Raw genomic sequence first — 121,947 nt, 5'->3', positions numbered from 1 at the left:
AGCAGCTACAGTGTTCACCAGGGCCAAGGATGGTGGGGGATCCTTTACTCAAAGGTAGATGCTCTGCCCCCAAATGGGAAGAGTGCCTTGCTTCCACCTCATTCCCTGCTCTAAATACTTTTATGGATCTTGAACAAACAGGAAAACAAAGCCTTCTGCTGTGGCTGCCCAACCAAACTGGCCCTCTACCCCCAACACACTGCCTGTCACAGGACCCTCTCCTACTAAGTTTTGCTCTGTGGGGTAGGGGAAATGCTGCCTGCTTTCCTCTGGCTTACTGAAGCCCCAACTCTCTATTCGTGTATCCTCCTTTTTCTCCACCTCTGTCCAGTCTTCTCTGAGCATCCTGCTCTGAATTTCTCAAAGCAATTTTGTGATGTCTTCCTGATGTAGTCAGACATTCCCACCTTAAGTGCAGGACTTGGTCACACAGTTCTGAGATAAATTTACCTTCCCTGCCACGGTATATTCCAAAGCAACTATGAGTGCAGAGCCTGAACTTTGAGTCTGAACTGTCCAGTCATTCAGGAGGTAATGGTGACCTGGCATAGGAGGTGTACAAGCAGGGCTGCCTTTTAGGATGGTAGGCTGGGCCTCCTCTGGTAGGCCAGAAGAAAGAAGGGCAGAGTGGAGGGCTTTCCAGCTTCTAAAGCAGTGAAAGCACGGATACTGGGCACCAGGAAGGGAGCCAGGCAGCTAGCCAAAGACAGACCTGATTTGGTAAGCTATGACACGTCAAGCATTTAGAGCTGTGCCCGATACATAATGAGTGTTAGCTATTACTGTTATGACTGTGAATGATCCACAGACTGTGAGTAATGAAGGAGCTCAGAGGTAAGTCAGTCCCTCACTTCCATACCTGGTCATGAAACAGACTGGGAATGGACCCCAGGACTCTACTTCCCAGAAGAGCCACTGCACAAAGCCAGCCTATCTCCCTTGTAGGGAGAGGAAAGAGCTCTAGGTGGCCCGTTGCTGACTCTTGTCCAGGCAGCTGGTGGGTGAGGGACAGTGGAATCACACCAAGACCTATGCTAAGGGGCTCAGATGTCTCCTGAGGAATAAGCTCAGAAGTCAGCCCATGTCTTGCCACCCTCACTTTGAGCTCTAGTCAGTACCCAACAAACAGCCTCTTCTTGAGAAAGGCTTCCCTTGCTGTGATTAGGGTTAGGACTATACTTCTCCTCTGTCCCTTGACCCATTTGCTCCAATAAACCACACAGACTAAGGACTCGGGGTGAGAACAGCCATGCTAGGGAACCTGAGCTGAAACAAGGAAAGACTCCCAAGAGACTGAATTCCACGAAGCAAGGGCCAGCCCTCCCTACTCCTAAATGAGGCCAGAAATTCTGGGTCCAGAATTCCCAGAGTCCTGGGAAAACCTTGGTATCTCCACCCTGGAGAGCTAGGCCAGACATGACCACACCAGCCAGCCGTCCCCATGGCCTGGGATCTCAGGACAAAAAACCCTACCTCCCTTCTCCATTCTGGCCCAGTTCCCTTCTCAGCCTGCCCAGGAGCCATGTGGCATCCAGACCACAGCTTCCCACCAGGGCCGCTTTAGTTTGCCTCCTTTATTTTACCAAAAATAACAATAATAAACTCTTCCTTTTGTTTCACAAAAATAGATTTCCCGTCGTCTCCCCACCCCCTCCGTAGTCAGCACTGGCCACAGCCTGGAACCCATCTTCCAATCCACAGTCCTCCCCAAGGGAATCTCTGATCCCTGGACCCCACCCTACCCCAGAGCCTCTGGTGAAGTTGCTGGGTCAGTGTTTGCCTCTGGAACTTCTCCAGAGGCAGCGGTGTGGGGCCCGCTGGCCGGCCCAGGAGCCCCATCTGCTTCCTCAGAGATCAGGCAGCTGCTGGGCCACGGAGAGGGGGATAATTTTGGAGGCTTGGCTCAGTATACAGCCCCAGCAAACCCGAGGGGCAGTGGGGCACTCTGACATCACTAGAAATCCTTGCTCAAAGCAGGAACAGTTGTGCTCTAGAGAGGGGCTGTCAAACCCTCTTTCCACATGCAGCTCATTTCCCTATGTAGCAATCTGCAAGCCCTGGGGTGGGAGTCAGGACCCGGGGTTTCTACTCCAGCTCCACAAAAGCATCTCGGGGAGGTCTTGGATAGTTTCTCTCTCCCTTCCTCCTGGTTTTAGCTTCTTCCTATGTAAAGAGATGATTCTGTGAGATTGGATGATTCCCAGGCCCTTTCTGGCTCTCCATGCTGGCCTCCCAGTGTAGAGTCTGGTGGGTCTGGGCACAGGGCTGGGCACGGCGGTATGGAGTAATGGAGTGTCAAATGAACATCCCATGTTCTCTGTGGAAAGCTGTCCAACCAGCTGGAATGTCTCAGGGATGGCTTGGGCAGGAGGCAGGTCCTTGCAGGATAGGGGGCTTTCTAAGCCTGGAAGAGTCCATTCGCTAGTGATACATCTTCCCTGTCCGAAGATGGGAGACAAGTCTCCAGGGTTTCCGAATTCAAGTTCCTCTAGCTCCTTGGGCTAGGGTATTATCTTGCACTGGGCTTCAGATCCCAAGAGCCAAGTCTACAGATTCTGGGAGCTAGACTGGAGTGTATGATTCCCAATTTAAGGACCAGAGGACCTATGTGGGCATGAGGGATCATCCTCAGCCCTCTGGAAGCTGTCTATAATCAGGCTTTCCTGGAGGCAAAGGGATGAGTAAAATGACAGTTCCTGGGCATCTCTGGCTAAGCAGATCAGAACCTGTGTCTGTGGTGGGCCAAGGGTTTAGGGACTCAGGGCAGGACTCCTTTCTTATATCCCTACAGCTCCCCAGAACTCATGCTTATGGAAGCTGGTAGCCTGAAGGTTCAAATAAAGAACTACATCTACCATCATATTTTGTGCACTCACACACATGGTCAGACCACTGACCTGCCATCACTTGCACAGTGGTCACAGTCTGGTGGTCCTAACCCCTCCTTCCCTCCGTTCATCTATTTACCTCACATTTATGGAAGGTCTAGTATGTGCCAGGGAGGGTCTAAGGCAGCTGGCTCTTACAGACATATCCCACAGTGAAAATCACATGCTCTCACACACTCACACAGAGTCATCTGCGCTTACTCACACACAGTGTGCCTACGTTCTTGTACCTTTCTCACTATCGCTCAGCCACACCCACATGCCCCACACTGGCACGGGAACCGTCAAGGAAGGGTCAAGTACTGGGGCAGAAACCCAGCCCATCCCACCCTTAGACTTCATCTGGAGGTGCAGCTCCTTCTGTCTTTTTCCTTCTGCCCCTCATTCTCCATTCATAAGCAGTCAGGGAGCATACGGGCAGACTCCTGAGAACCACAAGTCCAGCGGCTTGGTATGTGCAGAGGGGTCCCAGGGACTTCAGGTTCCTCTGCCACCAGATTCCTGAGGGTCTTCTCCCCAGCTACTCTGTGTTCTGATGATGCACAGGACAGGCAACAATTCCAGGCTTGGGCTCAGTGACAGATCCGCTCTGTCATCTCCCTCTGCAGAGACAGAAGGTAGGTAGGGCTCAGTCAGAGTTCCGTCTACCAGGCAGCCCCTTCCCAAACCATGAGGCCTCGCTGTTCTGCCTGAATCTAGCCCCTTCCTGCCCTCCCCCACCCCAACCCCAGGATGCAGATCTGAGTCTATAAACGGAGACCAGAATGAATTCTCTATTAAAGCACAGAATCGGGGCGCTTGGGTGGCTAAGTGGGTTAAAGCCTCTGCCTTCGGCTCAGGTCATGATCCCAGGGTCCTGGGATCAAGCCCCACATTGGGTTCTCTGCTCAGTGGGGAGCCTACTTCCTCCTCTCTCTCTGCCTGCCTCTCTGCCTACTTGTGATCTCTCTCTCTGTCAAATAAATAAATAAAATCTTAAAAAAAAAAAAAAAGTACAGAATCCATGGTTCCATGAGTTGCCTTCCCCTAATTTATCCACGTGGGTATTGGGTTTTCTGAAAGTAGGTAGCCTTTGGATCTGAAAACTTGGCGGCTAGCCTTGGGAAGGAGGGGAGGGCATCAGGGGCCTGGCCTCACCAGCGGCTCCAGCTCCCGCTGGTCCACCAGGCTGAACTCGCGGATGAAGTAGTAGAAGTGCTTATAGCAGGTGTTGACATGTGCTTCAGCCCCCATGCTGAGGATGCTGTCGAAGTGGTGGATGTAGACATGGACAAAGACCCGGAAGAGGCGAGTCAGGATCTTGGTGCAGACCTGCTGGAAGTTCTTGGGGAAGGGAACTCCTAGGAGGTGGGAACAGGCAGAAGTGGGGGGATCAGCAGCCTAGGGATGAACCGCTGCCCAACCCTGCCCTTCCCACCACAGGCACCCTTTACCCAGGATGGCCAGTTCCCTATAGGGGATGGAGAGATTAGGGTCCCCTTTCTCCCTGCTTCCCCTCTAAAAGCATAGACCCCACTGTGCTTTTCCCCTTTGAACTATGAATCATCTCCCAATTTTCCCATCACCCGGGGCCAGACCCTGCAATCATATGGGGGTCACTGACCAACCTTTCTTTGACTACAATGGAAGTTATGCCCAGATTCCCCACAGAAATATGTATGCCCATAGGTGCTGCCCAGTGATATCCTGGATATAATTCCAAGGGGAGTTTATCAACATCTCTGGTCCATTTTTAAAAACACAGGTCTTTGGGATTAAGTTCTAACTTCACAGCATGGTGCTTGCTCAAAGCCTTTCATGATCTGACTCCAACATCCTTCGCCAGCCCCACCCCAACTCCTTCCTCTTCATACCATTCATGCAGCAGTCCCCAAATTCCCCATCTTGAGAATTACAAAATCCTCAAGAATTAGTTCAGATACCTCTCATCACTTTAACTATTCAATTACACAAAGAACTTCCATCTTTGATCTGGGCCCTGTGCTGGGTCCTCTGCATCTTTTGCCTCCTATGATGTGGGTACGGAAGCCCTTCTAGACATGATGGTGATCTAGGCATGATGGCGACCCCACTTGCCCAAGGCCATACTAGGAATTAGTACAGACTGGAGGCAGGATTACTTGCAGAGATAAACACCACAGCCCCTGCCTGGGAGAAGCTCCAGCATCTGTGAAAAAGGCACCATTTCTGCACAGTCCCCTGCACTCAGGGTAGAGATCTTGGTGACTATGCCTTTTTCTCTGCTATGGCAGAGCCATCCGCAGGGTTAAGGCACAGACACCTGGGGTGTCCTAGGCCAGGGGGTTAAGGCTAGAAGGGAATAAGAGCCCAGACACAGGCCCACACTGCTTCACACAGGGCCTCACGGCTCTCAGGGTGGGTGGAGCCCTGCTTCCTTATGAGCCCTTGCAGGCCCAGTCCAGGATCCTCAGACTTGTCTTGACCACCTAGACTTGGGGGCCCAGACTCCAAGAGATCTGAGGTGCAGTTCTGAATCACCAATTCAGTGCACTGTCCCTCTGTTGGCCTCGGATCCTCCTGTGTGAAAGGCAGATGCCCACTGTTGGGCCTGATAGTGCAGGAAATGGCAGGCCCCAGATGGGGAGGGGCTGTGAGCACTGAACTGTGACTCAGTGCCCAGCCTCCCTCAGTATTCAGACTTTTCCCCTCTGGGCTTGCCCACCCTGCCCCAACCATCTCTGAGTCCTGTAACCTTAACACGGAGGAACAGGGGGCCAGGTGGGGGTGACGATGCTGTGATGGATACGGCGTCATGCCTGCTCAGCTCCTGGGCCAACATCTGCTCTTGCTGCCCTGGGATGGGGAAGCCAGGCTGGTGTGACATCACTCATCCCCTCTCACCACCCTCACCAGGCTGCCCAGCTGAGATAAGAAAAGGCCCCATGGCTTGGGCCTGACAAGGGAAAATTCTGCCCTCAGACCCCTCTGAGATAGAGATCTAATCAGGCCCTCCCAATCCCCACCCCTTCTCTTTCATGGAGGGAAGAGTCAGAACTAACAGGAGGTTGCAAGTCAGTCAGCCCAGGCAGGGTGACGGGCTAGGAGCACCTAGATGCATCTCTTCAAGAAGGTTCCAAGAATCACAGTGGTCTTGGCCAGGGTGGCTCCTGGAGGGACATTTAAGCTTCACAACGCAGAGTACTAACCACTATACGATCACGGGCACATTTAAGCTTCAGATAAGAAGAGTCCCAAGCTTCGAGTCGGGCAGTCCCAGCTCAAGATGCCCGATCTTGAGCAGACACTGAACCTCCCTGAGGATCAGCTGCCTCTTCTACAAAATGGGGATGAAAATCATAACTGCCCCCCAACCCCAACCCCTTACAGAACTGCTATGGCAAACTAAACGCCTCATCTGTAGAATGGGCTCTGGGGGCTCCCTCCCTCCCCGGCCGGGCCTGACTCGCCTGCCGGTGGGTACTCACCGACACGAGTGGGGAAGACGTCCTCGTCATTGATGAGGCCCTCAATCCAGTCCATGAGCAAGGCCATGTAGCGTGGCGCCGAGAGCTTGGCGGGCCGCCGGTACTGGCGCTCGTCCTGCCAGCGGTACTCATAGCGGGGCCCGCCGGCCATGACCGGGCAGCTGCTTTCGCTGCAGCGCTCGGCCATGGTGCCGTAGATGAGGTTGATGCGGTTGAAGAAGTCCACCACGTGCACGGCGATCCAGTCGTCGATGTTCTCCCCTGGTGGCAGCCTCACCACACTGCGCAGGTCCAGCCCCGACTTGAGTGATGCCTGCGCCTTCTTATATAGCTCGAAGCGCTGTGTGCCGGGCTCGAAGCGCTTCCGAGGCCGGAATGTCTTGTCCTTGGCGAACACCTGCTTCAGGCACAGTGCCATGGCTGGGCTGGGCGGCTGGCCAGGTGTCCAGGGGTGGGACCTGTGAATGGCCTGCCAGGGCCAAGGGCACAGAGGGAGCGTGGTGGTCAGGTCCTCACGGAAAAGCTTTGACTCCCCGACACATCATTTCCCTCATGCCCTCAGTTTTGGGCCTGTCTCTGCAGCCTTTGCCTGGCGTCTAAACCCTCTGCATCCCCAGGGCCAGGACTCCTGCCCTGTCTCCAGGCTACCCTTGCTTCCCCTGCCAAGTGGCCTCAGCTCTCCTGGCTCATGTTGTTTTCTCTGCCCTCTCACTGCATCTCACAGAGGTCTGGGCCTGAGATCCAAACAGGTGCTCATTCGACTTCTTGTTGCCCACTGGAGAGGTGGGGGGAGGCTTCCTGCAGGCCACCAGGAGGCGGGAGCCTGGATGAAACGACCCCGGGGCTGCCCCATGGCAGCGTGGGAGAGCCTGGCTGCATTGTGCTGGGGGTCGGGGTAGGGGCAAGGCCCCGCCTTCAGCTTCCTCTGGGATATCCCGTAGTCCATCCGGCCACCGGGGATTCCCAGGGAGCAGGAGGGACTTTTCTACCAAAAATGTACTTTCCTTTTATTACCCTGAAAGAGGAAAGGGCCCTCATAGGGCCAGCTGGGTGACCTTTGAGTGTGGCTACAGGCCCTGGAAGAGAGGGGGAGGTGGCAGGTCCAGATGTGGGCCACTTCCTCTGACAGTGGCTAGAGATCCTTCCCCACGAACCAGCCTCCTCCAGCCCCAAAGCAGAATAAGCCAGTGGCCTCTCCCCCTGCTCTGGACAGTGTATGCTCTATGAGTACTGACGACACACTTGATACGGGGAGGTAGGAGAATGCAGTCAGATCTATCCAGCTGGGCCTTTCTAGAATTCAGACAAATCTGTTTTGCCTCTCAGATGGAGGGATCCCAGGCTCAGAACAGACTTTGGAACAGTAGTCAGAGCCTGCTTGGAGGCAGGAGTCCTGGATTCTAGCCTCAGCTCTGCCATGGCCGGACGACCACCAGAGCAAGCACAAGTCTGACCCATACAATGTCCTGGGTCAGGCAGGTAGAGGCCAGTTTTCTGGGACTCATGTGGTAGTCATCTCACCTCCCCTGTGGGTGTGTGAGCCCTTGGGAAAGGTGGACCCAGGTACCCGCTGAGGCCAGAATTTAGCCACAGACAGAGGGCTAAGGCTGAGTTGTAGGCTAAGTACTGAGCTGTGACTCCTGGCTGACCTCTGACCTGGCCCTGACCCTGGCCAATCTGAGTCCTGACTCTAGCCCTAAACTGAGGCTGATACAGCCACAAACAAAGCCTTGCCTTAACCTCAGAGCTGACATAGGAGCACTTTACCTTCTCACATCTCTTATAATGCTGGGGGAGGATGGAGGGGAAGGAACGAGGCGACAGTTGGAAGGAGATGTCATGTCAGACAACAAGTCAGGCTAGTGGAGAAGTCTGGAACAAGGAATCTTCCTTGTACCCACAACAGGCAGGCCAGGATGGGGATGGTCAAGTAAATGACAGGTGTTTGGAGAGCAGGGGCAGGTCTCCTGGCAGGATCTTGTCCTCTTGAAAAGATCCCTCAAATATGTGGAAAGTTATCTCATTCATTCCTTGATCCTTGACTTCTACCCAGAGAAGTCCCCAGTGTGGATGCGGAGTTTCCTGACCCCAGAGGAGATTTCCACACTTCATATACCATCCGTATTCCAAACTCTGCTTGGGGTGGGTGCTTCCAAAACCACTCCTACTGTGGTTCGGTGGGGTTCCTGGTTCTCCTCCTTTGCACAGCCCCCTTTAGGGACAGTTACCAACAATCATCACCTCACCCTATCTTTCCTGCCCACGTCCCTCCTCCAACAGCCCCTTCCCCACCAACTCAGCGCTGTTGCTTGTTGTGTGATCCCTGAACCTATCCCCACCCTCCTGCCACTGTGTGTTTTGTCACGCTGGTCTCTTTGTCTGACTATACATGGTCAGGTTGAATGCTATCTCCTCCCACAGCCCCCTCTACCAAACCTAGATATCCTTCTCCTGGGGGGCGGGGGAGGCTGCTCTTTGGCCACTGTTGTCCCTCCCCTCCACCCAGCCTCCAGCCTAGGTCAGGGCCTGGCATATAGTTGATGCTCAGGGTTTAAGAAAAGCTTAGAATCCAGAACTGCAGAGTTGCAAGAGCCCTGAGAAATCAACTAACTAACCCACTTCTTGCAGAGATGGGGAAACAGGCCCTCTTTCTGAGGAGCCACCATTCACAAAGCAAGTTACTGGCAGGGGATCTCCAATGGCACAACTAGGAACTGGGATAAGGTGGGGCTCAGCCCATCACAATGAGTAAAGGACCATTTTCTTGTGCTGGCTGGTCACTAGTCTGCTGGAGGTAAGTGGAAAAGAGGGAAGTGACCAGAAAGGGGAAGCATGTTCCCACCAATGAGACCAACCTAATTCCTGTTCCCTCAACATGCTGAACCTCCCCCAACCCCCCACAGCACCCTGAGTGTCCTGACCAGTGAGCTAGACTCCCACCATCTGGCTACAAAATTTCAAGACCTGGGTCTTTTCCCTGGGTCTTTCCCCAAGCTTCAGGAAGGGGAGGGGGTAATCTCTACAGGTAACTTGCCACTTGTCTCTTCGCTTTCCACTCCCATGCCCTTATTTGGGTTTCCTTCCCTCAAAAAACCTCTGTTCCCTCCCTAAACTAGGGCCATTTTTGCCTCTTAGCCCCGCCCCTTTCCTAATTCTGGGTGTCCTTTTACTCCTAAAGTGCCCAGTGATGGCTCACTCCCTGGGTGGGCATCTGGGTTTCCCAAATGAAGACCAGAGTAGCCCTGCCTGTTTCTGACATTTAGCCCCCCAACCCCCCGCGAGGGCCACACTTGCCGCTCCCCAGGCCTGGCCCAGGATCTTGGCAGAGGGCTGGCCCCAGTTTGAACCAAGAATGCAGCCTCTGCCTATGCGACGTGAATGTGCGCGTGCGCCCTGAGGGCAGAGATCCAAGAGAAAAGTAGAGACGGGACTCTGTCCAGCGGCGCTCGGTCCCCCGCGTCCACCCCTAGGCCGCCCCGGACCCCCTGAGACCCCACTCGCCCAGAGGCCGGGACAGACCGGTCGTAGGACCCAGAGGCGCAGACCTGACGTTTCCGCTCCCGAAGACACGCCCCCCTCCAACTCCGCCACCCCCAACCGGGACTTTAGGAGCTCGGAGCCTCGGACCCCGGATCAAGCGCCGCGGCCAGCCTGCCTTGGGGCGGAGGTCGCCTCCGGAAGGGGCCACGCTGGGACAGCCGCAGAAATGAAAGTGACAGCGAAGCTGGGCCGTGCGCCGGCGGGGGCGCGGGCGCTCACTCACGGGGACCGCCTCGGTCCTCCTCTGGCCGCAGGGTCACATCCCCGGCGCGCCGGGTCGCCTTCTCCTCCCGTCCTCCGGCTGGGCCGGTTCTCTCTCTTGTCCTCCCGCCCTCCTGCCCGCCCGGCCGGGCCGCAGTCGCCCTCCGCCCCCGCGGCGTCGCCGGCTCCGCCCCCGCCCTCCCGGGCCCGGCCGCGCCTCGGCCTCCTGGCGGGGAAGGGGCGGGGAAAGAGGACCCCCTCCCAGTGCACAGACGCACTCCCGCCTTTCCGGAAAGTCCGAAGCGTGCTCCCAGCTTCCCTCTGGGCAAAGGACTGACTGAGCAGGCGGCCCTGGCAGCATTTCCTCGGACTTTGCCACAGAGGCAGCCTCAGCTTCCTCGACTGTAAAATGGGAACAGATCCAGCCCCTGTGTGGAGCAGAAGCAAAGGGGCTGCTAAGTAATGGTGGTTTCCTTGTCCTGCTAGAATAATCTGTGGCCCATTTGTCCCTGAGCTCAATCAGGTATCGGGGCTGCCCTCTCCACTCCCATACCCTCAGTTCCTGGCCTAGTGCCTGGCACATAGCAGTCCCTTAATGCCCATTTGCTGGGTACATGAAGGCTTTGGGAAACACAAGCTGATCCCTTCACCCAGCAATGAAAGGACTGGCCCTGAAGAGTGCTCAGGTGACAGACTTTCACCTGACCAAGGCTGGGGTCTTTGCTCAGGCTGGGCAGATTCTCCTCACCAAAGTCACCCCATTTCCCCTGACGAGACCTTTGTTCTAGGTCCGCCCAGTTTGGAATATCTTACTCACCGCCTTCCCAAATCCAAACCTTTAAGACCTGATCTGCTCTCTTTTCAGTTTAGGTTCCTCCCCTGGGGGCAGACAGACATCCCAAACCAGTACTCAAGTCAGGGTAGCCCCCAGGCCCAGAGATCAGTTGGCTGATTCTGCCCTGGAATGGGAGGGAGGGTTAGAGGCCTTCTGGGGTGGGAGGACCAAGGTAGAGAGACAGGCTACAGAAGTCACTCTGGAGGGGTGCAGAAGGTGAGCAGGTGCGCGGGGCGGGGGGGAGGGTAGGCATTTACTATTGCACTGATGTCCCCACTGGGCTCTCCTTGTGTCTGGATCTTCTGTTTGCTTGATGGCATGAGAACAGATTGAATCCCTAGGAATCTCAGCTCATAGAACTGAAGATTCATTATTTTGTTAAGCACCTAGTTTTGCCCCAGTCTAAAGTCCAGTTATCTCTCTCTCTTTTTTTCCTGATGTCTGTGTCTTTACTCTGCCCCAAATCCCCTGTAAGTGAATAATTACATGCTCTCGTGTACGCAGAAGGAATTCTAATTTAGTCCTTCATTTGTTTGCTATCCTAATCAATACCCTTTCTGTGCCCTGAAAGAGGAGCAGGTGATGAAGCTGACCCTGTTGCTGACCTCAGGTGCCGACAAGTCAGCGGTAGGGACAATGCACAGAGAGAGATAACACAAGGTCAGAGCTCAGTCATCACAAAACCGTCACAGAACCGTGTTCTCATCTCAGTGAGAAGACGGTTAGGGACTGCTGGCGAGCATTTTGTGTGTGGGGGGTTAGCCACAGGAAGCACATGGAACACTCAAATTGGGCCCTTTGGGGAGAGTTTAAAGAAAGCACTATTTAGAGGTAGAGTCAGGGTGCAGGGAAACCACAGGGTTGGCATATCACGGAAGGGCTAGCAAGAGCAGTCCTTTGCTATCTACCCCAGGCCGAAGCTGTCATCCCTAGTGAAGGGGTGCTGGGAGGGAGTGAAGGTGGGAGGTACGAGCAGGGGCTACTGACTGGAGCTGCGGCCTGTTTGACTGGCATACCCAGCTCAGAGCAATCCTGGTGCAAAAGACGGGTGGTAAATCCTGTGGAAGCCCTGGACAAGGGAATGTCTATGCAGCCCATAGAGGTGGGCATGCCAGGGCCTAGAGCTGGAGGGAGCTGGAGGGAGGAGGGTGCAGAGTGCACAGAGTGTAGCTGGAGAGGCAACGGAAGATAAATGCTTGGCACATGGGTCCAGAGACAGTGACTTCACAAAGGAAACAGAAACTGCTTATGCTTTCCTTATCATTCAGTTCTAAATATTTTGAAATTTCATTGTCATTTCCTCTTAAACTCATGGATGATTTGGAAGTATGGTTTTAGTTTCTCAGTCTATGGGAGGTTTATATTTTTCTTGTTGACTTCTAATTATATTGCATTGTGGTTGGAGATCACGGTCTGTAAGATTCTTTGGAATGTGATGTGACTCCCTCTGTGGCTTTGTACATGGTTATTTGCTGTGCCTCCGAGCCGGGTTTTATAGGATGGGCAGGAGTTTGCCTGGTGAAGAGTGAAAAGCACAGACTCCTAGGTTGTGGGAAATAGAAGTGATCCATTCTGAAGGCACTTCAGAAGTTCCCAGCTCATCTGCAGAGCTCCCTGGTGTCTGCCTTAATACAAGCTGACAGGCTGGCAGGTGGGATGGGAGGCAGATGGAAGAGTTGGGAAAAGCCAGAGATGACCCCAGATCCCTTAAACATCTGTACCCTCTTCCTCTGGCTCTCAGTCTGGGCTAGAGAGACTGTGTTCTTCCAGGAGGCTCTGCAGGCACTAAGACCCAGACCCTGGAGGACAAGGTCCTGGCTATACCACATATTAGCTGTGTGACCTTAGGTTACTCCTACCCTCTCTGATGGCATGCTGGAACCCTACAGGACAGGCACTGGTCCCTGTCACTGTGTCCTGAGTGTAAGTGGCTCAAATAAGGCCCTGTCTCTGAAGCATGGCGGGAGCCATCCAGGACCAAGGTGAGGACATTCTCTCTTCTACTGCACAGCCTGAGCCTGCGGCTCGTCTAACTCCGGGTGGCAGCTGGGTTGTGGTTAGACCTAGGCACCTGCCCTGCTGTGTGTCTGGGAAAGTCTCTGCCCCTCTCTGTGTCTGGGAAAACCTACTTCCCCATTTGTACCACAAAGTATCTTCCAGCCACACCATTCCAAATGCCTTTTCAGGACCAACTTTCTGCTCTTGCTCCCATAGGCCTGTACCCAGTAAGTCTGCCGATATGGACTGACCTCTCCCTGGGGACTCCCCCACCCTCCTGTGCCAGGAAAGGCCCCCTCATTTGCACACTCCTCCCAGAATGAACTACCCTCCCTCACCCCACCAGGCATCTGGCAGCGTCTGTAGCCTGATGGCGCCCATGTTGCCTCACTCTCCCAAGAACAAGCTTCTATTTTGGCTTCTGCCCCTCCCTGCCCAGAAGGCAGGATCTCTCATCCTGAGTCTTTCATCCTGGCACAGTGAGGAAAAAGTGAGGGATATGTCAAGGCAGTAAGAGGAATTGAGCTGACTTCCTTTAGCTTGAGGAAGACAAGGTTCAAGGGAATGTGACAGGGGAAGACAAGGTTGAAAAGGATTTAGGTTAAAATTCTGTGTGACTCTGGACAATATATTTCTTCTCTCCAAGTCTATTTCTCCTTCTGTAAAATAGAAACAGCAATAATGCGCGCTCCACAGAAGAGCTGTGAGGGTCACAGGTGATAGGCCTGGTAAACTGCAGAAAACTATCGCCAGTCTTTTGCGGGGGAGGTGCTGCCTTCAAGCATCCAGCAGGCTCATATATAGAAGAGGGATTGCACTGGTCTCTGTAGTCCTGGGAGGCAGGGGGCAGAGATCCAGGCAACGGGAGAACAACTGAGCTGTCCAACCACACAGCCTGCTTGTGCTCCAGTGTGCTCCTCCCTCCAGGCTCCCCACCCACCCTTGGAGTGGGAGTCAAAGTGTGTGCATAAAGGCCTTAGGTTAATGTCACCACTTTCTGCCCTGACCCCCAACATGGCTCTGGTAGACACCGCCCCCTCCCCTAAGTGCACACCCTCCAACCACTGGGGTTAGTTCCCAGTTAGTTAGGGGAGGTGAAAGTAAAGGGGGGGGTGGTTGTTCACCAGTGTCCCAGGCTCAGCCTTCCCTAGAGCCCACCCCACAGCCTGTGCAGGAAGTTCTTTCCATCCCTAGTTGTGGAGAGCAGATCAGTGGTTGCTAGAGTTAGGGCTGGGGAGGAGAGTGTTTCTATAAAGACAGAGCAAGGCACTTTGTCTGGGTCACAGGTCTGTGTCCTGATTATGGGTCCATAAACCTATACATGTTGTAAAATTTCATAGAAATATATACAAAAAAAAAAAGGAGGGGATATGAAAACTGGTGAAATCCACATAAAGTCTGTAGTTTTTTGTTTTTTTTTAAGATTTTATTTATTTTGAGAGGGGAATGGGAGGTGCAGAGGGAGAGAATATCAAGCAGACTGCATGGTAAGCATGGAGCCAGACACAGGGCTGGAGCTCAGGATCCTGAGATCAAGACCTGAGGCAAAACCAAGAGTTGGCTGCTCAACTGACTACCCACCCAGGCACCCCTAAGTTTAATAACATTATACTAATGTCGGTTTCCGGGTTGTGACCCTTAGTGCGATTATGTAAGATGTTGTCACTGGGGGAACTGAGGGATGGGTACATGAGAACACTATCATTTTTGCAACTCCTATGTGATCCAAAATTGTTAAAAAATAATTTTTTTTTTAAAAAGTGACCAAAATTCTTATCAGTTGCAAGGTATGGATCTTCTCTGGATCCTGATATGAACAAATATATAAAACTATAAAACTATAAAAAAATTTTATGAAACAGTTGAGGAAATTTGGATGACTGTACTTTTGATAATATTAAGGAATTATTGTTACTTACTTTAGGATTTTTTTTAAGTAGTTGTCTTTTAGAAATATAAAAAGAAGTATGTATGGATGAAACAATACAATGTCCAGGATTTGGAGGGAAAGTGGGTGAGGGTATATATGAAACCAGATTGTTATGTGTTGAAAAATTTTTATGCTGAGTCACAGGGACTTGGGATTTATCACACTGTTGGCTCTACTTCTGTATACATTTTAATACTTCAATAATAAGTTGAAACTTATTAACAATAAGTAAGCTTAATAATATGTATTACTTAAATAATAAATATCTTAAATAATAAGTATTTACTTATTAACAATAATAAGAAAGTTGTTAACAGTAAGTTTAAAAAAGGAACCACACAAGGACAGGTTTCTAGGCATCTCTCACAGCGATTTTGTTTCAGGATCTCGGGGATGGGTCCCAGAATCCGCTACTTAGCAAGCTCCCCAGTGATATTCATTCAGAAGACTGAGGTTTGAGAACATCTGCTAGAGACTGAATGCTTATATCCCTCCCCTGCCAATTCATATGTTGAAACCTAATCCCCAGTATGATGGTATTTGGAGGTGGGGCCTTTGGGAGGCCATGAGGCCATGAGGATGGAGCCTTCAGGAATGAGATTAGTCACCTTACAAAAGAGACCCTACAGAATACCCTTGCCTCTTCTACCATGTGCGGATATAGCAAAAAAATGGCCATTTGTGAGCTAGGAAGCAGGTCCTCACCAGACACTGAAACCATGGACGTCTCGACTTTGACTACCCAGCCTCCAGAACTGTGAAAAATACATGTCTGTCGCCTTGCAGTCTATGGCATTCTGTTACAGCAGCCCAAACAGAGTAAGACCACCTCTTCCTGTTCCCTGTATCACGTCTGGCGGGGGTGGGGGAGTAAAGCTGGAGGGCCTCTCAGAGGGTAGGGTGATGTCTTCTAGTAATAATGGTAATAAATAAGTATAGCTTCAACATCTTGTGGAGACAGAGTGTGGAGTGAAAACAGCATGCCTATCTGGTTCATTTATTCATTTACTCCTTCATCCTGTAGGTATTTACTGAAGGGTCACTAGATGGCAGGCACTGTATGTGGCCCTCACGCAGACCTTGTCCTTGCTTTGTGGGTGATGATAAAAGCCTCAGTCTTCTAAGGATTTTCCACTAGGCCCAGGTATCCCACTTCACAGCTCATAAAACTGAGGCTGCCCTGGGGCACCTGGCTTGCTCAGTAGAGCATGTGACTCTTGATCTCAGGGTGGTAAGTTCAAGCCCTACTCTAGGTATAGAGCTTACTTTGAAACAAAACAAAGAACCTGAGGCTACAGAAGATCATTACATGCAATAGGTCATAAAAGGGTTGGCTCCTAAAGGGGAAGGGTCCAGTGACTATCATCACTTCGTTTAACTTCCTCAGAATAAATGGGGAAAATGAGGCACAGGGAGTGAAAGGGATGGGCCCAAAGATAAATAAGGACAATAAAAGCCTTTTATATACCTGTGCTTGAGATGCATTTTCTTATTCCTTCTTCTCATTGACCCTGGGAGGGAGGGAGGTTTGTCTCTCTAGAGCTGTTAAATTGTCCTTCCCTCTACAGGGAGGGACGGAGGCATGGACTAGAGAAAAAGAAGTTAAACAAAGGAGGAAAGAAGGCACTGGACATGTTAGGATGACACCCCACACTCTTGCCTTATAGTTCTCTCTGGGAGAACCCCGAGGTCCCATCTTGGCTTCATTTCCCGGGAGGAGGGAACACTGAAGCCCCTCCCAGCCAGAAAGCCAAGTGGTCAGGCAGTGGGTGGGGGCCGCCTGTGTGCAGCCTGAGTTCCGCTGCCAGCAGGGCTTGTGACTTCCCGCAGTTGTCCTCCAGCTCAGCGGGGCGGGGTGTGAGTTGGGGCTGTGTTGTGTTTAGGGCTTTTCAAGAAGCAACTGGAGGAGTGTAGCTTTGCCCAAGGCAAAGGGAAATCAGGGTGTGCTCTTCTCTTCCAGGGGAGTCTCCTTCCATGACACCAGCTGCCTGGAACCAATTCTCCTCATGGGGGAGCCCTTGGCACAGAAAGTTCTTAGTGCTCTGCAGATCTGCTCCCTGGTGAGGCCCATGAGACCGTCTTCCCCTTTGGACAGGAAACCCTGAAAAGTGGGCTGTTACTTATTTTACCTCCTCCCCTGGGTCCCTGTAGCAACAACTGGCAGTTGTAAGGTATGTTTTGGTTTACAAAGTGCTCTCACCACTCTGGTCAGTTTTGAGTCCTGTAACAACCCCGGGAGGCTATGACTGGCTCCAAAAGGTGAACTCAAATCGAGGCCTCTGAACTCCAGTCACGGGTCCACCCCCATCTCCCCCTCCCTCCCCCCAACCCCCACCCCACACTGAGCACTTAGCAGATGCACAGTTTAACAGCTATCTCAAATGACCCACCTGCTAAGTCAGGGAAAGGAGAACCAATCAGCTTGAAAGGGGGCTAGACACTTTTCTAAAAATGGTCTCCTGGGAAAGTAGATGATAACACAGACACCTGTACCTGGATCCATGTCAAAGCAGTTAACAGCATTAAATTCACCCACCATCCTCAGTAACCTTGACACCACCTTAGAGTTCTCGCTCATTCTTTTGATACCCTTGCAAAATCTGCTAGTACAGGTCATATTCCATACATTTTACAGATGGCATCCAAGAAAGAAAGTTGTCAGGGTGAGCTGCAGGTAGAAAAGGAGAAAGACACAAGAAGGAAACCAAACAGAGAGAGAAGGGGTTCAGGAACAGAAAGCTATCTGAGGGTCACTTGGTTTCTAGAGTGGAGGGTCTCTGCCTCTGGGAAGAAGGTACATGGTAGTCCGCCACTGAGATACCCAGCTTCCCTGACCTTGACAGCAATTCCCTCTCCACAGGGGCGACCAGAGGACCCAGAGCAGGCTGCTGGTCTGAGATAAACTGAGAAGGGCGAGAAAGTTCCAGTCAATCAATCCCAGCTCCAATGGGGTGTGAGTCTCTCAGCCAAGCTCCATAGCTGAGTTACCATTCATCCCCCATGCTTGCCCAGCTTCCATACATCATCCGCCTCTGCTCCCTCACCACAGGCAAGAGCAAATGTGCACAGGATGGATGGAGAGCTTTGACCTGCCCAGGCAACATACAATTCTCTGCGCAGCTACAGGGGCTGGGCACAGATAATCCAGCATTTGGCTCCAGGGATCATAAACTGGGGAATTCTTAGCTCTTCAAATCAGACAGGGAAGCCGTGTGGACTGCGAGAGTTTGGGAAGGCCTCTACTTTTCTCTGTTATCCTTCAAAGTCCTTGCCTGGGACATGCTAGGAAGAGCTAGTCTCATCCCAGAAATACTGCCTAAAGGCAGACAATAAACAAACCCTTGTTTCTCAGATATTTTACAGGTGGGCTGCCTAGAACCAAAGTGGAGAGAAAATTTGCAACAAGGAGAGAGAAGGAATGTTGCTACCAACACACTGTGTGTGACATTGGGAAAATCATTTCGCCTGGTCTGGGGACTTCTTCAGGGAAAAAATTACTAACTTATTGTGGGAGTTCTCAAACCAGACCAAGCCTCAGAATTACCTGGAGATTTTTTTTTTTTTTTTTTTAATGAATCTTTTCCCAGGTCTCACCCCCGACCAGAAGAATCCATATTTTCATGGTGGGGCCTAAGAATCAACATCTTTGACAAGTTCTTCAGGTGTTTTTGATGCTCAACCAGGTGGGAAAATTACAGGCTTTGGTCTCCTTAAGCTTTAAACTGTTACATCTACTGCTAAGAAAACAAAGGTCTGTAATCTGGAGGAACCTGGTCTCAGGTAAGCCATCCACCATTGGGACACCTGGGTGGCTCAGTCAGTTAAGCGTCTGCCTTCAGCTCAGGTCATGATCCCAGAGTCCTGGGATGGGGTATACCTTGGCCCAAAACTCCAAGAGTCACCTGGTTCCTGACCCTGTTCTAGATATGGGCACTGGGTCCACCCAGCTGGTGATCAGAAGAAATAAATAGTGCTCATTCTAACCTGTGTGCTCTGGACTGGGCTTAACTCAGCCTTCCCCTCCTTGCTCCCACCTGCCAGTTTGTGAATCCAGTCTTGAGATCCCCAAATTTCTCCTGCCATGCTCTCTGGCATGATAACTGTTGCTCAAGCCTCTTTATATCTGTGGAAGAGAATCTCTAGAAATGACAACATAGTGCAGGAAGAATAGTACAATAGAAATGTGTTTGGAAGTAGGTACATGTTCTAGAAGTAAATTTATGTTCTAAAAGCAGATCCTACCTCTTCGCTATAGGAGATGTGTGCTTTGAAAATATGAAGTACTTAATCTAGCAGCTACTATGTTGCACTTTTATAATGTGTGAAGTATAGTGCTAAACGCTGTATATATGCCATATCATTTAATCCTTTCTTTTGAGATAGGACTTTTTTTTTTTTTTTTTTAATTTACAGATGAGAGCACAAAGGCTCAGAGAGACTGGGTAACTTATCCAAAGGCAGACCTGGGATTCTAATTTACACCCTACTCTTTAGGTCTCTGATGCTGTCTTCTCAATGTCCTCATTTGTAAAATGGGAGTAATATTACCCTGATAGTATTGTTGAAAAAGATCAAATGGAAGAAACTTAAGTAGTGGAAGCAAACATCTCAAGAGTCTCCTGGGAGTTGTGTACCAAGCGAGGCTCAGCGAAACCCCTCTCTGTTCCCTCTCTTTCCCTGCAAATATAAGATCTGTCAGCTACTTCCCACCATGCCAGAGGGAGGTCAACATGGAGAATAAATGTGGGTTGAAGAAATATGAATGCACGATAGGAATTCATGCCACACAGTACATGTAGGAATAATAACAACAAGAGCAAAAGTGATGTGGGGATCACAGTGGACCAAAAGCGAAAAATGACCCAGTGGTGATATTGCAAACCAAAGCAAGGATTTTATTGGCGGGGGGGAGGTTAAGTCAAACACTTGAGGGTACACCTGATCACTGCCATGGCAGAGGTAGAAGACCAAGCAAAAGTGAGTACTGCACATTAAGAGGGACACAGGTGCTGGGCAAGAGAGTCAAGATTCAAGTCAAGATGTTTTGGGAACACTGGCCTGCAACCAGCCAGATGAGAAATAGGGATCTGTATAGAAGCCTTGAAGTCAAGAGTTCCAGATGGGAAAAGCCATGTTTGACAGCAGATTGTGGGGAGACAGTGGAGGGTGGGAGTGGGGACAAAAGTGAGAAAAGGACAAGGTGGAGGGGTCAGAAAGGTGACCTTGGTGAGTGGCAGCAGTGTGGGGAGATGACTGCCAGGTGGGCCGTGGCAACTCCCAAAGGACTGCCACCCTAAATCCACTCTGTTACCTTATAAGGTCATCTTAGGCTCAGCTCCAGGCCCCAGTGTGAGGCAGACACTGGTGGGTTCGACTTTGCATAAGCAGGGGCTGGGGTTTTGAGTCATATAAGGAAAGACAGAAGGTCTTTCTGCTGCAAAGACTTCAAGGCAACTTGAGAGCTGTTGCTATACGCCAGCAGGACAGGCTGTGAGGTAGAAAAGTGAACAGACTTTTCTGGGGGCCTCCAGCTATGGGAGGCAGAATGAAGCCAGTGAGATAAGGAGTGAGGGGTGGCTAGGTCTTAGTGCAGGGTGGGGAAGAACTTGTCATCACTCAGAGCTGTCTCAGCAGGGCTCAGACCAGCTAGCAGGTGGACAGCTCCTAGGCCCTGGAAGTTTCCAAATAGTTGCCTGGTGGCTAGGGGATATTGTAGAGAGGGCTGCTGTCATGGTGGGAGGTTTAACTAGACCACGGTTTTTCAGTCTTTCTTGGAGAAATTGTTTCTTCAAATGACAGCTTAGGGGAAGCCCAGCAAATAAAACACTGCTTCTCTGGTTGAGTTAGGGGTAATAAGGACCAGGCTTCCGGAAGCCCCATCTCTAAGGAACTGTTGGCATTCCCTGAAGCAGTGTTGCAAACCAGCAACTGGACAGTCTCTAAGTCTTTTGTACCATTAACATTTAGTAAGCCAAGATAGGAGCTAGAACATGCTTTAAAATAATTATCTTGCTCCAAAAGTTTGGACATTATCTCTCAGTTTCTCCTGCTTATATACCCTGAACCTGGTTGCCTTCTCTGATGGCCCCATGGTTTTGTTTTCTATGTGCAGCCTCCGTAATAAAAGCAAGCAAAATGCCCACTACTTGGGCTGGGACATAATCACAGTATGTTTTGCTAAGGCTGGATCTCATGGTATGGGGGATGTTTATGGATGCAGATGGTCTGAGTTGAGTAGTCATCTAAGACAAACTTAATCCACATTCACTGGGTATCTTATCTCTCTGTGTAAGCTTCACGCTGGACCCCGGGAAGATAATGTCCAGTAAGATATGATCCCTGTCTCCAAAAAGTGTCCAATCTATGGGAGCAACAGCCTTGTAAACACCAAGCATGAAATGCTGGGGAAGCACAAGGACCATGTGATGTGCTGGGAAGCACGGAGGAAGCACAGAGGGCAGCAGGGAGGCTGGCAGGTGTCAGGCTGGCTCTGGATGCTTCCAGAGAGCTTTGAAAGGCATGTAAGAATTAACCTGATGAAGAAGGAATGGCATTTGAGGCAGGCAGACACATCCTAAAAGACCAGCACAAAGGTGAGAAGAGCACGGGGTATTTTGGGAACTGCCGCCCATCCAGAATGACTGGAGCTAAGGGGCTATGTGGGGGCCCAGTCTGAAAGGGGCCTGGAGAAGCTGACCAGATCTTGAAGTTCCTGTGTCCTGGGAGCTGATGGAAAGGGACTTGGTTCTGAGAGCTCGGGGGAGCCTGGGAGGATTCATAATGGTTTGAACCAATTTTTCTCGCAGCTTCCAGCTCCTGAGGTCCACTGAGCTCGGAGATGGTCCTACGCACGTGAGAGATGAGTTGGCTCACTGGATGTTACAAATGACACCATTAAGCCTGGAGCATGGACAGTCGCCTTCTATTCCTGGCTTGGCTCCTGATGCAGGCAGTGACCTTTCAGTCATCTCTTCCCTTTTTGTGTACCAAGTCTCTCCTTCAGCAGAACAGGGATAAAAATGCTGCCACCAACCTGCCACATTAGGAGAACTGCCAAGACCAAAGTGCTATGGGCAGCACAAAACAACCCAAAACAAGTTCTCCTTGGTTAGGACACGATGCCTTTGGAAATAAGGTTTGGAGAAATCAGGAATGTCTAACATATGCATTTTGTTCTTTAGTTGACAGCAGGAAAAACTGGCAAATCTGTGTCTCAGAGCAAGGGCTGACTCAAGAACCCCCATGACTTCTCAGGGCCTGAGCTGGCTGCTGGGGCTAGGCTTAGGGCTAACTAACTACCATCTTCTCTGAGCTGGAAGTAGAGGAGGACAGGGCTGGTGCAGAGAGAGCAGCCATGCATCTCACCAACCAGCAGGTTCTACTGATCTCACAGGCTTGTGAGAAGGGCAGATTTAACTCATGCAAAGGGCTTACACAGTGCCTGGCACTTGGTGAGTTTCCAATAATCAGTGCTAGTGGTTACTGTTAATGGGTATAGACTACAAGGCCAGCTCTGAACTCACTGGACCTCTTTGCACGGAGCACATAGTCTTTGAAACTTTGATATCATCTACCTGTTACTCTCTTTTAGAACCATAAGCACATCATGGTGGGTGCCATGGTCTGGGAAGACGTGCATCTCCCCACAGTACCCAGTAGCGTTCTTGAGCCCTCTTTGCCCCTCTTCTGAGATGGCACTGGTCCACTGCCTTATACTGTAATTATTCATGTCAGTGTCTTGCCCGCTGAACTGTGAGCTCCTCCAGGGAAAGGAAGGAACCTTGAAATCTGAGCCCAGAAACACTCATGCTTAGCCAGGCCCTGCTGCAAAGGCCTCAGCACTTGCCGTTCTTTCTACCAGGTACTTTTCCTCAACTCACGTAGCAGCTCTCACCTCTGCAGACACGACTCTCCTGACCACGAAGTTATTGCTTCCACTCTACATTCTAGCACACTATTTTTTTTATTTTCATAGCACTGCCAGTATTTGAAATAATCTTATTGGTTTATTCATTTGTCTTCTCCACAAGGGATACAAGTTCCGTGAAAACAGGGGCCTTATTTGTCCTATTTGTTGCTGCAGACACCGGTTTCCTATAACTATGCTTGGCATAGAATAGGTGCTTAATAAATATTAATAACTGCTGAATCAATGCTAAATCAAATGGCTGGGGGTGGGCATTTATACGTCTTCTCCAAGACCAAATAAGAGATCAGCATTGTGGAGACTGCAAAAAAACCCAGAACACGTAGTTCCTGCTTCCAAACTGTTTGAGGAAAGAAGCAGCAGCATAAACATCCTGAGAACGGGACAAGGCAAACTATGGCCAAGTGCCAGACCTGAGGACCGAGGGAAGAGAGACACAGGCAGTGGCCGGAACAGACCTGGAGAGCAGGGACCGTCTTCTCCATCTCCCCGTGTCAGCACCTAACACGGCAGCTGGAGCAAGTGCTCTGTGAGGGGCTGCTGAACTGTCCTGAGCCCACAGCCCACCAAGGTCATGCCAGGGAATTGGTGAGATACACAGACTGTGTATAAGCTGGCATCTTGGCTTGCAAACATTACTACTTAGTAAGTTCCAATCTACGCGTATTGAGAGATTCTCTTAAATTCAGAGTATTTAAATATAGGTACATATACATAAACATAACAAGATAATGTTTTGGCTAAAATCCATGTCATTTATTTAGTCAACAAACAACTGAGTATCTTCTATGTTCCAGGCCATGTCCTTGGCACTGGGAACGGAGATAAACCCTGGCCCTCAAGGAGCTCACAGTCTAGTGGGGAAAAAGATACATACATCCATACTTATACTGGAAAGTATGCGAAGGGAGAACACTATGGGGGGCAAGAGCAAAGGAACCAATCGTAAGTCTAATGTCCATAGGAAAGAAAGATCTGGCTAATGGGAGATTTTTTGTGATGAACAGACAAGGCAATGGTTCTCAACGTGTGACTGGTGAATGACCTACACTCGAATCATCTGGAGCACATATTAAATGCAGATTCCCAGCACCTCCGGCAAAGATTATGATCCAGCAGGTTGAGGGACAGGAGAATATGCATTTTAAAGTGCTCTAGGTAATTCTACTGCAATTTAAAGTTTGAGAACTTGTGAGATAAGGTTTGCTCTTGACACGGCAATGACACGGCAATCTGCATGTCTGAAATGCTAATTTGTGTTGGTCTTCAAAGAGAGGAGGGGGATTAGAAAAGAGGAAGGGTGTTTACATTTATTAAGCTCTACCATAGTGTATGTATAAGCCTATTTAATTCTCATAATAATCCTACGAGGTAGATATTATCCACATTTTATAGACAGAGAAACAGAATCAGAGGGTTTAAGTAATTTGTTCAATAGCATACAGCCAATGAAACCCAACACTGACATCTGAACCCAGATTCATTTAACTCAAGCTTGTCCACTTTCTATATCATGTTGCCCCTGGGTACAAATTTACTGACTGTTAACAATTTTCTTTTGTTCTTTGCCAGATTGTACCAGGTAAATATAAAGAATAGCCAGATGGCATTTTGATCATGTCCAATGTAACTGTCCATGTATATATCCCTTTCTGGCAAGTGGGGATCTAGGGCAAAGCTGGGAGGAATGAGCAGCCAATTCTTATCTCTTCTCCACCTCTGGTGGAGATATTATAAAATGTACTATGGCCAAGAACTGGGTCTATCTAAAGGGAAAGGCAAACATAACCGGATACCCACAGAGGCAACTCCACCCAATGTCAAAGATCAAAACATCCAGACTCAAGTTTCTCAACAAAGGAACTGTTAGAACTAGAGGCAGGTCCAGAATTTGCATTAGGAACAGTTCAGTCTTTAGAGAAACTGTGAAAGGGTAGCAGCAATTCCAGGTTAAACAAACAATATCTCTTTCTATGCAGACTCAGAAGTATGACAAAATAAACACAGCTCAGAAAATAATGCAAAGTCCAAGCCCATCTAAAGAGCTTGGGGACAGGTCCAACCTATAAGCAAACTTCTGTAATAAAGAAAATACACAAAACACAGGCTGCAAGTACTGGTTACCTTCCCACTTAACAATTTGGGGTCACACAAGCAGACCTCAGGCAGGAGCAGCAAAGTGGGGCACGCCAGGTCAAGAAAAGGAAACACATAGTAAAGGGGGTTGACAAAAATACTGGGGAGCCCCGGGACCTCAGATTCAGAAGGCTGGTGTGTAACCACTGCTCTCTTCTAGTGCTGAGCCTGGAGCCACAGCAGTGACACTACAAACCAAATGTGAGTTTCCAGTGCTAGAGAATACCTTTCTTATTTTTCGTGTTTCAAGCAACTGCTGAGTCCAAAGATGAGATTTACACTGACACCAAGGATAGCACATAGGTTAGATTTCACTGTTTGGTGTAAAAAGACTGTAAGCCAGACTTTATTTTATTGCTACATTTTCCCCATACCCAATATGGGAACATTTGCTTCCACCTACTTTTTCATATAGTACTGGCATGGCTTAGAGTTGTTTAAAACAAACAAAATAAAACAAAACATGCAAATCAGGATGGTTCCTCTCCTTTCAAAAGTGTTGATTTATTTACACTGCGCTGATTCACCCTCTCCAGATACACAGCTTCTAATAGGCAAAGTTAGAGGAGCAGGTGTAACAAACTATGGTTTAGAAGTGCGCAGGCACTGTACTTGTGTGTTTCACTATACCTGAAATCTACTGACCCTCCAAACCAGCTCCATGAAAGGCAACTCTGGAGACATCTAGATGAAGTCTGAATCCTGATGGCAATATCTGGTCATTCTAGAGTCTAAACAGGATATTTGGGCTATACCTTTGGCCAGCCAAGGGGCACACAGAAGAGTATGCAAAGCCCACATCAAATTATAGCAGGTCTTCAAGCTTACTATCCTGTCACAAATTTATAAATATGAAGAACTAGTCATTTGGGAGCTATGCGGTCAAAGGGATACACAGCACTATTATACTGTGTAAAGTCAACATCCTGTGGATCCTTAGCTCTCTCTGGTTATGACCTCAAACACTTAGAAAGGAAGGCTTAAGTATGCTGGGAGATAATTATCAGAATGTTTGGGTACATTCATTCATGAATATCAAGTAATAGGGCTCACCTCCACGATACTTCTTGCGATAAGCATACAAGGCAACCCATCAGAGACTGCTCCTTATAGCTGCTAAGCTCCCAAAAGTTCAAGAGGCCAGGTGGGCTGCAGAAAACTATCAGGGCTAAGCAGACTCTGTAAGCCAGCCCTCATAGTTCTAAGTCTTATCCTGGTTCTGGGCACATTTCAGTTCTGCTCCAAGTCCACTCTGCTCCAATTCAGCAATGACAGACATGTACTTGAACTCATTTGGTCTGAAGTTAAAGGTCTCCACTAACCCGTAGGTCTCCTTCCGGTCGGTGGCATAGAAGAGCTGAACTTGGTTGGCAATGCACTGTGCCTCAGCAACATTCTGTAAGGTAAAGAGAACAGTGAGGTCGTTCCCTACACAGGGCCATAAACCTCTGTGTCTGAGTCCTGTGGCAAGTAGAGAGCCTTACCTAAGAGTCACTGTTTCCAGAAAGCTTCTCTGACTCCCTGACATCCAAGTCTTGGTATGCACCCTGACATCCAAGTCTTGTCTATGCACCCAATTACCCCACGTTAACCTCAACCATATGTATCATACGATATTGTATCTGTCCTTTTCTCTTTCGCTTTTTTGTCCATCTTTCCTAGTATGAATCCCTCAAAGTATATGCTTGCTTTCCATCCCTGCACATGGTCATATCTAGTCAATGTTTGCTGAATACATTAGTTCACATGTCTGAAATTTCCCTCTGCATTCAGTTCCTTAAAAACTGTTAAGTGTATTTTCGGGGGGGGGAGGACGGGGAAGAGCAATAGTTACTTAGCTTCTAGAACCAGTTTATGAGTCAGTACTAAGTTGTTAACTAACCAGGCATACTCTTGAGTAAAGCCTGTTCCTGATACCACCTCAGTTGGAAAACTAGTGCCAAATCCAGCTGTGCACTTCTACAATTTGTCCACAAATTCTGACACTTCTCTTTGAGGGAGCCTAGTTTCCCTTTCCTTGAGTGTAGGCTGTACTTACTGTCTTCCTTCTTCCAAATGGTGGGAGAATGACTTCTGCTACTAAGTCACAGAAGACACTGTAGCTTGTGTTTTGCCACCTCTCTTGAATTACTTGCTCTGGGGAAAGTCAGCTACCAAAGTCATGAGGATATTCAAGCAGCCCTGCGAAGAAGCCGATGTGACAAGGAAATGAGACTTCTTGCCAACAGCCTCTCGAGTGGCTTGGAAGTGGACCCTTGAGCCCAGTCAACCTTCTTCAGAGGACTACGGCCTGAGCCAACACCTTGGCAGCAACTTCATGAGAGACTCCACACCAGAGCCACCCTGATCTGCTGCTCCTGAATTCCTGACCCACAGAAACTGGGAGGTAATAAATGTTTGTTTTGTTTTGTTTTTTTTAAGCCACTAAGTTGAGCAGTAATCTGTTCTGCAGCTACTTCTTACTACTGTATCAGCAAAGCTCCAGGGAAGAGAAGGGTCTGCCTTCTCTAAAGCTCGGTGGCAGAGAAATGGTGCACTCTGTGTAACAGAGGTGGGGTCTACTCTCAACACCTTACAAAATAATGTCGTCAAACTACTATTACTCTTGCTTCCCATACATTTCCCTAGTCCCAGCTGGTCAGAGGCACTTACTCATTATCACTGTGTTTGTATGGCTAAAGCTCAACCCCCCCAAATACTGGAAAATTCCCACTAAAACTAACTATCAAAAGTGTGCTATGTCTAGCTACAGAATGATGAAAATGGATTTATAAATACCAAACGCTCCTTTACCTCCACTCCCTCCCACAGGGCTTTCAGGTCATTTCTTACTGGCAGGGACTAATCTCTGAGACTGGATTTTTAATCAAAAGCTTTTTTCCAAAACGCTGGCTATTTCAAATTAATAGAATTTTAGAACTAGAAGGGGCCTCAGAGATCACCCAGTCTTCATTTAATAGGCCAGGAAAGCAAAGGAGAGGTGGTTCGGGGAGGGGTCCAAGGTCATACGGCTAGTGAGTGGCAAACGGCATATGGCTAGCAAGTGGCAAACCGCGGGACTACTAGACTGGTACTCCCTCTCCTTCATCCTGATCCTGTTCATGGTGTGGCAAGATAATTAAGACTGATCAAGGTTGGTAACTACACTTCATCAATTTTACCTTTCCTATATTCAAACATGCCTCAAGAGGAAACCATTTTTTTTTAAAGATTTTATTTATTTATTTGACAGACAGAGATCACAAGTAGGCAGAGAGGCAGGCAGAGAGAGAGGAAGGGAAGCAGGCTCCCCGCCGAGCAGAGAGCCCGACGCGGGGCTTGATCCCAGGACCCCAAGTCCATGACCTGAGCCGAAGGCAGAGGCTTTAACCCACTGAGCCACCCAGGCGCCCCAAGAGGAAACCATTTCGAAAGCAAGTGCATTGCCATAGTTGGAGGCAGATACCACTACTTTCTTGGCCCATGAACTGTAGGGGTCCCTGATAACTGATTTAATTTGAGGCTCAGGCCAGTGGAGGTAGGGGTAGTTTCAGCTGTATTCATTCTAGAACAGTGCTGTTCAAACTGCAGAGTTGTAGGGGCTCTGTGGAGGTGTCTCAGGTCCTTTCACCTCTGTTATAGCTGTTTTTTTTTAAATGTTATTTATTTATTTATCTGAGATAGAGTGAGAACAATTGAGAAAGAGAAAGAGAGAGAGAGAGAGAGAGAGAGACAGCACGAGCAGGGGAGGGGCAGACGGAGAGGTAGAAGTAGCCTCTTCCACTGAGCAGAGAGCCTGACACGGGGCTTGATCCCAGGACTCTGGGATCATGACCTGAACCAAAGGCAGACACTTAACCTATTGAGCCACCCAGGCGCCCCTGTTTTAGATGTTGTATCAGAGATTTCACATAATAAGGTCTTGTTTGGGGGCACCGGTGACTCAGTTGGTTAAACATCTGACTCTTGATTTTGGCTCAGGTCATGATCTCAAGGTCACGAGATCGAGCCCGGCATCAGCAGACTCTTTCCCTCCCCTCCTCCCTCTGCTCCACCTCTGCTGCTCTCGTGGTCTCTCTCTCTCTCAAATAAATTCTTAAAAAAATAAGATTTTGGGGGCGCCTGGCTCAGTTGTTAAGTATCTGCCTTTGGCTCAGGTCATGATCCCAGGGTACCGGGATCGAGCCCCGCATCGGGCTCCCTGCTCAGTGGGAAGCCTGCTTCTCCCTCCTGCACTCCCCCTCCTTGTGTTCCCTCTCTCACTGTATGTCTCTACCAAATAAATAAATAAAATATTTTAAAAAATAAGATTTTGTTAGGATAAAGGGTTCTGACGACTAGTTTAAAGACCACTAGTATGGTGGGTAAGGAGACATGTTTATTTGTCTCTCAAGAAGGGTTATGGAAAGCCCCCTCACCACTGCCTTAGTTCTCAACATGAAGCAGTAGTCTCCTCCCTTTCTAGGACCTGAGAAGATAAACATTTAATTCCTATATTGGTCAAAAAGGAGATATACTAAAAAACCTGATTCCTCCCTTTCTTTCAATCTTCACAGATACCATCACCTTACCAAGTCCTGCCCATTTTTTTATTCCCTAATTTTTTTTTTAAAGATTTTATTTATTTATTTGACAGACAGAGATCACAAGTAGGCAGAGAGAGGAGGGGAAGCAGGCTTCCCACTGAGCAGAGAGCCCAATCTGGGGCTCAATCCCAGGACCCCGAGATCATGACCTAAGCTGAAGGCAGCGGCTTTAACCCACTGAGCCACCCAGGTGCCCCCCTAGTATTTCTGCAGTCATTCTCTCTCCATCATCTTTACTATTCTACTTCAGGTCTTCACTATATCTTGCTCATACTACTGCAACTGTCTTCTAAATGATCACAATGACCAGGTTAGAACTAAAAAATATTTAGGAAGCAAATAATTAATATTAATAGCTTTGAAGTCCTACTCTTCACCAGTCACTCCCTGTTCAAAACCCTTTCATGACACTTTCATGTCCTCAGGATAGAGCCAAACCTCTAAACACAACCCACCATATCTTCTTTTTAATATATTAATGAGAGCAAACTGTTTGTAATGCCTCAAGTCATTTTATGTGTCCTAACATGTACTTATGTGATTCCCTCTATCTGGAACATTCCTCTTCCCCTCCCCACTTTCTTTATCTGGTTAAATTCCTGCTCATGTTTGAGATTCAGCCCAGGTGTCATCTCTATGACTTCTCTTTTTCCTCTTTCTGGGCCAGAAAAGAGCCCCTGCACAAACATCCTAGCACTCTATCCATGCGCTGGCTGCACTCCAATGAAATCATCTATTAACACAGAGGTGGAATCAAGTAAGGTTTTCAAATATTCTCCTAAATTTCAGCATTAAAGTTATTAGTGCAGAAGAAACTTCTAGTTTCTGTATATTTCTATTCATTTGCTTTACTGTATTTGGAAGTACTACGCCAAAGTGCAAATTCATGCACGAGTAGCAAAGGATCATATGTTACATTTCTAAGTTTCCCATCTCTGAATTGCATACCCCTACAATAAATTCTAACATGTCTAGTTCTGTACTGCATAAGAAACTCACAGTCAAATTGATTTCTATGAGGCAAATGTGCGTTGTTTGATACATTGTCCAGTATTAGAAGGGCAAGAAGCAAATTTTCATGTTGATGAGGCCTGTAGCAGCAGTGTAAGACCACCAGAGTGAGGTGGTAAAAATGCCATAAAAGAAGGGCCTCCTGTCACCTCCAGAGTCCACTTTCATTATGGTTAGATGCTGGGCTTTGCTGAAGACCAGAAACTAAAGCCTCTGTGTCACTCCATCTTTCTTGTGGGAAAATCTTAAACCTTATTGGTATTGGTATTGGTAACTATATTGGTATTGGTAACTATATTAGCTCCAAATCTCAATCTGAAACAGCCACACTCAGTCTACTACTATTTCCTAATGAATTAATTATAGGGGCTTGAATTCAAGACCCTGAGATCATGACCTTGAGATCAAGAGTCAGACACTTAACCGGCTGAGCCACCCAGGCACCCCAGCTATTTCCTATCTTTTAAGCTCACTCCCAACTTCGAAAATCCTTTAACTCCACCAGGACTCACAATTCTTACGGTCTCTAACTTTCTTTATGTTTTACCTTCCTCTTTATTCAGCCTGCATTCCATGGTCAATAATTATCATCATTCTTTTGCACTCACCTTTAACTTTCTGTTCTCTACTTACTTCATTAGACCACTTGGCTGAACCATAACCCCAGGTAAACACAAATCTCAGCCCTCTCTCTCTCTCTACACCTGTACCCACACAGCCATTCTCTCTTCCATTTTTCTAGACCACATGTCGACACTTTCTGTAAAGGGATAGCCAGTTAATATTTTAGGTTCTGCTGGCCCTACAGTCTTTGTTGCAACTACTTAACTCTGGTGTGGACCTAAAGCAACCATAGATAATATGTAAATAATAAGCATAATTGTGTTCCAATAAAACTTTATTTATAGACACTGAAATTTGAATTTCAAACACTTTTCACAGGCCATGAAATATTATTCTTCTTTAGTTCCGCCCCTCCCCCTCCAACCATTTAAGGATGTAGAACATATTTTTAACTCATGGGCCTTCTAAAAATAGATAATGGATTGGATTTGGCCCACAGGCTGTGGTTTGCTGATTCTGTCCTAGAAGATAATTTCACACTTTCTCTTTCTTTTCCACTCAATTATCCAACACCTATTCTTCCATCTTCACTCTCTGCTCCTAAGTCTTAGTCTTTTCACTAAGCAATCTGGAGAGAACTTCTACAAGATACCACCACCTCTCTCCATTTAACTGTATTTGTGTCCTCTTATTTTGGCTTTTCTCCTATTGTTATATTTCTGGCAAAGATCAATCACTTAAAAATACTTCAAAAATTCTCTCCTCTTTCTCTTGCATTATCAGTATTTCCCTCTCTATTGACTCTTTCCATCTGCATACAAATATAATGTTCTTTCTCTCATATTTAAAACAAAACACATTTTTTTCCCACCTCTCCCTCGCCAGCTAGTGTTCCTACTCTCTCCTTCTCTCCACAGAAACATCCTTGGAAGACTTATGTTTACTCTACCATTTTTCTTCCCAACCTCTTTTAAACATACTCCAATGATGCTTCTGGCCTACCACTCCTCTGAAACTGTTCTTAAAAAGTTCAGTATGACTTCCACATTGTGACATCTAGTCAGTTCTCAGTCTTCATCTCATTTGCCCTACCAGCAAGTGAGACTTGGTCAGTTGAGTCCTCCTAATTTCTTAAAACATTTTATCTTAGCTTTCAGGGCATTTTACTATCTTAGTTTTCCTTCTATCTCACTATTCCATTTTAATCTTCTTTGCTGATGCTTCCTCATGTCTCCAGACTCAGTTCTTAGACCTCTTTTCTTTTCATCTTCATTTACTTCCTTAGTGATTTCATTTAGTCTCATGGTTTTAAATAACAATCTGTATGCCGACAACTCTCATATTTCTATCTCCAGTCTGGACCTGTCCCCTGACCTCTAGGCTCACATGTCTAACTACTTACTACCTGGGCATCTAATAGCTATCTTAGATTTAACATGTCCAAAATTGAGCTCCTGATCTCTCTCCCAAATCTGTTCCTCCTTCATTCTTGTCTACCTCAATCAACGGCAACTCCAGGGGCACCTGGGTGGCTCAGTTGGTTGAGCATCTGCCTTTGGCTCAGGACATGATCTCTGGGCCCTGAGGTAAGCCCCACAATGGGATTCCTGCTCAGCAGGGTGGGGTGGGGTCCCTGTTTCTCCCTCTGTCTCTACCTTGCTGTGCTCTCTCTCTCTCAAACAAATACGTAAAATGTTTTTAAAAAAAAGTTAACTCCATTCTTTTGGATAGGATTTTGTGTGACTTCCAGCTGAGTGTGATGATGGAAAGAAGAGTTCCAATTCTGTCCCAGGCTTGGGGCTTATTGCTAGGGTGAAATACTAGCTGAGTGTCATCACTTTTTCCTTCTCTGTATGTAGCTGGTACAGAGAGGACAAATAAGTGGGTATTGTATTGAAGAATCTTAGGGAGAAGAGGCACTACAGTGTTCACTATTTTGACATCCTGAACTTAAATCCTGCCAGATAAATGAGACGAAAATGAGCAAGGACTAGACAAACCAGTTGTACAATAACCATAAAACTGCTCCTGGCCCTGGTTATACAGAGAAAACAAACACAATGGGCATCACCATCTACGGACATATGGTCAATGCTCTATCCCAGGGAATGGGAAAGGGGGAAGGGAAATCATTATGTATGCTGAATATAGTACATGTGAACAGTGTGGAGGAAGAGAAAAGATTGAGAACTTTTCCAGACTTTGAACTCATCCTGACACCCAGAAACCATTTGTATGTCCACAGTCTCTTACTTGAAACCCCTAGGGCCAGATGTGTTTTGGAGTCAGAACTACTGTATTCTAGAAAGGCAACAGGTACATTATGTAACACCCTATGGTCAAACACATTAAAATTTTCTTAGTAAAATGCATGACTATTCCACACCAAGTGGGATTAATAAGGACTACAAGTGGCCTTCTATCAGTTTAAATGAAGATCTAGCTACCAAATAAGTTCAACTTAGATAAGGTCTTGTAACCAAATGAATTATGAGAACTTTGTTTTCAGAGCTTTTAGACTTCAAAATTGTGAGTAAGTGATTGAGTCAGTGATTGTACTAACTTCAACTTGGAAGAACTCGTGCAAAACAAAATTATTGTCAATGTTAAAAAATAAGTACATGTAGGTCTCTGGAATTTTACCTCTCATGATCTTTGACAGAAGAATAGTACCTTCAGGGCTACCAGGTAAATCCACAGAGGTAAAAATTAATTCTTACCAGAAATGTGGGATCCATTTCTGCTGTCATCAGCACTATGCCCTTTTCTTCCTTAAGTTCAGGGTAGTGATATAAAACCAGCTGGCTGGTTGCAGCATCCCCTCGGGTCTGTAAGAGAAACACTTAGCAAGGCTCAATAAGGTACCACCACACAAAACTGCAATTTCAGAGCAATAGAGAGTCTAGAGGAAATTCGGGCTCTTAACAGCCCCTTGGGTGGCTAGTGAGTCAGAGGACTGGTAGGTGGGGGGATGGTCAGGCTTGCCAAGGCACAGTGAAACTGACAGTTCGCACAGTGTTATTTGTGTCTTCAATTGAAAAAGGTTTGGCTTTTTTCCCAGAAAATGTTTACAGTAGGCAGTGAATCCTTCATCATGGCCATATATTTAAAAACAAAATGGCACAAGCAGCTACCAAATCAAGTTCTAAAGAAAGCAATATGCCTGTGTAATTGCCACTTTTATGGACTAGTGCATTTCACAGTTGAAATCTACTCCCCTTGGCTGGCTCTGAAGACTGAGCTCTTTTAAGCTGTAGCAAACAGCTGGAGAGTTTGCACATGGGCCAGATTTGTAATGTGCAGTTTTAAAATATAATCTAGATGGGAGATGGGGGGAAAAGAAGAATGGGAACATCATAATTTCATGAAGAATGGACAGGGCAGTGGTTATCAGACCTCAGTCCAGACTAGGAAGAGAGGTAGGGTTCAAAGTTAAAGCCCTCATATAGTGTAGGAGGAAACAACTATATGTTAAAAAAAGATCTCTGGGTTTCATCTCTAAATTTCAGCAAAAGTCCTTCTAATTATTAGCTAATTATTGCTTGGGTTCAGCTCATCTTTCAGTTCTCCCCTATAGGCTTTAAATGTACTGATCATTTTTTTTTTTAAGATTTTATTTATTTATTTGACAGAGAGACAGAGAGCACAAGTAGGCAGTGAGGCAGACAGAGGCGGGGGGGGGGAAGTAGGCTCCCTGATAAGCAGAGAGCCTGACGCAGGGCTCAATCCCAGGACCCTGAGATCATGACCTGAGCTGAAGGCAGAGGCTTTAAGCCACTGAGCCACCCAGGCGCCCCTATGCTGATCATTTTGATCATAATTACATTTCTGAATCTTCTTCCCATAGTCATCTATATGAGCTTCAGGAGGGCAGGGACCTTGTCTCATAGGTCTCTAAGTCCTAGCATTGTCTCTAATACAGTGGCATAACGGTTCAGTTCACAGAATGGAATCAATCAAATCCCGCTCTGCCACCTATTACCACACTCATCCACACTAGGGACTAACTTCTCTGAGTCCATACTCTTCTCTATAAATAGCAATAATAACAGTGACTATCTTCGTGGGACATCTGTGAGGATTAAATGACATAATGTATATAAAACACCTGGCACATAGTAAGTACATCAAATGTTGGGTATTATAGGATGTGTCCAATAAATGTTATTTTATAATTCACCCAATAATCAAGTAAAAACTGCTCCCTCATTCTGCCTTTTCCTTTTTTTTCTCCCCCCACCCTTTTTTTTAAAAACAAACGTAATACAATTTTAGGATACAATCACATGGGATACAGTCATGAGCAAACACTCATTCTATTTTGCATTTCCTTAACTCCGACCTTCAGAGCCATTGAAACATATACTTTTTTTTTTTTTTTTGGCAATGTGGCCTCCAAATATAGAATGTCAATCCTAGTTATGATCTGATTTAAAATACTGACTTCATTTTTAAAAGCTTCAAATGCTTTGGATTGAACTTAATCCAATATTTGAGAATAAAACAAAAAAAGAAAGGAAGGAAGCAAACAAAACAGTATCTATGGAATGGAAATGATGCATCTAGCATCTCGAAAAGTGCTGACTCTGTTAATAAAATACAAGTAAAACATGGAGCCTAACTTAGGGTTAAAAAGATAACCATCGTAACTCACCCATATTTGTTAAGTCAGGCACAAGCAGTAAACGTTATAGAGGTAGGGGATAGAGACAGGAGAGACAAAATGTGGTCAGAGAATATGTTTCGGGGTCTTTTCCAATTTCTAGGTATTGAGTAGAGCCTAGAAAGCTAGCCCAATATACAAAGTATAACAATTCATCAACACCAAAGCAAATACTGCTGGGAGTTAGTAGATACTCGGTGTCCTCAAGCATCAGCAAGGGCTCACAGTCGCTCAAAGGAGTAAGCTTCTTTCTTCTAGGGGATGAGCACAAGCCACCTACCTGAATATTTATAAGTGCAGTGAAGTGGAGTTCAGTCCCTGTCCATTGTCCTACAAAGAACTCATAACCTTCCCTTCTTGGTAGTGCACAGAGAAACTGTGGGAAAGATAGATGAATAAACACAATCATTTGCTCCATATTCAACTGCCTGTATCATTTACTCCATTCTTTCACTATTGGTTTTTAAACAATTTTAAATTATGAAATTCTTAAGTGACAATTTAATAAATACTCATAAACTTCCCAACCCACCTAAGAAAGAAAGCATTAGAGAGCTAACTGAAGCTTTCTCTGTAACCCATTCTAATCCCATTCCAGAGTAACATTTATCCTGCATTTGGTGTCTTGTCATTCCCTTTCAGGATTTTATACTTTAAATGTACACACACATATGCATATCTATACACAAGAACTACTACATGTTTAAAAACTTAAATCTTATCAAACTATATGTCCATTTTGCAACTTGATTTTTTCACTCCACATTACACTTTAGAGATTCATCTATGTTGATGAATACAACTCAAATTCATTAATTTTCACTGCTGTATGGAATTCTATAGAAATTTACCACAACTTATCTATTCTATTGATGAACACTTGAGTTTTTCAATTTCTAATCTTTCTAATGCTGCCGAGTTAACTTTCGTTCAAATTATAATCATTTCCTATTCTATCATCTGAGGCTAATACTGGAGCATGGCTGTAAACACAAAGACTGATTAGTTTTATGCTACAATGTTTAGAATTGGGGATGAGAGGTGAAGAGAATGGTGTCAGGACAAAACAAAGTATAATCAGTCTAGTACGCCTTAGTCAAGGAGCTATCTCCTTATGGCCAACCACTCAGGCCAGATTTTATTTTATCTATTTTATTTTTCTTAGATGATATTAGATATTTTATCTACTTTATTCTTCTCAGATGATATAACCTCAGTGCCTAGCTAACATATAACTGATTTGATTTCTGTTGCTCCTGGTCACAATGCATTTTCTAGAAGTTTCTATAAATGGAACCAAAGAATCTAAACTTCTTTTGGGTATGGTATCTTTCATTTAGTTTAATTGTTCATGATCTTTCCATGGTATTTCATGTATCAATAGTTCATTCTTCTTATAGCTGAATATTATTCCACTTTATAGGTCTGTGTACACACAATCCCTCTCCCCCTACAATATCTTTATATACCTGTGATAGATATCTTTTAATATTTGGTTATTACAAATAAAGCTGCTATGAACATTTGCATTATATGAACATATGCTTTCAATTCTTGGAAAATATCTAGGGAGTAGAATAACTAGGTGGTATGGCAGGTATATGCTTAACTTTTAAAGAAACTGTCATTCTGTTTTCTAAGGTGCTTATACTGTTTTACATTATTCTATCAGCAGTATATGAGAGTTCCAGTTCTTTCATACCCTCACCAACACTTGGTACAGTCAGTCTTTTTAGTTCTAGTCATTTTAGTGGTATCTAAATACCATACTAATAATATTGAGCATCTTTTCAGGTGCTTATCTGCCATTCCGCTTGACTGGCAAATTGTCTCAGTCTTTTGCTCATTTTTTAATTGGGTTGCCTATCTTAAGTTTTAAGAGTTTTTAATATATTCTAGATACAAGTCACTCGCCAATATGTGTCTTGTAAATATCTTCTCCCAGTCTGTGGGTTGTCTTTTGTCTTTTCGTTTTCTTAACACTGTATTTTGCAAAGTAGAAAATTTTATTTTTTATTTATTGTGGTAAATAAAATAAATAAATAATATATAAAATTTATAAAATATATAAAAATAAATAACATTAAAAGTTATCATTTTAACTATTTTTTAAAAGATTTTATTTATTTATTTGACAGAGAGAGAGACAGTGAGAAAGTGAGAAAGGGAACACAAGCAGGGGGAGTGGGCAGAGGGAGAAGCAGACTTCCCACCGAGCAGGGAGCCTGATGTAGGGCTCGACCCCAGGTCCCTGGGATCATGACCCAAGCTGAAGGCAGCCGCCCAATGACTGAGCCACCCAGGCACCCCATCATTTTAACTATTCTAAATGTACAATTCAGTGGCATTAAGTATATTCATGCTGCTATGCAAACATCATGATCATCCATCTCCAAAACTTTTAATCTTCCCAAACTGAAATTCCAACCCATTAAATGATAACTCCTCATTCCTGTTTCCCCCATTCCATGGCAGCCCTCAATCTTTCTTTCTTTTTTTTTTTTTTATCATTCTAATTTCTGTCCATGAGTTTGACTATTCTAGGTACCTACACCTATTCTAGATATGTAAGTGGAATCATCCAGTATTTGTCCTTTTGTGTCTGGCTTATTTCACTTAGTATAATGTCTTCAAGGTTCATCTATGCTGTAGCATGTGTCAGAATTTCCTTCCTTTTTAAGGCTGAACGTTCTATTGGGTGTATATACCACATTTTGTTATTTCATCTATCAGTGGATACTCGGGTTTCTTCCATCTTTTCACAATTGTGACTAATGCTGCTATAAACATAAGAATACAAATAGAATATTTTAATTTTGATGAAATCTAATTTACTAATTTTGATTTTTTTACAGTTTGTGTTTTTTGTGATATATTTAAGAAATCTTTGCCTGAGATCATTAACATTCAACCTAAGATTGTATTTTGTAGAAGTTCCATTTATATCTATGATCTCTTTTGAGTTAATTTTTGGATACAGTGTGAGGTAAGATTAGAGGTTCATTTTTTACATATGGATATCCAAACTGGAGAGATTACATTTAATTACCTTGGCACCTTTATTAACAAATAACTGACCACACATGTTGGTCTATTTCTGGATTTTTTTGTTCTGTTCTACTGATCTATGGGTCATCTTTTATTTATTTATTTTTTTTGAAGACTTCGTTTATTTATTTGACAGAGATCACAAGTACGTAGAGAGGCAGGCAGAAAGAGAGGGGGAAGCAGGCTCCCTGCTGAGCAGAGAGCCCAATGCGGGGCTTGATCCTAGGACCCCGAGATCATGACCTGAGTTGAAGGCGGAGGCTTAACACACTGAGCCATCCAGGCGCCCCATAGGTCTATCTTTATGCCAATATCACACTGTCTTCATTATTGCAGCTTTATTATTTTTAAAGATTTTATTTATTTATTTGAGAGAGAGCACAGAGGGGAGGGAGTAAGAGAATCAGACTCCCCACTGGGCAGAGAGCCAGACGCTAGGCTCAAACCCAGGACCTCAGGATCATGACCTGAGCCAAAGGTAGACACTCAACTGACTGAGTCACCCAGGCACCCCTGTAGCTCTATAATAAGCCTTGAAATCATGAAATGTAAGTCCTCTAATTTATGTTTTGTTTTTTTTTTTTCCAAAATTATTTTGGAGCAACTCCCTCGGGTCCCTACCTCTTTGGGAGCTTTGTACTATCACTCAATAAACTTTGCTTCACTATCACTCAATAAACCTTGGTTTCTTGCCCACCAAAAACAAAAACAAACCTGTTTTGTTAATCTAGTCCTTTGTATATATATCCAAATGTACATTTTCAAAAAATGGCTTGTCAATTTCTTTAAATTTTTTTTTTCTTAATTTAAGAGAGAGAGAGAAAGAGAGAAAGAGAGAGCATGAGAGGGGAGAGGGGCAGAGGGAGAAGCAGACTCTCTGTTGAGCAGGAAGCCTGATGTGGGACTTGATCCCGGGACTCTAGGATCATGACCAGAGCCAAAGGCAGCTGCTTAACCAACTGAGACACTGAAGCACCCCTACAATTTCTTTAAAGAAAAAAAAGCCTACTGGGATTTTGACTGGGATATTTACTCTAGAGAGCAACTTGGGGAGAAACGATGACAATACTGAATCATCCAATCCACGATCACAGTCCACCTCTCCATTTACTTAGATGCTTTTTAATTTCTCTCAGCAATGTTTGGAAAATCTTTCTGAAAATCCTAGAAATTATTACTGACACCAAATCAGCTGGTCCATCTCACCAATTCCTTTTCCCTTGGGTCTTCTGGCAGCTCATGACTCCAACAATATCATAATTCCTTAGGCACACACAGGCAGAATAGCATGGCCAAAAAGGAAAAGACATTGGCAGTAAAACAGAACATAAAGTTGGGTGAAAATGCGAAGGGCTCAAGTGTTGCCTCCCATGTTCACTTTTATTGACAGAGATCCAAATCAGAAAGGGCTGCGCTGTGTCAGAGAGCTAAAAAGCCTGAGCCACCTACTGGGACAAACCCACATGATTCCTTACAGCTGAAAATCTCACTTACGGAGTCCAGTCAACACATGAGCATCTTTGTTAAATAAACAAAGCACTATACCGCATGAGACAGGATGGATTATGAAGGGGTAGGTCAGAAAACATCCTTGTTTGGCAGCACTGATAAGCAATCCTCATCTGGTCACTGGAAACTTACTGTTGGACAGGACTGAGCCCGGGACCAGATCAAGTCAAACTTCTCTTTCTGTAGGTTAAAAAAGAATAAAATTCAAAACCAAGAAAAAGTAAGGCTGCAATCACTTTTAAATTCACCAAGACTTAACTCTAGGATGAAAATACAACTAAAAATATCTCTTACATTCTATCATTTACAAGTCCCTCTTATGACAGAGAGAAAAACCAGGTGTGTTTTTGGCTGCTCAATGACAGAATTATCCATGAGAAGTGGATACTCCAAAGCCTCCAGACTCTGTCAGAGACTTCAGGCCACTGAGGCTAAGAGAGAGCCAAGAAGGCCTGTTCAAGCAATGAGTCAGTATTACAGATCTAAAATATTACAAAAAGTGCAGATCCTTATGGCCGCGGAACTTTTCAAGAGCAAGGGTCTGTGTAAAAGCTGGGGTAGCAGTACTCTCAGAGCAACCACAAGACCCGGCTTTACTTTTCTGTCTCTAAGTTCTCCTCCTTAATCTTAAACTCATACATGTAAACTCAATGCTTGATGTAAACTTAACCTAAACGACTTCCTCTTCAGGGAAGAAGAACAATTAAAGAATTAGCCGATAACCCAGAACAGCAAATGCTTTCTTATCAGAAGTTAGTGTGAGGATGTTAACTAGAAGAAGCTAACAGCATCTCACAAACCTCAGTGGTCAAAAGTGGCCAGTGACTATCTTGAAGACAGCAATTTCAAGAAGGGAAAAAAAAATAAAGAAAATGCCACTTGCTAAGGGAAAATGCCAGAAAAAGCCTAGGAAGAGGCTTTAAAGTCAGCTCAGTAATAGGTCACTTACAGACAAAAGGGGAAGAAAGCTATGCTCGAGGCCCTGACTGAAATTCCAACAGCGTGGCTGGAAAACACTAAAAAGAAGTAAAACACATTTGGAAATTGCTCAGCAACATGAACTTACACCATGCTCCCTTGTCAGAGACTTGAGTCAAAGAGACATTTCTAAACCAGAAAGAGGGAAAACAAGAGCCATAAATATACCATATGGAGCTTCCAATCTTTGGTGCTTAGGGCATAATAAAAACCCTCGGAGCTATAAATATAAGTTCTCAAGAGGCAATAAACATAGAAAAAGTAAAGACAACTGCCTGCTAAGGTTAGAGCCCTGACCTTCATGCTATAACACTTTCATTTTCCCCTCCAAACTACTTACAGGAATAACTGCATAGACCGTATCTTTTGCGGCAAAATACTGCTGCCAAATCTGTACAAAAAAGAGAGGGTGTCTGTGACATGTGGGTAATCTTTTCAACCTGTGCCAAGAAACAGTGACGACTTTCATTGCTCAGAATTAACATGCTATTTGAAAACAAGGAAAAAAACCCCAATGTAATGTTTTTATTACTAGTACATAATTACAAAAAAGATTTAATACCATCTACTGTTCTAGATGATTAAACTGTAACTCTTAATAATAAATTCCTGTCAGACAAATGGATTCCATGACCTTGTTCATCATTTCTCTCAAGATGTGCCTGTATGCAACAGACATGTTCTTTTCTCATATCTTCTCTTTTCCTCCCCAAAACCCATATGCCCCAGCCCACTGTGGGCTTCTCAGACAACCAGGACATCAGTCATTCAGAACCCAGTGTCTGGAGTCAGGCAGACCTGGATGCAAATCCCAGCTCCAATCATCTGCTGGCCATGCAACTTAGGGCCAATTACTGAAAATCACTAAACAACATAATCATCAGTAAAACAGCAATAATATCAATCTAACAGGATTATTGTGAGGACTAGTACGTTTGTGCTTAGCATGAGAGCATTACAGTGCAAACCACAGCCAAGGTGCTCTGAGGGCAACAAAGACACACCTAACGCAAGTTAGGAAATGAACGGCAGAGGAGGGGACGCTTGAACTGTATCCTCAAGAATGATCAGGAGTTAGCCCGGTGAAGAAGGAGGCCAGGAAGATAAACAGGTAGGATAGAAGACACACATCTTAAGTAAAGAATGACAGCATTAGCAAAAGCACAGAAGTCAGGGAAGGCATCACAGCCAAGGTGACACCCGAGTGAGCTTTTGAAGAACAGGGCTATCCTCCTTCAGAGATGCTCTGCTTTGCCAACATTTTCAATAAGAATAGAGGGGGGGGCCCTAAGTGAAGATACTAATCAAAGTATAATCTAACTAACACAGGGTACAGAAGGACTATTACCTCCCAGGACCTGGGCAAACCACTATCAGTGCAGTCCAAGGTTGCTTTCCCCTTTTTTTTTTTCACGTGTCAGACACAGTCTTTTCATTTTAACGACAGCATATCCTGCTATTTTTATTTAACCTATATTAGTAGATAGTTCATGAATCAACACTGAAATTTATAGACAGATGGATGTTTCCTAACATAACTGACCTTGGTTACTCAAAATTATTTTAACAAACACAAACTTATGTTTAAAATTATAGGTCTGCATGATATTCATCACATGATCAAGCCTCCTGGACCTGGCTTCTCTCTCTCTCCCCTAAAACACATGGTTGGTGTCCGCTTTCTATTGGCATCTCTTCCCAAAGACACAGTTTGAGACTTCGCATAAGCCTCTATTAACACACGTTAAAATTCTATGCTGTTCTTGTCTGTTTCTGTCTCTGTCCTTCTACTGGGCTAAAACTCCTTTAGAGTAGGGGATTCTCTCATTTATTTCCATGTCTGGCATACGACCTGATATTTAGTAGGATTCAATAAATGCTTCTGCTGATACAAATGACACAGCACCCAAAAGAAACTCATGGCAATTGGCACAACTTTCCATAGGGGAATAGGATGCAGAGTCAAACAGACATGGGTTTGAGTCCCAGCTCTACCCTAAGCTACTTAATCTCTTTAAATTACAGTTTCCTCGGTTATAAACTGGAAATAATAGCATCTGCACTTCAAGATAGTTATGAGACTTTAATGAAATAGTGCATATGAAGCACTAAGTATAGTAGTACCTGGCACATAGTCTACTGCTTTATTATTTTAATTTTCTCAATATACCTAAAATAATTCATGGAATTACAAGAAAAGCCAATAAATAGCTTATTATAGTCTAATTAGAGAGAAAAGGATCACAGATATGAAAATGTAAACAGCAATGCAAATCAAGGTGTATGGAATAATCAAACAGGTAGGACAGATCATAAGTGCTCTGAAGGAAGGTGTCCAGAAAGCTCCCTGAAGAAGGTCCTATAATAACAAAGGACTCTGAATGGCAAGCAAAGGAATACACGAAGTCACTGAACATTTGCAAGCAGGTCACTGACATATTTATTTTTATTCATTTACTTAAAAACACAAATGTAGCACTTACTCTGTGCCATGCGCTGTTCTACGTGCTTTACAAATATGAACTCATTTAATTCCCCAAAGAACTCTACAAGTAAGTACTATTATTACTATTATGAGATAAGTACTTTTTTTTTTTAAAAAGATCTTATTTATTTATTTGACAGAGAGAGAGAGATCACAAGTAGGCAGAGAGGCAAGCAGAGAGCTGCTCTGCTGAGCAAAGAGCCTGATGTGGGGCTTGATCCCAGGACCCTGAGATCATGACCTGAGCCGAAGGCAGAGGCTTAACCCACTGAGCCACCCAGGTGCCCCGAGATAAGTACTATTTACACTACTATTAGTATTATTATCTCCACTTTACAGAGAGAGAAACTAAGGCTCAGACAGGTTAGGGTTAGAGTTAGAACTTATCAAAGTCATTAACGTAGTAAGTGGCAGAGCTAGTTACAACTTATCAAAGTCATTAACGTAGTAAGTGGCAGAGCTAGGACTTAAAACTAGTGGCTTGGCTCTTGAATCTCTGAGTCTGTGGTTTCTTGTTTTTTTTTTTTTTTTTAAAGATTTAATTTATTTATTTCACACAGAGAGAGAGGGCACAAGCAGGGGGAGTGGGAGAGGGAGAACCAGCAGGCGCTCAACTGACTGAGCCACCCAGGCCCCCTAGAGTCTGTGTTCTTAACGAATACACTATGCTTTTTCATAATGAAAGCAGAACTTTAAGAGGATTCAACTGGCAAGGCTGTTAGAGGTGGAGAAGCAGGGAGGAATAAGAGCAGGGAAACCTAATTAGGTAGTACAGTATGCTAAGAACACAGTACTGATGATTTTAAATAAAATGTGGGCAACGGGGTTGGGGGTGCCTTGGTGGCTCACTCATTAAGCGTCTACCTTCAGCTCAGGTCATGATCCCAGGGTCCTGGGATCAAGCTCCGCATCAGGCTCCCTGCTCAGCAGGAAGCCCACTTCTCCTTCTCCCACTCCCCCTGCTTGTGTTCCCTCTCTCACTGTGTCTCTGTCTGTCAAATAATAAATAAAATCCCCCCCCAAAAAGATGCAGGCAACGGTAATGAAAGAGAAGGGAGTAATATGAGTTGGTTAGACATATAGAAGTAAAATCAAGAAAGGTTAAGTTTTCTTCTGCCATTTTGTTTCACGTAATTGATCACTTTTGCTTTCTATGACCACCTTTCATTTTGGCTAGAAAGAGGGGTCAAGAAATATATGCTCCTTTCTCCTTTCAGATTTGGCTTAGAGAGCACACATTTTCATAAAGTATGCAAGCCCATTTTCATTCATTACCTGTCTTATTTCTTCTGCAGTCTTGTCTTTCACCATCTCAATGTTAAAGATTGAACTGAGAGTCTGAATGAGAAAACAAAAGGCAATTAACATCCACAATTAAAAAAATAAAACAGTTTAGCTACCTGTAAGCCTTGTGGGAAGCGACAGGTTGGGACAGTGGAGCCGATCTTCAGTAAGTACAGAGTGTGTATAACAAACCTGCATGCTCAGAGAAGTGAACCCCTAAGCTCAGGCAGGTTTTCACAGTCCTATTCCTGGAGAGTATATATAAGTACTTTCCAAATGCTTTACCCTCACTGATGAGCACTGCAGCATTTTGCAGCTGGTTAGGAGAGAAAATCTGGTTGTCACCTTTAACTGTTATTCTACTGGGGTGGCTCCTTATTTGCAAATTAAATGAGTAAACATACTTTGATTTTTAAAAACTACTTCCTATAGAAAGAAAGCATATGCTTCTAGCACCCTCAGGACCCACACTATGCCAGAGATTATATCAAGGACATAAAAAGTCATAGAAATATTTTTCATCTCCACAGTTGGAAAAAAATCACAAAATCACTGAAGCACAGTAAGTATGTTCAAATCTGCAGCCTCCTGTTATAGATATTCCATATGACTTCAGACTTAGATCTTTAGAAACCTACCTTGCCCTTAGTGAATCCTCTGCTCACAGGATGTTTCCCCAGGGCGTCTGTCTGAAATACATGATGAGATAGGATATTTATCTGTACACCTTACTCATAAGAAAAAGACCATGCTCGGTGAGGTGCTCAATATCTCATTTAGTAATATGACACTTAAAAACTGACTTTTCTCCATTCTATATAGTAACTGTACACACTGTTCTATGAGTTATCGTTTGTGAAACAGTTTTTCTATGACTAAGCTTTTTTTTTTTTTTTAAGATTTTATTTATTTATTTGACAGACAGGGATCACAAGTAGGCAGAGAGGCAGGCAGAGAGAGAGGAAGGGAAGCAGGCTCCCTGCTGAGCAGAGAGCCCGATGTGGGGCTCGATCCCAGGACCCTGGGATCATGACCTGAGCCGAAGGCAGAGGCCTTAACCCACTGAGCCACCCAGGTGCCCCTATGACTAAGCTTTTGAGATAGAGAGATGAGAAAAGACTTGTTAGTAACTACCATCTTCCAGTATGTAGAGTCCATTCTGTACCTGCCACTACGGATGAGGGATTCCTTCCCAGAATGAGGCCTGCTTGGGTTTCCTGTGCTCTACTCTCTGATCTGCTCCACAGCGAGCCACAAGGAGGTGAGCAATGGAAAACTGTATTTTCGAAGGCTGCTTCTCATCTGTGACACACTTCTGATGGCAGGCATCCTTACCAGACTAGTCTTTCCAGCACTCACTCTTAATATCCCTCTGTTAGTGATTATTTCTTCTCCTAGTCCACTATCTCTGATAAAGGCCACGGCCAGGAAATCCTATTATGAGATTGCTGATAACAGGGATGTGTTGTTCTAAGTCTTTCGTTCAAATTTTCAGTTAAAGTCCATGCCTTTCAGGAGGAGTACAATCTACACCTGGGATTCCGAGGCTGAGAAACACTGTCTGCATAAAATCCTGTCTTTTGTTACTCTGTGCCTCAAGGAATCCAAATCCTTAATAAATGATGCCCACAGAACCAGTACCAACAAATTAGGCAAAAGTCTGGTGTAGAAAAATCTGTTGGATATACCATTGTCTTTTTGATCATACCCCTATACAGTGGCAGCATCCTAACGTAGTCTGTCCTTCACTCATAAACTTTCCAGAAAAAGAGAATTGATTTCCTTTTCATACCACTCACCTTCAGTTGCATTGTGAAAACAAAACAAATGAAACCCTCCATTTGCACAGCTGCCTTCACCTTTTAATCACCAAGCCCGGTATATTCTTTTCCCACAGTGTCCCTCCAATCCATTCTTTACTTCCATTTGTACTTTCAGAAATAACAAATATAAGCTCCAAGTATAAGCTTATCCCATTTTATTTTAAATTAAGACATTACTTAAGAGAAACCATTATTTTATGTATCAGAAAATGATGCCAACTAAATAATAACACAATACTTTCAGGTCACCTCAATTTTAAGACAATTCTGGAGATGTTAAAATGAAAAAAAAAAAGTGGGTTTTAGAACCAATGAAATATGGTAATTAAAATTATAGTTGAAGGTATGTGCCAAAAGCCTTAAGAACACTTAATAAAGCATTTATCTTTTTTAAAATTTTATTTACTTATTACAGAGCGCATAAGCAGAGGGAGTGCCAGAGGGAGAGGGAGAAGCAGACTCCCCACTGAGCCGGAAGCCTGACTTGGGGCTCAATCCTGGGACTCTGGGATCATGACCTGAGCCAAAAGTGTCTCAGACGCTTTAACCAACTAGCTACCCAGTGTCCCTTAATAAAACATTAAAATGGGTACTTTACTACTTCCATGTAGATGCTTTGGAAATCCGTGTGGACAACTTTTCTGTTATCACAATAGTTCACTGGATGAGGACATTTGTATTTGTGAGCGGGTAAGCAGTGCCAGGAGCTGCAATCTTGTAAAGGAATTCCATAGTGAAGAATTTTCCCTCACTCTGCACTTTTCAGTGTCTAGCCAGATGTCCTCATAAGTGAAAAACCTTTTTGTAATTACCTGGGTCTAGACTCTAACCTCTGTTTTGCTTTTCCTTTTTCTAACATGGCTTTAATAAACACTGAGTTTTTTAGAAACACAACTACTATATAACCTAAAAGGTTGCATATTGTGAAATCTCATGAGGATCACTGATAACACTGCTCACAGTTTGGGAGTTTTGAAAAGTAGTAACACAATACCCCTATACCAGTCAGCATTTGCTGCTTACGTATTCATGGTGATTTCACACACAGGTAAGAGCCTCTGATGACTGCATTAGGTTTCACAGCATAATTGTGCTCAAGAATTTATATACTAAAGTTCACTCATAAAAATTTCATTTATATTACTCATTCATTGTAGAAATTTCATATCATCTATCAAATAAGTATTTTATTTAAAAGTTCTTTCCTTGGGACCTCTGGGTGGCTCAGTTGGTTAAGCATCTGACTCTTGGTTTCAGCTCAGGTCATGACCTATGGGTCGTGAGATCAAGCCACGCATGAGCCCTACATCAGGGATCCATGCTCAGCAGGGAGTCTGCTTAAAGATTCTCTCTCTCTGCCCTTCCCTCCATTGTCACCTGTGCTCAATCATGCACACTCTCTTGCACACTCATGCATACTCTCTCTCAAATAAATAAATCTTTTTTTTTTTTTTTTTTTTTTTTTTTTTTAAATAAATCTTTAAAAAAAAGTTTCTGAGGTGCCCGGATGGCTCAGTTCATTAAGTATCTGACTTTGGCTCAGGTCATTATCTTGTAGTCCCGGCATCAAGCCCTGTGTCAGGTTGGGGGGGGAATGTTGAGTCTCATGTGGTAGGGAGCCAATGACTCAAAGCAGAGAAAAGGCTTTGTGAATGGAGTCATTAGCCCCCTTTATCTAGCTAAATAAGAAAGACAGTAAGTCATTATTTACTCAAGAGTTGCCATAATTTAAGGTAAACCTTGACTTACGTTTGCAGCTTATCATCATGAAACTGAATTTCTATGCCTATTTACAAAAGAGGGCAGAGAGCTTTCCCATGTCATATTCAAAGTTTATAATACAGTAATATTCCAAGAGCTACTGATTTGTAACCTTGGCACTATAAGTGTTTACCATAGTAAATTACGTTTCTTAAAATATTTGTAATAGAGTCTTGTTTGTTCACATAAGGTTGTAAACTATGTTTGTGATAGGAGGTTGAATTTGCTCCCCAACCTTATAATGATTAACCCAGTGACTTGCTTTTCTTCTCATGAACTCAACCAGTAATTAAAAGACTGAGTGGATTCCCTTAAAATTTAGAATACTCAAGGCAAAAACGTTACTTTCCAAATTAAATAAACATCTTTCATTCTAAGACACAATGCAGAATCCCAATTTTCCACTGTATGTTATTTCAGGCCCAAATAGCCCACACCTGGATTATTGCATATCCTTCCTGGTTTCAGCCTTTCCCCCTCCAATTTGTTCTGTGTACCACCCTAGGTTAGTACTTTTCAAATCACATGTTGTGAAATCAATCTCCTGGATTATGGCCAAAGTTTTTTTAAAAGAAAAAAGAAGTGCACTGCATGTAGTAAAAATAAGCATTGCTTTGTAAAAGCTCTGCTTCAGTTATAATCACACACATGTATATACTGAATTGCAGTGTAAAATAGATTTCTTACTGCAGATCACTTCGTTTGAAAAGCACTGTATTAGATTTCAACATGCTTCCCCCTGGCTTTGATTCTTGTTTAGGGTGAGTAGCTATTAAGCACTTTTTTCTCTGGAAGCCCCCTGCCTTGTGTGCTTTGCCTTAACCATTCTACCACACCCGCCAGGAGCATGGACTGTCATTTTCATCCCTCTGTACCTCTACCATGACCACAATACTTTGCCAGAAAGAGCATACCATTTATGGTTGGAGACTGAGCTGTGTAGAGAGAGGCTACATTCAGTTCATCCAGCTGACCCATCAGTGAGCCCACTCCCAGGATAGGGTTGGGGATGGGGGTGTAGCACACTGGGGAGCCAATAGCACAAAGAGGAGCAGGTCTTACCTTCTGTTCTACACATTTGATAAAGTCACCTTGCCTGGAGTGCCCTACTGGCTGCTTCCGAAACTCAATGCGCTTTTCCAGTCGGGATTCAAAAGCAGCTGGGTCAGACCTGATTAAAGGTAAACCAAAAGTGAAAACATTTGGGACTTTTTGAATTTAGAAATAACAAAGTATCATGTTGCACTTCCAGAGAGAGAGGACACAAGCATTCAAAGGCCGAAGGATTTGCCTATAAATCAAGAAAGTGGAAAAATAAATCCAGTTATTTAATTACTGTTAACCTTCAAGGGGTCTACGTAACATTCTTCTCCTGCAAGTTATTTCTTAGAAGATGTAAACCTTGGTCCCTCAGGTACTAATACTCTGGGTACTTGGAATTCAAATCCTCAAGATGGGAAGGGGACTCTGAAATCATCTCGCTTGGTCATCCTACTCAGGCAGAAATCCAGTAGCCTAGCCGGTTTCAAGCTTTTACATGAACACATCTAGCTCTGGACATCTTCAGCCCGTGCAAAGATTAAACATCTGTTTATTCAGATGCAGGTAATTTAGAGGCATTTTGTAGGAAAAGACTTAGCACCCGAGTTTCTCCCTGATTCTCTCTCCAAAGAACTGGCTCCTGCAGATGAAACATAAGAACTGGTCCTTTATGTCAAAACGAAGCTGGTCTTCCGGCCCGAAGTCCAGGTTGGGGCTGCCATCCTTGTTAAGAATTCTTCAGGCTGTGTAGCCAACGATGTGATATTTGGCACTGTACACTTTGGTGAAGACATCATACAGGGATTACAGCTCCTGGGCCATAAGACCTATAGTGTCATAGGTGCAGTCTGCAGGATCCAAGGACATCCTGATCATTTCTCTGATGGAGTGATTCCTGGTCAAGGCATTGTATGGGGCCCCTCTTTCATAAAAATCAGTTCCAGAAGTGACATTAAACACTATGCCCTTCATGCCATTACATGGGCAGATCTTCTTCCTTCCCTCCACAGCAGGCCAGCAACTCAGTGCAGAGTCACTCCAGGGGTCCTGCCCTGTGGGGTGTGGCACCTGCTGGGGCTGCAAATGCCAGGACCAGGGTTAGTGCTGCAAGCATCCACAGTCAAACCTGGGCCTGCCATGGTGAGTGGATAGAGAGTGAGGGGTGGCCTAGGCCCTGGAGTCTGTGCATTCCCACCTTGGACATCTTTTATTATTAAAACGTTCTGAGCTTAAATCTATTCATCTATATCTTTCACATTCAAGAACGAGAAAAAATGTCTAATCCCTTTTATCTGAGTACTTGGAAATTGCTATTATGACACCCCTGAAAGTTTTCTGTAAGTTCAATTTCCTTAGTTCTTCTGGCACTTCTTCATACATGTGATTTGTGAGTATTTCCTCACTATAAACCTGCTCTTTGGACACCCTCCAATTTGTCCACACTCTAGAAATAGTGGGCCTGCAGCTAGATCAAATATTCCCAATTCACCAATGCAAAGTGTGATGCAAAAATCCAGATACTGGGCTGAAGGGGTGAAGAGGGCATACAGCCTTGTCCTGCTATTGGCTCACACCAAACTTGTGGCTGGTGCTCCAAGGGCCCAGGTTTTAGTGAATGTAGAGAGACTGACAGATGCTACAGCATGAAAACCTTGTGTAGAACACTAAGGAATATGGACATTATCTGGAGTCACTGAGGGTGCTTTGGGATGCTCACTCTTTGAGACAGCAGTGTGTGTAAATATTGATGGGAATGATCTGGTGGGGAAGGAGAATAAAACCAGCCATTCATTGGTTCATGAGTAGGAATGAATGGGAACTTCGAGGTATCTAGAGTATAAGTAGACAACTCTCCTAAGATGTAGCCTGTAAAAGGGATCAATGAGAAAAGGCTGGAGGGGAATGCAGGTCAACGAAAGGTTTTAAAGAAGAGAAATCCTTGGGGCGCCTGGGTGGCTCAGTGGGTTGAGCCTCTGCCTTCGGCTCAGGTTATTATCTCAGGGTCCTGGGCTTGAGCCCCACATCAGACTCTTTGCTCAGCGGGGAGCCTGCTTCCCCATCTCCGTCTGCCTACTTGTGATCTCTATATCTCTGTCAAATAAATAAATAAAATCTTAAAAAAAAAAAAAAGAAAGAAGAGAAATCCTTGCGTATATTTGAATGCTGCTGGAAAGAGCGCAAAAATATTCATTCCTTTATTCTGTCAGTTTTTTCAAAAAGGGAGGAAGGTCACCACAGCAGCAGTGAGACGGACTGGGGTGGAAGTGGGGAAGACTAGCTAGAGGATGACTGCAAGAGTCCAGAAGATGATGAAGTACATTCAGGCCATGGAAATAGAGATGAGACAGAACTCAAGGAAGTTACGGTATGCAGTTTTTTGTTTCCTTTCTAAGTCAACTGCCTGCCTATCCTGCCGGATTCTCTTCAAAGCCACTCTAATTTTCACCTTTCATTTTCTTCACCTCTTTCCACTTTAACTCTTAAGACCCTCTCTTGGTCCCCTTGCACCCACCTCAAGCCTCTTGATCTCCAAGTCCTTTCATTTGGAAGCTGAGGGGTAGTGTTAGAAACCCTGGATTCCAGATCAGATGAATCCCAAGCAGCTGTATGACCTCTGGCAGGTCTTTGCTGCGGATTCTATTTCTCCCTCTCAATGAGAGGGTTCAATGGATGAACTGTGACTCCATTAGTCTTTGATGCCTTGCTGTCTCCCCCAACCTCCTTTCCTTGTAGTCAGGGCTGTAGCTAAAAGCCTAGGAATCCGAGCTCTAGGCCAGGCCTCAGTGACTCAATATGTGACCTTGAGCAAGTCAAGTCCCTTCTCTAGAAGGCTCTATGTTCCCATTTCTATAATCAGGGCAGGTCTCTTGGAACCGTCTACCTCATTAAGACTGACACAGGACTCCACCTCAGCGTTTTGAGAACTAGAGCACAGACAACTCGGGGAAGAGCCAGGACTTTGCGGAGACTCATTTCTGGGACTAGCTGTGTGATGTTAGCAAGTCATCCTGCTTCTCTGAGCCCACAGACAGACACATCACCCACAGAGTGCGGACAGTAACCGGGCCTGCTTCGCAAGGCTGTTCTAAGCACTGAAGGCGTGGGTCCACCAGAAACGCGGGTCGCGCACCGCCCCTACCCGCCCGCCGCCGGCCGGCCGGGGTCCGCACCTGCGCAACTGCTGGATCTTGTCTCGGTAGCGGTCGTAGAAGGGGTTGGCTTCCAGCTCGGCTCCGACCCCGCTGCCGTCCGCGCCCCCCGCGGGCCCGCCCGAGCCGCGGCGCACCGGGAACACGCGCAGCTGCGCGGGGGACACGAGTCCCAGGCCTAGGGCGCGGGTGCGCACGGTGCACAGCCCCCGGTACAGACCAGCCACCTGCAACACGGCCGGGCCCGTACCACCTGCCGCTGCCACGGCAGCCATGGCCGCCCCCGCCTCCTCCTCCTCCTCCTCCTCCCCCAGCGCGTCGGCCTCAGCCCGCGGCCAGCGCGCCTGCTCCATCGCGCTCCGGGTCCGCCGCGCCACTGCTCCGGCACCGAGGTTCCGCGCGCTCAAGGTTCCGGCCCCCCCGGGGCGGGGAGGAGGGGTCTCGGGACTCGCGGCTCTGCCTGCCGCTCGGCGGGCGGCTCGGGGTGCCACCGCTTGTCTCCTCCCCTCCCCCGCCCCAAGCCTGCCCGGCTCCACGCCCTCCCGCTCGGATCCAGCAGCCTCTGCGCTCCCTCTCCTCCTGAGGGCCGCTCGGATCTGCTGCCTTGCAGATTCTCTTGGTGCTCGCCGGCGGTATTGTCTGTCCTTCAGCACCCAAGCCCCTTTCCTCAAATATAATCACAGTAGCAGCTTCTCTTTCCTGGGTATTTCTTTGTGCAGGACACCATCTGCTTCATATCCTGTGAGGCAGGCCTTTTCTGTTTTTTACAGATGCAGAAACTGAGGCTGAGAGTCATTAAGAGACTTGCCCAAGTTCTACCCAAGGACTGAACTCTTTGCAAGATGCCAGCTGCCTCCAAAGCCTTGTCTCCCTCTGCTTCTTGACACCCACCTTGAACTCGAGCCGAAACTCCTCTCCAAAGACACACCTGTGTCTGTCTCTAACAAGTATTGATTCGGGCTGTTTTTGATCCTTTCAATGCTCTTTTTTCCCCCTCTCTGTTACCCAATACCACCATCTTCTTCATCCCCTTGAACCAAGTGGGAGTTCCTGGGGTCAGACACAGTGACATCAACATCTCTGTATCTCATTTTCTCCCAGGACAGGGCCAGGCCTGGAGCAAGCCCACTATAATGGCATGATCAGTTTGCCTTTTCGGAAGTCCTTCCTGTCTGGGTCTTACCTGGTAGAAACCCCTCATGAATGGTGGACTCCTCCAGGGCAGGGACAGAGCCTTGGACTCTTCTCAGTCCAGCCTGCACTCATGGAGATTGGCCCTAGGCCCTGGCCTGTGCTAGAAGTAGTGTGGTGGACTTAAGATTAGTAAGTCCTTCGAGTGTGCTGACCTAGACCTGCCTCTGGACCCTTGCACTGGCTGATGATCCCTCTGCTTAGATCTGCATGTGGTGACCTCATCATTTATGGCTCAGTTCGTAGGTTGGCACCTCAAAGGGACTTTTCTCGATCCATGCTGTCCCTTTATATTCTTTATCCCATTACCTCATTTTATTTTCTTCGTAGTCGTTATGACATAGTAGTTATGATTAAGTATATATTTCCTTGATTACTACCAATTCATGGATCTTACATTCTAGTAGGATGAAAGACAAAAAATGAAACAGCTGACCCTTGAATAGTACCGGTTTGAGTCACAGGGGTCCACTTACACGTGGATTTTTTACAACACTGTAAATGTGTTTTCTCTTATGATTTCCTTAACATTTTTCTTTTCTCTAGCTTACTTCATTTGTAAGGATACTTATTTTATTGACATATATGTCAATAAAATATATGTCATATATGGCATATATGACATACATGACATATATGTCATATATGGCATATATGTCATATATGACATATGGGGGCACCTGGGTGGCTCTGTCGGTTGAGCTCCGACTCTTGATTTTGGCTCAGGCCATGATCTCAGGTGCAACACCCACCCCCCCATGCTCAGCATGCAGTCTGAATCTCTTGCCCTCTGCCCCTCCCCCCGCTTGTGTGCATGGGCTCTCTCAAAATAAATCTTAAAAAAGAGTACAGTATATTATATAATACACATACAAAATAGGTATTAATCAACAGCTTGTGTTATTGGTAAGGTTTCTGGTCAAAAGTAGGCTATTAGTGAAGTTTGAGGGAGTCAAAAGTTGCACATGGATTTTCAGCTGTGCGGGGATCATAGTCCCTAATCCCCATGTTGTTCAAGGGTCAATTGTAAGGTTAGGTGATGATATAAGCTATGCAGGAAAACAAAGCAGGTTAAGAGAGAGGGAGATAAGGGGATGCTGGAGCAGAAGGCAGATGGAAATGAGGGAATCATCTGTCTGGCTATCTGGGAGAAGGGCCTTCCAGACTGAGGACACAGCAAGGGCATAGGCCTTGATGCAGGAGTATGCTTGTCCTGCTTGTGGGATAGCAAGGAGGTTCTTACGTGAAGAGGTATGGGGAGGGGCAGTTAGAGCACTCTGGGCCCTGTAGACCTTGGTTCTTTATTCTAACTAAGATGGAAAGTCACTGTAGGCTTTGAGCAGAGAAGTAACATGCTCTACTTTTATTTTTTTTAATCTACTTTTTTAAAGGATCATTCTGGCTGCTGGCAAAATACAGAACGTGGTGGGAGGTGGGGGGCAAGGATGGAAGCTCTCCCAAAGGTGACCAATTTGTCCTAGTTTACCTGACTTCCCTGGTTTTAGCGTCGAAAATCCTATGTCCTGGAAACCTCCTCACTTCCAGGCCAAGTGGGATGGCTGGTCACTCTACGGGGAGACCAGTACTCCAAGTGGTGGAGGGTGGTGGGTAGAATGCAGTGAGAGTGATGGGAAAGGGGTCACGTTCTGGATGGGCGTTGAAGGCAAGACCTAATGATTGTGGAACGGAGTGAATGTGGCTATGAGGAAATGAAAGGAGTCAAGGGTGACTTCCAGGCTTTTGGCCTGAACAACTGGAAGGACAGAGTTGCCATTTACAGACAGGAGGAAGGCTGAGATAGGTTTTGGAGGATGGCTGATCAGAGAGTCTGGCTTGGGGTGTGTTCCTTTGAGATAACTTAATAGACTTAATCCCCTTAATGGTAGGCCTGTCAGCCAGGCTGTTAGGTGAAGGAGTCCAAAGCATGGTGGAGCAGTTTGGGCTGGAGATAGAAAGTGTGAGTTGTCAGTGTTTGTGGAATATTTAAAGCCATGAGTCTGGAGGTGATCACTGACAGAATGAATGTAGACAGAGGGCCGAGGATCCAGTCCTGGGGCATGCTGGCATTTAGAAATCAGGGAAAAGAGAAATCAGCAAAGAGACTGAAAAGCAGGAGCCAGTGAGCTAAGAGAGCTGAGCTTAAGCGGAACCTGGAGGGAAATCAGAGCTGAATACTGCCCTGAGTCCCATGCTGGGGGACTAGCAAGGAGGAAATAATTAAGTGGTCCCACTAGCTGGGCTAGGCCCAGGGGTGCAACCTCAGGGAGGGGGACTTGGGCTTGATTAAGGCAAGGCTTTCTAACTGAGCTGCCCCAGGAGGTGTGGCAAGTCTCCAACTCAGGTGAGTCCTTGCGATGCTGACTGCTGGGCAGGGGACATCTACCTCCAGGGCTCAAGCATCTGACAGGAGCTGCCCTTTGAACTGGAGATGATGGGATTTGGGGAAGCCAACAGAAATGACTGTGACAGAGTTGGGGGACTGAGCTGGGCCTTGAAGGATAAGTAGGTATTCAGTCTGGGGGAAGTGGGGAGGGCACTCCTGGGTGGAGGAGCAGTGCGAGCAGAACTCCAGAGAGGTGAAGAGGCCGAGTCTTTTCAAGAGTCTGGCCTGGTCAGAGGGCAAGGTGTGTGAAGGATAGGGAAGATGATGAGGCTGGAAAGAGATGTAGGGCTGGATAGTGGGGAGCTCCTACAGGGCCTGATGCCCAGGAAACACTTGTTAACACTTGCTGAAGGAAGGTAACTAAACAAAAAAGAGATTGTAAGAGCCAAGGATGGAGGCACTGATCACATAGTACCCTTGAGCAGGTTTTCTCCTGCAACTTGGTTACAGAAGTCTTGAAGGCAGGGCGCCTGGGTGGCTCAGTTGGTTAAGCATCTGCCTTTGGCTCAGGTCATGATCTCAGGGGCCTGGGTAGAGCCCCACATCAGGCTCCTTGCTCAATGGGGAGGCTGTTTCTCCCTCTGCCTGCCACTTCCCGTTTGTGCTCTCAAATAAAATCTTATAAAAAAATTAAAAAAAAAAGGTCTTGAAGGCAAGGCTGCCCAAAGCTGTGTGTGCTCCCTGCCCCACTCCTCCACTGGCCACAGGTAACCATCAACTGTTTCTTGAAGCCCAGAAACATGGATAGACCCCTGAAACACCTGGGGGCCCTTTACTGGGGGCTTCTCTGTGGGCTCATAATAAGAGGTGGAGGGCAGACAGTTCAGTGGGTGGGTCATTCCCCAGCAGTAGAGACATACTAGGCCTATGAGACACCATTGGATAGAGTCCCTTGCTTCCATTAACCCAAGACTTCACAAGCACTGCCCCTAGAATGTTTACTGCTCAGAATCCAGTGACCTCACCTTTAGGGAACAATAGGACTAAGTATTCCAGGGCCTTCTATTGGCAGGGCAGATGGGTAGGTGAGCTACCTCTCCCCAGAGCTATCAGCTGGGTACCAAGGCTCGAACTTATGGATTCCCAGCAGGAGGACCTGAGCCTCCCTGGTGGTAAATGCCCTTCTAGTCCCTGCCTTTTGCCTTGTGCCCTTAGCAAGGGGCAGACACTCAGGGAAGAGCTTTTACATGGATGGGGTGGTAGCCCGTATGGAGGAGTGCTAAGCAGTTAAGATATACTTTCCTCTAGAAAACTAGGGATTGAGGGCAGAGATCATGTTTCTCTACTGAACCGGTGTGTGTACAATGAATACCCTAGAACCATCACAGTTGAATGGGTAAGGGGTATGGTGGAATGGGATGGGACACTGGTGTTCCCCATCACCTCTAGACTTACTTCCTTGATGGGCTTTGCCTTTAGTAAGTCGTCTACATCAGATGGATTGGATGGGTCCAGGGTTGGGGACAAGAGGCTTGACCAAGTCTGGGCAGGTCATGCCCCCTCTAGACCTAGATTTCTTGATCTGTAAAGCATCTGATGGGTCCAGGGTTGGGAATAAGAGGCTTGACCAAGTCTGGGCAGGTCATGCATGCCCCCTCTAGACCTAGCTTTTTTGATCTGTAAAGGGCTAACAGTGGCCTGAAATCATAGCATTGACCAAATTAGAGAATGATGAGACAAGCCAATGAGGAGGGAAGGGAGGAATGGAGAGAGTGGTTGAGTGGATGGGATAGCTGATGACTGGGTTAGGGAGAGGAATGAGAAATAGCTCAGGCTCCAAGTTAGAGTTATCAGCCCACTTGCCTCTTTTTCTTTCTTGCCTTAGTGTGGGTCTCACTGTACTTCGGCTTCCTGGGGCTGTGTTCTGTGGTTACTGGTGGCTGCATTCTCTTTCTGCACTGGAGGAAGAACTTGCGGCGGGAAGAGCGCGCCCAGGAGTGGGTGGAGGTGATGAGAGCTGCCACATTCACCTACAGCCCGCTGTTGTACTGGATCAACAAGCGCCGGCATTATGGCATGAACACAGCCATTAACACAGGCCCTCCCCCTACTGTCACCAAGACTGAGACTGAGGTCCAGAATGCAGATCCTCTGTGGGAGCTGGACATCCCTGAGAGCAGGAGCTCTGCTGCCCCAGACAGCAGCCCCAAGGTGGAGGTCCCCGCCCTGCTACAAACTCCGCTGCAGCCCCTACCTTCCCCCATGCTGCCGTCCCACACCAGTGACCCAGTTCCGATACCCGTCTTTCAGGAGGTACCCTTTGCTCCTTCCCTGTGCAACCTGCCCCCAATGCTGAACCACTCAGTCTCCTACCCTTTGGACACCTGTCCTGAAAGGAATGTCCACTTCCATTCCCTCCCCACTATGGCTCATGGAGACCACTGCTTCAGTACCAAGCCTCTTGCTTCAGAATTATAGCCTCCTCTCCAGGGTGGGAGCTGGAAGTATCGGGGGTGGGGCAGGAAAATACAGCTAACCCCAAGGAGGTGGTATTGACACAGAGGCCAGAGCCCATCTGGATGTCACATTATGAAAGACTGAAAAAAGCCCAAGGCTCCCTTGTGTCTCATTTGTCGTTGGACATGTCGAAGGACATTGTCGAGGGCAATGTCCTTCCCCTGTTTGATGGGGGCACTTTGCAAAACAGCTGAAGGTTGTAAATGGGAACTGGAGGGTTGGCTGTGGGGAGATACACCAAATCAGTACACATGAGTTCACCATCCCTCTGTTCAGTATTTAAGACCAAAAACGTATGCCAGACTGTGGGCCAGGTATCCAGTGGTACTGCTGTTCTGTGGGACATTAAGCACAGCTGCCACAAGAGTGAGAGCTGCTGGGGGTGCATGAGCGATGGCAATTCACAGTGGCCGTGTCACATGCAAAACAAGTCACTGTGACATCCAGGAGCCATGCTGCATTGCTGGCTGAATCACATTCTTTATTAATATTGATGATGCACTGAGTTCTTTTACGGTTGTCTTTACATTATGTCTAATACAAGAAAACTGCCAAATGGACCTCACAATCCTCTACTTAAAAAAGAGACAGTTTCCAAGGGCATATTGTTTTCATGTTGCAGAGTTAGGTCTCAAATTCACATCTGCCTGGCATCAAGTTCTTGGTCTTCTCAGCATACACCGTAGTGTCCCTTCCCTGATGATAAGTCCTGTTAGAAAACACTTGGCAAATGATTGTGTTTGTGTGTGTGCACATGCACATCTGCAGGGCATAATTAACTTGGTCCATGGATTGGCTTAGGGGGAGGGCTGGTTATTGAACCCTTCAAAATTACACACAAAATGTATTTTAAAAAAAAAAAAATTTCTCAAAGGGATTCATGGACCTTCCGAAAGTTGATATCCACACTATATGGAGATATTTTTGTGCATTTTGGAAACAATCCTAAAAGGAGAGACAGAGAGAATACTGGTTATTTGGTCCCACTTTAAAGATAAGCAAGCCCAGGGGCGCCTGGGTGGCTCAGTTGGTTAAGTGTTTCCCTTCAGCTCAGGTCATTATCCCAGAGTCCTGTGCTCCAGACCCCTCATCGGGCTCCAGACCCCTCATCAGGCTCCCTGCTCAGTGGGAAGCCTGCTTCTTCCTCTCCCTCTCCTGCTCCCCCTACTTGTGCTCTCTCTCTCTCTCTCTCAAATATTAAATAAAACCTTAAAAAAAAAAAAAAAGCCCAGATCCATCCCAGGAGATAAATTTTCCCCTTCACTCTGGGAATGAGGAAGTCATCTGACCATATCTGTAAATGAGTTAAGCTTTATGTTGTCTTCCGTGAAGGGAAAGGCCACCCCCACTGGGTATGTTTGCTTATGTGTGTATGATCCTAGAACACCAGCAAACTTGTAGAGTTATTTTTTCTCATTCTTTTTTCTGTGTGTGAAAAAGCCCCAACCCCTATATGACCATTCTCTTGGAATGGGTTTCACACACCCACCCCCACCCGGTATAAAAAGGCAATGGAACATTCCTTGTCAACATGCTCTTCTACTGAATCTTAAAAAACACACACACCTCCAAGAAGCAAAACAAAACAAAACAAAACAAAAAACCAACAAACCCTCAACCAGCCAACCAAACCAAAAAAAAGCCCCAAAACACAAAACACCAATGAAGACCCAAGTGGAGCTTGGCTGATACAGAGAGGGGAAGGGACTCCCTCCCCCCTTAACCCACCCCCTCCAACCCTGAAGATGCTCAAGCAGCAGCCTTCTCCTCTTCAGGCTAGATGTTGCAGTTCTTTTTTTTTTTTTTTTTTAAAGATTTTATTTGCCAGAGAAAGTGAGAGAGGGAGGAAGCAGCATAGGGGAAGCAGGCTTGCCGCTGAGCAAGAAGCCTGATGTGGGACTTGATCCCAGGACCCTGGAATCATGATCTGACTTGAAGGCAGAGGCTTAACCAACTGAGCCACCTAGGCACCCCTAGATGTTGCAGTTCTTAAGGCAGATTCTTCACCATCTGTTAGTTCTTGCTTTAAAAAGGAAAGTCTATAAAAATAGGGATCAAAGTAGATTCTTGTTTTCTTAGTAATTGAAGGTATGGCGGGGGAGGGGGGAACCATTAGTCACAGACACAGTGGGAGAAAAAGGAAATGTTTTATTTAGATAAATTAAAATAGCTGTATTACTGATATGAAATAAGCAAAGCTCAAGTCACAGATACCTTGAATTCACTCTCCACGAAGAATCAAAATTGCTCAGACATTACCAAAATAGCTCCGCTAAAGCAAAGTAGATTTACATTTCTTAATATGAGAAAACAACAAGGTAGGTTAGGTTCGTATAACAAACAATACACACTCTATAAAGTCTCAGGAATACCCAAATGTGTTCTGGTTTGGATACGAAAGAAGGGACCACATCTAGCTGGTGTTGGTAAGTAAGCCAATGAGGTGTGTAGCAAACAAAAGCTGTCACTAAAAACAACTCAACAGCACCCCATTATGAGTATGAGCCCATCACAGTCAAAGTCTTCAACTGTGACCGGCAGGACCAGCAGTGGGAGGTGGGAGCAACAGAGTTCCATCCAGCAAAGCAACTTAAAGTGAGAAAATGGCCGCAGGTATAGGGACCTGGCACTTAGGACAGGTCCTAAGTGCCAGGTCCCTCTCTGCCCTTAAGAGGATGCTACCTTTTCCTCTAAGTCAGGTTCTCTACTCCTTTGACTTGACTCTTCTCTTCCTAGAAGACCTTTTTGGTCCTCTGATTTCTAGGGAGGCTCTCGAAGTAAACATTATCCCAGAGAGTACAGGCAAAAAAAAAAAAAAAAAAAAAAGGACCGAGAAGCCATGCTTTGGGTCACTTGGAAAAGCAGCAGGAGGAGCTGCCAGGGTGAAAAGGTAAAAGTATTTAAAACAAACACCAAAACCAAATCTTCCTCTCAGAGCTGAGACATGAGGCAAAGAGGATTGAGCACAGCTCAAAAGTCACAGGTTGGGGAAGTTAAGACAACTTCCAAAGAAAACTCCCAAATTGTCACTGAAGAATATGTTCGTCAAACTCTTTAAGCCAATGAATCTCCTCAACCTGGAACAAGAGTTCCAGATGTCCTCGTTCTGCCTGGAAGCTAGGGCAGCAGCACGGCAAGGATATTCACAGTCTGAGAGTGTGGCTGGAACACCTCTGCCAAAGGCGACAGGAAGTCCAGCGGGCTTCAGGACCATGCGAGCCAGATGAGCTCGAGGTGGGGCGAACAGCTGAGAAACTGAAAAACAAAACTGAATTCTCCAGGTGGAGCTATCTGATACAAAAGAAAAGTACAGACCACAAAGAGTTAAGGGGTCCTCAGAGTATCTGCCTATGAATAAGAATTTGATACTAAAATGGACAAGCTACATTACCCTCAAGTATATTTCATATAAATCAGTTCTCAAAAAAATACCTTCCAGGTACAGACATACTATTTATGGTACAGTATATACAAATATAGCAGTATAATTCAATTTATTGCTAGAATTTTATTTGGTTGTTACAAAATTTGTAAGGGTATATATATTTAAAAGGGGAGGGGTGTTCATGGAAGGCAGCCAGAAGAAAAAGAGTTGTCTTCAAGTTACCTAAAGTGCCAGGCTAATTTTATGCTATATTTTAACCTTTCTAAGAAAGAGAAAGAGCTCAATAGGCAAATTTTTTTTTTAAAGAGAGAAACACAAGCCATAGTGAGGTAAGCAGACACATTCATGGGAAAAGACTTCATCTTGCTTTAACTAAATGTTCATTTAACTAAATGTTTTTCCTTTCAGAAAAAAAAAAAATCAAAGTTAGCCAACACTAAACTGAACACCATATAAAGAAAAAACCAGCCCTTAAATGTTTAAAGGTGCTCAATGGCATCCCTGGGTAACAGGGCAAGTTGGATGAAGTTAAAATGGAAACGAGCTCTACTAAAGAAGTCTGTGCCATGAAAGCTCTAGTTTCTCCCTGACTTGGTCTACAGAACAGTTAAGTTCCACAAAGTTCTTCCTTTTGTGTTGCCCAAGGCCTGTTTCTAAGAACAGCACAGCACACACACACACACACACACACACACACACAGGTGACACGGAGGTGTGGTTCCTTCCGGTCTGGGAACCTTTCGTACCAGACCCATGGAAGTATTTAAAGGGAAGAGTATTGCACATGCTTGTTATGAGATTTGAAAAAACTTGCTACCATCATGTGATGCCCCCTGCTTGATACTGTTCGGCATCCTCTGGACAGAATGCCTCTAGCTCCTTGAGCTGACAACTGTAAGGGAACCTGACCTGATTTCATGTGCTGCATTTCACAGCAGAGCCCACAGAGGAACATATGAAGTTCTTGGTAAGCCTCCAGGCGAAATGTCAAGGGGTTTCCTGGGTTACAATGAGGGGGAAAGCTATCCCCTAAAGTCCCTCTTGGGTAGCCAGGTGGAGACAGTGAGCAGAGGAGCACAGACCTGCCATTCAGAATGGAGGCTGGGCCAGAGGTGGCAGCCAGCTACAACTGAGAGAGGGTTGAGTGGGTGGGTGGGGGAAGACAATGTAGCTCACTCAGTGGGGAAAATGCAGCTCCCCACTGCAGAACTGTTTATGCTCATAAACCCTGAAATAGGATTAAAAGTGAGAAAAACCCCCAACAAGACTTGTCTGGTTCACAGGTTGGGATCAGCTGAGGGTACAGCAACAAAGAGCCAGACTCTTACTTTCCTGAGCCTGGAGGCAGCACAGTCCTGACAGGGTCACCTCCCCAAATCTGGTCCTCCAGCTTCCAGGCCAAACCCCACAGCAGCACCTGAAGGAGGTACCTTAAGGAGACATGGACATAGTTTTAGCTGTTACCACATTAGTGATTTTTAATAAGTCATTTGTTCACAGCCTGTTTCAAGCCATTCTTCTGACGTCCCACAAAATATGCACAATTCTTTCTTTCATTTTAAATATTTACAAACAGAAAAGGTCTAGCTTTTAAAAGAAAGACATTTTCTGAGTCTGTATAAAGTGCAGCTAATTTAAGGCAAATTTATGTGAAATATAAAAGGTGGCTTAGTCTCTCTATATATACATTTTCCAGTTTTAAAAGAGAAGGTCTCCTTCCCTAAAAAAAATTTTTTTGAAAGGAAAGGGAAAAAAAAAAGAGGGCTTGACTTTTTTTTTTCCTGGCAATTTTGAAATTAAGATCTTATTGGCTTTAGGAAATCATAGATTTCTGAATATCATATAGTTAAATGGCCTTTTTTAAAAAAATAACTTTTCTTTATAGCTTTTCAAACAAGCTAAAAGGTGGCAATGTGTCTACTACAGTAGTCTGGAGGACTGGAGGATCGATGGGTAAGTAAAAGGGTTGTTTGTGTTAGGTGAGTAGATGTTAGGTAGTCCTGGGTATATACCCATTTCTAAAATATGCCTGATGAGGCTAGACACCTAAAGCTACCCTTAGCTCCAGCAAAGAGTATCTTCCATCGCCATCAGAATCAAATGCTCTCAAAGTCTCTACTTCCGGCACAGCAGAACCTAAGGAGTTCCTGATTTCCTGGTAGGTCAGGTTCCCATCCATGTCCTGGCCAGTCTTGTGGAATAAATCCTGAAGATCTGTTAAAAAGGAATTACAAAAAAACGTGTATATCTATACATATAGCTAAATTTACTCAACAGTTTAAAAAGTAGTCTCAGTTGAATGCAAAGCACTAAAAGCTATTTTGTGGACTTTGTTTCCAAAAGGTAAGGCTTACTATCTCACTGAATCAGAGGAATTCTTGACCCTTTAAGAATGAGAGGAACAGGGACACCTGGGTGGCTTAGTCAGTTAAGTGTCTGCCTTCAGCTCAGGTCCCTGGGATGGAGCCCCACATCAGGATCCTTGCTCAGTGGGGAGCCTGCTTCTTCCTCTGCCTGCTCTGCCTGCTGCTCTCCATGCTTCAGCCCTCTCTCTGACAAATAAGTAAATAAAATCTTTAAAAAAAGAACAAGAGGAACACTGGCACTATCCTTCCAAAATAGAAGGAGTGACAGATAATCACAGAGAAATGAATGGGCTGGCATTTTCTCTGTCCACGGCTTTCCTTTTAGATTTGCCAGATTCTATTCTTCTGTTGAATGGGTAAAAAGGACTGGAGAAGCCTTAAAAGCTAATGATAGGAGCTGAGCCTGTAAAACAAACTATGGCATACTGTTAGTCAAAACAGGGTTACCATATGACCCAGCAATTCCATTCCTAGGTATATACACAAAAGAAATGAAAACATATCCCCATATCAACACTTGTACATGAATGTTCATAGCTGCATTATTCCTACCAGCTAAAAAGTAGAAACAATCCACATGTCCATCAACTGATGAATGGATAAAATGTAGTATATTCATACGATGGAATATTATTTGGTCATATAATGGAATGAAACACTGCTACGGGCCACAACATGGGTGGACCCTGAAAACATTATGCTAAGGGAAAGAAGCATGTTGAAAGAAGCATGGATATGAGGCTATGGATCATATGATTCCAATTATATGAAATACCCAGAACAGGCAAACCCAAATTTTGGTTGAAGGATTAGTGGTTGCCAGGGGCTAGTGGGTAGAAGAGTAGGGAGTGACGATTTAATGTTTAATGCGTATAGGATTTCTTTCCAGGATGATAAAAAATGTTCTGGAATTAGATGGTGGTGATGGTTGTACAACATGTGAATATACTAAAAACTGTGAATTATTTAAAAGGGTGATTACTAAGGTATGTGAATTCTATCTCAATTAAAAAGAAAAAGCAGGACTACAGATCTCTTCGAAGTGATACATACAGTATATATAAAGTATTAGGCACCTGTGTGCTCTTTCTCTCTCTCTCAGCTGAGAGAGTTGATCTGTAGCTTCTTTCAGATTTCAAAGATAATTATTTGAGCCAACAAACAAGACTGGACAGTTTCTATCAATAGTCTCTTCTGGTATTTTCTCCAAGGCCTCATAATGAACACTTAGGAAGGCTGATTACTTACATACTATTTTAAAAGGACTTGATTGTGTCCCCACAGAATGACTTAATAGATTTAGTCTCTAATACTAGAAGATAGTCATGAGGCTTCTGTTTCTTTAGAATTCTTCCCTAAACCCTTCTCCTTTTTTCATTTAGTCAACCCCACACCTACATTCTATAGGCCTCCTGCTGTTTGGTACTTAGGAAGAATGGAAACAGCCTGGGGGGATGAGGTTGTGAGCTTTTGAAGAAGGTCCTGCTTTCAGTCCTGAGACAGATCCAGAGAAGTGGCAGGAAAATCTCAAAAGCTCCGAAAGCCAGAAAAAGCAGGTGGGACTGCCTGCCACCAAGTGGCTAGCTGGAAAATGTTTTTTGTGTATATGGGGCATGAGCTTATAAAATTGGTAGTAGTAGTCAAATAAAAATCTTATTGCTGCTTTGGATCATTTCAAAAGTATAGTCATCCAAAATACATAATGCCTATATTAGAGATTGAAGTACAAGTGTTAAGATGGCTATTTCTTAATCTCCTCTAACAGTTTTTCTTCCATTCATTCTCATCAATTCTTGATGTAATAACAGCAAGTGGGAGAAGATACTTGTATTGAAAAATAAACAATTTAATGCTCTCCTGTCTCCCCAGAAAATATTAAAAAAAAAACAAACTGGGGATAGGGGGAAAAAGTAATTGCATTTATATGGCAATATAAATTAAAGTCTTCCATGCTTTAAGCATTAATTATAGACTGTGATATTCACTTAACAAATACTCGCGTGTACCAGGCACTATGCTAGAGGCTGGGAGTAAAGTTAATTTTCTATCTTCCCAGGAAATTACAACAGAGTGACATGTGCTAAACAGGGATAAATATAAACTGTTCTAAGAGGGCATACACAGGAAGCACCTAATCCAATCCTAGGAGGTAAGAAAATGTTTCCTGGTGGAACGACACCTAAGTTAACGTGAGAGCCCGGCAAAGGTAGGGGGGTGGGAATAGGTGATTGATTTTATAGGCAGTTGGCAAATGCAAGATCAGGAGACTCAGCAGCACAATGAAGGACAGCATATACGCTACTGGAGGCAAGGGAGACTCATTTACTGCGAATCATCTCCTTCCTACTAATATTTATCTTTCTGATTTTCAGCCAAAGGACCTTCATTTTTGGAAGGCCTTAGCAAATAGGGTCAACTTCCACTTCGCTAATCTCACAGTGTTGTGGTTGCTTGTTTGCCTTCTCCACTAAACTCACATCCTTGAGGAAAGTGAGATCGTATCTTAAACTGTATTTTCAGTGCTTATCACTGGGTCTAATTAGGCACTCACTGAAGGAATGAAGGCTCTCTAATGCACTGGTTAAGAGTGCAAACTTTGGTGTCAGACTGTCTCCATGTAAATTCTGCCTCTGTCCATTGTGTGCTCTGTGGACTTAGGCAGTCTTCCTATCGAGAAAAATGGGTATAACACATGAATACTTACGTTCCCAGGACTGTTAACGGGATTATATGATGTGATGCACAGTATATCAAATATCTGGCTCACAGGAAGTACTTAATGTCAGATAGGATTCTTTTTCTTATAAGTTAAAAAAATTACAAAGTTTTAGCTTTGAACATTTTCTCTATTACTCCATGGTATAAAAATTTACCTTCAATGCTAGAAATTCCTGGTAGGGCAATAGGTCTTAGCTGCACAGCTTTCTCAGTTTGACCTCCAAGAGACTGTGGAAATTTTGGCCATGCCGACGGCTTTGATGTGAAACTCTGTACTTGCTCTGTAACAAACACATACCGCTGTAGTATCATCAAATCTGACACTATATTAAATGAGTTCTGAAGGTTACTTTTTAGGGCAATTGCGTATGTATTTAATTTAAGAGAAATAGTTGAGAATTAAGTAGCACAGTGACTACAAGAAGTTCAAGACATGGACTGAGATATGCTGTGTGGACAACTGAAGATCAATCAGTATCATATAACATTAGGTTTAAGCTGTGGGAAGCCCATGGGAAATAGTACAAGTTAGCATTATATCGGTTTATGTGCTAAGAGTTCAAGCTGCAAGTGAGAACAGCACTGGATATTTAATATCCCAGGAGCCATACCATAAGCCTGATCTGGGGTATGTGCCACCAGATCAGCTGGTGTGGAAAGAGGGCTTTCATATGATTATGCAGTGTGATGTTAGGACAAGGCGTCCCATTGTAGTGTCCCCCATCCAAAAGAGAGTAAGAGAGGTTGAATGCTTTCCCCCAAATGAAAAAGTATTTGTGGGGAGTGGGGGTCAAGGTCAACCCAGTCCAGTTACATCCTTGGGGCTAATATTGATTAGGTATGTCCCTACCTAGAGCCAAAGGCCTTTCCAACTATGATCCTACCTATCATTATTTATTAATGGTTTTTCAGAAGGACTAATATTCATTTTTAAGTAAATTTTATGCACTTAGAGTAATGAAAAGACTCCGTAAACAACATTTAGGCCTGGTTTAATATACGCTATGACAGTTACATTTTTGCCTATAATTGGATGCAGACAGCATGGAGAAGTCTATTTCAAGCTAAACATTACCCATTCTTTCCTTAATAGACTGGAATACAAATCATGTACAAAATGGGCTTTTTCTAAATGAAACCAAAGTGTATCAGCTTCATGTCGATGCACTCAGGCATCATTCCCTCAGTTTGATCGGTCCTGCTAGAACACCTTTCCCCACTCCCTGTGTGGGAGGCAAGCTGCCCAAGCCTGCGTGAAATATTCAGGAGCCAGCCCTGAGTATCTCACCTTTGTCAGCAGTGTCTGGAGGCCTGTTGCTCTCAGGTTTGTTTGTGAGAGCACTGATCAGCTGCAGTTTCTCTCTTAGCTTGGATACTTGAGAATCTGAACTATCTTCTTTCTGCCCAAAACAAAGATCACAAAAGGCTTAAGGTGGAAATAAGACCTTATCTGATTCTTCATTATATTCCCAGAGCCTATTTAGCATGTAGTGCTTGACTTCCAGTATGTTCCCTACTAAAAGTAATGAAAGAATGAATCAACAAATACTAGAGATACCTTTGGTACTCAGAGTTGATAACGGCCTAGCAGGATTTGAGGCTAGACCATTAAGGGGAACATTATGCGACAGATGACCTGATTCACTGTGAACATTTGGCTGATGGGGGAAGGCATGCATGTGTCAGCAGTAAAGGAAATGTACCCTTGCTCAGGTGGCCATGTAACACCCATTTCCTAAATGAGTAGATATTATTTTCTAGGAACTATTTCACACTAAATAATTTTCCTGATATCTTACTTCACCTTGTGACTAGACAAATTTAGGGACAGCATTATACTCTTATCACCTTAAGGAAAAAAAAACACCAATCCTGGCTTTTCCTTCTCTCCTCCCACGGTAAGGATTCAACTGGTGGCAGGAACTGCTGGAAACATGCAAAAGGAACTGCAAAATTCCTAATTCATTGATTTACTTATATCTTTTTAAAAAGTTTCTTCTCTATACCCTTTCTCATTCCCAGGATGATCCAAGTGGCATATAAAAAATACATTTAATTGCTAAAAAAAAAAAAAGAGAGAAGTCTGGTTTTATGAGGCTTAGGCTTTTTAAACTGCTCAGTCTAGCGTGAAACGTCCTGATCTTATATTCAATTAGACCACCGACTTATTACACGTTTCTTTTATTTAATTATTTCTCTCTGATCTTTATTTCTACTCTCATAATTACTATATAGAAGACCACTCTTGGTTTATTAAGGAGCTAATATATGGACACAGGTGATAAAGCTAGGTACTAAATACTTGAATTACAAAGAAATTAGAGAGGAATTACATCCATTTAGGATGCCTAGATGATCGGGATGCTTAGGACAAAGGGACCAACACACTGGGAAGACAGTTTAAAACACAAAGGGTCTGAAAACAAAACCAGGAAATTTAGGCAAAAAATGTACAAGAGCTGCATCTGATTCTGAGGTTTACTATTAAAATCTGGACTGTTGCTGATATCATTATGAATCTCCAGCAATAACCACCTGTTACTTTCTGTGCTCAACATTTACATATGGATCTTTGGTTTTTCTTGTCATTCCCCAGGTGGATTATTTTTATTTATTTTTGTGCAGAAGCAGTTAGAAAATTCAACAAAAGCCTAGCTCACAAAGCATTAAAATCTTAATATATCTAGACTATATGAAACAGTTAAGGAAGAACGAATATAGATGGAAAGTATTACATTGAAAACTGCCTGTACTATGGTTCATTTCCAAGTGCATTTCCTCTGAATCTCATATCCTTGAGCTCCTCACATACAACGGGCATCTCAGATGGTATTTTAGTCACTCAGCCACAATCTTCCTGGCTTTCACTTTATCCTAGTCCATATCTTATAATATTAACACTCTAATCACAGAGAATGTTGCAAATAAACCTTCTTTCCTGGGATATCAAAGCATATCACAGATTGCCTTACCTTGACAATGTATCAGGGAAGAACTTAAAAAAACAGGGGAAGGGACAAGGTGAAAGGAATAGGTTGGGGCTTAAATGGACTATATATGTACTGAGTCGGCAAACTAAAAATAAATGCTGATTAGACACCAGTTTTCGATGATCTCCACCTCTATTCTTTGTCATGAGTACAGATAATTTACTCTCTTAGATTAAAAGTCATTTCCTGGGACGCCTGGGTGTCTCAGTTGGTTAAGTGTCTGCCTTCTGCTCAGGTCATGATCCCAGGGTCCTGGGATGGAGTCCCATATCGGGCTCCTTGCTCAGCAAGGAGCCTGCTTCTCCCTCTCCTGCTTGTGCACTTCCTCTCTTTCTCTCAGACAAATAAACGAATAAAAAAATCTTAAAAAAAAAAATTCATTTCCTTAGGGAAGCTTTCCTGGTCCCTGCTAACATCTTCATCATACCCTGTATTTTCCCTTTGTAGCACATATCATATTCTTGCTTAACTAATTATCTGTTCAATTAGGTATTAATGATTTTCTGACTTTAAGTTCTACCAAAATAAAGGTCTCCTGTCTGTCCTATTCACTGTGGTCACCCCAATTCCTTGCAATGGCCAGGCACAGAGCAGATGCCTGATAAAATACTCTCTTGTTCACTAATATACTAATTTACTAATCACTTTATCTTGAAGTTGCAGCCAATGGGAGACCAAAGTCTCCCATTTTGAGAAAGAAACAGTAGCTCAAAAGCACAAAGATGCTGGTGTGGTTTGTTTTTAAGTGATCTCTATCCTCCATGTGGGGCTTGGACTCACAATCCTGAGATCGAGAGCTGCCTGCTCTACCACCTGAGCCGTCCAGGCACCCGTCAAAAGCACGGAGATACTACTACATCATTTTTACCTCAAAATAAGCCCCCCTCATATACCTTGATGCTTTGGGTTTTTAATGTATCTGGTTTGTTGGTCACTTGATGCAAGGACTCTCTTTTCAGAGTGGTGGCTCTTTCATCCATCTTAAAGGGTAAAAACAACAAGATTAAAGGCAAACATTAAAACTTAACAACATCTAACACTTTTAAAACAAACTGGTCAAACTTCTTTAAAGGTTCTCAGAGCACTTTCAACAGAAATACCAGTAGGTGAACGAGAGGGGAGGGAGAAATGTTGCTGAGATACAAAGCTGAAACTGGTGCTTCACAAACCTTAAAACTTCTGAAGCATAAACAGCGAGAGGACTTAGACCCAGAAATATGCTAGGTAGGATGCTGCTGGAAGACACAGCAGGACAAATGGTACTACCAACAATTTCCTCTCTGGAGGAAAAAAAAGTGGAGAGGAGAGGGACAGAACGGGCAGTTTGGGGCAGAAAGTTCTAACTGTGAGCCTTGAAAACCTTCAAGGCCTACTAACTCATAAAATCACCCCAAATTCCTAGCCCCAACTTAGCTGAGTTCAAAAGTGCTTTTTAAAATAAGGCTCCTTGGGGCGCCTGGGTGGCTCAGTCGTTAAGCGCCTGCCTTCTGCTCAGGTCATGATCTCAGGGTCCTGGGATTGAGCCCCATGTCAGGCTCCCTGCTCAGCGGGAAGCCTGCTTCTCCCTCTTCCTCTGCCCCTGCTTGTGTTCTCTCTCTTGTGGTTTCTCTCTGTCAAATAAAGAAAATCTCCAAAAAAATAAAAAATAAAATAAAATAAGGCTCCTTTAATCTTCCCAGCTTTGCAGTATATGACATGCCTTTGTAAACCAGGAGGGGGAACAGGTCTTCTGATTCCACCCTCCAAGCAACGTCCAACAAGCTGCTCCGGCTCCACTGTGGCTGAGCCGGCTCACAATCTGATGTCTGGTTGCTGGGCTTCAATTTTCCTCGTGGGCTTGCTTCTAGTTCTGCTACTTTCCTTCCATTTATGGTACAATTTCTTGTTTTAGGTTTGCATTTCTTTACATATGCCTGTGTCTTTGCTGCAGGACTTCTTTAAGGGTGGGGCTTGCAGCTATTTAAAAAATAATCCCCGTGGATCCCAGCACAAAGTCCATATGAAGGGGATTAAAAAGCACACATTTTATTGACAATAACATGAAAACCAGTAAAACACACAGTCTGCTAGCATCAGTGACTTAGGTCACTTAGTATGCTTGTGTAAAATGAGAGGATGGACTCAATGATCTCTCAAGTGTAGGAGCTGGTCTGGTCTGGTTTGTTTTAAATGGCTTTCCTGCGTTACATGCAAAAGGTTCACCCTAACATGCAGACCAAGCAGGATAAATCTGAAAGCCAAGTTCAGGCAAAGCAACGGCAAAAGATTCTTCAGTCATTGTCACTGTCAATGCTCCCACCCTTACCAACTTAAAAAAGAGTAAGAAGACCTCCCTTGGAAGTATGTGCCAGAGCTTCCCCACCAGACGTGTCACTGGTAACATGACAGGAGACTTGTCATTTCTGCCAATGACTTGTGGTGTGGCCCTGGCAAGCCATGCAACTCCTCCTTCACACCTCCCCTTCCAGATCAGGGCTAACTCTGCCTGTGCCACTCTTTATCACAAAGCTAGTGTGAAGCATGGTACGAATACGTAGCCTCTCAAACATGCCAGGGGACTGGATCTGAAAAGTCTGTGGAGTGTCATCCATGTACAGACAAAACACACTGCAACACAGAACATACCACAAAGGATCCAAAAAGGCTTACCATGCTGAGGGACAGGTTCGCTTGCTTTTCTACCTTGCTCACAGCAACAAGATCTGTTTCTATCAAGTTGATTCTCTGGGTAAGGTTACTGACTGTCTCATTCATCCCCTCGAGTTTAAGATCATTCTGCCTCTGGTACCCAACTAGGGCACTGTTTACCTCCTCTAAAGAGTTGTGAAGGTACAGGATATCCTGGAGTGGAAATAAATCAAATTGTGGAACCCAGCTAAAGACATACACTCGACAAGCAGGCCAGCAGCACTAAACAACCATTACTATGTCACGTTATTGAAGTAAACTCCTTTTCCTGGTTTAGACCATTGATTGTCTGTCTTGGCTTTGTCCCTCCACTCTAAATTGCTCCGAGTCACTCCCTCTGGAATTGTTTGACCTCAGCTAGACAAAAGGGGAAAGGGGACTACCTACATGATTCACTCTCTGGTCCCAGAAAGCTGAGAGCTTGGAAATTGATTTCCCAATGTTTACCTCACCTGCTGGCAGGAAAGCTTGCTGGGTTATTAACTGAAACGCCTATTAACCTAATTTGTCAGAACAAAACTACCTTAGGAACAATACCAATTACTGAATTGGCTCATGTAGCAAAACCATAACAAGTAGTGCATTATTTAGTACAAGATTCAATTATTTTTATTGACATCCTCTAGTACTGATTGCCACTTAAAAAGGAATGATGACTATAGGTTTTAGAGGGCATTAAACTCAGGACAGGAATTCTTCTTAGTGAAGATTTCCTTTATTCTCTTTAATGTGATTCTGAATTCAGTAGCCTTTTCCCTCCTCTTGTCTTTAGAAAATCTTGACTTCCAGGGATATGCTTTCCAACATTTTAGAAATGTTAACTTGCCCAGATTGCTACTTTTCATAAACAGTTTCAGGATAATTTGGCTATCCTATGTCTTCCAAGATGTGAAAAGGAATTTACTCCACTGATTGACATGCAGGGGAAAAAAGCAGAGTGCCAAAGAAGAGCCAGGATGGCATCTTGGATTCCTAAGATAGTAAAACACATTGCTGTCTGCTCAGCTCTCAGGCAGGCAAATAGATGCCTGGGATGAGGCGTGACAACACTGAGCCCAACTATTCAGGCAGACCCCAGAGTCCACTGTGGGCACAGGGAGTTAAGCCAGAAACAGAAAGTACCTGTTTCAAATTCTCACTGTAGGTTTTATTGTCAAATTCTGATGTAGCTGAAGGTGATGGAATGAGCTGCTTGCTTCCACTGGTCTCTTTCAAGAAGTGCCGATTCTGTTAACAGAAATGGAGGTTAGTATAGGCAACAACTAATTACCAGACCTACTTAACCATCTGGGAAGGTCCTAGGATATTCTAGTTTCCCAGAGGGGGCATTCACAGATTAATCAACAATTATTTCCCAGGAGTCTACAGTGTGACCAGTCTTGTGCTAGGCCCCAAGGGCAGCAGATACTTTTGGGAATGCCAACCTGAAGCATGGACTAGATCAGCAGTACCCAGACACATCAGGGAGCTGAGATCCGCCCAGTCTGTTTTTTGTCTCTGAATGGAATGAACTCCCCAGAACCAGTCCTTCTCTCCTCTATTACCTATACTCCCAGAGAAACTACAGAATCTCTAGAACCTCCCAGGGGACAACTCAGTCTGGACCTGGCTAATGTCATCACTTTCCCAGGACTAAAGAGGTTTGTGCACTCAAGGAATAGCCAGTCATGTAACCACTAGCCTTGGGCTCTAAGTACAACAACCAATCATGCACATTATTCATTTTTCAGCTTTTACAGCACATGCCAAGATTTATGTCTGAGTGTTATCCTTCCCTTCCCATCCCCTTCCCACTGTTAAAGTCTCTCTTGGCAGAGACTGAAGTATAACACATTGATATACACTTTTTCCCTCTAGTGGAAAAACTCTGGATGGCTTAATCTTTCAGAGCTCGTATCTATGACTTACTCAGTATAAAATGTGCCAGTGGCGAGGATTACCATTGGCAACCATGGAAGTTTAAAAGAGGCAGATTTAATTATACCAGAATGCAATTAGGGAAAATAAACGGTTTTCCCTGAAATTTGAAATCCTAGACATTTATCAACCCTGCTTTTATAAGAAACAAAAGGCAACAATAAAGAAAAAGGGAGGTGAGAGAAAAAACCCAATGGTCTAGAGCATGAATTTTTGACTTAGGAAACATGTATTTTGGAAAATATTTATTACTTTGAGAAAATGCTCAAGATATTAACATAAGGGTAATGAAAAAATTATTGAGATTATGTATCCCACTGTTACTCAGCAGCGGAGGTGGAACTGGAATCCAAACTGTCTGAACACTAGCTCAATGTCTGTTCCTCTGGGTCAGCTCCATTAAGTATCGGTGAGGAGTACCTGTTTTGAAGAAATGAAAACCCCCTTCTAGACCTTCTGGAGCTCTAATATAGCCCATATCTCCTTGTTACAAATTGCCCAGTTTAAACTCGAAACTCCAAAGCTGGAAAAGAGTATGTGGGCTAGACCTAGAAATTAGTGGAAAAGTTGGGGAACTTTTGTGTGCCTTGAACAGTCCTGATTTCATGTACATATAAGTCAGCTCCCCAGCAAGGCGAGGGCTATGCCATCCTTTTTCCCTTTGTAAATCTTTCATGGGGCAGAGTACTCTGCCCCATGATTGATAAGGCCTCTGAATGACTATAGACCACTTAGACCCACACAACATGAAGAGACATTTGAAAACAATTCCTGAGCACTGCAGGGGTTTGCTTCTGTCTCACTTATCTGCTGCTGCGTAACAAATCATCCCCAAACTTTGTGGCTTAAAACAATTTATTATTTGCCATGATTCGTGGGTTGACTGGGCTCAAGGGGTGGGGGTATTCTTCTGTTTCACATGGTGCAGGCTCAAGCCTCTCTCTCTCTCTCTCTCTCTCTCACACACACACACACACACACATGGCTGCATTCAACTGAGTGTCTGGCTAGTGCCAGAACATCCTAAATAGCCTTTCATTTATAGAGTCCTTTTCACTTGGCCTCTCATCATTTCATAGTCTGAGAGTTCTGTCCAAATTCCTGACTCACAAAACAGTGAGAAATAATAATGTGTTGTTTTAAGCCACTAAATTTAGGGTGATTTGTTATGTAGCAATCAATACCTGCGACACTTCCCTTTCCTTCTACTACATTCTCCTTCCTACTCATTCCATCTCAAACTGTATCTTACTGCTGTTACTTTCTCCACTACGTTCACAAAAGACTCAGCTTTTAATTTTATCCTCCTTGACTGCATAATTTATAGATTACATCTTTTAAAAAGGTGCATAATAAGGTCTGTTGAGATGAATGGGAAGATGGCATCACTCCTATTACACAGAAGAGGGCAGGCAGAATGCTGACTTCCTGTAGCATTTGTAGATTTCCTTACCATGTCACTCTGCAGTGACTCCATGGTTTTCCTGTGTTCATCCACAGTCTTCTGTATTGCCTCCACAGCAAGATGGACGCTGTTTAAAGTGTTGCCAATGGTAGCTACACTCTGAACAGAAATATGTTGTTAGGCCAGTGTCTTTTTCTTTTTGAAATTTCTAACAGTGTTACTAAGATGTAACTGGTACACAATGACTGGCACATATTCAAAAAGGTTGGTAAGTTTTGACATATACACCTAGGAAACCATTAGCATGATCAAGATAATGAACATCCATTGCCCAAGCTTCCTTAGACCCCTTTGTGATTCTTCCCTCCCCCACCTCCAGGCAGCCACTGATCAACCACATATCAGTTTGCATGTTCTAGAATTTTGTATAAATAGGACCAGTGAGTGAGTATGTAGGTTTTTTGTTTTGTTTTTTCTTTCACTCAGCTTCACATTTTAAGATTTATCCATGTTGTAGCCACTTAGCTTGTTGCTGAGAAGCTTCCATCATATGGATACAACAGAGTTTAACTACTCACCTGTTGATGGACATTTAGGTTGCTTTCAGTATTTGACTAGTACAAATAAAGGTGCTATCAACATTCATGCGCAAGTCTTTATGTGGGCATGTGTTTTCATTTCTCTCTGTTGTATGCTTTTTCATCATCATAATGCCTAGAAGGTGAATGGCCAATCATATGGAAGATATATGCTTAACTTTTTAAAAAGCTGCCAAGATGTGCTCTAAAATGGTTATAGCATTTTACATTCCTACCAGCAGTGTAGGAGAATTCCAGTTCTTCATATATGCATCAATACTGCTGCTCTCAGTCTTTTTCATTTAAGCCATTCTTTTAGGAATGCAGTGGTCTATCACTGTTATTTTATTTTACATCAAACACTGACCTAAAGAAGCTCAGTGTTTCTAATTATTTCAAGTCTCTTCAAACTGAATTTCATGTAGCTTATGCAGACACAATTAACAGGAAACTACACATGTTTATTTATATACAGCTGACCCTTCAACAACGCAGTTGTTCAATTTTGCAATTGAGAATCTACATGTAACTTTTTTTTTACATGTAACTTCTAACCCCCCCAAAACTTAACTACTAATAGCTTGTTGACCAGACGCCTACCAATAGCCTAAATTGCTAACACATATTGTGTATGTTATATGTATTATACATTATATTCTAACCACAAAGCTAAAGAAAATGTTAAGAAAATCATAAGAGAAAATACATTTATGGTATTGCACTCTATCTACCAAAAAAAAAAAAAAAAATCCAGAGAAGTGGACTGCATAGTTCCAGGGTCACCTGTATATGTAAAATACAGATATATATAAAACAAACAGTTTTCCCAATTTAAAGGACTTTTCCTAGAGAAAAACCATTATCTTTTTCTTAAAAAACAAAAACTAGTTCATAAATCTGGGACCCACTGATAAGGGTCTCCCACAAACTGCCCTTACCAAGTCATGTGGTAGGTGGCAGAAGGCCACAGCTAACTATACACTGCTACTGTGTCAGGAGCAAATGATGACTTTTGAATGACAATGGGTAGAACCATTTTTGGCTTTGGGAAACCCAGTGTTGCAGAAATGAAGGAAAAATTCCATTTGGCAGCATTTGTTCCTCTTTTGCTTTAGAATCCCATCAGCAAATGCTGAGTGGAATGAGATGCAAGTCTTCATTAGGCTTAAGGAGCCCAAGTATTTTCCAAGGTACTTGGAAAATATGATTCAGAAATCACCATTTTAAAAAGACCTGTCCTAAGAGAATATCCACAAGAGTGTTACTATTTGGTGGGTGTTGGCCTATTATTAAGATATACTGACAGTTTCATAGTTTTAATTTTTTAAAAAATTTTTGTTTTTTTATTTGAGAGAGAGAGGGTGCGCACAAAAGCAGAGGGGGGAGAAGAGGGAGCCTGATGCAGGGCTTGATCTAGGACCCTGGGATCATGACCTGAGCCAAAAGCAGATGCTTAACTGACTGAGCCTCCCAGGTGTTTCAGTTTTATAGTTTTATGGTAAATACATTAGTATTTTTTTTTAAGATTTTATTTATTTATTTGTCAGAGAGAGAGAGAGCGCGAGAGAGCGAGCACAGGCAGACAGAGTGGCAGGCAGAGGCAGAGGGAGAAGCAGGCTCCCTGCTGAGCAAGGAGCCCGATGTGGGACTCGATCCCAGGACGCTGGGACCATGACCTGAGCCGAAGGCAGCCGCTTAACCAACTGAGTCACCCAGGCGCCCCTACATTAGTATTTTTAACCAAGGTTGTTTTTATTATACTGACAGCCAAGAACCCAAAAGACCAAGAGATGACATTTTCAAAATTAAAAAAAAAATCATGAGATACATTGAAGTCAGGTGTTTGAGAAGATCTTCCACTTCAAAATGGAGCCACTTGTATTAAAAGTAGTATCTGACATTATAAGTGTACAGATTCCCAAAGAGAAAACACACTGGGTAGAAGTCTCTAAGCTGGGGTTAGTTATGTATGAGAACTCTGTTGTTACAGAAGCTATGGGCATTCAAAGACATCTACTGTTAGACAATCCCGCCTTGCTGGATGTATGAGCCCATTAGGATGCAGGATAGTAAGCTCTTGTTTAAGATTTTTTTTTTTTTTTTTTTTTTTTTTTTTTAAGGAAGCAGCTGACAGAGCCATGTGAACTCTAGAGCAAAACCCTAGAACTAGTATTCTCACCAACAGCAAAGTGCCTGGCACAAACTGGAGGAAGCTCCACAAATGTTTACTGAATTAATTAATGCAATAAGCCAGTATCATTTTCTAATGCAAGACTGCTGTAGTTGCTTCTGTATTAAAGACCACAGAAGCCTACCTTTTTCCGATTTGACCCTGGGGAATAATGGCAAGAACTTGCCTCATCACAGTTCTTTCCCTGCCTTCCCCCACTCCCATCGTCCCCCCCACCCCCCTACCCCACTTTTAACTTGTAACCATCTTGGATAAATAGCAAACTATGAAGACTGAGCACACACAGGTGGAATGACTACAAAGTAGCAAGTTCTGTTTCTGCATGTGGAAACAAATGATCTATTTATAGAGCCTGGCATATAGTCAAATCAAACTTCTATACACTAACTTTGAAAAGTCAAAGATCTTAGATTTGACACCCATTTTTAAAAAAGATTTCATTTATTTATTTGACAGACAGAGATCACAAGTAGGCAGAGAGGCAGACAGAGAGAGAGAGGGGAAAGCAGGCTCCCTGCTGAGCAGAGAGCCGGATACAGGGCTCAATCCCACGACCCTGAGATCATGACCTGAGCTGAAGACAGAGGCTTAACCCTCTTAGCCACCCAGGCGCCCTTGACACCCATTTTTTAAAGGTCCCCTTAACTCCAGAATCCCTCCTTCCATTTTCTGCTGCAGGGATTGATGTTGTTTGTGTCCCAATTAGGTACCCTTCTTTCCTTCCTACCCCTATCCACTCTCCCCATCCAGCTCTCCCGACTACTGTATACTATTTGTCTGGTTGGTTGCTGTCTCTTGCTCTGTGCCTGAATCCTAGAGATCAAGTAAATGGATATTCCAAATCATTTTTTCCTAGGCCCTAGAGTTTAGGGTACATCAGAGTGAATTACTTAGAGGATGTGCACCTTTACCTTTATAAAATAATATCTAATGTTTTCCAAAATGCTTTGTACTAATTTATACTCCCAGCAGGACTGTTTTAAAGTTACCTTTGCTCTATATCCTTGCCAACCTTACTATATCCTAAACTTTGAAATTCTGCATTTTCCCCAATTATCATTCTTATGTTTTTAAAAAAACTTCTTTGTCAACCATAAAAAAAAAAAAATAGCCATCTAGAGCAACTCTCTTCTACAGTTGGTCTGCTTTCATGAAGATACTGTGGATGATGAATTGAGAATGCAAGTGATGAGAAGCAAACCCATGTATGTTAACCTCTAGGAGCCCCAGAACAGCAATCTCGGCATTCAGGGAGCCAAATAAAAAGGTGTAAATCCATAAAACAAAAACAAAAACAACTAAACTCACCTGTTGCAAATTAAATGCCCAACTAACCAAACCAAAACAGAGAAGTTCTGAACTGTTTAGAACACAGTGATATACTCAATTACTGCCCTCTGGGAATAGCTGATTTCAAATGCCATGCTTTCAAAGAAGATTTGTTATAAGCTGTAGCAATAAGTTAATCTCAGTGCCCACATGTAGCACTTACCTTCTGCAGTCCCTCTACAGTGGTAGGCAGACTAATTAAGTCTGCAGCTGACTTAACGTTGGCTTTGAGGTGGTTTACTGCAGAAGTCAACAGGGAAAGCTGAAAGGAAGAGAGTAACAATGAAACGAGAATTTGGAGAATGAATACTTCCTGCACAGACTCAAGGTGCCCTTGGCTTTTAAGCATTTCTGTGATCCAGACATTATACCTTGTCACCTCACAAGAGTGGAGGAACTGTAATATCCTGGATAGAACTGAGACCTGGAAGGCAGCAGTAATACCTCTTCCTTCCCTGCCCCCATTTTTAAAAAAAAAATAAAGATTTATTTATTTATTCGAGAGAGAGGGAGAGAGAGAGATGGGGAGAGAGGGGGAGAGAGAAAAACTCAACCAGATTCCATGCTGAGTGTGGAGCCCAACTCAGGGCTCAATCTCAGGACCCTGAGATGACAACCTGAGTGGAAACCCAGAGTTGGATGCTTAACCAATGTGCTACCCAAGCACACTTTCCCTGCCCAATTTAAACACCAGTGCCAAAGAGGGAAAGGCAAGTATTATTCTTCACCTTACTCCTGGCAGCTACAAGATCCAACTCTTGTTACCGAAAAGTTGCAGTGATTACAACACGATCCCTCAACAATTGGACAGGGAGAAAGCTAATGATCAAGAACCCCTGAAAGATTTCATTTTGGTAAAAAATAACACCTTGGTTATTTACTGAACTTTTGTTCCTGACCAAGTGGGAACATATATTATAAAGTAAAAGCCCATCATCACAAAATACAGTCTACAGGAGCTTGTGCAACACTTTAAACTACTTGGAGATTCAGTTTTGGTTTAACAATGTGATTAATATTTCAAACTCAATAGCTCAACCAAAGTACTACTCTGTACCTAAAGGGGCTCCATAAATACCCACTGACACGCTGACTGATGCAGTACTTGTATTAAAATAGGAATTGAATAAAAAGAAAATGTGTCTTCCCTTCTGCTATGTAGGGGTAGAATTCTAAATGGCTAGACTTCTGTCTTGAAGGAGGACTGGGGGAACCTGTATAATACATAATTTCAGGCAGCAGAGATCACATCCCAACACCTTTGTAGTGTGGCTCAAAACATTCTTGAAAGAGTCTTAGTTCCAAACTGCTTTCCTGCCCCAAATTCTAGGATGAGGACACAGATCTACCAATAGCAATTATATTCCAAATGGCCTCACAGAAAAACCACTGAAGTTTCTGGGCACCTGTTATGTGCCTAACACTGTGGTAGGCAGTAGCAGATGGACAGCAGACAAAGAGAACCTGATCCCTTCTTCTTTCCTTCAGAGGACAGACACACACCAGGGCTGGGTGTCTCTGTGTTAGGCACTGCCGCAGGCACTGTGCAGACAGTGGCAAACAAGACCGTGAGGTTTTACTCTCAAGGAGCTTACATCCTAGTAGAAGGTGAAAGAAAAATAAAGAGGAAAAGTATCAGATGAGCAAGGAATTTCAACAGGATTCCTGGAGCAAGTGGCAGCATGTTCTGAACCAGGAAGTCCACTCTAAGAAGCCCAGGATCTCAGGCCTCTTTCCCTCTTGCCTTTTAAGAGAGATATATTCAGGAGCTTCAGACCATTTTTCATTCATTCATGACTGCAACAAATGAGCCCTATTCCATACCAGTGGTGAAAATACAGTGATCTTGCAGTATTTACATTTTAGTGCAAAGAGACAGACAATTTTATATAAGAAAAACACAGGATGGTGGGGTGCATTAGAAGAAAATTTAAATAAGGTGACTTTAGATTAGATTGTCAGACGAGATGAAATTTGAACTGAGATCTTAATAACAAGAAGGACTTAGTCAAAGACTGAATGAGTGCATTTCAGGGCAGAGGGAACTGCTAGGGCAAATGCCCCAGTGCAGGGAAGAGCTTGGCATATTTGAAGAACAGAAAGAAGGCTTGGTGGGAGGAACACATAATGTGAGTAAGAAAGGGAGAGGAGAAGGGAGACACAAAGAGGGGGAGGTAGAAGAGTAGAGGTAAGTAGGTAACATTTTTTATTTTAGAGATTTTATTTATTTGACAGAGAGAGGAGAAGCAGGCTCCCTGCTGAGCAGAGAGCTCGATGTGGGGCTCGATCCCAGGACCCTGAGATCATGACCTGAGCCCAAGGCAGAGGCTTTAACCCACTGAGCCACCCAGGTGCCTTGTTAGGTAACATTAAAGAAATAATTAAGTACTAGATGTGATACCAAATAAAGTTCAAAGAAAAAGATATTTGTGTAGGCCGAAAGGGACAGCCTTCACTGAAGTGGGATTCAAATTATATTCTGATGGAGAAGTAAGACTTTTATATATAAAAATAAAACAGGTTTCCTTTCTAGGTTAAACAGGTGAGTGTGGTATTAGGATATCAGTAGGGAACGACAGCATGAATAGGCCCAAGAATACCTTTTCTTCACGGTCTTTCTCAAAGTGACAATGACTTATTTATTTGTGTGATACTTGATTAAAGATTCTGTATTCCACTAGACTGGAAGCTCCATGACATATGGACCATGTCTATTTCAGCATTTTCCATAATATGCCCGGCATACAGACAATCATCAGTTAAAGTATTCACTGAATGAATGTATGGCTGAGAAAGAACACTCTGTCTAGGAGGACAGTGAGAAGACTAGTCTAAGCAGAGTAGAGGATAGAGGCCAGGAAGGAGGAGATAAGCCTAAATAAGTAGTTGACTCATTTTTCTCACCAGTAAAATGGCTGGAACAATAAAAACTGTTTAACAATCACCTCACAGGGATGTATGCATGTTTTAAAATATGTCTACAAATTCTTTGATAGTCTTCTCTTCAACAGGTGGAATGTAATCCCCTTCCCTTGAACGTGGCCCATCCCCACTGACTCACTTTTAGCCAATAAAGTGGAAGAGAAAATGGGCAGCTTTGGAAACTAGTTCGTTAAAAGCACCAGGGCTGCTTCTTTGCTGCCCTTTGGATCACTCACTCATGGAAGCCAGCTGCTGTGTTGTGAGAACACACAAGCAGCCCAGTGGAGAAGCCTACGTTGAGAGGAACTAAGAACTGTGGCCAATAAGCCATGTGGGTGAAGATCCTGCAGTTGTAGGGAAGCCTTCAGATGATGCAGCCTTGGCCTAGACCTTAAAAGCAACCTTAGAGAGATCTTAGCCAGAACTACTCAACTAAGCAGCTCCCAAATTCCTGACCCACAGAAACTGTGAGGCAACAAATGCTTCTTCTGTTAAGTCATTAAGTTTTGGGATGAAGGTAACACAGAGACAGATGACTAATACAGGCCATGAGGATGAAATGAGATATATAACTAAAGCTCTTAGCACAGTACATAGTACAAACAAAATACCAAATTAGTGTTAGCTCTTTAACAGTGAAATTTAATAAGCACTTAAAACATGTCATTCTCCATAAATGCGCTAAAATATTCAGACTAATCTTCAACATTCCAACTCTAGCCATTTAAAAACATGATAGGTGAGAAACCTCAGCCCACAGAGAGATACTCTCAGCAAACAATAAACCTCTTAAGGGTAGCGATTACATCACGGAGATTGTTTTAATCCATACCTTTAAAAAGATATGAATGATACTGAGGTTTGAAAAGGACTTAAAGGAAATAGGCATTCTTATGTATCATTAATGGGAATGTAAACTGGAGAAGACCTGTAAGAAGGTTATCGAGGAGTACATGTCAAAATTTGAGTGGTTAGGGAGCCTGGGTGGCTCAGTCGATTAAGTGTCTGCCTTTGACTCAGGTCATGATCCCAGAGTCCTGGGATCGAGTCCCCCACTGGGCTCCTTGCTCAGCAGAGAGTCTGCTGCTCCCTCTGCCCCCCAACTCCTGCTCACTTGCTCTCTTTCTCTCTCTCTGGCAAATAAAAATAAATAAATAAAAATTTCAGTGTTTATATCCTTTAATTAAGCAATTTCATTTCTGGAACTCTATCTACACATTACTTGCTCATGTACACAAACATGTATGCACAACAGAATCTACTGCTTCCCTATTTGTAATAGTAAACCCTAGAAACCACCCAAATGTCTACTAAGGATGAGAAGATATATTCAGTGAACAAAGAAGTTGTGGAACAATATACAGGGAATAACTCCATTCATCTGGTCTCTCACACACACATACACACACACTAAAGCATAAACTAATTCTTATTAAAAGCTATTAAGATTTTTCACAGAAAGGAGGCTAGAAGAATGCAGCCCAGACTAATGGCAATGGACACCTATGGGGCCTGGAAATGTGTGTGAAGGGGGAACACACAGAGATGTGCACTGAAGGGAAATTTTCTTAAGGAGTTCCTTATGTATTTTATTGTTTAAACCTTAGGTAAGAATACACGCATATATTACTCATAAAATTTTAAAGACAAAAGATGGCAGAGAAATACACACATAGAAAAAAGACACCATGACTCTGGAAGCATTTAACAGATTTCCTAGGCTGGCCCTTTCTTCCATGCCCTTCACTGGGTCTTCCAAGACTATCTTAATGTACTTAGTCATAAAGTGCAAGGAAGGAGGCCTTCCCCAGGTATGTTTTACTCAGTGCCCCAAAGTATGTATACAATTGACTCAATACCAACTTGATGGGCAAGAATACAGTAATTCCAAATGCCCTATCAATTATGTGGTTATCTTTTGGAGACCTAAGGGAACATACTGCTTCCACTTACAACTGGCCAGATCCTAAAAGACACAAGCTATGTTTTGGGTGGAGTGATCTAGGTAGAAACTATTCTCTGAGGAATAGATCCTGAAGCTAATTAGAAGCATCTCAAGAATGGTAATGGCCTCCCAAATGGCCAGTGTGGCTGGAGGCAGCTACCACTTCACCCAAAAGCAGAGGAGCAGGTGCAAGTCAATGCAAGTAGGATAAGGTAAAGTATTGTTCCACTTCTCCCCATCCCCCAAACACCCCAGGCCTAGGGTATCAGCTGCTTCCCTGAAAGAGTATGCCCTGGAGAGCTCACCAGTAACTCTCTAAATACCAAACATCACTTAGGACTTCTTACTCATTTACAAGACCTGAACCCCACATTGGTCACTAAGACTCAGCTACATTCTCAAACTGCAAAGCCGGATTCCATCTTTCAGCATTTCTCTTGTGAGAGCGAAGAAGAGTCAGTATCTGTGGAAAAGTACAGCAAAGCTACATGTGTAACTAGAATGGAGAGACAAGGGGCACTCTCCTTTTACTGCTCTAGTCTCTGATAGATATTCTAGAATGTCAGATCAGATTCAAGCACTACAGAATCTATCTCTAAAAGTCACAAAATATAGTTCAAAGAGTCTAAAAAGTTGAATTAAGTAGAAACCATTAAGAAAAAAACCCACATTCCTGACAAAAGATGAATCATGACTTTTATGCATATTACATGACTTTTCATTAGCAGAATTAAAAATAACTACTGTAGACCATTTGCTTATCAGACCATTTTATACTATAGAGCCTGAAACGCTGCTTTTTTTTTTTTTTTTTTACTTTGGGATTAAAATTAAGGATTCTTTATATAGTAAGTAAAAGACTTACTAAAACAGATAATCATCAATGATGAATGATTATGAGCCTTAATAGGGACCTGATATCACAGCCTTTCAACTCGATCTACTGAGCACCTACTGCAACCTTAATATAAAGATGTAAAGCAGAATGAAAAACTAGAAAGAAAACAGGCTCCTAGGCCTTAAATATTTTAATATTAGTATTGCTACACAGCTGTGCAACCTTGAGCCAACCATTTAACCTCTTTGAGCCTAGTTTTCTTTTTTTTTAAGATTTTTAAATTATTTATTTATTTATTTGAGAGAGAATGAGTGAGAGAGAGCATGAGAGAGGAGAAGGTCAGAGGGAGAAGCAGACTCCCCAACCAGCTGGGAGCCTGATGCGGGACTCAACCCTGGAAGTCCGGGATCATGACCTGAGCCGAAGGCAGTCGCTCAACCAACTGAGCCACCCAGGCGCCCGAGCCTAGTTTTCTTATCTGTAAAATGGAGATACCACCTCCTACTTCATAGGGCTATTGAAGCAAAAAAGGAGATCTCACATGTAGTGCATCTAACTGTGGCCTGCACAAAAAAACATTTAATGAATGGCAGTTATCATCTTAATTGTTCTCATTATTGCCATCATCATGCTTAAAACTCACAAGTTCTAGTACAGAGGCTATCTATACTAGATAGTTATATCTATCTATATATATCTATATAACTATCTACACTAGATAGTTATATACTAGATATCTATACTAGATATCTATATATACTAGATATCTATACTAGATAGTTATATAACTATCATATAAGGTATCAGGACTGAGTGCCAAGAGAAAGAGAGCATACAGAAGGGCACTCAAGGTCCTTCTTGATATGGCTCTTCCTGACATATCCTTACTTCTGGCCTCTTTGCACCAAACTTAGCTATGATGAACTATTAAAATTCCCTGAATGCACTGTTTTTCATTTGTCTTTTCTTCTGGACATGCAGTAAATCCTCATTATTCACAATAGTTATGCTCTAGAAAGTTGCAGCAAACACTGAATTAGTGAATATTGAACCACTGCTCCTAAGGGAAGTACAGGGTTAGGTTCTTGAGAGCTGTCTGGTCACATTTTTGTCAACTGGTCAATATAATATATAACCTTATTTTATAGCTATTTCTATTTAAAGACATCTTATTAAATATACATTGCTGAACTCATGCCTGAAGCTGATCTAACACACGTATTTTCTCTGTGAGACACATCACAGCCTTGGGAAGCCTGGGTGGCTTGTTGGTTAAGCCTCTGCCTTCATCCCAGGGTCCTGGGATGGAGCCCTGCATCGGGCTCCTTGCTCAGCAGACAGCCTGCTTTCCGCTGCCTATATGTGTTCCTGTGCTCTCTCTCTGACCAAAGGGGGAAAAAAAAAGACACATCACAGCCTTCTTGCACTTAGGAATACTAGACAGTACTTGAGCACTATGCTAGGGGGACATGTCAAGCAGTGTAATCACCAAAAAAACTCCATGAAGTGTGAAAACATGGCAGTAAACATAGTTCAAAAAGGAAATCTGTTTACAGTATGACAGCTGAAACAAAGCAGAGTGACACCTTGCTTGACATCAACTGGAAACGTCTGTGCTGGGTGACTCAAATATTCTGCCACTGTACACCTGTCGGTGAAGGACTACAAAAGCAGCACAAGTATAGATTTTGGGGTTACAAATTTTAGCAAGTAGGCGAATGCACAAATATGGAATCTGCAAATGAGGATTAACTCTACTCATGTTTTACCTATGACAGTCTACGGCCATACCACCCTGAACGCGCCCGATCTCGTCTGATCTCGGAAGCTAAGCAGGGTCGGACCTCGTTAGTACTTGGATGGGATACCTATGATACCCTTCTCTCTTTCTGCAGAATACCCCTGGCCAACTCCTATGTACCCTTCAGGACTCAGCTCATGATGTCAGAGAACCCTACCTGGCCCCAGCCATTCTGATTAGACACATCCTTAAAAGTGTCCCTCTAGCACTCATCTGGACCTACTTCTTATTGCCCACAAGGCTGTTTTACAATTGTTTACTTTTCTGTCTCCTCCATTTGGCTATAAGAGCCTTGGGGACAAGAATCATCATTTTTGGTTTTGAATCCAAGGCCTAACTCTATAAAAAGCAGCTCATTAAGCACTGGTTGAATTAACAGTCTTCAAAGAAGGAGGACACTCCCTGTACCGGCTGAGAAAGGCAATGGGTACGAAATCAGAGGTTTCATGAATAAAACAGAAAAGTAAGCAAGATTTTTAACTATTAGTTTAAAAGTTTTCAATATAAAATTTGATTTTAACTTATTTCAAACTAATAGCTTTTTTTTTTTTCAGTTGGCATTAACTTCAGCTCAAACTGGGCTAAGGACAGTTCTTGTTAACTGATGTACTCCATTTTCTTATAAAGCCACTTTGAATTGCTTTTTAAAAAATAATTTGCCAATAAAAGCATCTTAACTGACAGTTACCCTTAGACACAGAAACATAGAAATTAAATATGGATTTTATTTTTATACCTATTCTGATTTAGGACAAATGCCTTTTACTTGAACAGACCATCAGATATGTGTAACAGTAATTTTAGAAAATCACTCAGAGAGCGATGAGCTCCCCTTGGACCAACATGAAGCTCACTGCACTACCACCAGCCTCCCGCGCCCATGCCAGCTTCTGGCTGGTCTCAGCAGTCACTCCCCTCAGCTCTGAAGGTCCAGGAGACTAAAATGGAAAGGGTTTCAGTTCAGTCTCTCCCCGTTTTATATACGAAGCCCTGGGACTGGAGTAAACTTTTCCTGCATACCTGCCTTCCCAGGTACTTCCTGCATTAAAACTAAGAGCCAATCCGAGAACAAAATGATTCTTTTGTTGCTAGATTCCTGGTTAAAGAGAATTCAAAGCCAAAATTTGGAGGGGAAAAAAAAAAAAGCCAAAATATGTAGCAAAGGTTTGATAACCTGTATGTCCTCTCACACCGAGTACCAATTTCCCCTTTCGATTCTTCCCACAATGCTGATTTACATGAATGAGATGGGAAAGAGTTGACATTGACTTTTCATCTTGAAAGATTTCATCCCTGCCTCAGAAGAGTGAGCTCCGTGATGGATTCTCTCAATGGAATCCACGGTTTGCCCCAGTGAGAGATGCTAACGAACTATTTCTCAGTGCTTCACTGTGGTCTATTTTCACTTGATATCATCTCTGACCAAACTGCTAATTTGCTCTGTCAATAAAAGCAAGGCCACAATTTATCCTATTCTTTTTACAAAAGGGAGTGAATACTGGCTTCTCCCTAATTACTGAGAATCCAAAGATAAATGATAACAAGCAAATAGTGGGTGCTACAACCTATCAGTTATTTCATCAGTAATTTTAAAAAGTGAAACAAAACTGAATAGGAAATAAAATATCACAAGGCATACTAAGGGTAAGTTACCGTTTTCAGAAACTTTTACTTTAGTTACACATATATGTATGTAGGTATGTGTTTATTGGGTAATGACATAAAACATTTCTTTTTGTGAGTTCCAGGAGAATTCTGAAAGCCACTGCTGCAGGCCACTGACCCCTGGCCTTAAGTGCTGACCTGCCACACGCCCCCCACTGCTGCTGAGAGCTGGCTGTAGCTTCGGAAATGTGTGTAAGCGCTTAATTCCAGCACGGCGCTCCCTGCCAGTGGCTGATTCTGAACTTTGGGACTCCCTTCTGAAGAACAGAGTATCTGCTTAGCCCCAACGAAGATGGTATATTTATTTATTTTTTTAAAGACCGATTGATTGATTGATTTGCCAGAGAAAGACCGCGAGAGAGCACAAGGAAGACAAACAGCAGGAGAGGAAGAAGAAGGCCCCCCGCTGAGCAGGGAGCCCAGTGCCTTTGGAGGGCTCAGTCCCAGGACCCTGGGCTCAAGACCTGAGCCGAAAGCAGACACTTAACCGACTGAGCCCCGCAGTGCATCTGTTTCTAAGCACTCCACAGGAGTACCATTCCTCCAGTGCTTGACTCTTCTTGCCAGCGTACATCTTTTCTAACTAAACTGCAAAAACTGAGGACAGAGGCTACAGGACCTAGTGACAACTCTAGCGCCTGATACACAGGAGATGCTCAATTAATATCCTCTGAATTAGCCCCTTCCCTCTGTCAGAATCCCTCTTTTGGAATCAATGCCTACTGAGATCTGGTCAACTTAGGGACTGAAAACATTTTTGTTCTAGGCTTGCTTGCCTGGCCAAGGTATTTAACCAACTCTGCTACCTCTTCCTGTGTGGGTCTAGAATAACTATCATTAGCTGCAGATGGTTTACAGGCTTGTTTTACTACAGTGTACACCACTACGCCCAAGCTGCATCTGTGAGTTTGTGAACTCTATTAAACCAAGTAAGCTCTTATTACCTAATACAAACAGACTACCCATTTTTCTTTGAGGTCAGAATGACATTCTATTTGATACCTACACTGCTCCTTAGGAAAAACTGACTCAAGAATTTCCAACTCCCTCCAAACTACTCTGCTTGATAAAACCATTCCTTTGCAGAAAGGGTTAACATTTTATATATTTGGTAATGCATACTATTATCCATTTTACCTAACCTTAATGTGCTGGGATCACAGTATGTAAAACGTCATCTCAAAAAGTAAAACAATCAGAAGTGAGTGCTGCTCTATACCTACAAATTCATACTAAACAAAACTAAACATTCACAGCTTACACAGAAATAAAATCACACATTTGCTACCTGCTTATTCATTTCTGTGATGTTTATCCAGACTTTGTTCAAGCCCAGCTCCCCAGATTCAATCTTCTCGAGTTGCTTTTGTTCGCTGAGTAGTTCTTCATTAAGTTTGGGAATTTCTTGGAATGAGCTTTTCTGATTAGATTCCACTAAAAGCAAAAATAAGAATAATAATAAATAACCACAGAGTACTCTCTTGACTCCAAGATGAAAAGATGATCTTACAGTAGGAAGGAAGACAGATTAATAGAAGTCAATCCTGGTAGGACGACTGAATTCCTATCTACCAGCTACACTGTTTTTTAAAATTTATGTAAATGTATATTTTTAATATGAAAGCACCATTTTAACTGGGGCTACTTCACCACTGGGGTACAACTTTTAAAAGTCAGATGGCTAAAAATGATAACAAAGTATCAGCAGAAACAGCTGGACTCTGTAACTTACTGTGATCCTGAGTCAATTACTCAAACTCTTTGAGCTCAGTTTCCTCATCTGTAATACAGAGATAAAATATACTTTACAGGATTTTTAGAATTAAGTGAAAGAATGGTTGTGAAGTACTAAACAGGGCTGAGCAGGCATACAAGAGGTCATAAATAAATACTAATTATTAACCAGAGCAATTAAGGAGCTTTGTGATTAGTCAAGTGGAGATTTATAAACCTTACTCCATTAATTCTTAAGGTGATGTCAAAAATTACATCCCTAAATGCTTAAATCTAATCTAACTTTTTTTTTCTCTCTCAAACTGGTCAAATGCAAGATGGGTTCTTAACCACCTTTCAAATGCTGTTATGAGGATTATAATTTTAAATTTTTTCATAAACAGCAAATAGTGTTTTCTTTTTTTTTTAAGATTTTATTATTTGACAGAGATCACAAGTAGACAGAGAGGCAGTCAGAGAGAGGAAGGAAAGCAGGCTCCCTGCTGAGCAGAAAGCCCGATGTGGGGCTCAATCCCAGGACCCTGGGATCATGACCTGAGCTAAAGGCAGCGGCTTAACACACTGAGCCACCCAGGTGCCCCGCAAATAGTGTTTTCTTAAATCTTAAATCAACCCAAAAGCCCAAAGTGAAACAGAAGATAAATGAACATGTTAGGTGAAGTGTAGGGTGATATTTGGCTTTTCCTTTGGGAAACAGTATCTCCTGATTGGTTTAGAGATTTGCCAGCCTAAAGGCAGAGGCCTGAAAGAGTGCTTTCTCTTCTGTCTTTAAAGATATTTTTCCTTTTCATGAAAAATAAAATACTGATCATGGCTGATCCTCCAGAATAAAACCCACATCACTTTTCTTAAAGCCACAGATTGCCCAATTAGTTGTTACATACTTTCTTTAAAACCAAAAAAACCTGGCATACAGGAAAGATATAAAACAATTTACTAAAATTTAAGTGCCATGATTTTTTGTTGTTGTTGTTTCTCTCTGTAGGGTCAGCATTTGGAATACACCTGGCACATTTTAGGCACTCGTTAAGCATCACTAACTGCATAAATCTGGCCTTTGCTTACCTCCCAACCACTTTTTGTATCACTTTACCTTCCTCTTCAATCTATTTTCTGGTAAAGTGGATTTTCCAGACAAACTGACCTCTTTAAGTCTCAGTGACTCTGTACACACTATTCTTTCTGCCTAGATGCCCTTGGCTTGGCCCTTCTCCATTTCTGCTACCTTAGCCTATTTATTTCCTTTTAAGATTCACCACAAATAGCTGGGCTCCTATCTTGGACGCCCACCACCACTTCACCACTGCAAACTCTATCAAGCACTTAACGCACTGTGCTGTAACTATTTACTCACGTGTCTCCTTTACCAGACTAAGAGAGACAGAGAGTTGCTTAAGGACAGGGACCAGGACTTATTTGTGATGTATTTCCAGGGCTCAGCACAGTGCCAGGTACACAGAAGCACTCTAGTGCTTGTCCAGGGAAATGATTGTAGGGTATGAAATGGAGTTAGTGCTGTCCTATTAAGTTAAACAAAGAAAATTCAATGAAACTCAACAACAAAAAATCCCCACAAAAATCGGGGGAAAAAAATCTATGAGCCAAGAGAGGATCATTTTCATTATATGACTTGGGGCTTTTCAGGAGACAGTAGCCAAGTCAAGGCACTTTGGCTACATAAATGGGAGGAAGAGTAACAAACAACTTATGATTATAATTTATGTTCTTCCAACATGGAAAGCAACTCATTTAAAATCCAGTACATTGGGGCGCCTGGGTCGCTCAGTGGGTTAAAGCCTCTGCCTTCGGCTCGGGTCATGATCCCAGGGTCCTTGGGATTGAGCCCCCGCATCGGGCTCTCTGCTCAGCAGGGAGCCTACTTTCTCCTCTCTCTCTCTGCCTGCTTCTCTGCCTACTTGTGATTTCTGTTTGTCAAATAAATAAATAAAATCTTAAAAAAAAAATCTAGTACATTAATACTCAAAAGAACTTACCACCTCTTTTCCTGATCTCTAAGATCAGGAAGTAGAGATTTTTGCACACACTCTTTAGACAGAAGACATACAATGCTAACAGCAATATTTTATACTTAAATGCCTTTAGTTTGCAATAAACTTTTATGTAATCATTCAACTTGTTACTGAGTTCCTATCATGTGCCCAGCCCTGCACTCAGCACTAGTGCATGCCAAAGACCCTGAAGCTCTCAGTCTGGGGGGTGGGAGTGAGGCAAGGAGTCGTTACAGAATAACTACACAGTGGGATGCATGGTATGACAGAGAGATGCCCAAAGTGTTCTGGTGGCATAAATATGTCTTTGGGTTTTATGGATGGGAAAATGTAAGCTCAGAAAGAATAAGGGACTTATCCACACTTTATAGCTACTAATGAGCAACCCAGGATTCAACAGTCAAACCTTCTGCTCTTAGGACCAGCACTCTCTCTAGTGTACTCCAGCTGTCAGACACTTACACCCTAAAGCCCTCCTTACTACAAGACCATTTTTAAGTTCTGTACTAAATGACCAAACTGCTACCCTGGCCGTGTGATCGAAAAGGAAATGGCCTGATTTATTCTTTCCTTCTCTTCTGAATTCTTTTCCTCCACTCTAGCGTTCCATTGTTGAGTGACAGGGAGAGATGGCTGAGAACAGAATCTTCCTTAGAATAATTGTGGAGGTTTTCTGGAGGTTACTTGGTTACTTGGTTCTGGAAAGAATAATGAACTAATAAGTTTCAAGACCAATGAGTACCTTCAGCTTAAGGATCAAGTTGTTCCTTGACCACAAGGAAAAATACCAACTCTATCTGCTTTGCTTTCTATTTCAGACATTTCAGCAATCCTGCCTCCCTTCCTGACAAATGTCTTTGAAAATTTATTGAAATAAAGAACAAGGGCTCTGAATTTCTCAAAAAGGTATGAAAGCCAGACCAGTAGGTGGTCTTCTTTGAATCTGTGACTTCCACTGTCCTCTTGAAAAACAAGAAATAAAAATAAAGTTACTGAAATATATCTAAAGTAGAAATATAATTCAAAGAAAAACTAAGCTTAACCAGATGGACCTCATTTACTCAAATGATGGTTTTCACAAAAAACTCTTGGGCAAGTGGTCCACAATGGTTCAGCCAATGGACTAACTATGCCCCAGGCTCCACCCCCAGAAATTACAAGGCTGGCACTTCTACTGCAGCAAACGAAAGACAACAAAGCAGCTGGACTGACAATTCCAAATCTGCTTCATTCAGCTGGCTGACAAATGTAGTCAGGATCCCAGGGGACTGTTGCTCAGTGGTAGAAAGCAGGTCTCACAGTTCAGGGTATATGTCCTGGCATCTCCTGAATATAGTGTTTCCAGGGATTGGTATTAGCAAATGATTGACAAATATTTGTTGACTGACTGCCAGGTCTATGACCTGTGTGCACTTCAAATATACATTTCTAAAAAAAGAAATTCCCTGAAAAGCTCAGCTAAGGTATAAGTTACATGGGTGTCCTGTAAACACAGCCATAGAGCAGTCAGGGAAAGGAGTCCCTGGAGGGTAGAAGTGAGCAATGTTTTGAAATGTTTAAAAAAATGATTGCTATATGTGATCAAAACAAGCTGTAGTACAAACCTAGTAGGCCCAATTAATTACAGAGAGATGAGGGCACAGACAGGGGTCTTCAGCGATTATTCATAGTTAAACACTCTTTCTGAGAACCTCACTTCCAAGTTACGATTACCACTTACAAAGAAAACACTGGCTTTAAAAAAATTTTGCAGTTCTGGTATGGACAATCATTAAAGAAGGAAATTAACTAGAATACAAAATCTCATTCTTTCTTATACTATACTCTGATTCCACCAGTTGATTAAACATATAGGTCAAGATGATTCTGACACAGAATTGTGGTTTACCCAATTCCTTTTCTTGAATCAGAAGAAAACCAAAATTAGTATTTCAACATTTTTTTCAAGCAACATCAGTAAGAACATCATTAACACAGTAACTAAAGGTGAGCTGTCCCTAGGTCAGGTTCGGAACTTGAATAACTGCAGGCAGCAAGGCGAAGCTGGGGTGAAGGACAGCATGGAAGTTGTGATCTCCTAAAACTTAAGATGGGAAATGAGGACACAACTCTGATTCCAGTTCTGGGGCCAGATTTTGCTATGACATTGAGAAAGCCTAGTGGTCAGTTTCCCTGTGTGCTAATGCTGCTAACCTTAAGGCATCTGTGATTAACTTAAAACTGGTTCTTTAGCTTAGAAAAGCTAAAACCCTGAAACCTCGAACCAAAGATCTGTGTTGCTAAAGGAAGATAGGTCAAATGTGGTTGAAGCTACTACGCAAACACACCTTTCAGATAAAGTACCTTAGATGTGGCAAAATACAACTTTCTAATTTAGAATATATGAAATTGTTCAACATAAAGTCTCTTAAGCTTTAAAACTCATGAGAAAAATATTTATTTGTGATTTGGTACACAGTAAGCACTCCATAAATGCTAGCTATTATTATTGTCCGTTCCATACAGTTTTTCTTAAGGAGGAAATTGTCTGACAAATACTCCCACATGGCCCTGCGAGGAGGAAGGAAATAGCCTGATGTTGGTATTGCCACTTCATACTTGGGGAAGTATACTTGGGGAAGTATAAAGTGGCAACAGGTGGAGGTTGACCAAGGTTCTAGACTCCTGGACCTTAGCACTTCCTTTCTGCACTTTAGGTATTGACTGCAATGCCAGTATTTCAGATGCTATTTGTCCTGATGGTGCATAAGCACCATTTTTGTTTGTGGGTTTAAAAAGAAGCAAACAAATAACTGTTCCCACATTCAAGCTGATAGCTAAGAAAGAATATAAGAAGGCTGGAAGGAATATATAATTGTTTCATCAGAATGGGCAAAACTCTTAATTCGGCATGGTTCACTTTGTGTGAACCTGGAAGCAAGATAACATTCTGAAAAGGGCAACCACTTACTTGTTCTAAATTTTTCCTTGAGGGCATCCAGATCCTCCTTCAGGGCAACTTGCATCCACACCAAGCCAACGCAGGCCACAACACAGGCGGCAAGGATGACAAAAGCACAGAGGGGATAACAGATCTTGCAGCATCGTAAATAGTCTCCCCTGATCATAAGAACAAATTCAACCAGGAGTACAAGAGTGATTATGAGTACAGCTGTATTAGAAATAGCATACATGTTTCACCATATGGCTATTTACCAGGGAACACTGGGTACCACATTCTTAAATCTGAACAGCAGGTTGAAAGTGACTAAATAAGATGACCTATGAAGAGTTCATCTTTTGTACATAAAGGTTTCAAACTTCACATGACACACAAAGAGATCCTGTGGGCACTGCAGCCCACAACCGTCATCACGGATTTCCCCCAAGTTCAGGAAGAAGTTCAGGTTAGGGAAGTGTCACTTTCCCAACAAGTTCAGGTTAGGGAAGTGTAAAGATCAGAGCGTCTCTGCAATAAATCACACCACTGTAATTTACCTATCTATTTCTTGATTTCTAACATGTAGCCTCTCCAGGGGAGCCTGTTTCAAATTACTGAAACTTCATACACTTTTGAGCAAGTTTTACTGCAAATGCATGAAAGAAATCAGCACTGCAGGTTTAAATGGACACCTGGTGTACTCTAGCTTATTGGCCTAGAAGGCAGGAAACACGGAAAGGTGTTAGATTTCACACCAAACTTCAAACAGCACTCAAACTCAACAGGGCAGTAAACAGTAAAGAGTAAACAAACTCAACAAGACAACTATTCCAGTGGAACTGTTCCATTTCATCAGACCTTCATATCCCAAATCTAAGATAGCCCTTAACTACTTAATCTGATGAAGCTCATTAGAAACCAAACTCTTCCTTTAACAAAATAAAAGGACAAAGACATTCTAAACAAAAAAACCTCAATTTAATCTCTTTCAGCACCCCAACCTTCTGCCTAGCCCTTGCTTCCACATCCTCAGGCTAATATTCTTTCCTTTCAGTGTGCTCCCTGAGAGGGTCCAAGGACAACTTCAAGGTTCCCTTCAGCCTTTTCCCACCCTGGGACCCAATTCTCAATGTCCTCAAAGCTCACTACTGGATTTGCCTAGGGGGCTGCACCATCTAAAAGTGGTTTGGGAGGAAGTTGCCTCTTCTTTTTGTTTCCTACTCTCCACATACTCTTGAGGCTCATACTCTGTAAGTTCCTCACCATTTCACCTCACTTTCAAGATCTGGACTCATCAAGAGTGCAAAGAATAATCTGAAGTCTTAAAGTTCCTGTCTCTACTACACGTTTTAAAAAGTTCTAGTCCCCAAAGCTTCTTTGCTCCCAGGTACTTATTCTTAGCTTTCCTGCCACTCCTAGCTTGCTCTCTCTGGGCTCCTGGCACATTCCCCAAGTCAATATTGCTACCCTGGATTCAGAGTTCTTCATACACTTTGAGACAGATCTCTAACCTATCCTTCATTCAGAACCTGAGCTCATCACCTTAACATCTTCCTGTTTGCCGCCCAAGGTCTACACCCTTTTTCTTTTCTAAGAACACCCTTCTTCCTTTCAATTTTCCCCATTGGTAGTATAAGGAAATGCCTTTTCCCCACCCACCCCTCACCACTGCATCACTCACTTGACAAAGCGAGAGCGATTTCCAACTAAGCCGAATTCCTCTTCCTCTTCGGAGCTGGATTCAGAGTCGGAGTCAGGAGGCTCAGTGCGAAGGAGGCGGTGGCCTGAGCCTTTCTTGGGCTTCTTTCTCCGACTGTCCCCAGCCAAGCCGATCAATGCATTGAGCTCTTTGCGCTTCTTCATCTTTTTGTGTGGGGTGAGTGGTGCACCCACTCCTGAGCTGCCAGGTTCGTACCCGACGCCCAATTCTCTCGCCGCCTTGGAGCTGCCTTCCAGGGTGGGGAATCTGGGCTAGAGCCCTGGGTCACTCCCACCCAGGGGTGGGACTGACCAGATCCGCTGGGGGCTAGAGCCTGGAGTCCAGAGGAAAGTGGTACTCAGATGGGTGGGGGAGGTCACATAGAGATGGCCAAGGAGCTGGTGATAAAAATGGGTAAGGCTCTGGGCATGGAGTCTCAGATAAGCGGGTGGCAAGGGAAGTAATCTTTATCTCCCAATAGGTAGGTTATATTTCTAAGTGTGTTCCGGGAGCTGGGGAAGGACACGCAGATGGGTGTATTGGCCTTCCGAGGCAGGACTTCCAGCAGAGAGCGAAAAGAAACTTGTTCTTGATGGGAGAATAAGGGGAGGTGCAGAACTGAACAGTGAGAACGCTAGTCGCTCCCTAGCTGGAGAGGTGGCAGCAGAAGAGGGCTCGAAGCCACTACAACCTGGCACAGCTTCGGCGCCAAAGAAAAGGACCGGGTCTTGGGGGTGATCACCGTTCTCCGGCCTCCGCCTTGAGTTTGAAGGGGCCCGAGACTGAGGAAGGCCTAGAACACGGCTCGGACGGCTCAGCTTGCCAACTGCCAGTCCCGCACCTGGGAGACCCCAGCCCTGCTGTCTGGGCCGGGAGGGTAGTGCGGTGCGGAGGGGCGACCGCGGCTCAGCCCACCTGAAGCGCTCCCGCCGAGTTTGAGGTGTTCTGGCGACTCTCGGCAACTCACACGCGCCGCCTCCACTCCAGCCGCGACTCCGGCCCCCACTCTGGCTGCAGCCGCAGCTGCTCCCAACTTGCTGGTGGTGGTGGTGGCGGCGGCGGCCGCGGGCTCCAAACCCGGGCCATAGCTCCAGCCCTAGCTCACTTCCCCTTTGGCAGCAGCCGCCGGCACCGCCTGCCAGTAAGCCGCGCTTCCATTGGCCCTCCGCCGGTGACGTCACACCAGGGGCGCTAGAGTTGGTGGGAGGCGGGGCGTTAAAGGGGCCGTGGCTCCGGCTCCGGCTGGGTCTCGCCTACCGGTTGAGGAGGCCCCGCCCCCAGGAAGGCTGCCTGGGCCCTGCCGCTCACCTGTCTGGGGGCGGAATCTTTCACCAGGAGCAGGAGTACCTGCTCCTGGCAAAACACTCAGCTGCTTGACCTGCTTGGAAAGTTCAGAAGCCGCCAGACCCCCGGTTGTGATCTGGGCTGACACAGTCCAGAGGCTCCGCCCTTCTGACTCACTTGCTGTTTGTGAAAAATTTAGGCGTGTTACAGATTAATGACCCAGTTGAACACACTCATTCATTCCATAAATATTTATTGAGAGCTTGCTACTTGTCAGGGGCAGCTCTGGCACTGGGGACACAGCAATGAACTAAATAGCACATGCCTTCCTGTGTAGGATTGCCAGGTTTAAACACACACACACACACAGAGAGGACACCAGGAAAACTTGAATTTCAGATCAACAAAGAATTTTTTTTTCAAAGTATAAGTATATTCTATGCAACATCTGGGACATCTTCATAATGAAACGTTAATTCTTTTTTCATTTTTTAAATTTTTCTAAAAGATTTTTATTTTTTTGACAGAGAGAGACACAGTGAGAGAGGGAACACAAGGAGGGGTATTGGGAGAGGGAGAAGCAGGCTTCCTGCAAGGAGCCGGGAGCCTGATGCGGGGCTCCATCCCAGGACCCTGGGATCATGACCTGAGCTGAAGGCAGACGCTTAACGACTGAGCCACCCAGGTGCCCCAAAAGCTAATTCTTTTTTTAAACTAAAATTCAAATTTAACTGGGTGTCCCATATTTTATCTGTCAACCCCATTTCTGCAGCTTATACTTTAGTGGGAGGAGAGTAACAGTAGGCAAATACATTAAATGTCAGGAGGTGATGAATGTTATGAGGAAAATTGAAATATGATAAGGGGATAGGGAGTGGCTCATGATAAGGGGACATTTGGTCAGATACCAGGAGGAAAGGAGGGAGGCAGTTGTGCAATGGGCCTTGAGGAAGAAGGGACCTGGAAGATCTGGTGTGGCCGGACCCAAAGAACAAAGAGGAGAGAGGTAGGAAATGAGAAAAGCATCAAGGGCCAGATTTTGTAGGACTTTATGGACCATAGATCATAGGCCAAGACTCTGGGAAACCATTGGTGCTTAAAGCTATGTCAAAATTTCAGAAATAACAGAAGTAAAAGCAATGGATCATAGAAGTAGTAATTAGTAAAAGTGTATTGTGCACACACCAAAAAGCCAGTTTGCAAACTAGAAGCACTCAAACCAAAACTTAGAATTAGGCTCAGGAGTGTATCATTACAGAGAAACTTATATAGTGATAAAATAGTGGCTGTTTATTCTTCACAGTGATTGATTATAAATATTAGAATTTTCTTAAGTGATAGGGAATTGGCCAGTGGTTACCTCTACCAACCTTGGGAAACAGTTTTAGTTTTGCTTATGGTTTTCAGAGGCACAAGCAAGAAATAACCCAGATCAAGTTAGCCTTGCTAACTTAAAGCTAAATGAAGCTTTGTTTGCATGATTAGGCTGGTTTTGTCTGCCCAGGGAATTTTCAAGGCTGGTCTCCATTTGTTTTTTTATTTGAATAATCTGCCTCCCTTGGTCATTGTCTCAGCACCCTGAGAGTATGACCAACCAGTACAGCATTATTCACAATTACCACCTCTGATAGAGTCAGGCTGAAGGATCACACGTTCTGTGTTTCCACTAGTTGAGTCATCAGGCTAGAGGTAGTTCCCGTCTTCATCATTTATGTGCTTATTGCTGATTTCATCCATTTGTCTGATCCTGATGGTTACCATTTGGCATATGAGTGGTTGCTGACAGGCATTTAAAACCCTCTAGAGTTTACAACACACTAGGGAGGTTAATATGATGACTGTAAGGAAAACAATAACCAAGGACCGAGAAATTTCCCAGAGCAGAGATTCCCAGGAGCGAAGATTTAACTAACTAAGTAACTCAAACGGGTTATAATCTGATCCATGTTTTACTTAAGCCAATCTACATTTTTTTGAATAATGTGCAATTGGGTTTCGATTTTTTCTGAGTTATTTATTTACATAGGCACAATGCGACATATTAGTAAACGCATACCCTTGTGATTAGTTAGGAAGTTGAACTTGAGGATGTTGTATTTCAGAAGGTGATGTTGCAGGTGAGTAATTTAATGAGAGAGATTTCTGTGGAAACAAAAGGAAAACAAAGGTTAATAGTGCAAGCAAATTATAAGTACTGTTTCTGAGTTTGGAGAGCAGCCAGTTGAGAAAATTTCTAGATGTCAGGTTCGGAACATCTTCAGGTGGAATGAGGGCAAGCATGGCGGTCAGACAGATTTGCGTGGTTTGCAGTATGAATGTCTCTGTGATTTTTCTGAGTGGCTGCATAGAAACAGGCACAAAGTCTGTCCACTCATGAGCTGTTGGGGTGATTTGTCTGAAGTTTATATCAAGTTGTCGTGCTTTAGTTGGCATGGCTTTGGGAGGACAGCTTTTGTTTCATAGTGACTCCAACAAAAAGAGTAGGAGAAAATTAAAAATGTTAGTTTGGAGAGTTCTGGCCAAATATTGAAGGAAAACGGAAGAATTCAGGATCTAGACGCATAACCAAACCTATGCGTCTGCCTTCAGCTCAGGGTCCATTGATGGAGCCCTGCATCCAACCTCCCTGCTCAGCGGGGAGTCTGCTTCTTCCTCTCCCTCTCCTTCTGCCCCTCCCCTCAGCTCCTGTTCTCTCTCTCTCTCAGATAAATAAATAACATCTTAAAAAACAAAAAAAAAAAACAAGTTCAACAAGAATAGTGACTGACCATATAGGCTCTTTTAAATCTGTTTTGCTTAGGGGCACCTGGGTAGTAAGCGGCTTCCCCTGGCTCAGGTCATGATCCCAGGGTCCTGGGATCTAGCCCCTCTTAGGGCTCCCTGCTCGGTGGGAAGCCTGCTTCTCCCTTTCCGCTTCCCCCTGTTTGTTTCCCCCCTCTTTCTGTCAAACAAATAAATAAAATCTTTAAAAAAGATAAAATAAATAAATCTGCTTTGCTAGAACTTGTCACAAGGACTATCAGAGTGGACTTTCTAAAGCCTCTGGAAGCTAGGAAGCCAAGTCAAGGAAGTGTCCTGTTGTGTCCTGTTACAAGGAGGATAGAATCTTATTGAACTTATGCAAATATATATTTTTCATAAAAATAAGAATATCTAATAAGAGTTTCTGAATCCTGGAGGGATCAGGTAGGAAGAAAAATGTTTTAACCTTTGTCACAAAGACATTTTACCAAATTGCTGTAAGTGATAGATAGCATAAAAAGAAGGAGAAAGGGGGCCCTTTAATCTGGAAAATAAAACATTATAGAACTAGCAATGTTTTAAATGATATCATAAAAATTATAATCATCTCATCAGTTCATTCAGTATTGTGTAAATAATCTTTATTTTGCTTCATCTTGAGCTGGCAGAATGATTCTTTATGAACCAATCAGTTTTCCACTGGAGCTTTAGAAATTCTTACTTTACGTCGTGTTATGATCTTAAAGATGTCAGAAACCTGAATTTTAGAATACTTGTCAGGGTCTTTTCCATAAATCTCTTTGAAGATAAAGCATTTTTGCAGGAATACTTTTGCAAAATCATCGGAATAAAGTAGTAGCCATCTGTAAGTGACAAAAGACCTTAGAAGATCTGGTGAGAGTTCACATACACATACAAAGAGAGTGATGAAATTGACAACTAAATTTGGTTATTTTTGTGACGTACATTTTAAAATCATGACTGATAACATTATACCAGAACACTCTAGATTTCATTCCATCTCTGGAATACTTGTGTTAACATATATAAGTAGAAGCTAAAGAAAGTTTAACATTACTTCTTATTTGACAATGCTTCCCACGTAATTTAACACCTGAAATGACCCTAAATAAATTAACCTTTCTCTTATTACCTTCTTAAGAATTTCATCTGGGGAGGTTTGTTAAAAATGTCAAAAGACTTAAAGCATTTGATAAAATACAATCATAGATCCCTGTGAGACAACACTTAGTTATCCATTAAACCAAAGTGACAGTTAAAAGATTAAAAAAGCAAATACAGAAAGTTACACAGTTGTAAAAAAAAAAAAAAATAAAAACCTTAGCTCTTTTAATAAAGAAGACTTGGGTTTTCTGTTTTTTATTTTTTAATAATCAAAGAGTTGATAAAGACAAAGCACAGAATCTTTTCTAGGCAGATTACATTAAAGGTAAAATTATAAACCTTTGTTTATAATTTTTTATTAAGAGCAGATTAATAATTTAAGAAAACTTTGTCCTTTTTATTTATTTTATTTTAAAAAAGATTTTATTTATTTATATAACAGAAAGCTAGAGAAAGAGCACAAGTAGACAGAACAGCAGGCAGAGGGAGAAGGAGAAGCAGGCTCTCTGCTTAGCAGGGAGCCCGACATGGGTCTTGATCCCAGGACCTTGGAATCATGACCCAAACCAAAGACAGATGCTTAACTGGCTGAGCCACACAGGCATCCCCAAAACTTTGTCCTTTAAACGGAGAGAAAACTAAATTCTAATTTTGTATTAGTGTACTTTTGATATTAAAAGTAACATAAATAAATCCATTTTTGGGGAACATAAATAAATCCATTTCAATCTTAATCAGCTTGACCGAAATTCTCAAGATTCCTTTTCCAAAACCTTATACAACTTTCTGTATCCATTCAGGTTTTGTCTTCCTTTTTCCTTTCTTAATCAGGAATAATGGTTTTACTTTAGGACAAAATTACTTTCTTTTTTTCTCTTAAGAAAACAACCAAAACCCGAACCAAAAAACTCCCCATGTTCTTCTTTCCTTCCCCTAGCCCAAAACATCTTCCACTTTCCTTACCTGCTTTCCATAGCCAGTTGTGTTTTTTTTAACCCTTAATATTTCTAGCAGTTTTCATTACATATATTAGTTAAAATTCTTAACCCTTAGAATCCTTAATTCCTAGTGAAAACTAAAAAGTCAATCATTGTTGGACTAGCGAATTTATAAGCACATTTCATAAATTTCTAGAAGTATATTTTTCCTCATGATAAATTTTTAAATGTGGCACAAAACATGGTTAATAAATACCTTCTGCCTCTCTGTGAAAAATTAAAAAGTCAGAAGTAGATAAACTTATGTTTAGCATTTAATGTTTATTTGGAGGTGATTTATATATTCAATTGAATATCCATTATTTAGCTTAATTTTGTATAAACTTTTAGTTATATTTAGTTGAATTACTTGCTTTTAACAATTATGCTTGGATTAGACATTAAACAACTGATCATCCTGTTATTTTTCTTGTTGACAAATTTTGAGGACAGGCCTGCTTTTATTAAACCAACAATTTTTTTTTATAAAAGATTTTATTTATTTGACACAGAGAGAGAGATCACAAGCAGGCAGAGAAGCAGGCAGAGAGAGAGAGAGGGAAGCAGGCTCCCTACCAAGCAGAGAGCCCGATGCGGGGCTCGATTCCAGGACCCTGAGATCATGACCAGAGCCGAAGGCAGAGGCTTTAACCCACTGAGCCACCCAGTCGCCCCTAAACCAACAAATTTAAACTAGCTTTTGTTTATCAAAGATTACCTCAAATCACATGAACTTGAAAAACATTTGCATTTGTTTCTATATTTCTGAGAGCATATTTGATTTGTCTAAATGCTTAGTTTTCTTTTTTAAAAAATCTTGCTCAGTATGTGTCCTTGGGTCTTTTATTTTATTTTATTTTTTTAAAGGTTTTATTTATTTATTTGACAGAGAGAGAGAGAGAGCGCAAAAGAGCACAAGGAGGGGGAGCTACAGAGGGAGAGGGAGAACCAGAGTGAAAGGGAGTGAAAGGGAGAAGCAGGCTCCCTGAGGAGCAGAGAGCCCAATGCGGGGCTTAATCCCTGGACCCTGGGATCATGACCAGAGCTGAAGGTCAGACGCTTAACTTACTGAACCACACAGGCACCCCTAAATGCTTAATCTTCTTTAAGCCAATTAAATAGAGCTCTCTACAAATTAATTTTTACAGATTAATACAAATTTTTTTTACAAAATTTATTATGTGTAATACAAATGTATTTTGTGCAATACAAATTTTTTTCACAAAATAAATTTTACAAATTAATATCACATACATATGTGGACGTACATGAATACACAGACAGACACAAACAGAGATCTTAACACTTTTATTTTAAATATTTTAGCCACGTTTCAGGTACAAAACTCAAAAGAACAGTTGGATCCAAATTGTGTTTCTGGCAGATAGACTAAATTAAGGCTATCTGCTCAGATGACCAAAGAATTTTTACTTAAGATTTTTTATTTGCATGCTATAAGAATCCTTTAAGAGCTGTTTTTGGAGTCTTTGCCTTTTAGAAGCTTCTACATTATCAATTAAAGAATGCATCCTACTGTCACTGAGAGGTTTGGAATCATCTCTTTTAAGGGTACCCCCGAAAGGTGGACTTACCTAAGTGAAAGTTTTCACAACGATTCCAAAAGTTTGCCCATTTTTTTGAAACGGCACAAGATCATGGTCCATAGATCAGGTGGAAATCGTCTTTGCTTTAGATTCTCTAAGACATCCTAACTGCAAGGTGCCATTTTTTCCAACAGTTCTTCCAAAACACAAGGAATCATGTATTCTCGCCCCCTCCAACTTTTGAACACAATAGGGAGACTTACCAAGAAGCTTCAACAAAATTCCAGCATGTACAATAAAGTTGGAGAGATCAAAACAAAGACAGTGGAGCTTGGATCCAAGACAGACTCCCCCACAAGCTCCAGGGTGGGTGAGAAAGCACCAAGCTCAGGGGGCTCTGTGGGTATCAACACCTGTTGCTTCACCAGCTTTGAAAGTGTTGGAGGTCTTCTTTGGGACCCACTTCTGATGACCTGAAATGTCAGAAGTTCAGGAATAACAGAAGTAAAACCAATGGATCACTGAAGCAGTAATTAGTAAAAATGTATGGTGCACACACCAAGAAGACAGTTTGCAAACTGGGAGCACTCAGACCAAAACCTGGAATGAGGCTCAGGGTTATGTGATCACAAGGCAGCTTATATAGTAAGAAAGCAGTGATTGTTTGTTCTTCACTGTGACTGGTTATAATATTAGCGTTTCCTTATATGATAGGGAATTGGCTTTTAGTTTTAGTTTTGCTTATGATTTCCAGACGCACAAGCAAGAAATAGTTCAGGTCAAGTTAACCTCCCTAACTTAAAGCTAAATGAAGATTTGTTTGTGTGATTAAACTGATTTTGTCTGGGATGCCTAGGTGGCTCAGTGGGTTAAGCCGCTGCCTTCGGCTCAGGTCATGATCCCAGGGTCCTGGGATTGGGTCCCGCATCGGGTTCCTTGCTCGGCGGGGAGCCTGCTTCTCTCGCTGCCTCTGCCTGCCTCTCTGCCTGCTTATGTGTACTCTCTCTCTCTCTCTCTGGCAAATAAATAAAAATAAAAATCTTAAAAAAGAAAAGATAAACTGATTTTGTCTGCTCAGGGAATTTTCAAGGCTGGTCTCTAGTTGTTTTTTTTTTTTTTTTTTAAAGAGCAGGGAGGTACTCTTTTTTTTTTTTTTAATTTTTTTATTTGACAGAGAGAGGGATCACAAGTAGACAGAGAGGCAGGCAGAGAGAGAGAGGAGGAAGCAGGCTCCCCGCCGAGCAGAGAGCCCGATGCAGGGCTCGATCCCAGGACCCCGAGATCATGACCTGAGCTGAAGGCAGAGGCTTTAACCCACTGAGTCACCCAGGCGCCCCTCTAGTTGTTTTTGATTCCAAAAACTAAGAGGAGTCATGCTCTGGTTTACATTTTGAAAAAGAGCACTCTGGCTTTTTGAAGACAGAGCTAACAATATTTGCCGAGGGATTACATAAAAGGTATGAAAAAGAAAGGAATACTAGATGACTCCAGAGGCTTAGCGTGGAACAAATGGAAGAAGGAAATTGCTGTTTACTGAGATGATGAAGGGCAGTTTGGGGTTAACTTGAGAATCCAATTCAACATTCAAATGAGCTGTGGTATATAGGCATACCTTGGAGATATTGTGGGCTCGGTTCCAGACCGCCACAATAAAGTGAATTTCTCAATAAAGTGACTCAAATGAATTTTTTGGTTTCCCAGTGCATATAAAAGTTATGTTTACACTATACTGTCATCTCCTAAGTGTGCAATAGTGTGTCTAAAAAACAGTTTACATACTTTAAATAAAAATACTTTATGGCTAAAAAAATGTTAACCATCATCTGAGCTTTCAGTGTTTGCGATCACTGATCACGATCACCATAACAAATATAATAATGACAGTTTGAAATACTGTGAGACTTACCAAAATGTGATGGAGAGACACAAAGTGAACACATGTTGTTGGGAAAATGACACTGGTAGACTTTCTTAACTCGGGGTTGCCACTAAACCCCAGTTTGTAAAAAATGCACTACCTGTGAAATGCAATAAAATGAAGCACAATAAAGTGAGATATGCCTGTGTCCATTTGGAGTTCTGGGTGGAGGCTGGGGCCTGAAGTATAAATCTGAGTGCTGTCAAATGTAGGTGATTTAAAGCAAAGTGCTGGGGTGCTGAGGTGGCTCAGTAGGTTAAGCGTCTGTCTGAGTTCAGCTCAGGTAGGGATGTCAGGGTCCTGGGATCAAGTCCCTCGTTGGGCTCCCTGCTCAGTGGGGAGCCTGCTTCCCCCTCTCCCTCTGCCCCTCCCCGCAAAACTAGTACACGCTCTCTCTCTCTCTCTCAAATAAGTAAATAAAAATCTTTTTAAAAAATAAAGCAAAATGGGGCACCTGGGTGGCTCAGTATTAAGCGTCTGCCTTTGGCTCAGGTCATGATCCCGGGGTCCTGGGATTAAGCCCCTCGCCAGTCTCCCTGCTCAGTGGGAAGCCTGCTTCTCCCTCTCCCACTCCCCCTGTTTGTGTTCCCTGTCTTGCTGTGTCTCTCTCTGTCAAATAAATAAAATCTTAAAAAAAAAAAAGGCAAAGTGCTTTGAACTACTTGGAAAAAAGTCAGTTGAAGTAATTTTTATACCTACATTTATTGAAATAATTTTTATATCCACATTTTATACCCACACAATAAAATCTGTCTTCGTCTGGGTATCCCAATAAATATGCAATGCGTACATAAGTGGACAGCATTAAGTAGAGGTACCGGCAGAGTTTTGGAATCAAGAGATGTAGGATGAAATCATGCTTCCTGTACTAGCTCTGTGAGCATGAAAGCTATTTACATTCTCTGGCTTTTAGTTTTCCCCTCTGCAAAAATGGGATTAACATCTGCTTCACAGGACAGACAATGAGAAGATGTTTGTGAAAGTGCTTTGGGAGCTCCGATTATGGTATAGTTATTCTGTTTTTTGTTGTCTTCTTTTGTTTCTAGAAACGCGATGCCCAATATGGTAGCCACAAACCACACATGGCAATTTAAACCTACATTTAACTTAATTAAAATTAAATGAAAAGTTTTAATTAGTTCCTTAGTCTCACTGCTGTTGTGCCCAGTGGACATATGGGGCCGGCGGCTCTCAGGCAGCACAGAACTTTTCCATCACTACAGAACATTTTATTGGACACTCCATTCTAGTGCCTCCTGGAAGGTCTGCGGGTGGGCAGGAAGGGTCCTGACCTCAAGGACCACTTCACAAACTCATTCTGGGGGCAGGTGAAACCCCAGGCAATAGAGGTGGCTAGCCCAGGATAGCCCAGAACAGCCTTTCCCATGGCCCTCCAGCCTCATAGATATCAACCTCATTAGGGAATCAGGCTGAGGAACCCAGGGGAGTGAGGCAAGGCCAAGGATGTATGACCTACCTGCAATGACTTCTGGTCAGTCAGACACAGACCTCTCTGCAGATGGGGCCCTCCCCCCGGACTGGCCAATGGGCTAGTCATGGGTGGGGAGGCTTGAGGAGTAGCGGTGAGAGCTTAAGGGGATGCTTCTGCTCCATCTGTCATTTGGTCCCTCTGTCTGCCTGTTTGTTGATCTGTGGGTAACAGCCCTCCTGTGTTGGGTAAACAACCCAAAGGATTATGAGAACCTTTGAAATTTGCAGGCCTGGTGTCTTCTCTCCGGCCTCCTCCCTCATACCTGGGACTCTCAAAGCCAGAGGTGAAGCCAACCTTCTCAGAGCAAGGGTTTCTGCCCTGAGAAGCCCATGGTGGGCTCCCACACCAGGACTCCCCAGTGGTGTGATCCATCTTTTCAGTTAGGGATGTTTACATGTCTGTGGAGCCCCGTTACCCTTCCAAGACCTGAAACCTGAAATGCAGCGTGAACTTGGCTAAGGCATTCTGCAGCTCCGGGGCTTCAACTTCCCTATCTGTAAAATGAGAATGAGAATATTCCTTGCCCTGCTTTCTGTTCAGTGCTTTTTAGGGAAGGGAGCTGCATGGAAGTGCTTGCTAGGCTGTGAAGTAATGGGGGATGGGTGATGTCTACTAAATTCTCTTAGCAGTTCAGGGAACGTGGGCAAAGATGATATTCCTGTGCTCAAAATCCCAACTTGTGTAAGTGGCAAAGCCAAAACTTGAGACCCTTCTTGTGTTGTGGCCCTTTAAGATCTCAGAATCCTCTCCCTTGGGATCTAAGTCCATGCTTGAACTTTGTCACTTGGTGGCTGCATGATCTCGGGGAAATTACTGAGCCTCTCTGAGCCTCCACTTTTGTGAAATGGTGACAGTAATAATAACGAGGACCAGCTACTTAATATATGGGGCCCAGTACAAATGAAAATGCAGGGCTCTCTCTTCAAAAGGCAAGAAAAGGAGTTTTTTTCCTTTCTTCCATGATTTCTCACTCAACCTGTTTATTATTCACTATTTAATATTACATTCCTTTGAGCATGGGGATACTCACAGGGCATGGGGTCCTGCCTCATGACTTTGGCAGGCATCCTCAACCCAATTTTCCTTATGCCTGCATTCAAGCCCCTACCTGGGCCAGAGACCAGGGAACAGGCAGCCAAGAACCCATTCTGGGGAGGGTGTTATGGTGCGGGGGGTGGGGTGGGGGCAACAATGGGAGGCAGAACTCTGTGTAGCTGCATTTCCAAGTCCCCAGTGCATGCTTCATTATTTCCTTTGGACTTCACTTACAAAACCCAGGTTCAAAGATGAAATTGTTAAGAATTTCAAGATGGTGACCAGAGGGCTTTAAAGCCCAGTTATGGAGCGCCTTTCTGAGTGGAGGGCTCTGTGTGCCTGCACTGCTCACAGGTCTATGAACCTGGCCCTGATCATATCTAGCTCACAAAGTAAAGAATATGCCTGTCCCCTAGTAAGTGTCAATAAATGTCTCAATAAATGTCAGCTGTTCCATTAAGGTCATTATTAATTATTAAATGTAATTTATTACAGATTATTAAAATTTGATTTTGATGATGTCTCAGTGGGTAATACATCTTCATTTACTTAATAGAAAGTGCTGCTTCCATCTGCTATAAGCAGCCTCTCTGCCATCATCATATTTCTTGGTGGTTTGGTATGGTTAAAGTGGGGGGAAGGAAGATACATGAACATTTAAAAATACTTGCCAGGCAGTGGGTGGGGCGCCTGGGTGGTTCAGTCGGTTAAGTTTCTGACCCTTGATTTTGGTTCAGATCATGATCTCAGGGTTGTGAGATCGAGCCCTGCATGGGGCGTGGAGCCTGCTTGAGATTCTCTCTCTCCCTCTCCCTCTGCCCCTCTCCTCACTCACTCCCTCTCTGTCTCTCTCTCTCTCTCAAATAAATTGAAGAAATACTTAGGTATCAGACATTTTTGTGTAATCATCACCACAAGAAGCCAATCCTCAGTAGGCAAGACTCTTACCTTGCTCTAACTGAGAAGGAAATCGATGTTCAGAATGAGAGTCTTGTCCAGAGACACACAGCACATCAGGGGCAGATGCTGGGGCCTGAATCTGGACCTGTCTGCCTCTGAAGCCTGAGTTCTGCGCCCAGGGAGCCTGCTGCCTAAAGCCTTTGTCTGCCACTCATCTGGGAAGGGACCACCAGTAAGTGTCTCTCCTCTCTTGGGATGGCCTCATCTGCTTCTCCCAACCCTTTCCACCATTCTTTTTGCTGCTTTGCCAGCAGCTGCATCCTGTACCCTGATGAGAGGCCTAAGGACAATGGGAAGGGGAAGGATAGGATGGTAGGAAAGGGGCCAAGCTCCAAGCTAAACAATGGTTTTTCTCCCGGTGGGTCCCAGGCAGCAGGAAACAGCAACTGGTTCCCAGCATTATTGTGGGCAGAGGTGTGAGCAGCCCCCGCTGGGATTCTCCTTCTATTCTGGGCACAGACTCCCCTGAGTTGCTGCAAGCTTTCCTGCCTCGGCTGTGTCGTAGCCTCAGTTTCCCCACTATCAACTGTGTCTTTAGCCCCCAGAACAGGACCCAGTCCTGGGAGGACTTCAGGGGCTATTTGCTGAATTACATGATTGGAGGAGTAGATGAAACCCTAAAGAGCTTCTGGGCATTGTCCTTTTTGGTTACTTATCCCTCTTGCCAACCATCCAGCAACCCTGCTCTGATAGACCCCAGCAGCGTGCTGCATGAAGCTCAGGAGCACACCAGTAACGTCCATACTCTGCCCTGCTAGCCTTCCCAGGAAGCAGGCCATGGCCCTAGGGGGTAAATGCCATAAAAGAGGTTTATACTGGAAGGAAAAAAAAAAAAAGCAAGTCTGGAGTGACAGGGCTTATTTTAGGATGAGAACGATAATCCTGAGAGGAAGAACCTGCACTGGGTTCTCCAGCCTACCTGCCTTCTTCCCCTGGGGCTTGAGCTGGAAAGGGGCTGCAAATGGCCATGGGAGCCCTGTACTAGCACATCTGGGTTCAGATCTCATCCTTTCCACCCACCAGCTGTGTGACCTTAGGCAAGTTCGTTCTCCTCTCTGAGCCTGTTTCCTCATCTATAAATTGGAACTAACAAAACTTACCTCCTCACAGTGCCTATGGTAAGTATTAAATTTAAATAGGGAGCTTTAATAGGCTACAAGGGAATTGCTGAGTGCACTGAGTGAACGGGGAGGCCAGGAAACAGACCTCTGTGAAATCCCATTTGAGCCATGAAACTTAAATAGCATAGGCTGGGAGAGAAGGTGATGGGAGCATGAAAGGAGGGCTCTTCTATAAAGCGGAACTCTGGGTGTGTGTGTGTGTGTGTGTGTGTGTGTGTGTGTGTGTGTTCAGCTTCCTCAATCAAGGTTGGATGTTTATGGATGAAGGAGTAAATGATGGGAGATGCTAAGTCAGCAAAGCCATGTGACGGAACAACATAGGGCAGGCTTCCTGGGCCCTCCTGAGTCCTTTTTTTTGGAGGGCGGGGGAGGGGGTGGGAAGCACTAATTCTGCACGTCTAAACCTAAGTTGGAAGGTCCAACTCCATCTGAGACCAACCCTTACTTAAGAGAAGATGCCCTGGAGACAATAAAGACATGCATGGCCTTGTGCTATCCTCTGCTGGTTGTCTTGAGAACTGCACTTTTGGGATGACAATTTCCGTTCATACAAATGGTAATTTTCCTGTGACCAGCCCAGTGCCTGGTGCTGGGAGCTGGAAACTCACAGATAGACAAAATCACATTCCTGCTATTCAAGAACTCCTGATGTGGAATGCCTGGGTGGCTCAATCAGTTAAGCGTGTGCTCAGGTCCTGGGATCGAGTTCAGCATCGGTCTCCCTGCTCAGTGGGGAGTCTTCTTCTCCCTTTGCCCGCTGCTCCCCCCGCTTGTACTCTCTCTGGCAAATAAAATCTTATAAAAAAACAACAAAAAACCAAAAACGAACTTCTGATGTATATGCATTTGTGTGTGTGTGAGAGAGACACACACACAGAGTAAGAGAGAAAGAGAGAGAGAGAGAGAGAGAGAGAGAGAAACAGACACATACACAGTAAAGTTATATCAGCACCATGACACAAGAAGCAGAAAGGGTAGAGATGCATTAAGCACAGTTTTTGGAAAGTGGTGATTTTTCATCTATCCATCCATCCATCCATTATATATTTATTGAGTACTTAATGTATTATAAAAACTAATATTTGTGCTTGAGCTACAAGGGGTAATATCCAAAAATCCCTGTGTGCATGGAACATTTATTCTAATGAAGGGAAATAATGCAAAAATTAGACAGGTAAATATATATAGTGTTGGATGATGAGTACTAAAGGGGAAAATGAAGCAGGAAAGGAGGACAGGGAGTATTGGAGTGATTGCAACCTTTGAAGTAACATCTGAATAAAGACCAAAGGAAGAGGAATTTTCATTTCTGACCATGACTGAGTAAGTTGTCCTGGACTTTCTTTCCTGCATAAATAACTAGAAGAGTGAGCAAATATTATGAAATAATTGTTCAGACATTGGACAATACTAGCACAGGACCATGATCCCTGACAGAAGGAAAGCAAACAAGGTGAGTCTAATGATTACCCAGGCTTTATGCCTGAAGACACTTTCTGGCAGAGCAGGGAGAGGAAACTCAAGTAGAGTGCAGGGTTAGAGTACCTGAGAGGAAGGAGCTACTTAGAAAAGAGCTGCAAAAATCTGTGTAAGGGTCTCCCTTGAGTCTTTGTCTAAATCCTAAGTTGTACATGCACAGGCTGATACTCCATGAATGAATGTGGGCTGATAATAACTACTGAGGAGTTATAATGTGGGGAAGTTTAAGTTGAACAGACTGGGAGACATTAAAATTCCAGCTGATTACAGGGGAGAGAACTTGTTGAACACCTGGGTATTCAGTAGAGACATGAAAAGGGTCATAGTAGTAGGGCTAACATAGCCTCAGAGTAAAAGCTACTCTAGAAGTACTTTAATAAAGTTTAAAAAAGGATAAAACTGACCCACAAGTAACTTAATTGCCTGCCCAAACAAAACAAACCTCAACATTCTTTAAAAGAAGGGAACAAAATTCAGGCCCTCAACAACGGAACATTCACAATATCTAACACTTAATAAAAAATGATTAGACATGGAAGGAAACAGGAAAATATGACCTATAACCAGGAGAAAAGTTAGTTTATAGAAATAGACCCAGAAATAACAAAGATGATGGAATTAGTAGACATAGACTTTGAAATAGCTAATCTAAATATATATATATATATAGAAATTTTAGTGAAAACATGAACATATGAGGAAAGAAATGGAAGTTACCAAATGGAACTTTAAGAGTTTACAAGTATAATATTTGAACTCAGTTACATTGTATAACTTAAAAACCAGATTAGATACTGAAGAAGAAAACATCAGTGATCTTGAAGACACAGTAATAAAAAATATCCAAACCGTTGCAGAGAAAGGAAAAAAAGACTTGTCTTTAAAAAATGAATAGATCCTCATTACTGGTGGCAAACTGCAAGTTATATATATGTAATTAGGGTCTCAGAAAATGTAGTGTCAGAAAAGTATTTGAAGAAATAGTAGCCAAGTTTTTTAAAACATGAAAGCTATTAACAATAGACCCAAGAAACTCAACAGACTCTAGCAGGATAACCATACCAAGGTACCTCATAACAAATTTACTAAAAACCTAGTTAAAGAGAAAATGTTTGAAGCAGATGGAAAAGAAGCTATATTTACAAGGGAACAGAGATAAGAATTGTCATTGATTGCTCACTTGGAACAACGCAAGCTAAAAGACCAGGGGATAACCATCTCTTTTAAAAGTAGAAAGGTGCGGGGGTGAGGTGACGGGGGGTGGGGGGAAGATGTCAATTTAGCATTATACATTGGTGAAAATACTCTTCAAAAATGAAGCAAAGTATGGGACGCCTAGGTGGTGCAGTGGGTTAAGTGTCTGCCTTTGGCTCAGGTCATGATCCCAGGGGTCCTGGGATCAAGTTATCCATTGGGCTTCTTGCTCAGCAGCAAGACTGCTTCTCCCTCTGCCTGCTTTCTCCCTCTGCGTGTGGCTCCCCGTGCCTGTGCTCACTCTCTCTTTCTCTCTCTGACAAATACATGAAATCTTTAAAAAAAAAAATGAAGACAAGTAAAGACATTTTCAGACAAATAATAGCTGAGAGAATTTATAGTTTTTCACTATAAAAAAGGCTAAAGGAAATTATTTGAGTGGAAGTAAATTAATACCAGTTGAAAATGTGGACCTATACAAAGGAGTGAGGAGCACCAGGAATGTTAAGTATAGAATTTTTTCTTAGTTAAAAAATTTTTAATTAACTTTAATGAAAAAAACAACAACTATGTATTGTGGTGTAAAATAGAAGTAAAATAAATGACAACAAAGGATAAGAAGAATACAGAGGCATATTATTATGTTTTAATATGTATGGATCAGTATAATATTGTTTGAAGATGATTGTGATAAGTTACAGATGAATATTGTAAGGTGTAGGGAAACCACTAAAATTAAGAGATGCATGACTAATAGGCTAATGATGGAAATAAGATAAAATAATAATGAACAAGAACTCTACCCAAAGGAAGGCAGGAAAAGAGAACAAAGGACATCAAAATTTGAGGGTTGTGGCTAATACTACATTGAAGAAAATTCATAATTTAAATTCTTATGTTAAAAAGAAAAAAGGTTGAAAATTAATTATATAAATATTTACCTTGATATGCTAGGAAAAGAAGGGCAAATTAAACTTAAAATAAACAGAAAGAAAGAAATAATAAAGATAAGAGTGGGAATCATTTAATAGAAAACAAACAATTGAAAAAATTAGGCTAAAGGCTGGTTCTTTGAAAATACCAATAAAATGAGATATATCTGTAGTTAGACTGATCAAGGGAAAAGAGAGAATATCACTACACATCTTTTAGATGTGAAAAGAATAATAAGGTAATAACAAGGTGATATTTTGAAAGAATTCATGCCAATAAGTTTGAAAATTTAGATGAAATGGACAAATTTCTTGAAAGGTAAAAACTACAAAGCTTACTAAAAAAGGGGGGGGAGATGTCCTGAATAGCCCTCTACCATAAAATAAATTAAATTTATAATTAAAATCTCTTTCCTCTCTCCCCAAAAAATAATAAAGGAGAAGAAAATCTGGGCCTAAACAGCTTCACTGGTGAATTTTATTTAACATTAAAGGAAGAAATAATTTTAATCCACACAAATTCATTCAAAAAATAAGGGAGGAAGGGAACTTCCTCCAACTTATCTTTGGAGATCAATATCATCCTGATATTAAAAAAAAAAGACAAAGACATTACAAAGTAAGAAAATCACTCACTTTTTCTATGAAAATAGATGCAAAAATCTTTAAGAAATATTAGCAAATTGTAGCCAGCTACATATGAAAGGATATATCATGACCAAGTAGGGATTCATCTTAGAAATTAAAGTTGGTTTAATGTTAGAAAACTAGTGTAACTCACCATATTATAGAGTGAGGGGAGAAAAACAATACAGTTACCACAATACATGCAAAAAAACCCCATTAACAACATTCACTATCTATTCTTAAGAAAAACTCTAAGACAAAATTAAGAGTAGAAGAGAAGTTCCTTAATGTGATAAGGGATAAGTATGAAAAACCTACAGCTAGTACAGTTAATGATGAAAGATGAAATACTTATACTATTAGATTAGGGGCAAGTCAAGGATGCCTGCTCGCACTGCTTCTACTCAACATTATTCTAAGGTCCTAGTCAGTGCTATATGAAAAAAAAAGGCACATAGTTAGATATAAAAAAGTAAAACTTTTAAAATTACAGGTGATATGATCATATCCTATAAATAAGAAATCATAGGGGAATCTACAAAAGAATTATTAGAACTAACATATTAATTTAGCCAAGTCACAAGATAATAGGTCACAATTGCATCTTTAAAAAAGATTTTATTTATTTCAGAGAGAGAGGGAGAGAGAGAGTGAGTGAGCAAGAGAACACAAGCAGGGGAGCTACAGAGGGAGAGGGACAAGCAGACTTTCCACTGGGCAGGGGGATCCCAATGTGGGGCTTGATCCCAGGACTCTGATATCATGACCGGAGCCAAAGGCAGAGGCCCCACTGTCTGAGCCACCCAGGTGACCCCACAATTGTATTTTTATATACTAGGAATGAACAATTAGAAAATAAAACTTAAAAAATCAATAACATTTACAATAACAAAACATGGAATATTTATAAATCAGTTTAACAAATTATGTGTAAAATCTGTACACTGAAACTACAAATTATTGCTGAAACCAAAATAAGGCCTAAATAAAGGAAGACATATACCATGTTCAGTGATTGGAAGGCAATATAATTACTATGTCAATTATTCTCAAATTGGTTATAGACTCAGAGTAGACTTAAGCAAAATGCCAGCAGGGGTGGAGAAATTGATGAGTTGATTCTAAAATATATGTAGAAATGCAAAGAAACTAGAATAGCCAAAAACTTTTTGAAGAACAACGTTAGAAGATTTACACTATTTGATTCTAAGACAATAGAAGGCAACAGTTATGGAAATCTGGGGGAAGTGAGAGAATAAGCCATATGAAAATCCAGGGATAAAGTATTTCAAGGAGGGAGATGAGAACATGCAAAAGCCCCAAGGTGGACACAGGTTTGGCACATTTGAGGAACAGCGAAAGATGCTGCTATGGCTGCAGCAGAATTATCCATGCAAAAGTAGCAGGAGATGAGGTCAGACAGCTAACAGGAAGCCAGATAACTTAGGGCTATGTAGGCTATTGCAAAGTTTATAGATTTTACTTTAAGTGAATTAGGGAGCCATTAGAGGATTTTGATAAAAGAAACTATATGTTCCCACTTTGTTTTAACTAGATCACTTTGGTTGATATGATCAGAATAGAATGGAAGGGAATAGGGGAAGAAACAGGGAATCAGTTTAGAGGCTGCTACAATAATACAGAGGTGATGGTGATTTGGGTCAAGGGGAGGTGGTGAGAAATTATTGGTTTATGGACACTTTTGAAGGTAGAGCTGACTAAATTTGTTGATGGATTGGATATGGGAAATGAATGAAAGAAAGGGAGAAGTTAAGGCCTGAGCAGTTAGAAGACAAAGTTGCTAATTACTGCCGTGAGGAAGATGGTGGTAGGAGTCATTTTGTGAGAATGATGTGAAGTGTTTTGTTAGAGGTATTATAAATTTGAGATGTCTGTTGGACATCCAAGTGGAGCTATCAAGTAGTTAGTTGGAGATATAAATCTGAAGTCCAGGGTAGAGGTCTGGGTTAGATATATTTAAAGCCAAGGGACTGGATGAGATGACTAATGGAATGAGTGGAAATAGAAGGAGAAAGCTTCCAAGGATGAGTCCTGGGGATCTTCCAACACGTAGGACTTAGAGGATAGAGGGGGATCATCAGAGAAATAGGAGGAAAAGCTTTGCCATTAATCAGATTCAAGATGTAGAAAGATTGTTCTGGTAGCACCGAGGGGATGAAACAGAGGTTAGGGTGGTGTGAGCCTGGAGGCAGGAAGACCGGGGGGAGGCAAGAGCAATCATGAGGTCATTATATCAGAATAGATAAGGTTTCTTGGTTTTCAATTTTCCAGTCCATGGGCTCCTCCAGCCTAAAGTGTCAAAGTCTCCAGGGATTTGTCCGCCAAAGATTTCAGCCTGTACCCTGACTAGAAATGCATTGGTGAGGTCTCTGTCCATGGTACTGACTTGTTAGTCTTCTACCTCCACCTCTTCTTGAAGGCACACTGGCATTCCCATCTCAGCTCTCAGGACTAGCACAGAATCAACATGCCCAGAATCATCCCACATATGGTCAGAGGCTCAGAGGCCTTGGGTTTTGATAAAAGATGGTTTGGGATTGTGTCCCTGGCTTTACCTCTGCTCAGATTCCCCAGGTCATAGTTGCTTTTGTTGGGGTCCGTTATCAAAGGAACAAGGCTGATATAAAGCAAAGGTCAAGCAAAGCTTTATTCATGCCAAGCATCAAGAACTGACTGACCGGCCAGGGCCACTTTTAAAGAGAGCGACCTCTCCCAGTCTCACAGACTAACTTTTATAGAGCAAAGGCCATGTGGTTAGGCCTGGCCACATACAGGTGGCCAATGAGATTGTAACACATACAGAAAGTTGCATAGTCATGTTAGGCCACACGCAGGTGGCCAAATGAATTACAATTTACCCTATAGTAGCTGTTTGAACTAGCCTATCACTCTAGTCAGAATTGGTGCCCAAGTTTGGCGCCCAAAAGTCGGAGTTTACATTCTTTGGTGGTTAGGGAGATAGTATGTATACTTTCTACTGATTGGATGTCTCCACCTGGCCTGACTCATCCTTGTATTCTGGGCTCTGTTACTAGGAACTGGCTGACCATATTTTACTGATCCTCTGGGGGGCAGGGTCAATATAAGTTTACTGCACAAACAACAATAAAAGACAATAAAAAACAACATCTCGGCTGTTTAACTGAGATGGAGTTGCTCTGGCTAAGTAGGCCCTTACACTTTGATGAAATCTTGCTGGCTAGATCGAGAAAAACTTCATACCTAGGGAATGGAGGGTCCTGATCCAGTCACTTTCCTCGACCCCACTCTACCCCTGTGGTTGAGGCTATTGGAGGTGACTAAAACCTTCATAGTTCCTTAGTCTTGTTTCTTACAGTGGCCTGTTCCCACTCTGCTCAGCAAGTATTTTTAGCAACCAGGAGACACAAACTTTTCTGGCCTCTTGTCTGTGCATGTTAATTTTTCCTGAAAAGTTCTTTTATCCCTCCTTCACCTGGGTAAATCTTAGGTGTTCTTCAGTGCTTACCTTAGGTGTATCCGATTCTGGAAAGCCTTCCCTGATCCCTCCCAGGTTGCTTCCTCCTCCTCTTCTTTTTAAGACTTATTTATTTATTTATTTATTTGTGAGAAAGAAAGAGTGAGCACAAGTAGGGGGAAGGCAGAGGGATAGTGAGAGAATCTCAAGCAGACTTCCCACTAAGCACGGACCCCCAACTCTGGCCTCAGTCTCACAACCCTGTGATCATGACCCGAACCAAAGTTGAGTTCGTCGCTTACCTGACTGAACCACCCAGGTGCCCCTCTTTTCTTTTTTCTGAATTGACATAAGTTACACTAAACTGACTTATCTATAATCTTGGCTCATAACACTGTTATCGTTCATCCTTGCACAAACCCCCCCTTTCCTCCCTCCCTCTTTCCTTTTTTTCTCTTTTTCTCCTTCTCACCTTTCTTTTTCTTTACATGTATGCACACATGCACACATACATGCACAGTATTTTAAAATAACTTTAGTTCTTTTGAAATTTATAAAAAGAGTATCATGCTGTATGCAATCGACTGAGACTTGCTTTTTACTTTCAATACAAATGTTACCAAGATTCACCCAAATTTTAATATGGACCATAGTTCATTCAATTTTGCTGCTACATATATTCTTTTGTGCAAATATTATATCACAATTTGTCCATTTCCTGTCAATGGACATTGGATTTGTTTCAATTATTTTGCTATTACAAACAGTACTGCTAAAAATATTATTATGCATGTTTCTTGGTGCATGTCTCCTTGTACATGCTCACACTTCCACACACATGTCTTGAAGAGGAATTTCTGGGTTGTAGAGTATATGACAATTCAGTTTTTTAAGATAATACTATATTGTTTTTCAAAATCTTTGTACCAATTGACCCTCCCACCCAACTATATAGTCAATGTACAGTAGAATGGTTGACCCACATTCTCTCTAACATTGGTTATTGTCAGACTTCTTAATCCTTGTAAACTGAGTGGGAATAATTGGGATTTCACTGTAGTCTTTCTTTTCATTTACTCAACTACTAATGAAAATGAACATATTTTTAATGAAGATTGGTTTCCTTTTCTGTGAAATGTGCAATCATGACTTTTGTTATTTTTGTTATTATTTATTGTTTTTCCTTCTCTGAATGATTTGAGGCGTTTACAGGTTCTTGATATAAATCCTTAGTTGGTTATCTGTTACAATTGTTTTCCCCCAGTTAGTAAATTATTGCTTTCCTTTCTTTAAAAGGTCTTTTAATGACCAGAAGTAATTATTTCAGTATAATTCAGTTTATTATTCTTTTTCTTTTATGATTACCTCTTTTTGTAAATTGCTTAAGAAATTATTCCCTAGTCAAAAGTTATAAAGATTTTAACCTACATTTTATATTAAATGTTTAAAAGTTTAATATTTTCCATTTTGGTTCTTAGTCCATTTTCAGTAGACTTTTTGTGTTTATGGGGGAAAATATGGATCTAATTCCACATTTTTCATTTCTGTCATATTATATTATAGGTATGTTTTGGGATTGTCTATTCTAATCTATATTGGCCAATATATACCATCATACTGTCTTAATTACCTTTGTTACATAATATGTTCTGATAACTGGTAGGTCACATCCTTGCTCCCTATTCTTCTTCTTCAGAAATAACTAGGATATTCTTGGCCCTTTCCTCTTCCATGTTAATTTACAATCAGCTTGTTAAGTTTAATTTTTAAAGAGCTCTGTGGCATTTTTGATTGGTGTTCCATTGAATTTAAAATTAACCATATTGAAGTATTTCTATTTAGAAGCATGGGTAGATGCTGATTCCATTTACCTAAATATTTTAAAATAGCTCTCATAAGGTTTTTTTTTTCCCCCCAACTTTTTATTCTAGAACAATGTCAGGACTATATAGAATATCCACAAGAGTAGTAAATCAGCAGCTACATAACCTTGGAACATTTGCCTTAGCTCTCTATATTTACATAAGTATTAATATGTTCTCTTACTCTGAACCATTTGAGAATACCTTATATTCAGTTTATGAACTTTTACTCCCAAGTATTTCTGCATATGAATCTCAAGTATAAGGAATTCTTCTGTATGAGTA

General features: G+C 43.3%; 4 protein-coding genes across 7 annotated transcripts; 1 reads left to right on the top strand and 3 right to left on the bottom strand.

Moving 5' to 3' along the window:
* Positions 1–1,559: 1,559 nt before the first annotated feature.
* On the bottom strand, positions 1,560–10,252 carry MOB3C (MOB kinase activator 3C). 3 transcript variants are annotated; one of them, XM_080802091.1, is made up of 4 exons: positions 9,990–10,252; positions 6,335–6,803; positions 4,026–4,228; positions 1,560–3,490 (listed from the first exon to the last, which is right to left on the bottom strand). In XM_080802091.1, the coding sequence occupies exons 2-4, from the start codon at positions 6,750–6,752 to the stop codon at positions 3,461–3,463; spliced, it is 651 nt and encodes a 216-aa protein (XP_080658217.1). In that variant the 5' UTR covers positions 6,753–6,803; positions 9,990–10,252; the 3' UTR covers positions 1,560–3,460. The 3 variants fall into 3 exon arrangements, with proteins under 3 accessions (XP_080658217.1, XP_080658218.1, XP_080658219.1); XM_080802092.1 differs by having other exon boundaries at positions 10,098–10,247; XM_080802093.1 differs by lacking the exon at positions 9,990–10,252 and adding an exon at positions 9,880–9,924.
* Positions 10,253–23,503: 13,251 nt separating this feature from the next.
* ATPAF1 (ATP synthase mitochondrial F1 complex assembly factor 1) lies at positions 23,504–53,281 on the bottom strand. Its single transcript, XM_080800873.1, has 9 exons — positions 52,804–53,281; positions 49,655–49,763; positions 45,647–45,697; positions 45,000–45,062; positions 41,580–41,630; positions 40,394–40,441; positions 35,985–36,080; positions 33,762–33,869; positions 23,504–26,297 (listed from the first exon to the last, which is right to left on the bottom strand). The coding sequence occupies exons 1-9, from the start codon at positions 53,133–53,135 to the stop codon at positions 26,103–26,105; spliced, it is 1,053 nt and encodes a 350-aa protein (XP_080656999.1). The 5' UTR covers positions 53,136–53,281; the 3' UTR covers positions 23,504–26,102.
* Positions 53,282–57,425: 4,144 nt separating this feature from the next.
* TEX38 (testis expressed 38) lies at positions 57,426–58,774 on the top strand (the record flags this gene model as incomplete). The annotated part of the gene is made up of 2 exons (XM_080799956.1): positions 57,426–57,468; positions 58,182–58,774. The coding sequence occupies exons 1-2, from the start codon at positions 57,432–57,434 to the stop codon at positions 58,772–58,774; spliced, it is 630 nt and encodes a 209-aa protein (XP_080656082.1). The 5' UTR covers positions 57,426–57,431.
* Positions 58,775–62,309: 3,535 nt separating this feature from the next.
* EFCAB14 (EF-hand calcium binding domain 14) lies at positions 62,310–99,043 on the bottom strand. 2 transcript variants are annotated; one of them, XM_080800325.1, is made up of 11 exons: positions 97,896–99,033; positions 96,245–96,393; positions 90,840–90,985; positions 80,544–80,642; positions 76,331–76,441; positions 74,083–74,187; positions 72,922–73,113; positions 71,166–71,252; positions 68,571–68,682; positions 67,438–67,563; positions 62,310–64,412 (listed from the first exon to the last, which is right to left on the bottom strand). In XM_080800325.1, exons 1-11 carry the CDS (start codon positions 98,075–98,077, stop codon positions 64,237–64,239), a joined length of 1,485 nt encoding a protein of 494 aa, XP_080656451.1. In that variant the 5' UTR covers positions 98,078–99,033; the 3' UTR covers positions 62,310–64,236. The 2 variants fall into 2 exon arrangements, with proteins under 2 accessions (XP_080656451.1, XP_080656452.1); XM_080800326.1 differs by lacking the exon at positions 72,922–73,113 and having other exon boundaries at positions 97,896–99,043.
* Between the last annotated feature and the right edge of the window lie 22,904 nt (positions 99,044–121,947).

The sequence above is a fragment of the Martes martes genome, assembly GCF_963455335.1.
Source record: "Martes martes genome assembly, chromosome: 4".
In the NCBI taxonomy this organism is placed as follows: domain Eukaryota; kingdom Metazoa; phylum Chordata; class Mammalia; order Carnivora; family Mustelidae; genus Martes; species Martes martes.
This window is presented reverse-complemented; position numbering and strand designations above follow the sequence as displayed.

Coding starts and splice junctions, on each gene's coding strand:
- MOB3C (XM_080802091.1), bottom strand. CDS start 6,752: ATGGCACTGTGCCTGAAGCAGGTGTTCGCCAAGGACAAGACATTCCGG. Junction 4,229..6,334: donor CGTCTTCCCCACTCGTGTCG/GTGAGTACCCAC, acceptor CCCACCTCCTAG/GAGTTCCCTTCCCCAAGAAC. Junction 3,491..4,025: donor AGCGGGAGCTGGAGCCGCTG/GTGAGGCCAGGC, acceptor CTGTCTCTGCAG/AGGGAGATGACAGAGCGGAT.
- ATPAF1 (XM_080800873.1), bottom strand. CDS start 53,135: ATGGAGCAGGCGCGCTGGCCGCGGGCTGAGGCCGACGCGCTGGGGGAG. Junction 49,764..52,803: donor AAGATCCAGCAGTTGCGCAG/GTGCGGACCCCG, acceptor ACCTTTAATCAG/GTCTGACCCAGCTGCTTTTG. Junction 45,063..45,646: donor GAGGATTCACTAAGGGCAAG/GTAGGTTTCTAA, acceptor TTTCTCATTCAG/ACTCTCAGTTCAATCTTTAA.
- EFCAB14 (XM_080800325.1), bottom strand. CDS start 98,077: ATGAAGAAGCGCAAAGAGCTCAATGCATTGATCGGCTTGGCTGGGGAC. Junction 90,986..96,244: donor CAAGGAAAAATTTAGAACAA/GTAAGTGGTTGC, acceptor TTTTGCTTTTAG/TGGAATCTAATCAGAAAAGC. Junction 73,114..74,082: donor ACAGTGAGAATTTGAAACAG/GTACTTTCTGTT, acceptor TTTCCACTCCAG/GATATCCTGTACCTTCACAA.